Source organism: Salvelinus sp. IW2-2015, linkage group LG4q.2 (genome assembly GCF_002910315.2).
Source record: "Salvelinus sp. IW2-2015 linkage group LG4q.2, ASM291031v2, whole genome shotgun sequence".
NCBI lineage: Eukaryota > Metazoa > Chordata > Actinopteri > Salmoniformes > Salmonidae > Salvelinus > Salvelinus sp. IW2-2015.
The window spans coordinates 2,524,512-2,668,690 of NC_036843.1; the positions used below are offsets into that span (position 1 = coordinate 2,524,512).

The following is a 144,179-nucleotide window of genomic DNA, read 5'->3' on the forward strand; positions in this document are numbered from 1 at the left end:
ACTAAACTCCTGATAACTTGGGGCATGTWGGGGAGGGAGCCCATTCTGAAAGGTCCTCTGATAGCCTCAGGGAGCAAACAACAGTCTTGCCCTTTATTATTGCTCATGCAGTAAAAATTAATGACCCAGTGAATTTGCTTTGACATAAAAAGGCAACAAGCACTTATCAACTATCCCATACACAAATACATCCATACACCCAGGCATGCAAACACCACCCAGACTGACTGTATCCCCCTTTCCCTTTCCCAGTCTTCATAGCTGTGGAAACTTCCTCCTATCCTGATCACATGACAAAAGCCCRATTGTCCCTCCAAGGCTTGCATCTTACCTGTGTCAGAGGTAGATTCAACTCAAGGGCTTTCTCCTAAAATCCCCTCTCCTGGCTCTCTGTCTGTCTTTTATTTCCCACCGCTACTCTATTATATGTTGAATCCAGAAATGGGGTCCTCAACTACTTTCCRAGTCCTTCAGCCTCTCTTTCTCGCTTTCTTCCCTTAGTTCATTACGACCACATGTGCATGCTTTCTCGAAACTGAGGACTGTTGTTTGAGGTGACGTGGAGAGTTGGGTTTGGCCACTTTCACTCTAGTCACCATTACATGACCACTTCAATCCAGTGTGTTCCACTCTCTTTAACCCCGACCTCCCCTGCAACATCACCCACCMAAATCCTACCTGAAACCTGAGTGGAGGTGTGGGAAGTATAGGTTGGGGATTAAAAGCAAGTAAAAGGAAGAGAGAGAAAGGGAAGGGGAAAGGGGAGGAGAGGAAGAGTGGAGGGGGTTGGGAGGTATGCTATCAGAGTGGAAATAACATAGGCAGGTGGGGGGATATGGTCAGTCTGAAAGGTGAAGGACACTCTATGAACCCTCACCACTTAACCAGAACACCATGCAGGGTCCTTGAGCCAGGAATCAGCATTCCAGAAACTACCGGTCGAAACCGCCGACATGAAAAAATACTATAGTATATAWAAACTATTGTATTCGCTGTAGTGTTTTTGCGGACATTACTGTAGTATTCACTGTAGKATTTACTGTAGGATACTATAGTATACTGTACTGTTTACAGTTAATTATAGTATAAATACTGTAGTAAAAGAAAACTACTATATACTGTACTATAATAATTAATGAAGTGTTTTTGCGAATTGTACTATACTGTAGTATTTACTGTAGTGTTTTATGGCGAGAATGACTGTAGTATACTGTAGTATTTATTACTATAGTTTTGTTGTTTTATTATCTTTGGCATAGAAGTGGAGGGCTACCAGTTCAGACAACCTACTGGAGACAACCTACTGGCTTGGAAGTACCGTCCGGAACACATTGAGAAAAAAATTGACTAACACAACGTGGCAGCGCAGCAGACATTAAACAGCCAAGTAGCCTACTATCTATGGTAGTGAAACGGACAGCACTCTCCAAGGTGCTGATTAATTAAAAGCATTTTAGACGTCACTGCAGTATGTCCACACACTTGTGTATAGCTACGGGGCTTACACAAGTCCGAATTTCTTATAGCCTAATTTTCTATACATCAATGTACAGGAAAARGTTTTGACAACACTGCAGAACACCTMCCATATGCATATGCACACATGCTTAGCTGTGGGGCTTACAAGACCTGAATTCCATATAATTTTCTAGACATCAATGTAGCTGTAAAACAAATATCGGAACATAACTTCAAATAAAATAAATCAATGTTGGCTACAGCAGAACACAGTTATGAGAATATATAGYCTTCCTGCCTATGTGATAATATGAAGCACATATTAAGATTACCTTCACAGTACAGAACAAGTTTGTAAAGGAAATTCCTACTTTAGTTTTCAAAACCTCCTACAATGACTCTCCCCATGTCAAATCCATTTAACTCCTGAGAGTCAATTTCTTGCTCAAAGCCATGAGCGGGCCTGTGGCTGTGACTATTAGCGTCCTTCTAAGGTTGTTCTGAAGACTCTGGCTGTAGTGTCTATTTTTTCATTTTGAGTGTTAACTATAACCTGGGTGTCCGCTTTAGCTTTTTCTACAAGGCTTGCTGCCACCAAATGCACCTGTTGAAAAAGCTTTTTTCTTTTTACGTCTGAGACATAGAATGTCAACTTGCTGTAKATTCCACTCACTCTTTTGCTAGTTTAATCCCTCCAGTTGTTTCTAGACCCAAACTCCCTACCTTTTTGCATGTTGTACAGCCTAACTTTGAATTCTGCATGACAAGCCAGGGGTTATACTTTTGCTTGTTCTTGAACTGCAAATTGCACCTGTTCCAAGCACTTCGTTGGTGGATGCACTGCCTTCCTCCCRCCAGCTCCCCGTCTTCCTCTCCAGCTGAGTCTGACTCGCTAATAGGGCTGGTGGTGATGCTGAACTGGCAGGATTAATAGGATGGTAAGTTGGTGGTTGAATATATCCCTCTAGTGGTGTTGGGGCTGTGCTTTGGCAAAGTGGGTGGGGTTATATCSTGCCTGTTTGGCCCTGTCRGGGGGTATCATCGGATGGGGCCACAGTGTCTCCTGACACCTTCTGTCTCAGCCTCCAGTATTTATGCTGCAGTAGTTTATGTGTCGGGGGGCTAGGGTCAGTCTGTTATATCTGGAGTACTTCTCCTGTCTTATCCGGTGTCCTGTGTGAATTTAAGTATGCTCTCTCTAATTCTCTCTTTCTCTCTTTCTTTCTMTCTCTCTCTCGGAGGACCTGAGCTCTAGGACCATGCCTCAGGACTACCTGGCATGATGACTCCTTGCTGTCCCCAGTCCAACTGGCCGTGCTGCTGCTCCAGTTTCAACTGTTCTGCCTGCGGCTATGGAACCCTAACCTGTTCACCGGACGTGCTACCTGTCCCAGACCTGCTGTTTTCAACTCTCTAGAGACAGCAGGAGCGGTAGAGCTACTCTTAATGATCGGCTATGAAAAGCCAACTGACATTTACTCCTGAGGTGCTGACTTGTTGCACCCTCAACAACTACTGTGATTATTATTATTTGACCATGCTGGTCATTTATGAACATTTGAACATCTTGGCCATGTTCTGTTATAATCTCCACCTGGCACAGCCAGAAGAGGTCTGGCCACCCCTCATAGCCTGGTTCCTCTCTAGGTTTCTTCCTAGGTTTTGGCCTTTCTAGGGAGTTTTTCCTAGTCACCYTGCTTCTACACCTGCATTGCTTGCTGTTTGGGGTTTTAGGCTGGGTTTCTGTACAGCACTTTGAGATATCAGCAGATGTAAGAAGGGCTATATAAATAKATTTGATTTGATTTGATTAATAGCAGCGCTGCTAGCTAAGGCATCGCTATCAGGAACAGTTTGCCCCTAATTTCTCTCCTTTGGCACTAACAGTTCTCTGACTCATTCTGGGTTCGATTCACCATCTTTCTCTGGATTTTTGAACTTGAAAAATGTCTTCAAACTCGATTGCTTTTTCTTATCCATTTTTTATTTGACTTTCCCACGATTCAAATTGAGTAGCAAGACAACTAGCCTAGGCTACGTGACGTAAATACATAGGGAGCTCTTCACTGGCTGACCACCACTACCAAGACCTGTGTCAAGATCAGTTACTTACCCCACCGGCCCTCCTCATAACCTCTATGTACAAATACGATAGCAGTTCTGTATTCAGTGTGGCAGGATAGGATGATRACACAGAAGGATCACCACACTTTTACAMGATGGTCTTTCTGGGGYGCGGGAGAAATAACGAGGAGGCAACTTGATTTAATGCTGATCGCATTTATTAGAATGTCTACAGTGAGAACAGTGAAACAATTAATAAATCATGCCACGAGAAGTACCGGATCCGAGCAAATAGGTGCTGGAACAAACAAAGTCAAACCTGAGAGGTGCCGGATCCTATTCCAGCAGGATCAAATTAAGCACTGGGTTTGCCKAAGTTGAGGGAGAGGTTGTTGTCCTGGCACCACACTGCCAGGTCTCTTACKGCCTCCCTATAGGCTGTCTCATTATTGTTGGTGATCAGGCCCACCACTGTTGTGTTATCGGTAAACTCGATGATGGTGTTGGAGTCGTGTGCGGCCATGCAGTCATGGGTGAACAGGGAGTGCAGGAGGGGACTAAGCACGCACCACTGAGGMGCTCCCATGTTGAGGGTCAGTGTGGCGGATGTGTTGTTGCCTACCCTTACCACCTGGGGYCGGCCCATCAGGAAGTCCAGGATCCAGTTACAGAGGGAGGTGTTCAGACCCAGGGACRTTAGCTTAGTGATGAGCTTGGAGGGCACTATGGTGTTGAACAATGAGCTGTAGTCTATGAACAGCGTTCTCACGAAGGTGTTCCTTTTGTCCAGGTGGGAGATGGRAGTGTGGAGTGCAATAGAGATTACATCATKCGTGGATCTGTTTGGGCGGTATGCGTATTGGAGTGTGTCCAGGGTTTCTGGGATGATGGTGGTGATGTGAGCCATGACCAGCCTTTCAAAGCATTTCATGGCTACAGAATTGAGTGCTACGGGTTGGTAGTCATTTAGACAGGTTACCTTGGCTTTCTTGGGCACAGGAACTATGGTGGTCTGCTTGAAACATGTAGGTATTACAGACTGGGTCAGGGTGAGGTTGAAAATGTTAGTGAAGACACTTGCCAGCTGGTCAGCGCATGCTCTGAGTACGTGTCCTGGTAATCCATCTGGCCCTGTGGCCTTGRGAATGTTAACCTGTTTAAAGGTCTTACTCATATCGGCTACGGAGAGAGTGATCACACAGCCGTCCGCAATAGCTGGTGKTCTGATTCATGGTTCAGGGTTGCTTGCCTCGAAGCGAGCATAGAAGGCATTTAGCTTGACTGGTAGGCTCGCGTCACTGGGTAGCTCWCAGCTGAGTTTCCCTTTGTAACCCGTGATAGTTTGCAAGCCCTGCCACATCCGACTAGCGTCAGAGCTTGTGTAGTAGGATTTACTATAATATTCTACAACATTCTCTAGGAAGTACTACATGTAATTGAGGGATACTACAGTGTGTAGTATATTATTCRACAGTTTACTATATAATTCTATAGTAAGTACTGTAGTATTCTATAGTAAACTGTGGCAATTGTTCAGTTAGGCAACTCTACCAGCAGCAAACCATTCAGAAACACCTAATAATTTGGTCATCAAACATCTACAGCACGTGTTCGTCAAGCACATCAAGGTCATACACTGTGATGATTTTGTTATTGTTGCTATGATGCCACACATCACATACTGTATGCACAGTACCACTTCTTATGTTTCTGTTTACACCCAGATATTGTTGGTGGACAACATTTCAGGAACATTCCTAAAATGTTATCACAGCCTCGCCACAGTGAATCAACATTGTTCCTAATTTCACTGTATCYCTACTATGCTGCTTAGGACAATGGCATGGAGTTTGTCTTACATGAATTGGTTAAAGACTAGCATGGCTGGAAACAGATATCCTTATTCTCTCTCTGTGCTTTGCCAGCATGTTGCCTAGCACCCAGAGGTTGTGCCCTGGCCTCCACCAACAGGTGTGTGTTGTTTTGGTCAGAAGAAGTCGAGTTGAGACATAAAACGTGGATTGCTTCATACAGTACATTTAGTGGAAAAACAGTTTGCTTGCTTGGTGAGTCGTGAGTGACCCACCATAAAGTCCATAAAATTTCAAGGACCTTCCAGAAATATCTTACCGTATCTTTCGAAAAAGGATTACGCTGATGCTACAGTTTAATTACCTCTGGTTATGGACACTTTTGCCATCACTCTCCTGTTCCTTGGAGAGTGAACATCTGGCAATATCWACATTTTCAACCCCTTGATCAGTTCMCTCTCTGGAAGTAAAGAAAACAGCTTATTCTTTATTAATATGACAACAATAACTGAGATATGACCGTTCACTCTAAAGCAGCAGATGTCATTTTCAGTGATGCTTACCTGAAATGCCATCATCACACAGTCTGTCTTTGTAGGTGTCCGCTATGACTTCCCTTGTGTCGGAAAAAAAGTTGCTTTCAGAACAATTATTTTTGATTGAAAATAAAAATACGTTTTGCTCTCGACAAAAAGACACAAATGTACCTCCATAGCATATAACAATTTCCCTGTGAATAACCACACCTTCATACAAACGTGCTACTGTATGCAAGAATTCTTGACGCACAACCGAAGATGCTGCCATATCCTGCCAGCACGCCCACAAGAGAGCCACTCAGGCGCAGAATGATGATGCGTGGAAGAGGGAAAGGAATGAGATGGAACACAATTTGTTGCAAGTGGGAGGGGGCTAATAGCTGAACAATAGACTGTTCAGCGTTTACTAAAGAATAGTCTAATAGCTGAGCTAGGTGTGAAAAAAAAACTCCTTTCACAGACTAGATTTTCCCTAACGACCAAGGGTAGCTTGCTACTCAATGTAATAAAGTAGTGACTTTTCAAATAAGTTATACGTTATGTTGGCTGACAATTTGTTAGCTACGCTGTCCTTACGAACCACATAGCATATCATTAGCATATCATTACAGCAGTATGTACCACTATGTTAGCTAGCTACCTAACGTAATTAGTGTTATACATCAAACTTGCCAGTATATAACTATAGGTTATCTAACTACCCAACATTTATTGACTTGATTATTCCCGTCATTTTTAGCTTAGCTAAAAGGTATAGTCGTTGTGCTTCTCAATGGACATTTGGGTGCTTTCGTGAATTCGCTCTGGCTGTCTATAGGCTGGACAATATAGGCTGGACAATAGAACGAGTCAAAATTCACCAAGGTTTAAGAACGTTGACTAAACTGGAACACTAGCGCGAGCCCATAGCAAATGAATGGAATCGAACATTCGCAGAGCCTGTTTTGACTGGAGTGACGCTTAGAATTCCATTCGCCTAAATGGCACAAAAATGTATCCCTTTTTATTTTACCAGTACAATCTGTTTCTTCAGACGAAACTGGAAAAAAACGACTTGTGTAGAAAGTAAACATCCGCACCTCGATGGTGTCAACTGTGCTTATGTCTGCGTAATGAAAAAGTAGGAACAAATAAAAACTTCTGACTATTTCTGGTCTAGCGATCGATGACAAATGAGCTCACTGCCCAGCATACATAATTACAAAGAGGAGATTCTCCTGATTAAAATGTGCCCGATTTGAAAAGAAACAATACATACACAGTGAGGTAAAATAGACCATAGGAAAACATAGGAAAACAATGGGGGAGCTCAGCGCTCCAAGGGCAAAAAGTATTTGGGGCTAGCACTTGATGACAAAACGAGCTAGCTGCCCAGGCTTACATAATTAGAAAGAGGAGATTCTCGTGTTAAAATTGCGTCTGACTTGATTTTTTTTTTTTAAATATACACATTGCGAATATTTGCGAAATAGACAGACAACAGTGGGAGAACAAGTTATTATACACTGCCGATTTTGCAGTTTACTACTTACAAAGCATGTAGAGGTCTGTAATTTTTATCATAGGTACACTTCAACTGTGAGAACGAACTAAAACAAAAATCCAGAAAATCACATTGTTATGATTTTTAAGTAATTAATTTGCATTTTATTGCATACATAAGTATTAAACACCTACCAACCAGTAAGAATTCTTGGCTTCCACAGACCTGTTAGTTTTTCTTTAAGAAGCCCTCCTGTTTCCACTCATTACCTGTATTAACTGCACCTGTTTGAACTCGTTACCTGTATAAAAGACACATGTCCACACGCTCAAATCAAACAGACTCCAACCTCTCCACAATGCCAAGACCAGAGAGCTGTGTAAGGACATCAGGGATAAAAATGTAGACCTGCACAAGGCTGGATGGGCTACAGGACAATAGGCAAGCAGCTTTGTGAGAAGGCAACAACTGTTGGCGCAATTATTAGAAAATGGAAGAAGTTCAAGATGACGGTCAATCACCCTCGTCTGGGGCTCCATGCAAGATATCACCTCGTGGGCATCAATGATCATGAGGAAGGTGAGGATCAGCCCAGAACTACACGCGCAGGACCTGGTCAATGACCTGAAGAGAGCTGGGACCACAGTCTCAAGAAAACCATTAGTAACACACTACGCCGTCATGGATTAAAATCCTGCAGCGCACGCAAGGTCCCCCTGCTCAAGCCAGCGCATGTCCAGGCCCGTCTGAAGTTGCCAATACCATCGTATGATCCAGAGGAGGAATGGGAGGAAGGTCAATTGGTCTGATAGACAAAAATTAACTTTTTGGTCTAAACTCCACTCGCTGTGTTTGGAGGAAGAAGAAGGATGAGTACAACCCCAAGAACCCATCCCAAACGTGAAGCATGGAGGTGGAAACATCATTCTTTGGGCTGCTTTTCTGCAAAGGGGACAGGACGACTGCACCGTATTGAGGGGAGGATGGATGGGGCCATGTATCGCGAGATCTTGGCCAACAACCTCCTTCCCTCAGTAAGAGCATTGAAGATGGGTCGTGGCTGGGTCTTCCAGCATGACAACGACCCGAAACACACAGCCAGGGCAACTAAGGAGTGGCTCCGTAAGAAGCATCTCAGGTCCTGGAGTGGTCTAGCCAGTCTCCAGACCTGAATCCAATAGAAAATCTTTGGAGGGAGCTGAAATTCCGTATTGCCCAGCGACAGCCCCAAACCTGAAGGATCTGGAGAAGGTCTGTATGGAGGAGTGGGCCAAAATCCCTGCTGCAGTGTGTGCAAACCTGGTCAAAGAACTACAGGAAACGTATGATCTCTGTAATGCAACAAAGCTCTGTACCAAATATTAAGTTCTGCTTTTCTGATGTATCAAATACTTATGTCATGCAATAAAATGCAAAGGAATTACTTAAAAATCATACAATGTGATTTTCTGGATTTTTGTTTTAGATTCCGTCTCTCACAGTTGAAGTGTACCTATGATAAAAATTACAGACCTCTACATGCTTTGTAAGTAGGAAAACCTGCAAAATCGGCAGTGTATCAAATACTTGTTCTCCCCACTGTATGTTTCCTATATTTACCCCATAGGAAACAATGGGAAGACCGCAGAGTTCCAATATAATTTTTAGTTTGTTTACATTTTAACTATGTGGTCTCCCGGGTGGCGCAGTGGTCTCCCGGGTGGCGCAGTGGTCTAGGGCACTGCATCGCAGTGCTAGCTGCGCCACCAGAGTCTCTGGGTTCACGCCCAGGCTCTGTCGCAGCCGGCCGCAACCGGGAGGTCCGTGGGGCGACGCACAATTGGCATAGCGTCGTCCGGGTTAGGGAGGGTTTGGCCGGTAGGGATATCCTTGTCTCAGTATGTAAAATGTAATAAAATGTATGCACTCTACTGTAAGTCGCTCTGGATAAGAGCGTCTGCTAAATGACTAAAATGTAAATGTAAAAAAAATGTAAACTATAAAACAACGTGAGCAGGTCTCATTGCCAACAATAGCAAAGCAGGCATTGTGACATTGAACAATAAGCTGGGAATAGAAAGTTCGGAAAGCGAGTTGGTGCCACGGTGCTCAATAGAGCTAATAGGAGCTGGCAGGGTGAAAAATGCACTAAAATAAGGCCTGTTTTTTCGTGATTACTTCAAAACGATGGCAAGCAGCTGGGAAATATGGTCATATTATGAAACTGGGCTCCACGGCGGATGCAATGAACTAGTTTTTATCAGAAAAGAACGTTGTTAAAAATGTCATGTGTACAGCCTATCTACACGGATTTCAGAGCARTCTCGTCTGAGTGTAAGGAACGCAGAATAATTAATTTACGAGCGCTCACCCCCGTTGAATATGGCCGGTGTCAGTAAACGTCGGGGAAAAAAGCGTAATTAAATTGTTTCCAGCAGCACATTTACAGTCATTAACGCTCTGGTTAACACGAAAACTGCCTAACCAGCTCTGCTAGGGCGAGTAAAATGGTCAGAGTGGTCTCATTTGTGTCTGGAAGTAGCTAGCAAGCTAGCCAACATTAGCATAGGTGCTTGACTGCCGTTGTAAGGCCAGAATGCTCTAATCAACCCTGCTCCTCGGCCTGAACGTCCAGTGTGCGCTCCGAGAGCGAAACAGTCTGAATTTACAAACTGACAATTTGACAACGCTCTGAATTTATGAGCGTCACGTTGTAAAGCGCCATATTTTCTGTTCCATCCTAACAGATTTCTTTTCTCTGAATAGAAACACCATAAACACCATAATATTAATCAAATTAATTAAGCCAAATTTCTGAAAATCAAACCCATATACTATGTTATTACAAAAAAGGTTTTAAATTCTCTGGTAATGCCAGTACGGAATACTATCAAATGCTTCTCAAAAATGCCCTCTGGTGGTCAAACTAGCAATAATTTTCAGTAACAGAAACAATGGCTGAGAATTAAATGACGTGCCACAGAATGCTGCAGCATCACGGAAGGTATGACGCAACTTTTAAATGAGGAACCACTGTATGTCATTATCAGTGGCGACCCGTCATTCAGGTATATATCTGTTTTTGTTGTTGCCTGTTTTGCATGTTATTTTGGCATTAATATATACAAAAACTTGAATTAGTAAAGCCGCATACAAACATGATCTCTTTTTTTGCTTTCTTGAATAAAAATACAGGTGTTTCAGCCTAGCTCAGTGCTTTCTGTGGTGGAGGGTCAACCAGCAAAAAATACAGAGCGTAGAGGTTGATAACGTGACGTGCTACCTGGAACGTGCTACCTGTCCCAGACCTGCTGTTTTCAACTCTCTAGAGACAGCAGGAGCGGTAGAGATACTCTCAATGATTGGCTATGAAAAGCCAACTGACGTTTACTCCTGAGGTGCTGACTTGTTGCACCCTTGACAACTACTGTGATTATTATTGTTTGACCATGCTGGTCATTTAAGAACATTTGAACATCTTGGCCATGTTCTGTTATAATCTCCACCCGGCACAGCCAGAAGAGGTCTGGCCACCTCTCATAGCCTGGTTCCTCTCTAGGTTTCTTCCTAGATTTTGGCCTTTCTAGGGAGTTTTTCCTAGCCACCGTGCTTCTACACCTGCATTGCTTGCTGTTTGGGGTTTTAGGCTGGGTTTCTGTACAGCACTTTGATATATCAGCTGATGTAAGAAGGACTATATAAATAAATTCGATTTGATAATCTTTTCTAGTTGCGCCGTGATTGGCTCAGTGTTCTGTACATCACCGCAAAATCTACAGGGAGAGCTATAAAGTTCAAGCCCCCTTAGGTGCTGCCATAGAGTTACATTAGAAGTGCCCATCCAAGAAGGCTCAAGGTCATTGGCCACAGATAAAATTGTAAAATCATGTTATATCTACCATAGCTTTGATTGGACTGATCATGTCAACATCATACTTTCAAAGTCATCCTCATGAATCACATCGACAATCTGTCTCCTTTTCAATACTTGTCATYTGAAGAGAAATTATAGATAAATGTATCAGTATTCATTGGCAATTGGACATAAACATTACACAACAAGWTGGAAATCGCAAATTCAACAATGAGTGGTTTGGAAGGAATCAGTGGCTAACTGCAAGTGTTGCAAAGCAATCACTATTTTGCTTCCCCTGCTATTTAGTGGAGAGAGTGTGTGGTCCAAGTCTGGGTTTAAGCGTCTCTTTTCAAAGCTTAAAAGGATAAACATTCACACGCAACACCATGGGCCAGAAAGGTTGAATACATTGGCCATGCTGTCAATCCAGCATGACTTCTGCCACGTTCAAGACAACTGGGAACTCTGAAAAAATGAGTTTCGACTGGGAAAATACGTTTTGAACAGTCATCCAACTCGGAATTCCAAGTTGGGAACCCAAGCCTCTTTCTAGAGCTCCGACCTGAAGAACACTAATGTCAGGATTCAACCTTGTTTTTTTCCGAGTTCCCAGATGTCTTGAAAGAACCATAAATCCAGAGAATACCAGACTTTGATGACAATGTTTCATGGCAAAACCTGCCCACAAGAAGGACCGCCTCGCCACCTTCCTGTTCAAGTGAGCACAGCACGACTGGTGAGTCCAAAAATGTATTGTATGCTGCTGCATAAATTATGTAATATGCCAGGGAGACAGGTATACTGTAGCTAAGAAAGTAATACTCAGTGTATGTTGTGTAGTAAGCTGTTAGTAGCCCATGTGCCTCACCCTTAATAATTTGGTCCCTTTCACCCTCATAACTTAGCCTACTGTTCTGACTTGGTGGTGCACATGTAGCCTATAGCCTGTTTTAGAGAAAACCATTATCAAATATTGTAAGAGCTTTCATTGTCTGCTRATATGTCCCCTTTATTTATCCTACGGTTCTGACTTGGTGTACAGGGAGAATACTGTAAGAACGGCCCATGTTCAGAATTCTGGGAAACCCAGACGCGAGCTGCCCAGTGACGCGAGCCTACCAGATGAGCTAAATGCCTTTTATGCTCACTTCAAGTCAAGCAACACTGAAGCATGCATGAGAGCACCAGCTGTTCTGGATGACTGTGTGATAACACTCTCGGTAGCCGATGTGAACAAAACCTTTAAACAGGTCAACATTCACAAAGCCGCTGGACCAGACGGATTACCAGGACGTCTACTCAAAGCATGCGCGGACCAACTGTCAATTGTCTTCACTGACATTTTCAACCTCTCCCTGACCGAGTTGGGAATATCTACATGTTTCAAGCAGACCACCATAGTCCCTGTGCCCAAGGAAGCGAAGGTAACCTGCCTAAATGATTACCACCCCGTGGCACTCACGTTGGTAGCCAAGAAGTGCTTTGAAAGGCTGGTCATGGCTCACATCAACAGCATTCTCCGGACACCCTAGACCCACTTCAATTTGCACACCGCTCCAACAGATCCACAGATGACGCAATCTCAATCACACTCCACACTGCCCTTTCTCACCTGGACAAAAGGAATACCTATGTGAGAATGCTGTTCATTGACTACAGCTCAGCGTTCAACACCATAGTGCCTATGAAGCTCATCACTAAGCTAAGGACTCTGGGACTAAACACCTCCCTATGCTACTGGATCCTGGACTTCCTGACGGGCCGCCCCCAGATTGTAAGAGTAGGCAACAACACGTCTGCCACGCTGATCCTTAACACTGGAGCCCCTCAGTGGTGTGTATGTGTACTTAGTCCTCTCCTGTATTCCCTGTTCACCCACGACTGCATGGCCAAACTTCAAATCCAACACCATCATTAAGTTTGCAGACGACACAACAGTGGTATGCCTGATCACCAACAATGATGAAACGGCCTATAGGGAGGAGGTCAGAGATCTGGCATTGCGGTGCCAGGAACACAACCTCTCCCTCAATGTGAGCAAGACAGAGGAGCTGCTCGTGGACTACAAGAAAAGGAGGGRCGAACAAGCCCCCATTAACATCGACGGGGCTGTAGTGGTGCGGGTCGAGAGTTTCAAGTTCCTTGGTGTCCACATCACCAACGAAGTATCATGGTCCAAACATACCAAGACAGTTGTGAAGAGGGCACGACAAAACCRTTTCCCCCTCAGGAGACTGAAAAGATTTGGCATGGGTCCCCAGATCCTCAAAAGGTTCTACAGCTGCACCATTGAGAGCATCCTGACCGGTTGCATCACCGCCTGGTATGGCAACTGCTCGACATCTGACCGTAAGGCGCTACAGAGGGTAGCGCGAACGGCCCAGTACATCACTGGGGCCAAGCTGCCTGCCATCCAGGACCTATTTAATAGGCGGTGTCAGAGGAAAGCCCAGAAAATTGTCAGAGACTCCAGTCACCCAAGTTATAGATTGTTTTCTCTGCTACCGCACGGCAAGCGGTACCAGAGCGCCAAGTCTAGGACCAAAAGGCTCCTCAACAGCTTCTACCCCCAAGCCATTAGACTGCTGAACAATTCATCAAAATCGTCACCGGACAATTTACATTGATCCCCCTTGTACACTGCTGCAAATCGCTGTTTGTTTGTTACCACTGCATAGTCACTTTGCCCCCACTTACATGTACAGATTACCTCAACTATCCTGTACCCCTGCACACTGACTCGGTACAGGTGCCCCCTTTATATAGCCTCGTTATTGTTATTCTTATTGTGTTACTTTTTKTTATTACTTTTTATTTTAGCCTACTTGGTAAATATTTTCTTCTTGAACTGCACTGTTAGTTAAGGGCTTGTAGGTAAGCATTAGTCTACATTTGTTGTATTCGGCACATGTGGCAAATCAAGTTTGATTTGATTTGACTTGGTGGTGCACATGTAGTCTGTAGCCTGTTTTAGAGAAAACCATAATCGAATATTGTAAGAGCTTTCATTGTCTGCTTATATGCCCCCTTTATTTATCCCACGGTTCTGACTTGGTGTACAGGGAGAATACTGTAAGAACAACCCATGTTCTGAATTCTGTCGCTGTACATTTAAAAAGTGCTGAACAAATAGTTATATTGACAACGTCCGTCTTAGGTTGCTCATTAATGTCTTAATTGAAATTATGGATTGCCTCTTATCCGCTTGTCATCCCCTTATGCCATAGTTTGTACATCTCAATTGTCATTAGAAACCACATTTGTTTAAGCAAGTCAGCCATATCAGCTATGGTTTTTTTAAAGGCAGTAAATGAGGCATAATGCACTGTTTCGCTGCCAGGCAAGGTTCTGCTGATCGCAAGGTGTAGCAGTGATAAGGTGTTGGGACTACTGTTCGGACTCTGCTGTTGGGACAGCTTTATGTAGGCCCTAACAGTTTTGCATGCTTAAATCGCCGCTGGTCATTATTAAATCAGGCAAAAAGCCCTTTAGAGCTTTAAACATATACTTTAGGCACAACGTCAGTGTGTTGCTGTGCACAGAGACCGCTCAGAGCCAATATCAGCTGTTTTTCCCTTATGTTCTCCTGTTCTCATTCAATCCAGCTTCTACACGGACAGAGACGACATTGAGGAGAGTTTTTAACTGATTAATGAGTGTCTAGGCCAATAACATGAAGGCCAGTGACATACAATACCTGTCAAGCAAAAGGGAGAGGTAATTTGTTTCTCAAATGCACAGAGAATAGGGATGTGGATATTCCCTTTTTAATAATTAACATCTCATTGAATTTTACATGATAGAAAAACTAAACGATACACAGTAGGCATCTATTAGTCTGAATACAATCTGTGCCTTATCTTCTCCCAGTGTTCATTGTGTGTTTACTTATTAAACAGAGAGACAGCCGAAACTGAGATCAATCCTCCTAGAGACCACTTGTTGCTGGAGAGACAGGGATGGGGGAGGGACAGCAGAGGAGAAAGGGAGAGAGAGAGAGAGATCAGAGAGTTTGAGAGAGAGGTCGGAGGGGAGTATTCAAGGGGAACCCCAGAACAATAGATGGTTGTTATAGCAGAGCTGAAGTGGGCATTGACTAGAGTCAGCATACCTGAGCCACCTTGTTGATATACTGTACGTGGGACCATACAGTTGGCCTTCTCACAGTCCCTGGCTGAGAGAGAGGTATCTGGTTTCAAAGCCTGCTGAGAGCTCCTCATGGCAGCATCAGAGCAAAAGGAACAGGGACATTATTCAAAGAGTATCCAAAGGTGTACTTTGTCTTTGTTTTAAGCAGGTGTGGAATCCACATCAGTGGTGGATCAGGAATAGGAGAGCTTGGGTGCAGTCAAGTGATTTAGGGTGTATGCATAGATGTGTGCTTTATGAATGCCATCTGTTGTTGTGTGTATACTTTTCCTTTTATGATAGTGATTAGCAAGTTTATGATGTCTCTCTACTTTCGTTGATCTACTGCTTTCAGAATTGAACATAAGTATATTGGCATACAGTACATTGAGTTTGAATAACACATTGACATAAGGTATTTTTATGGTTTTAAAATAGCATGTTTGCATGCACAGGTTATGTAATTATGATGACATCTCTCCATGCATCACTGTGGAGAGATGATGCATGGAGAGATGTCAGCTGAGAACACATGGGGTTTGTCATGCATGACATAACAAAAGTGTCCATGTGAGATTTCCTATTCTTCTTCTTGAGTATGTTTCATATTATGTACTGTATGCACAGTACTCGTTCTTAACCCAGTGGTGGTTCTGCACCACTTTCTATTTAACACTCAGGATCCAAAGCGCGCAAGGGGTCAAATCAAGTCTTCCACTTTTGATTGGGTTCCCTGCTGGTAATGACAGGGAAATCATCCAATCGTCTGTACCTGAGCCTGTTTGTCATCGGCAACCTTCTATGAGTCACCATGGTGATCTAATAACGACAGACATACTAGCCCTTTCTGTAATCCATCTATCTGACACAGTGGGCCTACAGCATCTCACCCTGATACGGGAAGGCGATAGCCTCATAATAACCAYACTGATTACTGCTGCGCTATCACATGACATCCGTGCAGCGAACATTCATGTAAGCTCACGAGATCAGGTTGCTTGCGAGGCTAGGAAGGAGATAGGAGAATGTTATTGGATTATGATATGGAAATGTTACGTGTAGAATGACTATCAGGCACAGGTAAAGTTGTGTGTGTTCCAAATCTGTATTGAAAGAGGACAGCGCCTATAAACTAAGCTTCTCCCCACGTCGTGTGTACAATCTCAGACACATGCAATCAGAATCCATATCGAAATGGGAAACTGAACCAGCTCTTACCATGCGATAGCAAAGCAGATACACTGCCATCACAAAGTATTCTGTCACGTTGTTTGTTGATCATTGCTAGACAGCCATTTTCAAGTCTTGACATAGATTTTCAAGTCGATTTAAGTCAAAACTGTAACTAGGCCACTCATTCAACATTCAATGTTGTCTTGGTAAGCAACTCCAGTGTAGATTTGGCCTTGTGTTTTAGGTTATTGTCCTGCTGAAAGGTGAATTTGTCTCCCAGTGTCACGATCGTGTGGAGGAGAGACGGACCAAAACGCAGCATGTGGAAAATAAGCCATCTTCTTTTATTTTTTCTACYAAGATGAACATGAAACGAAACACTATTACAAACTATACAAAAACAACAAACGACCGTGAAGCTATAAACGTAGTGCGCACACACATGCTACAAACGTTCAACATAGACACAGACACAGGAGACAACCACCCACAAACAAACAGTGTGAAAACACCTACCTTAATATGACTCTCAATCAGAGGAAATGACAACCACCTGCCTCTAATTGAGAGCCATATCAGGTCACCCTTTAAACCAACATAGAAACCGAAAACATAGACTGCCCACCCAAACTCACGTCCTGACCAACTAACACATACAAAACTAACAGAAAACAGGTCAGGAACGTGACACCCAGTGTCTGTTGGAAAGCAGACTGAAGCAGGTTTTTCTCTAGGATTTTGCCTGTGCTTAGCTCTATTCCATTTATTTTTATCCCCAAAAACTCCCCAGTCCTTGCCGATGACTAGCATGACTAATGTACCCATCTACCAATAGGTGTCCTTCTTTGCGAGGCATTGGAAACCTCCCTGGTCTTTGTGCTTGAATATGTGTTTGAKATTCACTGCTTGACTGAGGAACCTTACAGATAATTGTATGTGTGGGGTACAGAGATGAGTTAATCATTCCAAAATCAAGTTAAACACTATTATTGCACAGTTACTCCATGCAACTTTTATGTGACTTATTATGTGAAACATTTTTACTCCTGAAGTTATTTAGGCTTGCCATAACAAATGGGTTGAATACTTATTGACACAAGACATTTCAGCTTTKATTTTTAATGAATGTGTAAAAAAATATTTTTAAATTCAGGCTGTAACACAACAAAATGTGGAAAAAGACAAGGCAGTGAATACTTTCTGAAGGCACTGTATACAGCAAATCCCTCAGGACAATGGAGAGATCAAATATCTGTCCAGCTATTGGCCAATTGCTGTAAGATAACCCAGCCTGCGCCCTTGCCATTTCTTGGCAAGGCTGTATTGCATCACCACCACTCTAATAACACACACTATGTTGGTGTTTGTTTGTTTGTTTGTATGTACAGTACCAGTCAAAAGTTTGGACACACCTACTCATTCAAGGGTTTTTCTYTATTTTTCCTATTTTCTACATTGTAGAATAATAGTGAAGACATCAAAACTATAAAATAACATATGGAATCATGTAGTAACCAAAAAAGTGTTAAACAAATCAAAATATATTTTATATTTGATATTCTTCAAAGTAGTCACCCATTGCCTTGATGACAGCTTTGCACACGCTTGGCATTCTCTCGACCAGCTTCACCTGGAATGCTTTTCCAACAGTCTTGAAGGAGTTCCCACATATATTGAGCTCCTGTTGGCTGCTTTTCCTTCACTCTGCGGTCCAATTCATCCCAAACCATCTCAATTGGGTTGAGGTCGGGTGATTGTGGAGGTCAGGTCATCTGATGCAGCACTCCATCACTCTCCTTGGTCAAATAGTAAAAATAAAGAAAAACCCTTGAATGAGGAGGTGTGTCCAAACTTTTGACTGGTACTGTATACTATGTTAACATGGTTAAAACTGCAACAACTACATTCATTTGCATTTGGGGAGCGTCAGATATTTTCCTTAGAGATAGGCCTAGCTGTTTATGCAACCCAAAGTTTATTTTTGTATTAAGAGTAGGACAACCACATTCAGCATCCCATCATGTGGACAGTGCCCCGCTGTGTCGCTAATCCCCAGTTTAAACAGGACACACATACACACACTTCCCTGTTCTGGTTATCATCCTCACCTGTTTTCCACTTGGATGAGCAGGAAGGAGACATCAAGTTCATCGGTTATTTTTGCAATGTAAAGTCCCCAATTTCACCATGCAGAGAGAAAGATTTGTTATATACATATGGGACTAAGTGGTCATTGTTTTTTGTCTCTCCATTCTCCTTGCAGTAAAAGTAGTCACCTCCCAGAACAGTCAAATGGCTATTTTCTAATTTTCCCATACAATCAGGAATGTAATACTGTCAATAATAATGTAGACTCGTTTATTGTGGTGTATGGTCAATGATTATAACATTAACAATCAAGTATCTTGCACGTGTGAGACTGAATGGGATTAGATTGTCCACGTGGGCTTTGAATCATGAGTGTGAGTGCTGTTAATCAAAAGACCACATCTGAGAATGAAGTATGCATGTCTGAGAATGAAGTATGCATGTCTGAGAATGAAGTATGCATGTCTGAGAATGAAGTATGCATGTCAGAGAATGAAGTATGCATGTCAGAGAATGAAGTATGCATGTCAGAGAATGAAGTATGCATGTCAGAGAATGAAGTATGCATGTCAGAGGGACCATTGTATGGTGACTGCGTACACGTAATTGGAATTCTGCGTTGAGCCAATGGTCACCCATTCTAATCTTTGGACAAGTGCAGTGGAGACTGCTCATTCGCAGCAGTTGTTGAGGGCCATTTGTTTGCTTGTCCCTCTCCCACCAGACCAGTAATGTCTGCCTTGCACACTTTTGCCTTATTGTATCAGCTTAATTTGAGTTACGTAAGTCCATTCTTCTCTTTCCCACAAAATTGTGCCATTTCCTCTCACCTTTTGGAAATMACTTTGTTCATCAATATCTAATTTGTGAGAATTCAAGACTTTCATTGCAGGATATAAAGTGAAAGCTGTTTTCCATCTATTCAAGTACATTGTGTCATAAACTCAGCAAAATAAGAAACGTCCTCTCACTGTCAACTGCATTTAACATGTGTAAACATTTGTATGAACATAACAAGATTCAACAACTGAGACATAAACTGAACAAGTTCCATAGACATGTGACTAACATAAATGGAATAATGTGTCCGTGAACAAAGGGGGGGGGGGTCAAAATCAAAAGTAACAGTCAGTATCTGGTGTGGCCACTAGCTGCATTAAGTACTGCTGTGCATTTCCTCCTCATGGACTGCACCAGATTTCCCAGTTCTTGTTGTAAGATGTTACCCCATTCTTCCACCAAGGCACCTGCAAGTTCCCAGATATTTCTGGGTGAATGGCCCTAGCCTTCACCTTCCGATCCAACAGGTCCCAGATGTGCTCAATGGGATTGAGATCCGGGCTCTTAGCTGGCCATGGCTGACCATCACRCCTGGTGAGACAAAACCGCGACTCGTCAGTGAAGAACACTTTTTGCCAGTCCTGTCTGGTTCAGCGACATTGCTGCCGGTTATGTCTGGTGATACCTGCCTTACAACAGGCCTACAYGCCCTCAGTCCAGCCTCTCTCAGACTATTGTGGACAGTCTGAGCACTGATGGAGGGATTGTGCGTTCCTGGTGTAACTTGGGCAGTTGTTGTTGCTATCCTGTACCTGTCCCGCAGGTGTGATGTTCGGATGTACCGATCCTGTGCAGGTGTTGTTACACGTAGTCAGCCACTGCGAGGACGATCAGCTGTCCGTCCTGTCTCCCTGTAGTGCTATCTTAGACATCTCACAGTACGGATATTGCAATTTATTGCCCTGGCCACATCTGCAGTCCTCATGCCTCCTTGCAGCATGCCAAAGGCACGTTCACGCAGATGAGCAGGGACCTTGGGCATCTCTCTTTTGGTGTTTTTCAGAGTCAGTAGAAAGGCCTCTTTAGTGTCCTACGTTTTCATAACTGTGACCTTTATTGCCTACTGTCATGACGTTGGCCTGTGGGTAAGGTTTATGACCCCCCCCATAAATACCTTTCTCCCTTCCCTCTCTCTCGGACTCTACTGAAGGACTTTTGAATAGCCTTTGTTAAACATAGAGAGTCTGGGAACATCAAACAAGTGGGGGGAAAGGAACCATATTTCGGTAATAGAACCAGTTGAAAATATGCGTTGGTACTTAATGAATATGATGTCCGTTCGGTTGTCATCTGAGACATTATGACTGATGATAGGACAACATAAACTGTATCTGGGAAAGTCTACACATTCTAGTTTTCAGATTCACATGGAATTGTTGTGCAATTTAAATGTTTAAATATGACACTATTTGTGAAAAGATTAAATGTAATTTTAGCTTCCAAATGAGAGATTTGGGTTTTCATAAAGTTAGAGCTCTGCTCAATCAGTGGCCCGCCCCTGTGAAGAGACATGGGTTATAAACTATGAAACACACCCTTCTCTCCCTCCACTATATAAGCCCTTGACGAAAATGTTACTATCTGTTCCGTGTACATTAGGGCGACGGTCCGATGTCAGAAGGATTCAGATAATAACTACAGAACGAAGCCAACCTCAGCGTGAGCTTAGGTTACGAATGGTATGAACTTCTAACTATTATTCACTACAGAAGTGATACCTCCTAGCCGTTGAGTTAGCAGCGGCCGCTGTAAACGTGGGCTAGGAAAGAACGGACAGAGTATCCCATCTACCATACAACGACAACACTACAACGTATCCCGTTCACCACCAGAGACACTCTTCAAAGGACTGTGTTGGGCAACACGGCCTTCCATCTACCACCAACCTATTGAAGCGCAGCTCAGAGTAAATATTTCTTGCATTTTTATTTTCCAAATGGGCGGTAATTTAGAATGCATAAGATTCTGTATTTACGATAAAGTAGCTGCCTACGGCCCGATAGAAACATAGCTTCTCCCTTTGTTCCTCAAGTCTTCCCGCTCTTTCACTCAAACCCAACCCCCGTTCTTTGTGTAACCAGCTGTCATATCTGTTCCGTCCGCTAGGGACGTTTTCCTTTATGACACAACTTGTAATCAATGTATGATTCATTCTGTGTATATGTAATTCTGTGTAATTAGTTAGGTATTTAGTAAATAAATAATTAAACCCAATTTTGAATTGCTGATTCACCTTGTTAGCCAGTGTTCGTGAAGATAACCAAGAATTTACAATTTTCAGATGAGACTGGAATAAGGTAACGATTAATATTGACTGCTATTGATGTAAAATATTACTAGGTCATTCAGAGTTTATTCTGAAGATAACTGCTCTATAAACACTCTTTCCTGGTGCCCCGACTTTCTAGTTAATTACATTTACATGATTAGCTCAATCAGGTAATATTAATTACAGAGAAAGAGTTTTATAGAATAGCATGTCATATCACTTAATCCGGCATAGCCAAAGACACGACACTACCATCTGTAAGCTGTTAGTGTCTTAACGACCGTTCCACAGGTGCATGTTCATTAATTGTTTATGGTTCATTGAACAAGCATATGAAACAGTGTTTATACCCGTTACAATGAAGATTTGTGAAGTTATTTGGATTTTTACGAATTATCTTTGAAAGACAGGGTCCTGAAAAAGGGAGGTTTCTTTTTTTGCTGAGTTTATATTGTCTGTCATAGCATGCAAATCACATGGACAGGAGTGTTGGCAGGTCATTTGCACATGTAAAGTACATGATATTGATCAATCACTGTGGAAACAAGCCATAACATTGTGTCTACTGTTATAGAATAAATTTACCAATACCCACAGCACTTGGATACAATTAAATGAAATGTCTTTGGGCTGTCCTGGAGTCCACTGATGAGGGGATGTGATGGGGAAGTAGGTGTAGGCCGTCATTGACAATAAGAATGTGTTCTTAACTGACTTGCCTAGTTAAATAAAGGTTAAATWAAWAAAAWAWATATATATATGTGGATGTGTGTGCCTGTCCTGAGGTTTTGTGTGTGTGTGAGAGTCCTAGCTCTGTTGAGATTTTGTCAGCCTGTCACTGCGGTAGAGTGCGAGTGACATTTGCGTAACGAGTAGTGTGGTCAGGATTAAATGGGGAGCGCTTTAAAGAGAACAGGGGTAAAAGAGAGCAGAGGGGATACAACACAAACCCACTTGAGAGAGAATGACTTAGGTAACAAGAGGAAAGGCAGGGCTCTGAGTTATCCTCCAGAGTGGCACAGCGGTCTAAGGCACTGCATCTCAGCTCTAGAGGCGTCACTACAGACCCTGGTTAGATTCCAGGCTGTATCACAACCGGCCGTGATTTGGAGTCCCGTAGCGGTGCACAATTGGCCCAGTGTCGTCCGGGTTAGGGTTTGGCCAGGGTAGGCCGTCATTGTATATAAGAATTTGTTCTTAACTGACTTGTCTAGTTAAATAAAGGTTAAATAAAAAATCCTCTGCGTGTGTTATTATGTGGATGTCGATTAAGGCAGCCCTCTGCACCTCTCTGATTCAGAGGGGTTGCGTTAAATGCTGAAGACACATTTCAGTTGAATGCATTCAGTTGTACAACTGACTAGGTATCCCCCTTTCCCTTTTCCTTATGTGTCAGTGTGTGTGTGGGTATCCTTCAGTGCAAAAACATCTACACAGTGAATTGAGACTCTGCATTCATGTCACTAGTGATTTGACACTACAGCTCTGTAACTTCGAAGAAATGGGGGGGAATTCCGACCTCAATTATACATGTGTAAATGGAACGTAATTCCCTTTTTATGCACTTTTCTCTTCATGCGTATTCTGACCTTGAATTTATGCATGAAAATAGCATGCTATTCACCCATTTTCTTTTGGTTTGGAGATCAAAGAAATTAAGGTGTGTGGTGGAGGTGTGTCTGCAGATACACCGTACTCTGACCTTGACTTAATTCCCTCATAATTTCACGACCTTTACGAGCAATGAAACAATGAATAAGGTCGAGCAAGCTGTGGAACAATATCTACTTTATTTTTTCCAATATAAATAAATAACACCATTCCTTTATTTTTTTTWAATTATTCTTTTTTAACCTCTTTTTCTCCCCAATTTTGTGGTATCCAATTGGTAGTTAGTCTTGTCCCATCGCTGCAACTCCCGTACGGACTCGGGAGAAGCGAAGCACTGTAATTTACAAATTGAGAAGAGCTATGTAAATGAGTAAGGAATTTGGATAAGGGGATTGTAAATATAAATGACAATTGTTTTAGATTTATTTTACCTTATGATTGCTGGGCACAAATGTGAAACCAGTCATATGGCAGCAAACTGAAGCATATCAACACTATATATACAAAAGTATGTGAACACCCCTTGGTAGTCCGATGGATTAATCTTGGTTTGGCGGATTCCAGGATAACGCTACCTGCCCCAATGCATAGTGCCAACTGTAAAGTTTGGTGAAGGAATAATGTTCTGGGGCTGGTTGTTATGGTTTGCACTGGGCCCCTTAGTTCCAGCGAAGGGAAATATTAACACTACAGCATACAATGACATTCTAGATGATTCTGTTCTTCCAACTTTTGGACAAAAGTTTGGGAAAGGCCCTTTCCTGTTTCAGCATGACAATGTCCCTGTATACAAAGTGAGGTCCATACAGAAATAGTTTGTTGAGATTGGCGTGGAAGAACTTGACTGGCCTGCACAGAATCCTGGCATTAAACCCCGTCAAACACCTTTGGGATGAATTGGAATGCCAAATGTGAGCCAGGCCTAACCGCCCTACATTAGTGCCCAACCTCACAAATGTTCTTGTGGCTGAATGGAAGCAAGTCCCGGCAGCAATGTTCCAACATCTAGTGGACAGCCTTCCCAGAATTGGGGAGCAAAGGGGCAAAGGAAAAAAAAGGGGGGGGACCAACTCCATATTAATGCCCATGATTTTGGAATGAGATGTTCAACGAGTATGTGTCCACATACTTTTGGTAATGTAGTGCATCCACAGTGAAGTTTATGAAATGCAGGCTTTAGAATTTGGGATGAAATTGAGGCCCAAGTTACAGTATAGGCTTCTCTAGCCATACGCAAATGGCAGTATAGCGCCAAACCTACCGAGTTAGGATTTATATGTTTTAATCATTTCCCAGGACTTTTCAGTATTTTTTTAACAATTTGTCTCGTGTTAAACATTAGCCACGTCAGTTAAACCCACATACATTTAGAACTGCCACTGACTTTGTTTCCTTATATTTTGCATCATTCCATTACGTCGTTCGTTTACCTTTCCTCTGTCACGTTCGTGTGGTTGTTCCTGAGGATCGCTAGCAATAGTGGATCATATTATGCTAACGTCTTACAAATTGTGCAACAATGGACCATTGTTGAGGAAAAGTCAATCCAAGGCTCAGGGAGAGCTCATTATCCAGTTAATAATAGTTTATTCAAGAATTGCAAGGGYGGTTACATTCAAGATGAATCTGAGAGCAAACAAAACATTTCAGAGTCACACACAGTCATTATAAGGAAGCAATTTTATATGAGAGAGAAGGGGTATTTGGCTCCACTTCCTTAAAGCATTGTACACCAGTCCTCACAGCCCACATGTCTAAGAGAGGGGAGTGGTGACTTCTTTAAAGCCTATGCAGCTGCAAGAAGATTTCAACCTTGAGCTAGGCCTCTGGTGCCCAGAGTGATAACGTGTTAGCAGCACACCACTCCTTTGTGCGCTATGAGAAGAGGAACACAAGACAGTAATGGACAATTACCGGTTTAATAGCACTATACAACTCAAGCATATTCATAGCATTTTAGACATTTTTTTGCACCCACACCATGCACAGCAGTTTAAACCTGTAGCCTGGCAAAAGTTTCACAATGACTGGACTGTTGTCATCACAGTTCCATGATTAGTGAGGATTATTAGGGTAGATTTATAGGACTATTGTTCAACCCCTATTGTACACTTTTCTCACCTTCCAATATTTCATGGATTGAAGAATGGAATATGGCAACTTTCAGGATGACTAAAACCAACCACTGTATTTTTTATTCACCAATATATTTTGTGCGTAAAGGATCTCCAAACCTGTTTTTTTATGATTCATAAATACTTTCCTAACCCTAAAATAATATACAAGATCAGAGTATTTTTAAATCTACCAATTGGTGCTGCAAAGGAGATGGCTATGCGTGTATTTAGACCTGTGTGGCTTTCTTTCGTTGATCCCATATATTCAGAACTGCTCCCCCCATATATTCAGAACTGCTCTTCCCATATATTCAGAACTGCTCTCCCCCATATATTCAGAACTGCCTCCCCATATATTCAGAACTGCTCTTCCCATATATTCAGAACTGCTCTCCCCATATATTCTGGACAAACTGCTCTCTCCATATATTCAGAACTGCTTCTCTCCCATATATTCAGAACTGCTTTCTCCATATATTCAGAACTGCTTTCTCCATATATTCAGAACTGCTCTCCCCATATATTCAGAACTGCTCCTCATCCATATATTCAGAACTGCTCTCCCCCATATTCAGAACTGCTCCCTCCATACATTCAGAACTGCTCTCTCCATACATTCAGAACTGCTTCCTTTCTCTCCTCTTCCTCCCCCTATATTCAGAACTGCTCTCTCCATATATTCAGCAGAACTGCTCTCTCCATATCAGAACTGCTCTCTCCATATATTCAGAACTGCTCTCTCCCATATATTCAGAACTGCTCTCCCCATATATTCAGAAAACTGCTCTCCCATATATTCAGAACTGCTCTCTCCATATATTCAGAACTGCTCTCTCCATATATTCAGAACTGCTCTCTCCATATATTCAGAACTGCTCTCTCCAAATAATCAGGACTGCTCTCTCCATATATTCTAGTGAGTCTGTCCAGAGAAAAAAAATACATAAAGGGATGGCTTTAGAGAAATCTTCTGAAAACYCTATTGAATGAAAACMCCAAGAAAATCTGTTGGCCAGCAAGTGGGAGGGTTTTCAGTGGTAGAATTACATTAATTCAGTGCGCAAGCGAGCCACGCCTGCAAAGCCCATTACGCACCTGCATAAGGTAAGTCTAAATACAACTACTGAGAAGTGTGTAGGAAGGGTGTGGGTAAGAAAGGGTACATTTCTTAAGTCTGATAGAGCCCGATTCAGACTTCGGAAATCTATTTCATTTTTGCAGGTTTTGATTTGAAGACTTCTTAATAGTTGGTATTCAGATTTACCGTATGCAGGTTCGTAACGGGATTTGCAGGTGTGGCTCGTTTACACACAACATATATAGGGGAATAAAAATCCACTGGTTTGAGTCATCCTGAAAGTTGTCATATTCAATTCTTCAATTCATGAAATATTGTAAGGTGAGAAAAGTGTACAATAGGGGTTGAATTATAGCCCTTCAAATCTACGCTAAATCTTCACTAATTACAGAACTTTGATGACAATGGTCCACTTGTCATGAACCATGCCCAGGCTCCAGGTGTAAACAACATATTGATTCAAATACGTCACATGTCCGAAATGATTGCATAACTTGTATGCTGTCAGCGCACACAGGTTTGTCAGTGCGCACATGTTTCCATAGGCTACAGCCTAGGCTTGGGTCTCCAAATTTCAGCCCTACAAATTATAAAGCCATAGGCCTACAATTACAATTCTGAATAAATACAGCTATTTGTACTCCACTGTGGAAAAGAGGCCAACATACCTGTCATGTTGTCATACTTTTCAGTTTGCTGAAATATGACTGGTTTCACATTTGTCTCCAGCAACCATGAGGTAAAATAGATCTAAAAGAATTGTCATTTATATTTACAATCCCTTATCCAAACGGATGACTCATTTACAGTTGAAGTCGGAAGTTTACATACACTTAGGTTGGAGTCATTAAAACTAGTTTTTCAACCACTCCACACATTTCTTGTTAACAAACTATAGTTTTGGCAAGTCGGTTAGGACATCGATTTTGTGCATGACACAAGTCATTTTTCCCAAAATAGTTTACAGACAGATTATTTCACTTATAATTCACTGTATRACAATTCCAGTGGGTCAGAAGTTTACATACATTAAGCCTTTAAACAGCTTGGAAAATTCCAGAAAATTATATCATGGCTTTAGAAGCTTTTGATAGGCTAATTGACATAATTTGAGTCAATTGGAGGTGTACCTGTGGATGTATTTCAAGGCCTACCTTCAAACTCAGTGCCTCTTTGCTTGACATCATGGGAAAATKAAAAAAAATCAGCCAAGACCTCAGAAAAAAAATTGGAGACCTCCACAAGTCTGGTTCATCCTTGGGAGCAATTTCCAAATGCCTGAAGGTACCACGTTCATCTGTACAAACAATAGTACGCAATTATAAACACCATGGGATCACGCAGCCGTCATACCACTCAGGAAGGAGACGCGTTCGGTCTCCTAGAGATGATCGTACTTTCGTGCGAAAAGTGCAAATCAATCCCAGAACAACAGCAAAGGACCTTTTGAAGAAGGTGTCTTTTAAACTTCCGACTTCAACTGTTCCTACTCATCAATTAGTAAATTACAGTGCATGGAGAATGTTGTTATTTCTATTGGATATTTTTTAAATGTTTTCCCACTAGAACGTAAAGGTGGTGGAATTATGAGGGAATTAAGTCAAGGTCAGAGTATCTGTAGACACGCCTCCACCAGACCTACATTTGATCTCCACTTCAAACACATACCTTGCTGGCACTGGCTTTTCCCCAAGAGTAAATTCAAGGCCAGAATACACTTAGAAAGAAAAGTGCATAAAAAGGGAATACAGTTCAGGTCTGAATTCCCCCCTAAAGATCTAATAGGCAAAACCAATCCTATATTATCACTCCTACACTGAGACTTTGTGAATACGGGCCTAGATTATACTACACCCAATCCTAAACGTAACCTTTAGGGGCCAAAATTAGCTATACCAGACTTTTTACTCTGTTTGTTGTGCCATGTGACTAACCGTGCCTCAGGGTATGGTAATCTAACCTAAGGCAAACTAGTCTCCTCACAACCCTCTCATGAGTATTGCTTGGAACTGCACAAATTAACAACCATTCTCAAAGTTATCAAAACATATTCTGATAAGGAAAACATTAGTATATAAGATTACAATTGCCTTGTAAAGTTGTACTATCTGCACTGTGTATGGAAAGTGGTGTGTTCTTTTGTTCCAAGTACAAATATTGATAAAAGCCTGAAAACTCTGCAGACACACAGCAGTTGCTTTTAAGTACACATTTCATAAGATAAAGTCTAATTTATAATGGCCATTATGATCAGACAGATGTGTAAACATGCTCCTAATGACACATGTGAAAGGGTTCTCTGTACAAATCAAATACTACTGAAACAGTTAGTTTATCTTCAAACACAAGGGAGCAACATTTCATGGTGTTCCTTTATTAACATTACAAATTGAACTGTACTGTATGTGAAGCAATGGATAGATTTTCCTTCAGGCCCGTGAGCACTTGTGAAAAACTACTGGSTGAAATTATACAAAAGTTCTGGAGCATCACTTTAAGTGGGTTTATTCGGTGGTAGTACCCTGGAAAAGTAACCAGAAAATACATTTTTCTGAGTATGTCGTTTCCTTGACCATCATCCATCTGAGTAGGTCTGTATCATTAGTTTAGTGTCCATGTTTCTCCTCATACAACGGAGGTCTGCTCTCTCTCATGGACCTCCTCACCCATCTCCCCTTCTCCGGCATCTCCAAGGTAACGGATGGGGGGAAAGCCCACCTTCTGCTCTATCCACTGGGCTACCGTCAGCAGCTTCCTGTCCTGGAGGGCGGGGCCTATCAGCTGCAGGCCAATGGGAAGGCCTCTGTTTGATAATGCTGTTGGCACGGAAACAGCAGGGAGCCCTGGGGCAGAAATAGAGAGTTGAAGGGGTAAATGTGAGAAGGGAGAAAGGTTGGGAGGGTAAGGTTGTCTGAAGATCAGTGGCTGCGGGGATAAAAGACGGGTGAAACTTTAACTGCCCTCAAAGTGATCGGTTTCCTTTTGGAGATTAACTGTTTGAGATAGACCTTATTCTGATTTCTAAATCAATGGGTTGACCGAACTATGAATTCCAACCCAATTCCTTTGAAAAGGGAGAGTTAAAAGATTAACATATTATTTCCCTTGAAGTGTCAGGGGAGTGTATGTTTCCTCAGTACCTGCCATGTTGACAGGCTGTGTAAAAATGTCCTCCTGGGCACTGCGTGTGCGGTTGTCTTCCTGCATGAAATCCGTGTAGCGCATGGCGTCACTCAGTGTGGTGGGCGTGAGCAGCACGTCAACACCAGAGCTGAACACTCGCTTGAAGTCCTCCGCTATTAGCCGACGCACCTGCTGGGCCTTCACAAAGTAGTGCTCGTAGTTCCTGAGGGAGGCAACCTGTGAGAGATCTTAATTTTTGTCCAAAAACTCTAATTTCTGCTTCCATCCCCAACATGATCACTGATCTTACAGTAGTAGAAATGTGAAGTCTTTTTTTTAAATATTAGCTATAAATAAGCTATTGAAATTAAAATGTTTTTTTTTTTACTGAAAATGTGTCTGATGTATCTTACTGTCTGAGCAGGAAGTAGTTCCCGGAGAGGATTCTTCCTCGTACAACATCATTGAATCCCTCATGGCGAGTGGTGCTGTACATGGCCTCTGTTGAACTGTCGATCCCACTACGGTGGCCTGTGGAGAACAATTCACAAATAATATCATATCAATCTTGCTTTACAATGATAAATCACTTGTAAATAAATATTATGTTTTATTGTCACATATGCCGGATAGGTGCAATGAAATGTGTTGTTTTACAGGGTCAGCCATAGTGGCATGTCCTTTCTCAGCAAATTAGGGTCAAGTGCCTTGCTAAAGGGCACCTCAACCGATGTTTCACCTTGTCGTCTCAGGTATTCGATCCAGCAAGCTATTGGTTACTGCCCAAACGCTGTAACCGCTAGGCTACCTGCCTCCCTACACACACATCAATAATGAAAATAAACAGAGGCGGCCATCATGGGCTTTGCTGGCTATAGGGCATTTACAATAAATGAAATGTTAAGGAAAACTTCACTTTGTTGGGCTTTCAAATCAAATTACCTTCGTCTTGCATTTACTGAGCTATATAAATTCACACCATAGATCATCAAACAATGAGCATCGCCAGACAGTCAGAGAGATCGAACCACTCAATTCAATACAACTTAATCCATAAGCGGCAATTAGAAAAGCATTTTCAGCGCAAGGCATTAAATATTGAAACCTGGTTTGTACCATATTCCAGCCCGTCAAAGCGTGCCATGTTGGATGCCACCTCGGTGTGGCATAGGACGTGGTAGCAGACGATGGAGTGCTGGGTGTGTGGAAGGGACACCTGCTCCACCTGTGCCCCCGCCCGCTCAAACATGTCCGCCACACGGCTCCACTGGGCCAGGGTTTCCTGGGACAGACCTGGGGCGTGGTACTCCTGACGATGAGGGAAAGGACACACAACACAACTAGAACAACAATCTCCACGTTAAACCACTGGAATGAGCAGAGAAGCCTGATCCTACTGGGAGAATAGGGAAAGCTCACCTTGGGAATGCCCACACAGATGTTCCTGACATCAAAGTCATCAAATAGGTGTGTCAGTGTGGAGGGGTTATGGGTTATGGTAGTAGAGTCTTTGACATCATGGCCTTGGAGAATATCCAGGACTGTAGCTGCGTCATGGACACTTCTGGTTATGATGCCTGGGACGTCCATGGAGTTGACCAGGGGGATGAGGCCATGCCTGGACACTAGGCCGTAGGTGGGCTTCAGGGCCACAACACCACACAATGCCCCTGGGTTACGGGTGGAGCCACCTGTATCCGACCCTAAAGAGCTGCAAGTGCCAGAACAAGGAAACAATAAATAATTTGTGTGTTTAAATTGTCATTTCAGTTTGGAACAGTCCAAAGCTCTTGAACGCAGCCCTGGGTCTGCAGACTCACAAGAAGCTGGTGAGAGAGGCCACGGCTGCAGCACTTCCTCCAGAGCTGCCTCCAGTGATGACCCAGTCAGAGTCCATTTCAGTCCCAGTCTGCTCTCTGTAAGGGGCGGCATAGCTCCAGGGGTTCCGGACAGGTCCAAAAGCACTGTCAGTACTGCCTGCACTGGAGAAGGATGGAGGGAGGGYTGTAAATGAAGGCCAGAAGATGATAATACTCTAGTAATTCTGCAAATAAATATAGTTCTTAGTGCATGTAGTTCTTGAAATGTGTTTAAGAGGCTTACCCCATTGCAAACTCATCCAGGTTAGTTTTCCCCATGAGAACAGCACCCTGATCAAGGAGCTTCTGAACCACTGTAGCACTGTATGGAGGAGTGTAGTCTACAAAACAGACAGCAGGGGATTAGGATTATCAATGTGCACAACTCAAATGAGGAGCAATGAATCCCTTTTTTAGATATTAGGGGGACATACCTTTCAGCATTTTGGAGGCACAAGTGGTCTTGATGTTCTCTGTGCAGAAGTTGTCCTTCACAGCAAAGGGGATCCCATCCAGTGGACCTTTAGGTGCACCTGTAGGAAAGAAAGATAATAAGGCAAGACCTGATCATAATCTGCACTGTACAAAACATGCACATACAGCACACAGAAACAAACAGATACAGACGGATAGGAAGCACACACCTTTGAGGAGCCTACTCTCAGCCTCCTGTGCCTGTTTCAATGCAAGCTCCTCTGTCACAGTGATGTAAGCATTGAGATAGTGAGTTTTCTTGATGCGGTTCAGGCATTTTCGACACAGTTCCGTGGGGGAGATCCTACCTTCCCGCAGAGCCAAGGACACCTGTCAAATAATGTGAAATGTGTATAATTCTATAATAATCACAATCATTTCCATTTTGTGAACATTATGGTTGCTGAATCAACATGACTATACAGTACAGTGCTGAAATGGTTGGAAATCTGTGCCATTCAACTTTAACCATGTCTCTGTGGGGATGTGGAATAATACATTGATGTTTTAGATGTGATACTGTAGCTAGCCAACTAACTCCCAGAGTTTAAGGCTTTGCATCAGTTGATATGTGTAGCTAGGTAGCTAACGTTAGCTAGCTACATTACATTGCAACTAGCAGACTAGTCMTTATTGCCAATAAAGTACGCCAAATACAAACTAGCTCATGTTACTGGCAACAAGTTGATTAAACGTACCTCTCTTATAGACAAGCTCAGCATACTTTCTATGTCATGGGCCAAAACAACCTGGAAAATCTACAGCAACCTTCAGCGACAGGAGGCTGCCATGTTTGTTTCGCTTCTGGAATCCCAACATCGTGCTTTGTGATTGGATGGGGGATGAGTAAACCGCATTACCATTGGTTGAGTAGAAGCTGTCAGACGCTGCCAGCAGTAGACGAGGAAGCYGTATTAAGTGCAGAGCTAAGTGAACACTCTCCTTCCAGACTGTAAAAACTATAGTATCTGCAACTTTTCCCATTGTATTGTCTAATGAATGGAAATATTAGATATCAGTCATTGAGCTAATTGTAGTCGCGTGCATGGCTTGATAAATAATGTGCAGAGTACACGATTGAAGAGAAAGTGCATTGACAATTGATATCTGGAGATAATCATGCTTCATTTGAGACAGTTGGCTTGCAGTTGGTGGTCGTGTCTCCTTCACAGTAGAGTACCATGTGTGAAAACATTGGTCCATGGAGATCAGAGGAGACTGTTCAACACCTCAAACAGCCGTATGACAATAATGCCTGCTTGGGTTATCGATAGATACGGCAGCAATGATGTCCTACGGTTCACTAAAAACGCCAGCTTCCCAATCATCAACTATCCGAATGAAGTCGTCGTTCAAGTTCATGCCGCAGGTCTAAACCCCATTGACGTCAGCATGAGAGGTTGGTGCCTGATAAAGATATGTGYTCTTCTAGCTCGTTTGATTCCCGTGATGTAACTTTTTTTATAGGCTACCTTTTCATTGTTCATGTCAGTGGTTTTCCTATAACCTTCAGTTCTTAGAGAACATAGACTATCAGATATTTTACATATAGCCTGTGCTTGACTTGGGCAGGAGCTCACCGGAGCTGAGTACCAGCACCTCAAATGTTCTACTGCTTYAGCTCCTGTTCCTCTTATAGAATATCAGCTCAACCGTATTGTGGAGCTCCTYTACCTATATGAAGACAGATGCAAGACATTTTCACATTTGTGCGCACACCACTAGTGAAAAGGAAATTCAACATCCCTCAGTCTAAACTGCTCTCATTCAGAGTTGACTGAGCATCTGTTTTTTTTGCCATTCAAATATGGTCTGTGTGAGTGAGAGCTATGTGGGCATAATGGATCACACCAGGTAACGAGTTAAGCTCTTCTGACGCAAAGGGAAAGTAGACTGACGCAACGGGTGGTTGAATTGTGAATCATCAAACTCCTTACCCGCTCCCACCACTCAGCGACTGGTAAACCACAGCTAGGCCTATATGTGCTCTTTGAGGAGGTAGGGTGCCTGGACTTCTTCATGGTTACCTCTCGGCATATTCAGTGATGATCTTGCCAGTTAATCTGTGTTCTCATCATTGTGGCCTCTGTTCGTAACTGAATCCACACGTCTCCACGTGGACTGTTTTTGTGGTTATTTCTAATTTGGTTAGGCCTAATTTCTGTGTTGTTTCTGCCTTCTCAGGCGGGTATGGGGCTGCCACTATGGCCATGAAGAGAGACCCCCTGAACATCAAGCAGTCGGGCAGTGAGTTCCCCCTCATTCTGGGKCGAGATATGTCCGGAGTCATCATGGAGTGTGGTCTGGATGTGACACCAGCCTACTTTAAAGAGGGGGATGAGGTAACACAAACACAGGCCCCAGGATGGAGTAGAATAGGGCGACACTTTCTGTCTGTCTGTGCGTGTGTGTGTGTGTGACTTATAGTATAAATACAATGTGGCTCCACAGTGCCTCTTCATAAAGTCATGTCATTGTAGCATGTTATGACAATGAGGGGCTGTCTGTTTTTTGGCTCTCTGTTAGTGGTTTGTTTACTTAATCCAAGTGCAGCTGAGATGTGGAGTACCTCATTGTATAATGTTACATTTAATTGCACCCCCTTGGGGCAGTAGCGTAGCCATTAATTGGTTGATGGGTGGGTCAAAAAATATACATCTAACTTCCTGCAATTCTACACATTTTGCCACGGGCAGAGAGAAACATGTGCAGTTTGATAGCTAATCTCATGCTATTCTACACATTTTGCTATGAGGCTGAGAGAAAATGTTACTGTTTTAAAGCTAATTTCCTTCAATTCTACAGATTTTGCCTTGGGGCAGAGAGGAACATGTGCAGTTTCATAGCTAATCTCATGCTATTCTACAAAGTTTTTCCATGAGGCTGAGTGAAAATGTTGCATATTTAAAGCTAATTAAAGCTAAAATATAGCTGTGTTGACTGATAGAAGCACTCGATTATGAGCTGTCTTGTTTGCTAAATTAATAAATGAAGTAGGCAGTGGCATGGTGCATATAGCCATAGAATCACAGTGACATATTGTATTTATCAATACAGTCATATTCGTGGCTTAATGGGGGTGTGACTTACAGTTAGTTATTTTCGGCCACCCATCCCAAGAGAGTGAATGTCATTCCAGTGCACTGCACTGCTTGCTATGAATTKTATCTGATGGTGTTTGCATGTTTAGGTAAAAAGACAAATAATGTCCTGTTTGGAACACTGGGCGMATTCGATTATGCTGAGTACCGGTCTATGGCCCGTGACGTGAACATGCAAAAGCCGTGACGGAGGAGAGCCCTTCTCAAATGGAACAGTAATCTGCGCCACTCGGTCATGTTGTCAACAAGGTAGCATGGTGCTTCGTTTCAAACTAGTTTTCATTGTTAAGGCAGATAAAGCGTTTTTATCCAAAGCAATCACTTTTGCATGTGAAAACACAGAATGCTACAGAATATTACTCCTCGTGCTTAATTACGTCACTTTMGTTTTGAGCCAACTTCGCCGTGGGCTTTGAACAGGGCACCTGGCTCGCGCCRGGGAGGCAGCCCGGTTTCAAAACGAATACAATCATCTTTCACCTGGTGTAAAACATACCTACCTGGGTGCCCGGGCCAGATTAATCTAATCCCCTCACTGACAAGTAGAGCATCATCTTTTAATTTTTTTATCTGATTGGGTGGGCCTGGTTCCCCAGTAGGTGGGCCTGTGGCTTGCAGTGAAACACTATCCCATCAAATGGATGTAAATATAACATACACTACATGACCAAGAGTATGTGGACACCTGCTCGTTGAACATCTCATTCCAAAATCATAGGCATTGATATGGAGTTGGTCCTCCCTTTGCTGCTATAACAGCCTCCACTCTTCTGGGAAGGCTGTCCACAAGATGTTGGAACATCGCTGCGGGGAGTTGCTTCCATTCAGCCGCAAGCTTTAGTGAGGTTGGGCGATTAGACCTGGCTCGCAGTCGGCGTTCCAATTAATCTCAAAGGTGTTCGATGGGGTTGAGGTTGGGGCTCTGCAGGCCAGTCTCTACAAACCATTTCTGTATGGACCTTGCTTTGTGCACGGGGGCATTGTCATGATGAAACAGGAAAGGGCCTTCCCCAAACTGTTGCCACAAAGTTGGAAGCACAGAATCGTCTACAATGTCATTGTATGCTGTAGCATTAATATTTCCCTTTACTGGAACTAAGGGGCCTAGCCCGAACCATGAAAAACAGCCCCAGACCAGTATTCCTCCACCAAACTTTACAGTTGGCACTATGCATTGGGGCAGGTAGCGTTCTCCTGGCATCCACCAAAACCAGATTAGTTTGTTGGACTGCCAGATGGTGAAGCGGGATTCAACACTCCAGAGAATGCTTTCCACTGCTTCAGAGTCCAATGGTGGCGAGCATTACACCACTCCAGCCGACGCTTGGCATTGCTTATGGTAATCCTAGGCTTGTGTGTGGCTGCTCGGCCATGGAAACCCATTTGATTAAGCTCCCAACGAACAGTTCTTGCGCTGACGTTGCTTCCAGAGGCAGTTTGGAAATCTGTAGTGTGTGTTGCAAACGAGGACAGATGATTTTTATGCGCTAAGCGCTTCAGCACTCGGTGGTCCCTTTCTGTGTGTCTTACCACTTCGTGGCTGAGCCGTTGTTGCTTCTAAATGTTTTGTTTCCAATTCACAATAACAGCACTTACAGTTGACCGGGGCAGCTCTCACAGGGCAGAAATTTGACGAACTGACATGTTGGAAAGGTGGCATCCTATGACGGTGCCATGTTGAAAGTCACTGAGCTCTTAAGTAAGGCCATTCTACTGACAATGTTTATCTATGGAGATTGCTTGGCTATGTGCTCGATTTTAAACACCTGTCAGCAATGGGTGTGGCTGAAATAGGAGAAACCACTKATTTGAAGGGGTGTCCACATACTTTTGTGTATATAGTGTATATCCAAACAGAGAATAAAAAATGTCACAATATTTGAATCTGTGCCAACCATGCAGGGTCATACTAGTGCATGGTTGGTTAAGCCATTGTTGTATTTTTTCTTCTCAGGTGTGGGCGGCCATTCCCCCATGGAAACAAGGCAGCCTGGCTGAGTTTGTGGTGTTGAGTGCAAATGAGGTACTGTTTTGTTTCTGACCTGTTTATGTTGTATTTATTTATTTATTACCAAAACCACTGTTTGCTTATTTCTACATTGTACATGCAAATATGTGTACGAGTAGTTAACATTTCAGTTGAACTACTATATATTTTTTAAATCTCACTTTCTTTACCACTACCAGGGATACTCTGCTTTCTCTTGCATGTTCAAGAGACAATGCACAGTAGTGTTTGGATACCTTGGTATAGGCAATACTAGGTATCTCTTGTGAGCTAAATTATGTTGCTAGGCTGGAATGGACTTTTGGGATAGACTACAATTGGTCTCAGATTTGAGAAGAAAAGCTGCAGGCTGCTGATCAGTGAGGCATGGTCATTAATGGCTTCAGTGTTTCCCCTTTGATAAGTGTGGGTGTGGCCAATAGAGTGGTTTTAGAGGTGCTKTTTACATTTCAAAATTGTAAAGCTAATTTCCTGCAATTCTACACATTTTTCCATGGGGCAGAGACAACATTTCACAGTTTCAAAGATAGTTTCCTGAAATTCTATGCATTTATTTATGGGGCTGAGAGAAAATGTGCAGTTTTAAAGCTAATTTCCTGCAGTTCAACACATTTTCCCATGGCTTATTCCGTGTTCTGTCAAACATGACATTTTTTAAATTTTATATTCTCCCCGATTTAGGTGATTGTTAGTTCTCAACTATTTAAAAAAAWAATAAAAAAAATAATGCTCCATTATCTTTTCTACATGCTTTGTATCTGGTTTTAGTCGTTCAAGTTTACACTGAAAACGTTTTACCATCCCCAAAATGATATACAGTACCAGTCAAAAGTTTGGACACACCTACTCAGGGTTTTTCTTTATTTTTACTGTGTTCTACATTTCTACATTGTAGAATAATAGTGAAGACATCAAAACTATGGAGTCATGTAGTAACCAAAAAAGTGTTAAACAAATCAAAATATATTTTATATTTGAGTTTCTTCAAAGTAGCCACCCTTTGCCTTGATGACAGCTTTGTAACTCTTGGCGTTCTCTCAACCAACTTAATGAGGTAGTCACCTGGAATGCATTTCAATTGCAAGGCATTTCAATTGCCTTGTTAAAAGTTAATTTGTGGAATTTCTTTCCTTCTTAATCTGTTTGAGCCAATCAGTTGTGTTGTGACAAGGTAGGGGTGGTATACAGAAGACAGCCCTATTTGGTAAAATACCAAGTCCATATTATGGCAAGAACAGCTCAAATAAGCAAAGAGAAATGGCAGTCCATCATTACTTTAAGACATGAAGGTCAGTCAATACGGAACATTTCAAGAACTTTGAAAGTTTCTTCAAGTGCAATCACAAAAACCATCAAGCATTATGATGAAACTGACCCTCATGAGGACCGCCACAGGAAAGGAAGACCCAGAGTTACCTCTGCCGCAGAGGATAAGTTCAGTAGACTTTCCAGCCTCAGAAATTGCAGCCCAAATAAATGCTTCACACATCTCAACATCAACTGTTCAGAGGAGAATGCATGAATCAGGCCTTCATGGTCAAATTGCTGCAAAGAAACCACTACTAAAGGACACCAATAATAAGAAGATACTTGCTTGGGCCAAGAAACACAAGCAATGGAAATCTGTCCTTTGGTCTGATGAGTCCAAATGTGTGATTTTTGGTTCCAACTGCCATGTCTTTGTGAGATGCAGAGTAGGTGAACGGATGARCTCCGCATGTGTGGTTCCCACCGTGAAGCACAGAGAAGGAGGTGTGGGGGTGCTTTGCTGGTGACACTGTCTGTGATTTATTTAGATTTCAAGGCACACTTAACCAGCATGGCTACAACAAGCCATTTGTTTTTCAATAATGACCCAACACACCTCCAGACTGTGTAAGGGCTATTTGACCAAGAAGGAGAGTGATGGAGTGCTGCTTCAGATGACCTGGCCTCTACAATCACCCAACCTCAACCCAATTGAATGAAAAGCAGCCAACAAGTGCTAAGCATATGTGGGAACTCCTTCAAGACTMTTGGAAAAGCATTCCAGGTGAAGTTGGTTGAGAGAATGCCAAGAGTGTGTAAAGCTTTCATCAAGCCAAAGGGTGGCTATTTGAAGAAACTCAAATATAAATATATTTTGATTTGTTTAACACTTTTGGTTACTTCATAATTCCAAATGTGTTATTTCATAGTTTTGATGTCTTCACTATTATTCTACAATGTAGAAAATAGTAAAAATAAAGAAAAACCCTTGAATGGTGTGTCCAAACTTTTGACTGGTACTGTATGTATAAATAATGTGGCGGTGCGCCCCTGCTAAATGCATTTAGGGGAAACGCTGCCCTTTCTATGTGAAGAGGAGGAGAAATTAGGACTGCAGACAGATTAGTCAGCTTTTACGTGGCATCATAATGCATCACTTTTAATGGGTGATTACTGAACCGTTTCAGATAGTGACAGGTTTGGTGGGAGGTTTGTCAGGCTCAAGGTGGAAGTTGATCTCGGATCAGATTTCTCTTCCCCCTAATCCTTACCTCAACCTTTTGACATATGGACAGATATTTGTAACCTACTTCTGAGTGTGCCATTTTGTGTCCGTGTCAGGTGTCCAAAAAGCCCAAATGTCTGAGTCACATAGAGGCGGCGGCTGTTCCTTACGTGGCTGCCACAGCCTGGTCTGCCCTAGTCAACACAGGAGGCCTCAACAAGGACAACTGTGCCAAGAAACGGCAAGTACACACATGCACACTCTCTCTCTCACACACACACACACACACACACACACACACACACACACACACACACACACACACACACACACACACACACACACACACACGTTTCCTGCCACTTTGAGTTAAAGTTGTCTCTTTCCCCTTCTAACCTATGCTGTTGTCCATATTCATCTAAAATACTTCTCGTGTCTTTGATCTAGTTCAGTATTCAACTTGGTTATTTCATAAAAATCCTGTCTCTATGAGGCCTGTGGGTAATGAGCATGTGGAGGGAATTGTACTGTGGGCGAGGTTGGTTCTTTGGAAACGGGCTTCATCAGTGGTTGGAATGGCACTGGACTCTGAAGCACCTGGTTCACATGCAACATATAGAACAATTGGACACATTTTTMTGTACAACTTTGATAAACACTGAGTGTACAAAACATTAGGAACACCTGCTCTTTCCATGACAGACTGGCCAGGTGAATCCAGGGGAAAGATATGATCCTTTATTGATTTCAGTTGTTAAATCGACTTTAATCTGTATAGATGAAGGGGAGGAGACAGGTTAAAGAATTATTTTTAAGCCTTGAGACATGGATTGTGTATGTGTGACATTCAGAGGGTGAATGGGCAAGACATAATATTTAATGCCTTTGAACAGGGTTTGGTAAGGGTGCCTGGTGCACTGGTTTGAGTGTGTCAAGAACTGCAAAGTTGCTATGTTTTTCACGTTTCCCGTGTGAATCAAAAATGGTCCACCACCCAAAGGACATCCAGTCAACTTGACGAAACTGTGGGAAGCATTGGAGTCAACATGGGCCAGCATCCCTGTGGAACGCTTTCGACACCTTGTAGAGTCCATGCCTCAACGAATTGAAGCTGTTCTGAGGGCGAAAGGGGATGCAACTCAATATTGGGCAGGTGTTCCTAATGTTTTGTACACTCAGTTAAATGTGTGTGTGTTTTGTACACARGTGAAATGTACATCAAAGTCAAACACAAAAACCTGGATTAGTGAAGGACATACTTTTGTCTCCATTATGATTCTGTGTTTACTTCTGTGTTTTAATCCTGTGTTTTTCGTCCTCATACAGCATTCTGATCCTGGGAGGTTCAGGAGGAGTCGGAACATTTTCCATACAGGTGATTATGCGGCTGATGATAACCATGATGCTCTCATTCTGTAGATTCATGACTTCATCTTCAATGTGACTCTGTTTTACTTTCAATCTTAGGTATTCAAACCACATCGCAGTGACGATAGCTGCATGGTCATAATACAAAACAATGGTGGAAAAGAAAGATCCTTGATAATAAACAAACAATTATATTATCTAAGTTCTGTTCCATGGACAGCTGTTTATAATTATGTCAGTGATGTTATACACTCGTCTTGGATCGGGTGTGCTAGTGTGCCACTTCAGCCTTTTGCTGTGACCTCAATCTGCACATGTATCTTACATGAGGGATTCAGTGCTGGTTCATCTGATCTCTCCTGTTATAAGAGATGATATGTGTACCGGCTGCACCCTCGCTCACTTCTATTACACAAGTCTTACTGATATTATCAACATCATTCCAGGTACCCGCAAAGAGTGTGATGATGATGTAGATCCCGTTTTCTCGTCTCAGATGCTCAAGGCCTGGGGAGCCCATGTGACAGTAACCTGCTCCCAGAATGCCGAGCGGCTGGTGAGGGGTCTAGGGGCGGATCACGTGGTGGACTACACAGCTGGGCCTGTTGAGGTGCCCCTGAGGGTGCTGGAAAAGTGAGCCCGCCCACGAACACACTCACCTTTTCCCTTGTCACACAGAAGCACATGCAGACACACAGAAGCACATGCAGACACACTTTAAAACCTCCATGGTGGCATTTATCTGAATAGGATGAGGAGTGTTCCCCATTGGTCAGTTTGCTGTAATCAAGGCTTGGGCACATCTCTCTCATAGCCACAGTCAACTCTCATTGGTGTGTGGGAAAATGACTCTCCATATAACGAAATGAACTCTCTCTCCATCTCTCTCTACCTCTCCCCCCTGTCCTAGGTTTGATCTGGTTCTGGATAATGTGGGCGGGGACACAGAGAGCTGGGCGCTGGGCCTGCTGAAGCCGTGGTGCGGCGCCAAGTATGTAACACTGGTAACGCCCTTCCTCTGTAACACTGACCGGCTAGGTATCGCTGATGGAATGCTCCAGACCGGGGTCACCGTGGCATCCAAGGCCCTCAAGGTAACTGTGGCAGCATTTCTGTATTTAATTTTCTGTGTCCTTTATTTATACAGGTGATCACAGAACCATCAAACCTGTCAAAAGTTTGGACACACCTACTCATTTAAAGGATTTTATAAATTTTTACTATTTTATACATTGTAGTATAATATTGAATACATCAACACTATGAAATAACACATATGGAATCATGTAGTAACCAAAAAAGTKAAAACAAATCAAAATATWTMTTTTTATTATAYATGCTTCAAGGTAGCCACTCTTTGCACTGATGACAGCTTTGCACACTCTTAGCATTCTCTCAACCAGCTTCACCTGGAATGCTTTTCCAACAGTCTTGAAGGAGTTCCCACATATGCTGAGCACTTTTTGGCTGCTTTTCCTTCACMRTGCAGTCCAARTCATCCCAAACCATCTCAATTGGGTTGAGGTRGGGTGATTGTGGAGGCCAGATCATCTGATGCAGCACTCCATCACTCTCCATCTTGGTCAAATAMTCCTTACACAGCCTGGAGGTGTGTTTTGGGTCATTGTCCTTTTGAAAAACAAATGATAGTCCCACTAAGCYCAAGCAGATGGGATGGCATATCGCTGCAGAATGTTATGGTAGCCATGCTGGTTAAGTGTGCCTTGTCTGATAAATAAATCACTGACAGTGTCATCAGCAAAGGACCATCACACCTCCTCCTCCGTGCTTCACGGTGGGAACCACACATGCGGAGATCATCCGTTCACCTACTCTGCATCTCACAAAGACATGGCAGTTGGAACCAAAAATCACACATTTCGACTCATCGGACCAAAGGACAGATTTCCATTGCTTGTGTTTCTTGGCCCAAGCAAGTCTCTTCTTATTATTGGTGTCCTTTAATAGTGGTTTCTTTGCAGCAATTTGACCACGAAGGCCTGATTCATGCATTCTCATCTGAACAGTTGATGTTGAGATGTGTGACGCATTTATTTTGGGCTACAGTTTCTGAGGCTGGTAACTCTACTGAACTTGTCCTCTGCAGCAGAGGTAACTCTGGGTTTTCCTTTCCTGTGGTGGTCCTCATGAGGGCCAGTTTCATGATAGTGCTTGATGGTTTTTGCGACTGCACTTGAAGAAACTTTCAAAGGTCTTGAAATGTTCCGTATTGACTGACCTTCATGTCATAAAGTAATGATGGACTGTCATTTGTCTTTGCTTATTTGAGCTGTTCTTGCTATAATATGGACTTGGTATTTTACCAAACAGGGCTATCTTCTCTATACCACCATTACCTTGTCACAACACAACTGATTAGCTCAAAAACATTAAGAAGGAAAGAAATTCCACAAATTAACTTTTAACAAGGCACACCTGTTAATTGAAATGCATTCCAGGTGACTACCTCATGAAGCTGGTTGAGAGAATGCCAAGAGTGTGCAAAGCTGTCATCAAGGCAAAGGGTGGCTACTTTGATGAATCTCAAATATAAAATATATTTTGATTAGTTTGTTATCACTTTTTTGGTTACTACATGATTCCATATGTGTTATTTCATAGTTGTGATGTCTTCACTGTTATTCTACAATGTAGAAAATAGTACAAATTCAGAAAAACCCTTGAATGAGTGTGTCCAAACTTTTGACTGGTACTGTATAAGACCTCTGCCTTGAACATGTGCGGTAAAGCACTTACAAGACATCTGCAGTGTCCCCTTATAAAGCAAAAACCCATCTCACTCCCCTTGCTTGTCATCTCACCCCGACAGAGTGACACTGGCATCCTGTTGGCATTTTGTGGTGTACAGACCGCAATATGTGCAATGCATTTTAGGCTTTGTGCGTGCCAAGTGTCTTCTTCTTACTCCCACTCACCACACAATACCCATAGAACTACAGATAACTCTATGTTTAAGTGAGTCTTATCAGGGAGAACCAGAACTGTGATGTGCGGATTGKATTCATTGAATACAGCACTGCTGGAATACTGTAGAACTTCTAGGCTGAAGTAGGACTTGGAACACATTGTACTCCAGTGCCATAAGGTTCTCACTTTATCAGTACTGTAATAGTATCTAGTAACATAAATGGAAAAACATTGACTCTGGGGAAATAGAAACTGAAGACAAGGTGGGTGTGTGAAGACATGGTTTGGGGGAACCCCATGGAAACATGCACCGTTATTCTCCCCCACTATAGGTAGAGTGGCACGGTGGATTTGTACCATGGGGTTTGTCCCGGGACAGTGTTGACAGTAGAACGTGTCAGACCTTGGCTAGAATATAGAAGATATGGGGGAAGTTAAATCAACACACTTTATCAACACCCCATACTGTCTATCACTTTTTGAACACCCACTGGTCTCCCCCTCTTTCTCCCCTCTATCCCTTAATGTCTCTCTCCGCTCTCTAAAACGTATGATCTCTCATTTCCAAGACATAGATTTGGTTCATGTTTAAATGTTTAAATGTTTACCGTTTGGTGGTTAGATACTTTGGAGGCGTATTTTGTTTGACTATTACTAACACAGACAGTGTATGTTCACCTGGTTTGTTAGGTGTCAAAATGAGTTCCAAAGGAACCGAGGTTATCTTATTCACACACACACACWCACACAGTGGCTCTCCTAAACATCTCTTTCTCCATCCAACCATTGCAACTCTGTTAACTGTGGTTTGTATGTGGCAATGGAGCAGAAGATTGGTCACCGGTAYAATAAAGCACTGAATGCAATAACTCAAAAGTGGAAAGTAATGAATGACGGATGTAGTCTGTGGGTTAAGACAGGAAATAACCCAACCTCTCAGTTCCAACATTTCTTTCTCCGCAAACTCTTAGTGCTCATAGTGCACGCACAGTGTAATCAGAACTAAAGTGCAGACAACCGGTTTGCCAGTCGAAGTTGTCCTCATTTAAAAATCCTATAATCTCCCTAGATGCTTTATGTTGAGGAACCTTCTCCTGGACCACGCCCCCCTTGAGACACCACCCACAAACCKTAGCACTCAGCCATCTCCTTTTTCCATTTGGAATGTGGCCGGGAATCCCATCTCGATGCTGGGAAAAATAATGGATAGGGAATGCCTTCATGAAAGAGGGGCGCTCCACGCCCTGTCACCTGACAAACTTTGACAATTAGACAGTCCTCTTTGGGTTAAAATGTCACCTCATTAAAAAAAAGGTGGTGTCTGGGATAGAAGGCAGTTGATACAGCCAGGGATGTCGTTGTCTGTGTGGGTTGGTGTCTTGCCTTTTGTGTGCCAACACTGCCTCACAATGGTATAGTGAGTGATCGACAGCAGAATAATAAAACCAATGCATTTGTAATGAAGAGCATTATAAACCACGGATATACCACATGCAACGAAGGCAAATGTAACCAGAGATTCAGACAAAGGTGCTCATCTGCATATGCATGTTTCTATTTTACAGGCCACTAGTTAGGAGTGATTTATAAACTGGTAATAATCTCAACCTAATTATGGACTGATAAATTTGTATGTGAAGTTTGTAGTTTGTTTAAGTTTATATATAGTACATCTGAGACATATATCTTTACTTAAGAATCTGCATTTAAGTCTGTATGGGTGGACAACAACACCAACAGTCTGTGTATGGGTGGACAACACCAACATCAATGTCTTATTTGAGTGTACAAAACCTTGTTCATCTCCCTTTTTATCCTTTGTCGCTCCTAGCATTTATCCAAGGGAGTGCACTATCGCTGGGGGATGTTTGCACCCAACGGACTTGCCCTGGATGACATCAGCGAGATGGTGGATGCAGGAAAGGTACTGTTCAGTCTTGGCGTTTACTTTCTCAGTTGAGCCACCAGCTGTTTACCCTTTTATAAGAGTAATCAAGCTGAATAACAGGTGCTGAAAGCYTCCTGACTGAATGGTTATTGGTATAATAATAAACTATGCAACCATCCAAGAAATGTTGAATACTRACAAAGACTAACAGAGAATGTGACGGTTCATGGTCTTTGGATTTGATGAAAACCTCTGTTCCACTTGACTTGTAACCTGACTTTTGTAATCTGAATCAAACTAAGAGAAATTTAAATGTTGAAGCAATTAACAGAATTGAACCACGTTCTTTATATGGCAGTTTTGGCCTTGGCAAAACACTTACTGCCAAATACGATCTCTCACAACAACAAGGAAGGTGATTTGTAAGAATGCTAATGAAAAAACACAATTTGAAGTCAAATMATACAATTTCACTGTAGAATGTACATTATGTACATTATTTATAGTCCATGAAATCAAAGTCCAGTAGGCTGACTTAGCTGCCAGAAACATATAGTTTGATGACGACGCCCTTCTGTGGCTGAAGCCTCTGTGTTTCCAGGGAGTTGGGGCCCAGGCAGTCCAAACTCGAGCTGGTCACAAACCAGGAAGTGAACACAGCCCCAGGAGTGTAGGAAGGCCAGGATGGGGGTGATGGCAGGGCTTGGTAAAAGGTGGAGGAGGAGAAGGGGATGGAGGAAGTGTTGGAAGTTGAAGCTGCCAAAAAGGAGGGTTTCCTCTCTAGACCGGGAGTGACTGAGGGAGCGGAAGAGATCCAAGCTGGAGCTTTTGAGTTTCCCCTTTTTCCCCCTGTGGATCCCCCTGTCCATTTGGTCTGGTCTGATAATGTGCCCTGCCCTCTACAGACATGCTCTGTTAAGGGCTGAGTTCTTTGCTGTATTTGACAACAGGTGTTCCAGGTAGTGTCATCACCAGAAACATGAGTAGCCTCTGCAGCCCCTGTGATGCTTCACCACTGCCCACAATCAGACTCTGCAAAATGTCTCCCTGGAGTGTTTGCATGTGTCTCCATGGCAAGGGCCACTTCCTGTCTGGACAGGAAGTGATTTGTGTGTGGCTGCAGTGACCTCACATCTAAATCCACCAATGAGATGTTGGGAGCCCATCAGGGCAGGTAGAGACTCCTGTCTTTCTCATCATCACTTTCCTGTCATCGTCCTCTGAACTGAACTTCRAGAACACAACTCTCCAGAATCTGACCCCCCTACCCCAAGGGACTTCAGGTAGYGCATACTGATTTTTAAAACARTTATTTAACCTTTGTTTAGCTAGTCAGTGAAGAACAAATTCTTATTTACAATGACMGCCTACCCGGGCCAAACCTGGACGACGCTGGGCCAATTGTGCGCCACCCTATGGGACTCCCAATCACGGCCGGATGTGATGCAGCCTGGATTCGAKCCAGGGACTGCAGTGATGCCTCTTGCACTGAGATGCAGTGCCTTAGACCACTGCGCCACTCGGGAGCCCKCTGGTCTGGCYATCTCTATGTCCATGAAGGAGGCTGGCTGCAGGGCGGAAGAACAGTGTCCTCTGCCACCAAAGAAGATGTGGCGGAACTGGCCGAGGGCAACGTAGCCAGAAGAGCAGCAACAGGCTGGAATGCACCTTCCTCCACCCTGGTCCCCCAGTCACAAGCCTTAGTCCCTCCTTGGACATGGGCTGCTATTTGGATTCTTCTGGTTTGGGCTTCAGCATCAACAGTGGGTCTCAGAACCACCGAGACTGATTAAGAGCCTGGGGCCTGCGCTGGCCGCCATGCTGCTGTAACCGGGATCGCTATTCCCATACGAAGGCATTCTGAATGACGGATAGGTGAAGGCTGTTGACTTGGTGAGGAGTGCAGCTATGTGCAACTCCGAATGTAGCAGTTTTCTCTCAAAGAGGGAAGGAAATTCACCTGTAAAACTTGCCCCGCTTCAGAACACTTATTTGTGTTATCGCACAGTGCCATATCATAGCCTGGCTCTATACTATTGTATTTAAAACATTTTCTTTTAATTTAAATTGACCCTATATTTAACTAGGCAAGTCTGTTAAGAACAAATTCTTATTTACAACGACGGCCTACACCGGCCAAACCCAGATGACGCTGGGCCAATTGTGCGCCTCCCTATGGGACTCCCAATCATGGCCAGTTGTGATACAGCCCGGGATCGATCCAGGGATCGAGCCAGGGTCTGTAGTGACGACTCTAGCACTGAGATGCAGTGCCTTAAACTGCTGCGCTATTCAGGAGCCCTCGTAGCATCAGTTTTACTGCACTTTTAGGCTTTAAAGTATATCAGCTATACAATGAAAGTGGGACCAGTACTCCAGGTCAAGGCATAGCATCATATTGTAGGTCTATTTCATGTGCCGCAAGAAAGCATGTGTGAATACCTTTCAAAGGTTGTTGTGATATAGTGTTGTGTAATTGAAAATGGAACAAATAGTGTTTTCTCATTGCAATTTTATTCRGCAAAAGGGAAGTACAAATCATGACAAAAGGGTCAAACAGGAATKAATTCAGTAGGAGTTGCCAGTTGGGCATCTGGGCAAGACACAGGGGTTAACACCCCCTAGTCCCTACTCTTGGTGAATGTTCCATGGGATCCTCAGTGGCCATTGTCAAGARTCTGGCCGGTATCATTTACAGCATCTGAAAGGGAAAGCATCCAATAGATTTGGTTTGGAAAAATACGCAACACCAACATTTATAGCTGTATATAAAACATTGAATATTACCAACCTGGCCTCTGGAAATTCTAGAGATTTGGTACATACATCTGTTCCCCTCTATTTAGTATGATACATTACTTTACGACCAACTCAGTGGCCTTGTGGTTAGTGTCCGCCCTGAGATTGGAAGGTTGGGAGTTCGATGCCCGGCCGAGTCATACCAAAGACAGTAAAAATGTGAACCAATCCGTCTTTGCTTGGCACTCAGCGTTAAGGATATAGATTGGGGGAAAGGCCCTATGATAGACTAGCGTCCTGTGGGGGCTGTACTTGTACTTCAAGCTGCCTCACGCTACAGAATTAGAAGATGGGCTTCTCCTACGCTGCTGCTAAATMGATMATTGATTAGATTTATTACTACCACTATGCTGCTGTTCATTGATTATTGATTGCCATTAACATTAGTATCTATCGACACTGAACAAAAATATAAACGCAACATGTAAAGTGTTGGTCCCATGTTTCATGAGCTGAAATAAAAGATCCAAGAAATGCTTTCAAATTGTGTTCACAAATTTGTTTAAATCCCTGTTWGTGAGCATTTCTCCTTTGCCAAGATAATCCATCCACCTGACAGGTGTGGCAAATCAAGAAGCTGATTAAACGGCATGATCATTACACAGGTGCAGCTTGTGCTGGGGGCAATAAAAGGCTACTCTAAAATGTGCATTTTTGTCACACAACACAATGCCACAGATGTCTAATGTTTTGAGGGAGCGTGCAATTGGCATGCTGACTGCAGGAATGTCCACCAGAGCTGTTGCCAGAGAATTTCATGTTCATTTCTCTACCATAAGCCGCCTCCAATGTTGTTTTTAGAGGATTTGGCAGTATGTCCAACCGGCCTCACAAGACCACGTGTATGGCGTTGTGTGGGCGAGCGGTTTGCTGATGTCAACGTTGTGAACAGAGTGCCCCATGGTGGTGTTGGGGTTATGGTATGGGCAGGCATAAGCTACGGACAACCAACACAATTGCAWTTTTATCGATAGAAATTTGAATGCACAGAAATACCATAACGAGATCCTCAGGCCCATTTTTTTTCAAGGTATCTTTGACCAACCGATGCATATCTGTATTCCCAGTCATTTGAAATCCATAGATTAGGGCCAAGCAAATGTATTTTAATTGACTGATTTCCTCATTTGAACTGTAACTCAGTAAAATCTTTGAAATTGTTGCATGTTTCATTTATATTTTTGTTCATTATATTCACTATTACTCCTGTTTATATTACTGTTTACTCAGTATATTACTGTTTACTCAGTTTACAAAAGTATGTGAAACCTTTGGAATTACCTGGATTTCTGCATAAATTGGTCATAAAATCTCATTTGATCTTCATATAAGTCACAACAATAGACAAACACAGTGTGCTTAAACTAACACTCAAACGATTATACGTTTTCATGTCTTTATTGAACACATTGTGTAAACATTCACAGTGCAGGCTGTAAAAAGTATGTGAACCCTTGGATTTAATAACTGGTTGGACCTCCTTTGGCAGCAATAACCTCAACCAAACGTTTTCTGTAGTTGCGGATCAGACCTGCACAACGGTCAGGGGGAATTTTGGACTGTTCTTCTTTACAAAATTGTTTCAGCTCAGCAATATTCTTGGGATGTCTGGTGTGAACCGCTCTCGATGTCATGCCACAGCATCTCGATCGGGTTGAGGTCAGGACTCCAGAAGGCGTATTTTCTTCTGTTGAAGTCATTCTGTTATTGATTTACTTCTGTGTTTTGGGTCGTTGTCCTGTTGAGCTTCAACTGGTGGACAGATAGGGAAAGGGGGATACCTAGTCAGTTGTACKACTGAATGCATTCAACTGAAATGTGTCTTCCGCATTTAACCCAACCTCTCTGAGTCAGAGAGGTGCGGAGGGCTGCCTTAATCGAAATCCACGTCTTCGGCYCCCGGGGAACAGTGGGTTAAATGCCTTGATCAGGGGCAGAACGACCATTTTTTRTTTTWCCTTGCCAGCTTGGGGATTCGATCCAGCAACCTTTCGGTTACTGGCCCAATGCTCCTACCCGCCAGACTATCTGCCGCCCCAGATAGCCTTACATTCTCCTGCAAAATGTCTTGATAAACTTGGGAAATAATTTTTCCGTCGATGATAGCAAGCTGTCCAGGCCCTGAGGCAGCAAAGCAGCCCCAAACCATGATGCTCCCTCCACCATACTATACAGTTGGGATGAGGTTTTGATGTTGGTGTGCTGTGCCTTTTTTTCTCCACACAACTCAAATGTAGTTATCTGTCCACATAATATTTTGCCAGTAGCCCTGTGGAACATCCAGGTGCTTTTCTATGAACTTCAGACGTGCAGCAATYTTTTTTTTTGGACAGCAGTGGCTTCTTCCGTGGTGTCCTCCCATTTACACCATTCTTGTTTAGTGTTTACGTATCATAGACTCGTCAACAGAGATGTTAGCATGTTCCAGAGATTTCTGTAAGTCTTTGGCTGACACTCTAGGATTCTTCTTAACCTCATTMWGCATTCTGCGTTGTGCWCTTGCAATCATRTTTGCAGGATGGCCACTCCTAGGGAGAGTAGCAACAGTGCTGAACCTACTCGATTTATAGACAATTTGTCTTACCGTAGACTGATGAACATCAAGGCTTTTAGAGATACTTTTCTAACCCTTTCCAGCTTTATGCAAGTCAACAATTCTTAATCTTAGGTCTTCTGAGATCTGTTTTGTTCGAGGCATGGTTCACATCAGGCAATGCTTCTTATGAATAGCAAACTCAAATTTTGTGATTTTTTTTTTTATAGGGCAAGGCAGCTCTAGCCAACATCTCCAATCTCGTCTCATTGATTGGACTCCAGGTTAGCTGACTCCTGACTCCAAGTCCTTAGCCTAGGGGTCACATACTTTTTCCAACCTACACTGTGAATGTTTAAATGATGTATTCAATATAGACAAGAAAAATACAATAATCTGTGTGTTATTAGTTTAAGTGTTTGTCTATTTTATGACCAATTTATGCAGAAATCCAGGTCATTCCAAAGGGTTCACATACTGTTTATTGCCAATGTATATATTACCATTAGTATATTACCTTAAGTATTTATGTATTCCTGCTACCAGTCACTTTTCATCCATGTTTACATGTAAKTCCGCCTATCACGCCTACACTGCCACTCTTGCACAATACACACACCCACCACCTATGCTGCTGCCATACAGTTTACTCTTATTATTATGATTTCTCCTGCCAGTTACTTTCTCCTAATCCCTGCCTACATGTACATATCTACACTATATACAAAAGTATGTGGACACCCCTTCAAATGAGTGGATTTGACTATTTCAGCCACACCCGTTGCTGACAGGTGTATAGAATCGAGCACACAGTCATGCAATCTCCATAGACAAACATTGACAGTAGAATGGCRGTACTGAAGAGCTCAGTGACTTTCAACGTGGCACTGTCATAGGATGCCACCTTTCCAACAAGTGAGTTTGTCAAATGTCTGCCCTGCTAGAGCTGCCCCGGTCAACTGTAAGTGCTGTTATTGTGAAGTGGAAATGTCTAGGAGCAACAACGGCTCCGCCGCGAATCGGTAGGCCACACAAGCTCAAAGAATGGCACCGCCGAGTGCTGAAGTGCGTATCATGTAAAAATCGTCCAAGGTGCCCCTGGAAGCAACTAGAACTGTTTGTCGGGAGCTTCATGAAATGGGTCTCCATGGRCGAGCAGCCGCACACAAGCCTAAGATCACCATGCTCAATGCCAAGTGTCGGCTGGAGTGGTGTAAAGCTCGCCGTCGTTAGACTCTGAAGCAGTGGAAACGCATTCTCTGGAGTGATGAATCACGCTTCACCATCTGGCAGTCCGACGGACGAATCTGGGTTTGGCGGATGCCAGGAGAACGCTACCAGCCCAACTGCATAGTGCCAACTGTAAAGTTTGGTGGAGGAGGAATAATGGTCTCGGGCTGTTTTTCATGGTTTGGACTAGGCCCCTTAGTTCCAGTGAAGGGAAATCTTAACTCCACAACAATGACTTTACTTGCTCATCGCGCTCTAGCGTCTCCTTGTGACGGGTCTGGCACCTGTAGGCTGACCTTGGTCGTCAGGTGAGCGGTGTTTCCTCCGACCCATTGGTGCCGCTGGCTTCCGGGTTAAGCAGGCGGGTGTTAAGAKGCGCGGTTTGGCGTGTCATGTTTTGGAGGACGCCTGACTCGACCTTTGCCTCCCGAGCCCGTTGGGGTTTGCAACGATGAGACAAGATCGAAATTGGGGATAAAATACAACAAAAAATAAATGGTTTGTCGAGATCGGTGTGGAAGAACTTGACTGGCCTCAACAGATCCCTGACCTCAACTCCATCTGACACCTTTGGAATGAATAGGAACGCCGACTACTAGGCGGACCTAAAACTCAACATCAGTGACCGAACTCACCAATGTTCTTGTGGCTGAATGGAAGCAAGTCCCTGTTCCAACATCTAGTGGAAAGCCTTCCCAGAAGAGTAGAGGCTGTTACAGCAGCAAAGGGGGGACAAACTCCATATTAATGCCCTTATTTTGGAATGAGATGTTCAATGAGCAGGTCTCCACATACTTTTGGTCATGTACTGTACCTCAAATACACCAATCCCTTTTTATTTAACCTTTATTTAACTAGGAAAGTCAATTAAGAACACATTCTTATTTACAATGACGGCCTACTGGGGAACAGTGGGTTAACTGCCTTGTTCAGGGGCAGAACAACAGATTTTTACCTTGTCAGCTCGGGGAATCAATCCAGCAACCTTTCGGTAACTGGCCCAACGCTCTAACCACCTGCCGTGCCAAWTTTACCCTGCATATAGCTTCCTCTCTTATTTCTTGTGTATTTGTCAGTGGATGAAAAAGTACCCAATTGTCATACTTGAGTAAAAGTATAGATACCTTTTTAATGAAAATTACTCAAGTAATAGTGAAAGTCAGCCAGTAAAATACTACTTGAGTAACAGTCTAAAAGTATTTGGTTTTAAGTATACTTAAGTATCAAAAGTACAGGTATAAATCATTTAAAATTCCTTATATTAGCAGACAACACCGTTTTCTTGTTTTTAGCCAGGGTCACACTCCAACTCAGACATTATTTACAAAAGATTCATTTGTGTTTTGTGAGTCTGCCAGGCCAGAGGCAATAGGCATGACCACGTGTTCTCTTGATAATTGCTTGAATTTGACAATTTTCCTGTCCTGCTAAGCATTCAAAATGTAACGAGTACTTTTGGTTGTCAGGGAAATGTATGGAGTAAAAAGTTTTAAAAATCTAGGAATGTAGTAAAGTATAAATAGTAAAGTACAGATACCCCAAAAAACGACATAAGTAGTACTTTAAAGTWTTTTTACTTAAGTACTTTACACCACTGGTATTTTTCTTATCTTTTCCTCATTAGTTATACTTTTTTATATATTAAATACTGCACTGTTGGGTACTGCTTGCAAGTTAAGCATTTCACTGTACTTGAGCATGTGACAAATAAACGTGCCCCTGTGAGATGTTCCGGCTTGCACGAGCCTTGCTATTTACGTTACGTTACATTACGTTATGAATGGAATAGTGGTCAATGCAATATACTATATCATACGAATTAGAGGAGGTATAGTATCATAGGTCGTACCCGTCCGTACAATAGCATACGAATTGGATGGTGTATCTTATCATTTGTCTTGGGAGGACTTATAGTAATAGAGATCTTTCTCGGAGACCAAATTGCTGGTTGCGTCTAACAACAAAGAATAATTACAGTGAGAATTTACGTTGGTGGTTAGGAGAAAATGTACGTAGAACGAAAACAACAGAAGGTTAGAAGAATTTAATAAAAGGTGAATTGGGTCAAGGTTAGGGGAAGGTTAATGCTACACTTGTCGCGGACGCATATCGAACACGCAACCTTTGGGTTGCTACTCGGTCGCAGTATACGCCACCCACCCCCACCCGTCACCCCCTCCCACCCCCACCAGTCACCCCCTCCACCCTCCACTAAGTAATCTTCTGTTTTTAGTAACGATACAAAACGTTCCATATAGTTATTTGAGGAGCAAAGATTTACGTAAAATAGCAAACGTGAGTCCAGTCTGATATTACTGCTATGCATACAGTAATTGGAATGTATTTGAAATTCATAATGGGACGCTACATTTCTGATTTATCAAGTCATTGATAAACTTACACATTCGGCCATGTACATCCCATTTTTCCAATGTTAGTACCACCAGAAGCAAGGCACAAACGAAGGTTTCTGCACCCACCCCCACTAATGAAACATAAGTGTAGAGATGCAGATGCCTCTTGTATTCCACCTGGAATTACCAGAAAAATGTCAATCTCATTATTTCCTACCATTATAGCACATTTATCAAGTTTTTAAAATAGTTTTTACAGTTTATAGTTTTTACATTTTACAAAAACAGTAAAAAAAAAAAAAATCTGTTCAACTGTATAATCGAAGCTGAGTTAGAGGAGCTGTTGCACATATACTGCCTTTTTAAGAATGAATTTGATTTGACTTACAAGCAATGACTAAAAGAGCCACTAGCATGAAGATCATCAGGCAGTTCATGGTCTGAATATGACTCTCCGTTTAGAAGAATGCAACGAAGCTGAATTGCAAATGTATTTTCCAATCTCTGTGTTGTTCTTTTATGACCTGATTTTAGTGCCATCCCTATTTAGGGGTGGAGATGATTGTGGTCCAATTGAATGAAAGAGTCTTATCTGATCAGTCAATAAACAGTAGTACTAATTATTAACATTTCTTTCATGTTAAATATTAGCCACTGTCAGTATCGACCGTAAGTAGGCCTAATAACCACATATTCAACTCTCAATTTACTGTTTGTTTCCTTCAGTTGGTATAGCCTACATTATAATTCCATTTATTTCCATTGTTTAATTTACTTTCATTTGCTTCCTCTGTTAACACGTCACTGCTGTGTGGTTGTAGCTGAGGATCATTAGTAACAGTTTAAAATATAAAAATAATCAAATACATGTAGGCTAATTGAAATCTTTATGGAGCGGAGCCCAGACCAAGTCATAACAGTTTGAACCCCATGGTTAGTGCAGGCAATAGACAAGGTCATTCTACACTATTCTGCCTATTATAATTCTATGCTCACTAACCTTCCAACATTACCATGGGTTGAAGAACTGAATGTGGACATTTTCAGGGTGACAAATATGCATATTTAGATGGCTTTCTTTTATTCCCTAATATTCTGAACCGTACATGTAGCTGCGGGAAGTAGGGGTGCCCTAAAAAAAATCAGAATTACAACCACAGAGAATTAGACACAGGTGAACGCTCACTCACTCTCTCAGCAGAGACAGACAGTAGGTAACTAAGCCATAGTCTTATCTAGGACCTATAGTGGAGCAGATGGTTGTGACTCATCTCTGCCTGTGTTGACATAAAAGGGTGAGTGAGATGTACAAAAGACCTGGATGTGTCTTTGCCAAAAGGGGGAATGTGACACACTTCACTGTGAGTGTATGTGTGCCTCCCAGCAGGTCAGTGGGCACCCACTTCATTACTCTATACAGAGTTTTTGTAAAGCTGAAGAGAGCCATGAAARTATTTCTAGCATGTTAGCAGATACCCATAGACTTTGTCTTTGCGCAATTGCTAGTTAGCGTTGGCTCACGAAATACCTCTGCCTTCCTTAATACTTTACACAGAGACATGAAAATGGTTTCCACGATTTCAGCTGACTCTGGGGAAGTAGATAATCCTGAAATATCCCTTTGATATGGTTAGGTAATATCATATTGCGCCTATTGATTCAAGGGTGAAAATATATTGGTCAATAGTGGCACCATTACATCCGAGTGCCACATTATATTTGTCAATAGATGGGGTTTTATGACCCCCTTGGCCAAGTGGAGGAACTAATCGGTACGCTTCAGCCATCAATTGGCTGAAGCCACACAAACACACGTACACTACACACACCTCCCGTTTTCCTTTGTCAGACAGACAGTGAGGCAGGCTGGGTTTGGTATGGTCAGACCAGATAATCACCTGCTATGTCGGGGCTGTCCTGACCGGCCAAGATGGAATGCCAGTGTAATCTTGGTGCTAGGCCCTTAATCCGGGCCCTTTGTCAGCCCCCGGGTCCACTCCCCAGCCTGGAAGCGGGACAGATTCCTGTCTCTTGATGGCCTGCCTGGGTTTTATGGAAGCGTTCCACAATGACATCATGGTTCCATTCTGTTCTGATAAAACGGTGATGGCTAGCTTCAGCCTGGCCTGGTCACCAGATCCTCTACAGTTGGTTGTCATGACAGCAAACACAACAGGATGCAAAGGTGTGTGTTGACTCATTACAATGTTAGGTTAGCAACAGACTATGCGATATACTGTGTCAATGATGTCATTTTTTCATGTTTAAAGTAAAACTCATTTTCAAATATACAATACACCTACATGATGAGAGCATCTTAGGCTGAACAGGGTGCTGTTGTGTACAGTGTTGGTGTACGTCGTAGTTTTGTGAAACATGTCAGTACATCCTCACCACTTCAGTTATAGGTTATCTTCAATCCACACAGAGGTAAGGATCAGGTCATTCTGTGTAGAAGAGGAACCGGTGGCCTAATCATCATCACAGCCATCCTCTCTATTTTTCAATGTAGGCTACTGTGCCGACAGATGCACCATATCTGACTCAACTTTTTCTGTTATTCATTTTCTTTTTTGGAAGATCAATTTGGCCGGGATTCATTCAAAGGCCCGTTGCAGAACTGTGCACTGCACTACCAATAATGCGCCTTTTAAAGGCAATTTCTCAGATGTTTGTGGAGATCAATTCATGCTAAYTGCTGCAGAGATTTTGGCTAAAGTATACATTTTATTTTGAAGGTAAGTGCAATGCACTTGTCGACAACAAGCCTTTGAGTGAATCCCGACCTTTTCCCCTTCACACATGTCTAAAGTCAGGTTTGTTTTTGATTTTTTTTAAACTTCCTGTGACCGCACTTCCTGTTCCTGCAGATCCGTGCGGTGGTGGAGGAGGAGTTTACCTTCTCCCAGGTGCCCCAGGCCATGCTGAAGGTAGAGAAGGGACACGCTCGGGGGAAGACTGTGGTCAAGATCAGCAGCGGAGAGGACTCATCCGAGTAACCAGCGAAATCCTTAGGCATCCATTATGAGAAATTATCCTTTATGATCGTCTGTGCTAAGGCTATGACTGTGTGTCTGTCTGAGAAGAGGCTGCCTGTTGTAGCTATGTGATAAGTAAAACGTATTCAAGTCCTTGACCTTGTGATCTTCATTGAAAGTGTAATTGAGATTCTTCGCCATAGTAACACCAATCAAGGAAACCATTTTTTTTGTAGATGTAACAGCATTTTGATGACATATTTACAAGACCGTGGTTAGCATGATACTGTAGCACAGTATTGAAATTGATATTTAGTCATTCAACAAAATCTATACACCTGCAGAAGCTAATGTACTGTGCAGTGATGTCTGTAGAAAAATATTAAGTTGACTTCAAAAGACATGAAAAAACATTATTTGGAGAATGTAAGGAGTGTTCATCTATGACATGAAGAATCTGTGACCATAGAACAATAAGTGTGCTGAAAAGGATATACATTTGCAACATTGTTGTAAGAAAACAGATCTCAGTAATTGACTGGTAAAGTACCATAGAAAAGAGATTTGTGGATAAAATCAGCATCAACACAGGGCTTAAGTCATTGTAAATGATATGAATACAGGAGAGACACTAGCACATTCCCAAACAGTTATTATTTGAGCATACCAATGAGAGGTAAGTGAACAAATGAATTGTGGTATTTGTACAGCATCAATCAAGTCCTCAAAGTAAAATGCTGTGCTCCTTGCTCGATAGATTGTTCTATAGCCGTGTGTAGTTTTGTCTTCAGAGAGTAGATCACTGGTTTATGGTTGTATTTCACAAAGACAGTTTGGAATTTCTGCTCTCAAGCTCAACAAATGTTGCAGAATGTTTTGGAGGCCCACTGCAGACCAGCATCAAAGAGCACTAAGGCCCATGGAGAAACTTCATCAAGAAGCAAGAGTATGGGCCCCATGGTGGAGCTGCATCACAGAGCTGAGCTGCTGTGGAAGGGCAAGGGCCAGATGGACATTCCATTACAGGATCTCCAAAGACCATCTTTGGGTGTGTTTTCTCTCATCAAATGTATTGAGAATCACTTGAGTTTTGTCATAACTTTGTCCACCTGTGAAAAGAAGACAATGCAGTTAAAGGTGCACTCCAGGATCTTAAGCACAACAAATGTGTAACATACTATATGAATTGCAAAAAAAAAAGTGGTCAGGACGTAAAATATCATATGAAATGGATGACGTAGTACACAAAACGGGAACCACGTTTGTCTCGTGAGCACCGCTTTCAAAACTACTGGCTGAAATGATACAAAAGTTTGAGACTGTATCTTTAGGTTTGGTGCAGGCTACCTATTCAATAGCTTGAGGACGTGGCAACATATGGATAATACAAAGAACTACACTTCCTAAACCTACCACCAGAAGGAGCCAGACTATAACTATGGGGACTGAGCTGAACGCCAGAGCTCCTATCTTTGTAGCTCTTAGCTAATGATAGTAGGGCTAGCTGAGAGAGAGCAGAAGAACTGATCTGACCTTTAATCTCCAGCACCAGGTCAGGTTTGAGGTGGCATCGGACCAGGCCGTCTGGGGTAATGCTCCACAGCTGGTTGTCTATCTCTGGCTCCGGAGGAGACACACTCAGCCTGCTGCCCGCCATGATAATGCTCCCTGATGTCTGCAGGCAACAGTCCTCCACCAGCTATAGAGACAGAGAATATGGGTTCAGATGTGGGTGGATTCTGTATGAATACAAACTGACAAGCATGGTACAGATAAAGTTTCATTTGATTTTAAATGAGAGATAATTGACAATTGCACTGGGATATGCTCAACACGTGATATGAAACTATGTTGAAAGAACGAGGAAGCCAGTTCTGCAACACTTGAAGTTGGTGGCGATGGAATGAGTGGAAATGATGATTCAGTGCAAAGGCTTGAGCCCATGAAGTACCTTGCAGCGTAGGACTCCGTCACGGTAGATCCAGATCTGGTCCACTCCCCCTGTCTCCTCCAGGGCCTGCACACGCAAAAGCTTGATTTCATCCAGAGGCCCTGACAGGGTCATCACATAGCCCGTCTCCCTGCTCCGCAAACGGAAGTACACCTGCTTCTGTAGAGGGCAATAGGCAAACAACACACTTAACATTAGCTTGACTAGGCTAGATTAGAGATCTTCTCACCCGACAGTGGTCATTATCCAAATCCTAACTTGAGGTGGCTGCATATTATTTGCATTATGGGGTAATTCATGCAGTGATGGCAAAATGAGATTAGTGCAAAAGTTGAGTTGCGTACACAGATCTCATGTTAGGATGCAATCCATTGACTGTTGTTTAGTTATAGGGAAAACTGTATTGGATAGACAGCAATATGTGAATCTAAAATGGAACCATGCCCCGCTTTCATACCTGCAATAGTGGTCGCAGGGATCCGATTCGCGGCCAGCTGCTGAACTTACACCAATCATCCAGTTGGCTTGGCAGTAGCAGGATCTGACGGCCCCGGTGGTTACTACCCTCATACAACACCCAACTGTAGGACAGGAGAAATCAATCCAACACAGTCAGTTGGTCTTCTTATACAAAATCTCTGACACACCTCAAATGTAAACAATCAACCTTCCTACACCGTTTCAGTTTACAATAGCCCAGCAAAACTATGTGCTCTATTCAATCCGTATCGAGGAAGTTCAGCTTTACTGTGCGATTGAAATTTAAAGGCAATGTTCCCGCGTTAGCGGAGACTGCATTCACTGTAAACGCTGCACATGTCGGCTCAAACGGAAATGACCTTTACATTTATATTGCGCAGTCTGCATCAATCTGTATCAGGGATACAGATTAAATAGAGGCCTGGTTGATGGTTTATTAGGTGCTTAGACAGTGCTTCAACCAACCAAGATGAATTGTAAATGAAACTCTCTCTTTAAAATGTTAATGTTTGTTTTTAATCGTCTAATAAAAACGGTCAAATCTCTCCAGGTATGACTTACATTCCTCCGTGGATCACCAGGGAGCGTATGCGTCTGTCCACCCCAGCCAGCTGCAGGTTCACCGTCTCTCCCGTCAGCACCACCCTACGGCCTCTACAGCCAACCTTACTGAACAGCGTTATGGACGGGAGGGAGAACTCCTGGAGAGACAAGGGGGAAGGGGAGGGTGGGTAAAAACGTGAGCTTATACATCATTGTGGTATTGTAGGTACAGGACATCTCTAAGATATGCAGTCACTTTACACAGACATGACTTAGGTTTACAAATACTGTACACGTGTAACCCATGCCAACGCTCATAACCCACTCTACTCACATGGCTGATGGTCTGTATGGAGCGGATGGTAGAGTCAGGACCCAGACAGCCCATTGACTCAGTGTTGGGGTAATCTCCCTCCTCCAGGACAAACATGTGCTCTGTGAACTGGGATCCCTCATATGCCACCCAGCTGGAACATAACATAGAGGCACACAGTCAACATAGCTCTCTCCAGTACTAAGTCCTCTTTGAGTGTTCAGAGGGCATTTGGACAACTTCGTCAACAGAAAAGGAAAGCCTACACTTTCAGTATTTTTTTCCTATCAAAAGGCACAGTAAAAGGTACAGTATTGATGTTTACATGCTGCATTTAAAGCAGATTTTTTTGCTCACCTCCCAGCCAGTACTCTACAGGAGCCAGGGGAGAAGTCTTCCTCCAGGGATACCACACTGTCCTCCAGTACCACCACTCTGCCCTGGAACCCAGGCTCTGAGAACAGCTGGACCTACAGTACATACACCGGAGACTGACATGAGACAGGGCCGCCATAATGTACAGTCGATTACAGGTAGGTAGTGGTGGCTGGAGAAGTGGGTATACTCTAATTTTGCCAAAAATTTCCTCAGCGGCCCTAAGCAAAGGTGCCCTGTGTGAAGAATTCTATGAGAAACAGTGACATACAGTCTGAATGACCTAAAATTAGAAATCCATATTGGTCTTTCACAGTTAGGCCAACCCAAGCTGTACTGTGCAGTAGTCTAATAGTAGGCCTACTATTGAAACAGATAAATGATGCTGTCAACCAAGTCTGAAATTCACAGGTTTAATAGTAAAACTACAAAATTGGATGTTCTAAGACCACAACAATGCTTAAACCACATCAGCACACCATTTTTGAGGTCTGGGGAAAATATAATCGTTTAAAAAAATATATATATATATTGTGTAGTTACCCTTTAATTCAAATGCTCGGGCACCTAGCACTGTTGTTTGGTTAGTAGTGTTTTTTTGTAGCACATGAGATGGAGTTTGCAAAACAAATGTCCACAGGATTGACGCGAATAATATAATTCTGCCAGGTAAGCATAGGCTACTTTGTAGCTAGTTAACATTTGATTGAGAAGATTTTTGGGAAAGACTTTCCCATCTACCACAGGGGTGTCAAACTCATTCCATGGAAGGCCGAGTGTCTGTGTTTTTTTTCTTCTTCTTTCAATTAAGACCTAGACAACCAGGTTAGGGAAGTTCCTTACTAATTAGTGACCTTAATTCATCAATCAAGTACAAGGGTGGAGCAAAAACCCACAGACACTCGGCCGCTGTGGAATGAGTTTGACACCTGATCTACCAGAAGACGGCTAGGCCTATCATTAGCATCGCTATATTTTTCCATGTTCCTTAATTGTTTAAAACCTGGACGTTTTACTTCATATGAGGCATGCTTCAAAGTAGCCTGTAGCTAAAATCCCACCATAGAAACTTCGAGCCAATTATTTTATAAAGACGRCCTCATATGCTTTCTCCTGTTCTATTGGTTCTCTTTTAACTTTCTTTCATTGTTTAGCAGCTAAAGGCATTATCCTAGTCATTTTAGTAACCCATGATCGTTGTTGCATCTTTAGATCTCCCCTCTCTACATTTCTAACAGATATTTCCAACTCGGTCCATGAAACCGCTCACACGTGTGGTATGGATTTTAGAACAGTGTTTTCCCGCAAATTGCATTCTGGAACATTTGCACCGTTCTAGGTCTACCGCCGTGTGCACATTGCTGTGCTGAAAATGTGACGAAATATTCGTTCAGCAACATTTTACGCTAAACATTCTGATCTGGTCCACCAGCCTTGTAATTGATTCGGTGTATATCTCCACTCCACTACTTTCATACGCATCATGGGGATTAAGAAGTGAGTACACGCAATGCCCACTGAAAAAGAAGTGGGTATACGGCGTAAACCTGCTTATACCCTCCACTACACCACTGCACGTAGGCTACTCTTCATGCAAACTGATGGTATAATCACTCCCATACACTAATTGACTATGTTAAGATAGTTAATACTATTTGTTTATCACTATCTGACTTTACCTTGAACTTGCTTGATCCACCCAGGTTATCCTGAAAGTAATAAAGAAAATGATGGATTACATTCTTTATCGTCACTGGATAAACAATTTCAAAGTATCCTCACCAACCTCATAACTTATCACTGTCATGCAAGTAAAAACTTAGTATGATAAAGTATGATACTATAAAGGGGTTACTACTGTGATTATTACTTTACAACGGCTTTCCCTAGTCCACCCATTAAAAGTTATTGGACATGTTTACCTGGAAAACTGGCTGCAGTGAGGAGATCTTGAGGTTCTGTCCTCCCCAGTCCTCTGGGCTTCCGTAGAGGCCTTTCTCTAGAACGTAGAGCTCTCCGGAGAACATTGGGTTCTCAAAGGCAACCCACCTGTTTAGAGCACACAACAAATTGGAACTGGTAAATTAACACTTACAGTAGGACACCCCATAATACGGTAAAATGTTACAATATAAACATGTTGTAAATAGCATCATTTCCTCCCGTATTACATAAACTTTAAACAGGTAGTCTGAATATGATCATTATAGGCCTTATCATTTGACTGTAGTCTCTAGTCCTCTAACTTCACTGACATTTTCAACCTCTCCCTGACCGAGTCTGTAATACCTACATGTTTCAAGCAGACCACCATAGTCCCTGTGCCCAAGTAACCTGCCTAAATGATTACCGCCCTGTAGCTGATGGTGGACTACAGGAAAGGGCGGGTCGAACAAGCTCCCAATAACATTGACCGTGATAGTTCACCAAAGAACTATCATGGTCCAAACACACCAAGACAGTTGTGAAGAGGGCACGACAAAACCTTTTCCCCCTCAGGAGACTGAAAAGATTTGGCATGGGTCCCCAGATCGTCAAAAAGTTATACAGCTGCACCATCAAGAGCATCCTGACCGGTTGCATCTCCGCCTGGCATGGCAACTGCTCGGCATCTGACCGTAAGGCGCTACAGAGGGTAGTGCGTACGGCCCAGTACATCACTGGGGCCAAGCTTCCTGCCATCCAGGACCTATATAATAGGCGGTGTCAGAGGAAAGCCCAGAAAATTGTCAGAGACTCCAGTCACCCAAGTCATAGACTGTTTTCTCTGCTACCGCACGGCAAGCGGTACCGGAGCGCCAAGTCTAGGACCAAAAGGCTCCTTAACAGCTTCTAACCCCAAGCCATAAGAGTGCTGAACAATTAATCAAATGGCCACCGGACTATTTACATTGACATTCCCCCCCCCCATTTGTTTTGTACACTGCTGCTACTCGCTGTTTATTATCTGTGCATAATCACTTCACCCCTACCTACATGTACAAATTACCTCGACTAACCTGTACCCCTACACACTGACATGGTACCGGTACCCCCTGTATATAGCCTCGTTATTGTACTGTGTTACTTTTTATTATTTTTTACTTTAGTTTATTTAGTAAATATTTTCTTAACTCTTCTTGAACTGCACTGTTGGTTAAGGGCTTGTAAGTAAGTGTTTTCGGCGCATGTGACAAATAAAGTTTGATTTTATTTATAACTTAAATCACTAGCTGTAACTCCATTATATTACTACCAAACCACCAGCCCTGGCATTAGATGTTTATATCACTAGCTGTAGCTCCATACTAACCAAACAAACCGCCCTGGCATTTTGAAAGGCTATAAAACAATTAGTGAGTAAACAGTAGAAGGGTATGAAGAGATTATGTAAGGGTTATCCTCATTCAGTTGTTCATTCTGAACTACATAAGATGTAGGATTATGCTCTACGAGGCCGATTCCGATTTAAGAATGTACGCCTTTCCTACGCACTCCTCAGCATTTGGTATTCAGACTTAGCTTATTCAGTCGGGTAATGCGCTCTGCAGGTGTGGCTACCTTGCAAGCTCTGAATACATCCCTCCCACTTGCCAACAGTTTTTCTCTGGGAGTTTTCAGTACATGTATCTTAAGCCATCCTTTTAAATACGGTGTACCTTATAGTAGGAATTTTGGCAACAGACTCGAGAGAACAGGTTCAGAATAGTAGGGATCAATTAATGAAAGACATTTAAATATTTGCATACTCAACTCCGTTTCAGCAGGAATTGGTAGATTTATAAATACTCTGATCTTGTAGGTTATTTAGGTTTAGGAAAGTATTTATGAATCCTAGAAACTGGTTTGGGGAGCCTTTATACACGAAATAAAGAAAACAGTGGTTTGATTCATTCTGAAAATTGCCACATTCAGTTCTTTAACCCATGGTAATGTTGGAAGGTTAGTGAACATATAATTATAATAGGGAGAATAGTGTACAATAGTACTATAGACTTATGTTTTGCCTGCACTAACCATGGAACAGTGTGATGACACGGCCAAGTATTGTGATATGTGTCGGGTTCAAACGGTTACGGCTTGGTCTGCGCTCCGCTCAATAACGTTTTAATTAGCCTACATATCTTTTTTTATTATCAACTGTTACTAATGATCCTCCGCAACAACCACACAACCGTAATGGCGTTTACAGAGGAAGCAAACTAAGGTAAACAAAACAATGTAATTGAATGGAATGATAATGTAGGCTACACCAACTGAAGGGAACTAACAGTAAATTGGCAGTTAAATATGTGTGGTTATTAGGCCTACTGACGGTTGATAATGAAAGTGGCTAATATTTAACATGATAGAAATAGGAGACAGAGAAAATCGAGGTAACCTATAAATAAGACATTCGAGAGTGCCCATCCCTGCATGTTAAAAGGCTGTACACAAAAAATTCTGCATAATGGCACAGCATTTCATAAACTTTACTGTGGGATATGCTTGATATACTTCAGTTTGCTGCCATACGACTGGTTTCACATTAGTCTCCAGCGATTATAAGGTCAAATAGATGCAAAACAAGTGTTATTTAGGCCTATATTTACAATTCCCCTATCCAAACGGATTACTCATTTACCTGGCCCTTATCAATAACTCTTATGAAGTTGCAAATTACAGTGCATGGAGAATGGTGGTGTAAATGTGGTAGAATTATTAGAGAATTAAGTAAAGTTCAGAATACACCTCTGCCACACCTTGATTTCTTAGATCTAACTATGTGAGAATAGCATGGTCAGAGTACGCATAGAAAGAAAAGTGCATAAAAAGGGAATTTTGTTCCATTTACACGCACTTAACTCGGGTCAAAATCTGGCCCTACATAACTAAATAGTTTGGGAAGATACATTAAAATGGAAGTGAAAGTTCTAATTTCATTCTAACACAGAGATTTTTGTGATAGCTTATGAACCACTGAGACAACTGAATATACCATATACAAAAAAGCACCGGCATCCATCCTGCTAATAGCCAACGAAGCTGAAGGTGATTCAATTCATGTCTGGAACATGGCCACTCCCTTTCGAAAAACATACAAAGCTCATAGAGTTTTAATATTGACTCCAGTACTGTGCCTTTACACCCTAATCTCATCTTTTAGAATATAAAGCCCTAGAGAGCGCTCTCATTCCTCCACCCATTGTCTAACCTTCAGTATTACTTTACTAAGCGTGACATTCACACACCTCTTTCATGTTTGTGCCCTCCAGTGCTGTATGTGAGTGTGTGTTCATTAAAAGCTTGCAATAAGAAGAAAGAGGATAGGAGAGACACACCTATATATCTCTAGCACAGCAAGCCCAAGCCTTGGTGCAGTTGTGACACCGCGTTTCAGTAGATGCAAGGCCTGCTACATAGGACTGTCAGAGAATTTGACTTACACTCCACCCTGGACATTGATGGACTGCATCTTGGGGCCACAGCAGGTGTCCTCCATGTTAGTGACAGGCCCCAGCAGGTCCATGTGAACCCCTCTCTCCCCAAAGTCCCTCTCACTGAACAGCTTCACATGGGGAGACAGGAAGTCCTACAACACAGGGAATGTACACACAAACACCATTCAAATGGCCCCTCTGGATTAACAAGATCAAAGTAGACCCATCTTTTCAACTTCCTGACCATTCATACTTTGAATCATCAAAACCAATCAAAGACAGGTCGGAAATAGATGAAACAGATTTAAACCATGGTCATGTTCACATAGCTCTGAATAGAGTTGCAATACTTACAGTGCATACAGGGCGTAGTGACAGGAGCTGATCTCCGTAGCCTCCCCACTCCCTCCAGTCAGGGTACTCCCCCTCCTCCAGGAGATACTGGTGACCCTCAAAGTCAAGCTCATCATAGCCCACCCAGCTACAGGGACAATCAGGAGGGTGATGTTCGTGTACATACAACTCAATACAGTACAGAATTAATATCCTGTTAATCTGTGTTATGATAGGTTAATATGGGCAGAAGGGGGTCATTACATAGTTAGATAAGATACACAATTCTACAATACTATCCCTTACTGTACAGTATCTCAGCTGAGATCAACCACAAGTACGTACAGTCCTCTGAGGATCTTGAGGGATCCCACAGAACACAATGTCTTCCTTTTGACTGGATTCCCTTCTTCCTCCTCCTCCCCCCCATCTTCCTCATCTCCTCCCTCTCTGAAGTCGTACACATCATCGTCAATCTCCACACACTTGCCCTCGAAGCACGGCCTCTCGAACACCAGAGCCTGAGGGGGAGAGAAGGGGTTCAAGTTTAGGCTGATGTGCTGAGGTGGGCAGTGTTCTCCATGCCGTCCCCATCCCCATGCCAGGGCTGCATGCTCCTCATACCACAGATTCCAGCTCCCTAGGCCCTGTGCCATCTGGCCAAAACATACTGTATTTCACCACTGCCTGTCTGTCAGTGTAATTTAAGCCCAGATGGCTACGTGGTACTTTTTCCTTACCTATAAATCAATCATATGCTTGAATGGATACACAAATGTTCAGCACATACTGGGCCAGACAACTACATTATCAGCCTCTTGAAATGCATAAACTGTGCTTGCATATTTCTACATTTTAGATTGACTATTGAACTTGACCTAAACAAACAGCTCTACTGGTAACCACAGGCCTGTCTTCTGGGTTAGACAGAGTGAGAGCATGCAGAGACAGCACACTGGTGCCATGTGTCCATAGAGCTGCCAGTGCACACATAGTTCTCTCACTAGTCACTGGCCAATTCACCTGCAACAACAGGCCTGTCTGTCTGATTCACAACGGACAGATTTGATAAGGCAGAGGATTTAGGATGGCAGCGGTGCTATAATAATATGCCATGTCATCATATCATAGCTTGTCTTCAGCCATGTCACAAGAATAACATTTTACAAGCCTTTGGTTATTATGAGTTTTGTGATAAGAGGCTCTTGCAGTTGTTGAAACTTCCCACTGTCATTCACTGACTGTATGTTTATTTTTTTCATCCTTAAACATTGATGTAAATATGAATGGCCATGGAAATAGCTATAAAACAGAAGAATTCACAGAGGGGAAACGTACCTTTACTTCATTAGAATGCTCCACCTTTATCCCACCCTGTAAGACACGGAAAACCACACAGTAGGCTTTTAACATCATAAAGATAAAACAGTAGAAGCTATATGGGAGAAAGTGATTTTCAGAAAATAAGTAAGAATGCCATAATGATACCATTTTGAGGGGTTTCAGAGATCCGATGAAGGGCTGAGGGAATCCCCAGGCCTCTGGACAGGGATACTCTCCCACCTCCAACACCGCTAGCAGACCCCCAAACTCTGGGTCACCATACACCAGCCAGCTACAGGACGGGGAAAAGGCCCACACACACACACACGCACCGCATACAAAGATTAGACACTAAGTGATGTACATCACACCTTTGTTTTTCAGCTCCCATGTAAATATTAATAAAAATAAAAAATCCCAATACAAGTTCAGGGTGTTAGCCCCGTGATTCTCCTTCACACCTGAGAAGACAGACATGAGTAGATATCCTAAACTATATCTAAAATGACGATATATATGACTCGTTTCACGTCACTACTTCACAGGAGAGCCATTTGAACGCAAACTTTTTTTTATTTTGATCAAAATGCGTTTTTTTGGCAGAAATGCCTTCTGGAAAATGTGAACTTCATGTGTCTTAATAACAAACATGTATGTCATCTGTAAATAGGAAAACAAATTGTTAAATTACGAGCCTAGTTGGTTTAGCCACAGAAAAAGTTAGTAACCTTTCCGCTAGTCATGATTTGCTGAGATAATGACTGGGCTGGACAAGAGATGAATTCTGATTGGTCTGCCATGTAGCTCACTTCTGTCTATTTGAGCTCGTCAGTAACATTATGTGTAGGTAATCCTGTCTAATGCGGCTTTAAAAAAATATATATATATATATTGCATAGTAGAAATGCATAAGTGTTGCTCTCCACTTTCTGGAAGACCGAATTTTTAAATCAGTGGAATTAGAGTATGATAGCCAAGGAGATGGAGAAAACACCTGTCTCCAGATTACATCTTCAAACTAAGGGCAACCATGGCATCTGTGAGAGAGGGAGAAGCGTCCATCCATACGGGTGATTATTCGTATCTCAGAGCCATTTGCTTTGCTAGTTATAGCCTAATGTTAGCAAGCTAACATTGAACCTGGTTGGTTAGCTACCTGCAGAATCATGCAGGGTAGTAACGTTCATGAGTTGGGATTATGGTTCATTGTTTAGCTAGCTATCTAGCTACATGTCTTAACAAAAGACTCCACTATGCAAGTAACAATTTCAATAGAATGGTAAGGATGTCATTACAACAACTGTTGATAGGTGTAGCTGGTAAATTTGTTCTGGCTATCTACTCCGATTTCAGAGCACTCTCATCTGAGTGTGCCAGAGCGCAGAATAACTGACAAATTTACAAACGCTCAACACTATGCTCTGGATAACATAAAAACAGCCTAACCAGCTCTACTAGGGCGAGTAAAATGGTCAGAGTAAGCTGTTCTCGCATTTGTGTCTGGTAGTAGCTAGCAAGCTAACCAACGTTAGCCAGCTAGCTCGGGTGCTTGACTGCTGTAGTTAAGACAGAACGCTTGGATCAACCCTTAAAGAGATGGGTTGTGCTAAAGCTTAAAAGGGTGTGAACGATGCTGAATGGGTGTAGACAAAGAGGTCTCCAGTAAGTGTACCAAAACATTCAAAGGCCATTTTCTCAAAAGTGAGGTTACAAGTTTATCAACTTTCAAAGCAGAATGACTTTCCCATTGTTCCTCAACTGTAGTGTATGAAATACAATTTTCTAGCTCTGAGTCTCTACTTTTATCCAATGTAAAAAGCACCCGTTCAAATTTTGCTACATTAGACCGAATCGAGCCGGTCGGTCACATACTGTATATAAAATCACCAAGGTAACTACTGTATATAGAAAACAACAATAGTTTGTGTGACTGAGTGAAAACATCTAACTGCAGGTTTAAGTCACTCCGACAAACAAACAGGCCAGCCTGCATTCCACTGAGGAAAGAGAAGATGCCAGACCAATACACTCTCAGGCCTTATTGTGTATTTCATATGACACGGTATATCTAAAGTGACGTAAGCTCCGTCTATGAGAAGAGTTGCCAACAATAACGCATACACAAAATAGTGAGTGAACATGCAAAATGATAGTTTGCAAACTGTTTCATCCATTTCAACACGCTTTTGAGCAATAGCAAGCCTGCTGGGGCGATGTAGTACAGTATACTGGATTCAATTTAATATTAAAGCAATATCTGGACTATGATTTGAACCTTCAACCTTGTTGGTATGAGGGTAGAACTTACACTCCAGAGTGGACCTTGATGGAGCCGGTGTTCTGTATGTTCCCATAGGAACAGATCTCGATGGTGTCGTCACAGAATGATGACATCCTCCCCAGACCATTCACCTCAGTGTACAGGTCAATCTGAGGTAAACTGTAGTCCCTCACTGCCAGGCGGATGGATCCGATGATCATGGGTGAAGTTGGGACAGGCTGATCCATCTGGTCCAGTGCCCCTGATGTCACCTCCTCTGCCCACACGTTGACCAGCTCCATGGGGCCCTCCTCCAAGGCGATGGTCCGCCCCTGGAACCCTGGCTTCTCATATAGCAGCCAGCTACACAGACAGGAAGTGATGACACACAGAGATGTTCATAACAGTGACAATATGTTTAGAGTTGCTGTCATGCTTCGTTAATATGAGACATTCATCAATTCATAAAGGATTGTGTCAAGTTAATAAGATTTTTATGTGTGTGAGATTTTTATTAATCTAAGCATTTATTGATGGAATAAAGAGTAAGGGAACGAGGGAAGAATGTTGTCCCCCACAAACAGTCTTACCATCCCCTGATGACCCTGACTGAGATGATAGGAGACAGCTTCATCATGGAGGCATCCTCCACGTCACCAAACACCTCGTAGGCCTCTCCTTCAAACTGAGCCTGCTCATGGAGCACTATCTACAACAGGAAGTAGAGATTGACACTAAGTATATCTCATGGTCATTACATGTGACACTTGGTGGTTGTATCATGGCCACTTGTAACTTCTTAAACACACTAAGAAAAGAGGGTTCCTCAAGGGTTCTTTGAGAAGGGTGATTGTTCTATGTGGAACCATAATGACTCAAAGAACCCTTTGAGCCCTTCAATGGTTTTTTGCAGTTCAGAAAAGGGTTATTTCCTGTTTTAGTGATAATTAAAGTGTAGGGGCGGTGGCTCATTAGAATATTTTGGGGTGTGGTTTGCACCCATATCTTTTTGCGCAACCGTGAGTGTCATTCCAGTTGATCTAATCTGTTACATATTAAATATGACTATGGCCAGTGATGGTGCCTTGTGAAAAACTCACGTATGGCCTTGCGTCAATTGAGAACTGTTGTCTAAATGAGTGGTTCTGAATTCTCTCCTCAGGGACACCCAGCCGTTCCAGAGCTAGCACACCTGATTCAACTTGTCATTAACACAATAAGGACACCTATGTTTTTTTACAATATATTATGGCTAACCAGAATAAAAAATCCTGATGGTTCTTCAAAGGTTTTGTAGATTGAGAATGGTTTTATAAAGAAACATTCTCCATAAAGGTTCTGTAAAGAACCATTCAAAACGGTTTTATATAGCACCAAAAAGGGTTATAACGATAGCGGAACCCTTTTTGGTGCTATATAGAACCTTTATTTATTGGTTCTTTATAGAACCTTAGGAAATGGTTCTTTAAATCACCATAAAGGTTCCATTTAGAACATTATGAGCATGGTTACTTATAGAACCTTTAAAAAACGGTTCTATGTAACACCAAAATGGGATCCACTATCGTTACGAGCCAAATAGCCCTTATTTGGCACTATATAGAACCATTTGTTTTTAGTGTGTAAAATAGAATTGAATACTGCAGATGTTGTTTTATTAAATATCTTTCCAGATTATCAGCATACAATAAGAAAAAGTATATGAGAGTAAATCATTTAGAACTCTCCAAAACACCACGAGGTGTATACCTTGCATCATATTATAACATCAGTGTGTTACTGTAAAACACTGGATATTGGATAGCTAGTTTAATGTAAAGTCAACTGTACCTTCCCAGGCCGTTTATGAAACCCTCTCGCTTCTGGAATCTGCAAAGGGAAAGAGAGCATGCTGTCTTTCATTTTCTTCTGAGGGACTGGGGGGTGGAAAAGCAGAAGTATCCTGTGTATTTCCTGTACTCCCGACAAAACTATGGACCGCCTCCAGATAAAAATAACTCAAAAGACTAGCAGTTAAATATTTGCCAGCTTAAAAACATCAATAGTTAGTCATCTACACGGTATTTGGTGTGTAAGAAAAAAACATTGTTGGTCTACACCCACTGCTTGCTGGGAAAGAAGTAAGATGGCAATCATGGCATCTGGCTCATATAAACAGAACAGCATGAGAGAAGTAGGGCTATTCGCATGTTGATAAAAAACTGGTGCACAAAATGAGGTCGTTCTGGACGTATATGAAACATTTATTGTGAAGAATGCCTTTTCTTCTAGTCTTTCCTTGTAAACAATGTATGGCTTGTTTCTAAGAGACATAACTTGTAAAGATCTAAAACTTGTGAATGGATTTCAACATTCCAAAAGAAAAAGATAGACCTGAGGTGATTTAGTGATGTGTTGCCCTGGGGATAGATAATACTGTCACTGCCAGGACTTTGTACAAGGTGAACCGTTTCTGAAGGACCTGCCCAGCCCATAAAATAATGCCTTGCAGGTCAAAACGCATTCAGTTGTTAAAGTGAATTATCAGATTGAAGCAGTAAAGCAGTGATGGTACTGAGCGAATATAATAGAAGCAGGTAGAGACAACCATAGCTATACTAAACGGTCAAAAGTTTTAGAACACCTACTAATTTTTCTTTATTTTTACTATTTTCTACATTGTAAAATAATAGTGAAGACATCACAACTATGAAATAACACATATGGAATCATGTAGTAACCAAAAAAAGTTTTAAACAAATCAAAATATATTTTATATTTGAGATTCTTCAAATAGCCACCCCTTGCCTTGATGACAGCTTTGCACACTCTTGGCATTCTCTCAACAAGCTTCATGAGGTAGTCACCTGGAATGCATTTCAATTAACAGGTGTGCCTTCTTAAAAGTTAATTTGTGGAAATTCTTCCCTTCTTAATCATTTGAGCCAATCAGTTGTGTTGTGACAAGGTAGGGGTGGCATACAGAAGACAGCCCTAATTGGTAAAAGACCAAGTCCATATCATGGTAAGAACAGCTCTAATAAGCAAAGAGAAAGACGGTTAGTCATTTCGGAAAATTTCAATAACTTTGAAAGTTTCTTCAAGTGCAGTTGCAAAAACCATTAAGCGCTATGATGAAAATGGCTCTCATGAGGACCACCACAGGAATGGAAGACCCAGAGTTACCTCTGCTGCAGAGGACAAGTTCATTAGAGTTACCAGCCTTTTTGGTTCCAACCACCATGTCTTTGTGAGACAGGGTGTGGGTGAACGGATGATCTCCGCATGTGTATTTCCCACCGTAAAGCATGGAGAAGGAAGTGTTATGGTGTGGGGGTGCTTTGCTGGTGACACGGTCAGTGATTTATTTAGAATTCAAGGCACACTTAACCAGCATGGCTACTACAGACTTCTGCAGTGATACGCCATTGCATCTGGTTTGGGCTTAGTGGGACTATCATTTGTTTTTCAATAGGACAATGACCCAACACACCTCCAGGCTGTGTAAGGGCTATTTTACCAAGAAGGAGAGTGATGGAGTGCTGCATCAGATGATCTGGCCTCCACAATGCCCTGACCTCAACCCAATTGAGATGGTTTGGGATGAGTCGGACCGCAGAGTGAAGGAAAAGCAGCCAACAAGTGCTTAGCATATGTGGGAATTCCTTCAAGACTGTTGGAAAAGCATTCCAGGTGAAGCTGGTTGAGAGAATGCCAAGAGTGTGCAAAGCTGTCATCAAGGCAAAGGGTGGCTATTTGAAGAAACTCAAATATAAATATATTTTGATTTGTTTAACACTTTTTTGGTTACTAAATGATCCCATGTGCTATTTTATAGTTTTGATGTCTTCACTATTATTCTACAATGTAGAAAATAGTAAAAATAAAGAAAAACCCTTGAATGAGTAGGTGTTCTAAATCTTTTGACCGGTAGTGTGTGTCTTAATCATTCACTTCTGTATTGTCTCTATGTAAAATAACTTCTAAATCTAGTCAAAGTAGGGGAGACCCTGGTTGGTGTCACACTTTTTACTCTTGTGCGTATTTCTCAGCACCAGTGTATCATACAATACTATTTTCAATATTCGGAGAAAGACCAAGGTCTTGGGTTAAAATGGGATCCATTTCTATCCTAATATCTTACCCCAACATAAGCCATCAAATAGTCTGACTACTTGTGACAACCAGACCCATCACAGGGTTAGATGTCACACAGTATGCTGGTGGTTGTTTGCTAGTAGCATCTTCCTTTTGTAACAGCAAATGAAGCAATATAGCATAAATAGTCTTAGAAATAGCCGAGCCTTTCTTTGATCGAACAATATTCCTAACAAAATTCAACATTTTATGCCGTGAGAATTTCATGTGACATTTTGAGTACATTTGTGACTGAAAAAATGTGTGTGAGAGAGAGGCAACGAAGGGAACTTTTTATATCACAAGCACAAAAGAGCTTGGGATTTGTTATAACGGAGTTGATAGTGACAACCAACCCCACATTCCATGTGACAACCATCCTCAACCACCGGCTAATTAAGACGCTAGTTACCACATGGCCTAGGAACTCCGAAATAAGAACTTTTCAACAAACATAACTGTTGGATACAGGATACAAGCATCTTTTTCTAATATTTTTTTTTACCTATGAAGAAGAACACAAATTCCCGTCACTTCAATGTTTTGTCATCCTGACATAAATTGACCAACCTGTGAGAAAACCAACCCCGGTCTGCCCTACCTGGCTAAAGAGATTTTAGACAGATAAATAAAATAAGGTAGACACAGCAACAATGCAAAAACCCAAACTGTCAGTTGGTTTCATGCAGTCATCTGAGACTCTTACCTTTGTGTTGGCTGTAAGACCATTCAGAGGGGCCTGTGGGAGGTGGTTATCGGCTGAAAGATGTCCCAACGTAAGTCCATTTACGCCCACATTTAGAGGAGGAAGTCCAGCACCCTGACCTAGGTCCATTACAGTACTAACCAAAGCACTCTGTGTAACATTACTCTGTGAAGCTCCTTTGTCTTTTTTGAGATATTTCTCCAGGTGATCTGGTAGCTTTAGCTCAGTGAATGAGGGCAAAGAAGGAGATGAAGAGGGACTGATTATTGACTCACAAGCTGCACCCACACCCACAAGCAGGCCTGGATCCATACCGCTCCCGCCCGCCCTTCCTGGCACTGTGCCCTGGGTTGTAAGAGAAGGAGGAGCACCATTAGAGACTGAGGAGGAAGGATCCCCGTTGCCCTTTCCGGAAGTCTTGGGGGAACTCAACAATTTGGACAGTATGGACATCCTTCCAAGCCGCGACGAGAGCTGCCCGGTTTCTTCTCCTTTCCCTTGCTCCTCTTCCTTCTCTACCTCCCTCTTCACTTCTACCTTCACTTCCACCTCTCCATCCTTACTGTCAGTTTGATACTCTGGTTTTCTCAGGGCTCTAGATGGAGACTGGAGAGCTTTGTAGAGAAGGCTACCCTCTGCTCTATTCTGTCTTGTCTGTGTCTTCTCCTCCCTGTGAGGTTGTTTCTTTATCAACATGGCCGGGGTTACTTTATCCTTCGTCCTCTTCTTCAGGCCAAACTGAAAGCCCTCAGCATCAAAGGGGTTCTCGAAGCGGTCCTCCTTGATGGCGGGCAGAGCAAAGGGGGGTGAGGGGGTCTTGGGATGACTGTGGTGCCTCTTGGAGGGCAGGGAAAAGGGGGTGCCCAGTTCCTTTATGCTTCTGATGAAGTCCTCCACATCGTCAGACTCAGCCAGACTCTCATCCTCGCTGGCTGAACAGTCCAGCCTCCTCTTGGTCTCCCTCTTCTGCTCCCGCTTGGATCTGTGCTCCACATCTAACCAGCTGGAGGGAGAGGCCTGTTTCAAAGGGAGAGGTTTAAGGGGAGAGGGGTGCTTCAGAGAAGTTGGCGGCTGAAGAGGCAGTTCAGTATTGGGGGTTGCTTTTCTAGTTTTAGGGGTTTCTTTGAGGACCAATACCTTCTCATCCTGAGATTTTGTGCTTATGGTTTTTGATTCCTGTTTTGTGTTTAATATCTTAAAGACTGTGTTTTTAGTCACTCCTTCACTTGGTCTATCTTCTTGTTTTGTCACCTTCTCCTTCTTTTCCTTAGCCTTTGTGGTTATGGACTTTGATTCCTGTTTTGCGTCCATCTTAGTTATGGTACTCTTATTGGCTGCCTCATGGGGTTTGTCCTCTTGTTTCTTTCCTTTGTGTGGCTGCCTATGTGCATTTGCCAAATTATGTGTCAGTGAAGGAACCTCTTTGTTCAGTTGGGCCTCTCCATTTTCAACTGTTTTCTGAACAATCCCACCCTTTGTTAGAATATCTGAGACCTTCACTGGCTCTCCCTCCTTCTGTACTTCACTCTCTTTCCTAGAAACTATGGATATATCAGAAACTATGGCATTACCAATAGGTACTATATCTGGGGTTTGAACATTAGCTAGTGCCTGTGATCTTTCCTCCAAGCCAATCAGATTTGGCTGTGTTGCCATATTGTGACTATCTCCACTTTCAACCACAGTGGAGGCATTTTTGGGTGAGCTTTCCTTAGCTTCATCCAGGCCATTTGCCACAGGCTGATTCGTACTACCTATTTCCTCTCCAGCACCCGATATGAGCTTCTCTGATGCTGTAGAGGTATTGTCCTTGCTCTCATTACTCTTCTGATTGGTTCGGGTGTCAGTGTCAGTATGAATGCGGTCAGTAACTGCAGGCTTGGTAGATGTATCTATTACTTCCCCATGGGTAGGTGTGCCTGAGGCAGACACAATGGGGCTTGGTTCAGATGGGCGTTTCTCCACAACGACACCTGGCTCTACATTACCTGTCAGCAGCTGTGGTGTATCTGTTAAGGCTTCCACATAGTCACTGTCAATCTCTGATGAGAGATCTAAGGGTGGTTTGGTTTGATGTTTCTGTGTAGTAGAGATAGTTCTGACTGACAGGGATTTTTCTTGTGCAATTTCCGATTTTGCATCCAGTTTTGTTTCAGGTGTACTACTACTGCTGCCCTTCAGTGATTCCGTCGTTCCAGTGATTGCTGGTTTATCTGTTTGATATTTTACAAGCTCAGTGCTACAGTCTGCTACTAGTGAGGAGCCTGTTACTGGTTTGGTTTGTTGATCTTCTATCGGAGAGTTATCTGTGATCAGCGACACATGATCTTGTACAGATGTAGATTGTGTTTCAGATAGTGTTTCAGAGTTCACAGTTTGCTCAAATTTCTTAAGGGGTTTGCGGCGTTTTCCTTCAGGGGGGGTTTTCTGACGCAACATCGGAAGCTTGCTAGCCACAGTTACAGAATCACTTGGATCTTTCACTGGACTTTTCAAACTCCCAGCATCCTCAGCAGTCTTGTTCATGGTGGGAGATGTGATGTTACTCTGCTTCTTCAGTCTAAGGAAGGCAGGTTTCTCTGACTTGGTTGGTACCAGTGCGGGAGAGGTGGGTGTGTCACCATCGTCGTGTGGAGTGCTCTTATTAGAGGGCTGTTGGGACAAGTTTGTTGGCAAAGGGCAAGGCAGCTTGCTTCCTGTTGGTGATACATTAGTTAGTCAGACAATTCGTATAACGGTGTGTTGGTTCGTTTTTAATCATACGATGCAAAATGAGAGCTATCCCTCTATAAAATATGTGAAATGTACAATACCTCAAGTCCATCAAAGCAATTAAACAATTCTGAAACATTACCACTACTAAACACACAGCTAAAGTGTGTTAGCTAGACAGATGCCATAAGCAAGCAGAGAATCTTATCAATACCGCATGTTTAAAATTCATGACACATTTGTCTTACCCTTCTCAGGTTCAGGGATCAGGGTCTCATCTGTGGGCCTTTCCTCTGGGCTGGGAAGCTCCTGCTGCTTTGGACTGGTTGGTGTGGAAGGCCTACTATTGACACCTGATGCTCTCTCAATGGTTTTGGTCTTTTTACTGCCTGTGTCGATGGTTTGGGGTTTGCCATTTTTCGCCTTTCTGACCGAAGAGTTGTCAGGGGCTTTGGGTAACCGACTCTTTGGTATCATGCTGCTGTTGTTGCTGTCTGGGTGTGTGGGAGTCTGTTTTTTCACATCTTTGGGTTCCCTTGTTTTGGCAGTGGTAGTGTTGTCCTCCGGGTCATTCTCCAGTCCATTGACCAGGTTAACCTTATCTGAACTCTCTTTGCTCTTGTCTTTGCTGAACTTCACAGGTGACATGAGTGGTATTTTAGTAGGTGAGACCTCTTCTGACTTAACAGGCACAGAAGTTTGTTTTTCTCCTGAACCCACTCCATTCACRTCCTCAACAATAGGCTTTGTGCCTGTTTTCATCATTAAATGTTTAGGRTCAGGAGTTTTCTGTTGTTTGGAAKCAGCCACAGGCACAACCTCTGAAACATCAACCACTGAGGTTGTGTCTGGTGATACTGGGGGTTTCGATGCAGATTCTGATAATGACTTTTTGGGGATTCTCGACTTGGGGCTGTCGGTGACCTCTGTTTTTCCTGCAGTGAGTTGACCCTTTGATGTAGACGGCATAACCTCTGTTTTCTCGCCGCCATCTTTAGTTGTCCTTTGCGATGGAGCCTCACTAGAACCCCCCGACTTTCCACCATCTGTGAGACCCTTTCCCTTAGCCATGCCCAGGCCAGCTTTGGACTTGGGTCCAACAGAAGGAGATGGGCTCTTTAACCGACTGGCAACATGTCCTACTTTATCCCCTGATTTAGACGGGGTGACCTGGGGCATCCCCTGACCTCTAACCCCTGAACCCCCAGTGTTAGGCTGTGTTTTGCGTCCTGGCATGGTTGTGGTTGGAGAGGCCTCATCCAGATCTGGGGTTGGGGAACTGTCTACAGCTTTGYGCTCATGGTGGCTTAGGTCAAAGTCTGTACCCTCAGTTATCTCTCCCACAGAGATGATACAGTCATTGTTTGGTTCCTTGAGATTTACATTCACCTTTTTGAGGCTTGGCAGCCTGGAGAGAAAAGATAGAAAAATAGTGAGTAGCCCTTTCCTGCAGTCAGTGACCAAAAGCTCCCTCTTTTGCCTCATGGGTAGAATGTTATTTATATTTTATTAATAAAGATTATAAAAATGTATAAAATATTTCTATGTCAAACAGTTTGGTTATATTTCAGTCTTCTGTGATGTATATGAAGTGTAATATTGGCATGCAAACTCAAAATGGAACACATTTCACCTCTATATCTGACARGGTACAGGTGTCTTCTTTTTTTAAGCCCATAACCATGTGTGTGAGGTGTACACTTTTGTTTTAAAGTAGATTTGTTTAAGACTACCAAGAATCACTCTGCGTGATCCTGATTTAGCCCACTGCAGTAAAAGGTTAACTTTGAGGGGAGGAGGGGAAAACTATTTAGTGTGCAGAATAAACTTGTCACCACAAACAGGTGTGCTTGTTAAACTCAGGTAACATGACATTGATGCTACCTGATTTATACATTCAACTTTAAAATATATAAACACATTCTTCAGATTAAAAAAAACAGCCTTTAGCAACASCCATAAGTGCAAATTGAAACTGAAATAAATCTTTCTGCTCTGTGTAACTTGACAAAACAGATTTTTCTAAACTGCTCTTAATTAAAACGTCCAGCAARGCAGAACATCCCCTCGGGTATCAGTAGAACAGTAGAAATTTGATTCCATTGAGGTACAGTATAACAATAGTTTTAATCTAAAAACAGGCTATTCCACCTGAATAGGATACAACTAAATACATATTCCTTGTGACAATACTACATCTGAAAGATGGATATCAGAATGGCATGTCTTACTTTTATCAGCATTGTATTGTTTCTATTCAGTAACCCTTTTAGTCAAACAAAGTGAGTGACTTGTGGTCACCTTCAGAGTGAGTAACTTTTGTCATGAGTCATCTTTCAGGATGGAAATAACGCCTGAAGTAAACCCAGCCCAGTGGTCACAGATGTGTATTCCACATTGGTTTAAAGTAATTTCATTGAAATGACGTGGAAGCAATGTTGAATGAACCAATGAGTGCCCAGTTTGAGATGCCCTCCATTTTGATTGAAATATAACAACAACTCATATGAACAAACTATTTTTTTCTTTTCTTTCAGTGATTTTAATTAGCAGGTTACATCTCATGCAATATATATTATATTTATCTTTATCTACGATGAATGTTCTGTTCACAAACTTCTGCTTACTCCAGTAAAGTGGCCTCCAAAATAACTAGTGTGAAATGTTACAGTAAAATTACAGTTGTTTTAAGACAATCTTGGTTGGGCTGAACATTTATGATATTTTCCTGTGCCAGAGGACACAGTTAACAATCTTAACCATATTGTTAAGATAATAGGCTTTGCATCAGTGGTACAAATGTAGGATCTTAATTTGATCACTCTTTTGTTGCTGAGAATGTTCCTGCACAGCAGCAAATGCAAACCTGTAGTGTATTTGAGGTATYAAAAGGCTTCTAAAGTTTGGAATTTCCACTTWAAAATGTCAGACTTGATTTGCCCTACCAAAAATGTAAATTCATTATAATCCACATAATAATTKATATTTCCTGTTGCTGCAGGATTATTTTCCTGCTGTAGCAAACTGGCTCAAATWAAGATCCTACATCTGAAGCTGTCATGGTCGTTGCTAGCATAATTTAACAAAATTCTTATTAGCTTGGTAAAAGGAACAGTTGCTCATGAGTTTACTTGTTGCATTATTCAAATAACTGCTGCATCATGATTTATAGTATACTACAATATTGAAATGGTTCCCCTGATTTTTTTTTCTTGCTCAACAGCAGACTCTTAACAATTTAGGGTAGCCTATTGACTCGGATGTAAAGACTGACTGACTGTGCACAGTATATTGTGACGAATACATAAGATATTGTTGTACTGTATAGTCAATGGCCTACCGTACATACAGTAGTCTTGTCAGTATCATTCAGTCAAAGTAAAGTATTAGTACTGTAGGTGAACATTTTAATGACGCAGGAGTTTTTCAGCTGTGTAACCAACTGTTCTTATTGTTCTCCTTTGGCACAAAAAGACATGGGAATACACAGGTTAGGTTGCACACCTCTCTCTCTCTGTCTCCATCTCAAGGATCAAAGTGCTCATTAAAAAGACTCCCAAAAAAGTGAAATAAAGACACTTACAGTTTCACCTCAGACTTCTGAGGAATCTTTGAAGCCAAGTCTACGATGTCATTCTTTTCCAGCTCTCTCTCTGTCTGCTCATCCCCATCAAAACTGGGCTCAGGGCTCACATACACCTTCTTAGTGAAAAGCTTCTCACTGTGGGACAGTTTCACACTCCTGCGCTTTTCCTCTTTGCTCAGGGTAGTCTGATACTCTAGAGGGGGGCTGCACTCGGAGTCTGTGGCTGGACTGGTCGCCTCTGGCCGGGCTGTGTTTGTTTCGGAGTCCTTGGAGACCGGTGCTGTGGATACAGRCAGCTCTGGCTCTCTGCCACCGGATACCGCTGAAAGGGTTACAGTGGCCAGGACACTGGCAGTATCAGTGTACTCCACAGGGGCCACAGTCACAGGTATGGGCTCTTCTCCCAGGTGTMTTTCCACCCACACAGGTTTGTGTAGCTTCGCAGGTGAGTCCCGCCTCGTCCCCTCTCCCCCAGGTAACGTCATCTGGCTGGGGGGAGCTGTTTCAGCCAAGCTGATGCTGGTGGGTTTCAGAGCCCTTCTCCTGTTCTTCTTCCCCATGGCTGGGCTGTTCTCTCCCTCCTCACCCTCTGGCTGTGGGTCTGAGGAGGACGGGGTGTGAGACTGAGAGCCTAGAGTCACTCCCAGCAGGTAACTCCCCTTCCCTCCAACAGATGTTTTCAGAGAGGTCTTTTTAGACTCGATGCCGAGAGAGATGACGTCAGTCTTAAGGTGAGATTGAGAGAGCTCAAACGACCTGAGGGTGTTTTGGATCACTGGGCCGCCCCACTCCAACCCCTCTCCGTCTTTCACAGTGGTTTGTTCCTTCAGATATACCTGCAGCCTCCTGCTCACCTCCTCCACCACGTCCTTAGTGAGGCCGAGCTCTGGGGCTTGCTCTGCTCCGGAGGGGGACAAGTTCGTGGGAGTCAGATTCCCAGAATTCCTGTCTGCCTCTCCGTCTGACTCTGCTTCCGCCCGGCTGATCCTGCACACCTGCACCTCCCTCACGCTGCCCCGGCCGCTGCTGTCACTGTCTGCAAACGGCAGGTCCTCTGTGTCCGCCACCACCAGAGAGGCTTGGAAGGATGTACTAGGGCTYGAGCTGCTACTGAACACTGACCCCTTCGCTTGGAGTTCCGACAGACTCTCCAGCACTGGCCCAGCTCCCGCTTCCACTACCTCCCCCTCTTTCTGGGTAGTGGTGGTCCTCGGCCCGTCCTTCTGGTGGGGGGAGAGAGGAGAACCAGGGGACGAGGGAGAGATGGGAGAGCCAGGACCCAGCCAGGATCCATCCTCTGAGCCTACTGAGAGTGAACCACTCCGGCTCTTCTTCTTCTTGGTGGAAAATAAACTGCTGATGCGGTTAAACATTCCCTCCGAGCTCTGGGAGGAGACAGAGAGACAAAAAAATGAAAAATAAATACCCAGATGGAGAACAGACACACCTGTTGTTTTTGGCACAGCTATACAAATAGCCAGAGGTTGGGTCTCATCTCACTTCTTTCAGTCCTTGATATAATTTAGTACATTTACCCTAATATCCTTAACTATAACCTCGAAGATTAGGTAAATATTCTTGTCAAAATCAAACACCAGCCAAGCTGAATAGTGAAGATGTCTTTCTACTAACAGCCAGGTTGAACATGATCAGGTTGCTACAGCACCTGGGTAATGACAACATTGGAAGGATAGAACATTACAGGAACATTTCTGCGATGCCCACAAGTCAGTAACCACAGGTATTAAAACCCACTGCGGGATAGGTGGAATGAGAACCAACGAGGCAAACTAGGAATGGGAGGGTCATCAAATAATACTAGTTTGTAATAAGATCTATACAGTATCATTGGATTAAATATCATATCTAAAAGCAAATACAATATATTTCTGTCTTATTCAAACTATACTTAGCCAGGTAAGTCAATAACGACATGGTCTGCTTGTTTCATTTAGCCAGGATAGTCCATTCAGTAACACTTGCCACTGTTTTCCAGGGAGACCTGGGTTCCATCGAATCAATAAAACATAAGCAGCACATAAAAGTTGACTAGATAAAAACACAGGTGACACAGTAGCATACATAGAAAAGCACAGCACACTCTGTCTGTTTCCTAGTACAGGCTGGAACAGGATACAGATCATAACAAAAGATAATACACACTAACACAAAAAAAGGAGATCGCTGCATACCATTTTAGTGACACTTGCTGGGATTTAACCGGTAGATTTCCTTTCTTTAGAATCCCAACATACTGACCATATACTGCACCACTCCAGCCCAGTTGACTACTCGCATATCAGCTGCAAAAAGTTKATGTTTATCAGCTTTCTACTTCCTGCTAAGCTGGGATAAGAGCCATAACGCCGCCAAATCCAACGATGTGGGGGAAAAAATGACCTTCACAGAGAGACCGACAGTCTGTGTGTGATGTATGTGTGTATCTGTATATGTCTAGCCTTGAGTAGACTATCAAACAAACTACAGTACATCGCTTCAGGGCATAAATCAATTTGTACTGCCAAGTACAGTGCAGCATATAGGCTATTGTGAAAGAGCTTTCACAGAGCAAACAACTCACAGGAATGAATGATCCAATGAGAATATATGGACACGGATGTCTGCCTAACAACCCCACCCTTCCTTCCTCAATCAAACTAAGCAAGTAAGTAGTCTGGAAACCTCTTTATCAATATAATAATACCATAGACATGAGAGCTATGGTATTATTACTTTCAGTTGGACTGAGACAAGGAAATAATACATCTCCTGTGGTTGTACGTAACACAGTATGGACATTTGCATACTTGCAAATCGCAGCATGTTTCAGTTGTGTACAGTATAAATGTTTTGACCAACACTGACACATGCAAGGACACACATTTTGACCCTTTCCCTCTAAATTGACACAAGTTGAATGATTTGCTGGTATTGTTTCATATGGACCTGTGCACATCCTTCATTCAGTAGTCAAAATGGTTTAACAGAGAAGAGTCTGGATCTCAACAGGACTTTTACCTAATACAAAATCCTGTTGAAACAGAGCTCATTGTTCCTTTGTTTCCAAATGGCCTCAGACAGGTCAGGAAACACATGAAAGGAGAAACCACAGACTTTGTGGTTACAGTACTGTACTCCAGTTTATGTTCCAAATTGTATGCCTGGCATAGAAATAAAAGTCTACCCCAGTAACCAGGTTTCCAGGAAAAACCTAATTCTTCTTGAATGGCTGAACGTGCTCAATTATGTACTTGTAAAAGTTGGATGAATATTAATAGAACACAGAGTGAATCCTACCCCATGAATTACTCCAGGTTGGAGAACAGGTTMGACAAGTCTGTGACAATGGAGAATAACACAGTAAGAAATTCAATCCGAAAGAATCATTTCTAGCATGCCATTTCACCTAGGATATGTATGACATCTTTGAATTTTACCCTTCGCCCCTTAATGATTTGTATGCAATTTGACAGGATGCTGAAAAAGAGCAATCAGTCTTACATTCATCTCAATACCTCCAGGCATTGAAGAAAATGCTCATATAGATTGTTATTCCAAACCCAAATATTGCGTAATGCAAAGCTTTAGTATAAACGGAGTCATAAACTTATATTGAGGGGTCTGTCTGAAGAATTTCAGTTGCTGCATAAAATGTTTACGGGCAGTTAAAATCCAATTACACTACAGGTGTAAATGACACAATCTGTGCAAATGTGCAAATGACACAATCAATATGAATTTCCTTGGACATTGTAAAGACATTCTGCGGAGGATTTGTGTGTCTGGAATGCGTCCTATAACCACACTACCTCTCCTGCAGCTGATGCCCTGCAAAGTGAGTCAATACTGCCCTCCTACGCAKCCTTTTTATATGACTTATCAGCCAGGCTCAGTGCAAGCAGTAACAATCAGTAGTATGGGGTAAATGTCTCTAAGCTAGGAGACAGATTCTGTCACTCTCAAAWGATTTTTTATCAAGTGTTATCAAGTGGGTTGGATATTAATCTAACCTCTCTGAAAGTCCTCTATGTTTGACACGTACTTTGGACAATTGTAGAACTATGGTAAACATGTATGGTACAGTATGATTAGCCACTATGTATACTATAGTCACATTTCATCATTCATCTCAACATCACTCTTAGATGAGTCTGTCCTAAGGCTAGCTGGCGCCATTGGCGTCGGCTAAAGGGGATCCTAATAAATTAAATWAAAAAATCCTAAAGGAGTCCAGATTGTCCTCACAGAAGGTAAAGAGGGGGTGGTTTGAAAGTACAATAATTCAGATACAGTATATAATGGATATTTCCTGATTAGTTCTCCACAACACAAAAGAGTACTCCTATTGTACTCTACTATATTGTGACCTATTGTACCTTATTTCTGGACTTGGTGGGGCTGAGGCTGTTGAAGGCTGACATGTCGAAGCTGAACATAGAGGTAGCGTCCCTGTCTCTCTCCGTCCTGGTGCTGTTGACGCTGTACTCTGTCGACACACTCAGTTGATCAAAACTCCTGTCACAGAGAGAGAAAGATAGGTACTGTTAGGCTTAGAGCAGGCAGATCTTCTCACCCATTACCACTGATAACATGTAACTTTGTTCCTATCATCCTACTCGCTCAGCCTCTCTTTCTTTTCTTTCATATCCTTATCCTTTGACCCACAATCTGTCACACACATTCACAGACCCATGGCATGGCTGATTGTCCCACCCACCCATATGTTGTTGTTATCACATTAATGTTATATGACCTTGTCAAAATGAAAGGTACAAAAGTCCTGTCACCTCCCATGACTGCTTGACCCTCTGAAAATAACATCACCTGTAAAACAGAAAAGTATGGTTTTCTTAAACATCAACTTATCCAAGAACAAAACGACAACCCTTGTGTTTACTGTTTCAACTATGGCATCTGTTGTTCTCTTCACACACTGTGTACATACATGTACTGCAGTGCAGGAACAAACACAACCAAAAACATTTCCTGCCTCCAAATGAGGTGAGTCCATTAGAGCATTAATTGTAAGTGTTGACACCTTCATCATGCTCGGCAGACGACAACAACAACAATTATAGCAGAGAGAAATGGGACACTGGTCAGACGACATTCACTCCACACGGCTTAGTCACACCAATGTGTGTGTGCAGCAGTTAGAATAGACAGCGTGGATTCTGGGACATGCGTGTGAAGAGGCACTGGTCTGCTTTCAGGAGGTTTTGCCTGTCATCACTATACCCAAAGGCTTTTAAGTAGACTCTGTGTTGTCAACAGAAGCAGTTAGGCTAGCTCACCCACTGTGGCGTCCCATAATAGTGAGCTATGGTCATCACTCCCCGAATGCAGAATGGTCAACAGCATTCCTCTGTAGATACTGTAGATACGTGTGCAACACCAGGGGATGTTTTAAGAGGGGTGAAATGTTCCGAAATAATTAGGCTAGCTCACCCACTGTGGCGTCCCATAATAGTGAGCTATGGTAATCACTCCCCGAATGCAGAATGGTCAACCGCATTCCATTGTAGATACGTGTGCAACATCAGGGGTGTTTTAAGAGGAGTGAAATGTTCAGAAATAATTCAGCAATGTTGAAGATTAATCCAGTACCTAGAGAAACACTTTTCACATCAATCAATACGATAATGGTCTACACTATTCACTTACATTTTTATCTTCTACGTTCGGGAAGTTTCAGCCACCTAAACCCTTGCCAAGTGAAAATGGCTGGTCATGTGATTTTTTCACCACAAGAGGGCGCTATGTTTGTTCCAAGATAGCTGGTATCACTGACCAGCATCTTCTGGCTTTATTATACCATCTATACCATCAGATTACATTTTCCTGACTTCAAAGTTGACTGATGAGTAATACAGAATAATAATAAAACATCATACTGCCATTCTACAGAATCTAATGTTTCCCCATGACATATGTTTAGTTACCCTGGTCACGCCAACTTTGCCAACACTTTGAAGCCAGTCTCTTTTGTTAATGATTTACTGGTACAGTGACGTTGGGTAAACTGTGCAGAAAGGTGTGCTACAACATTCAGTCTATGAGCCATGAATTGGGAATGAACCAGGGATGTTTTTAATTCATGAGACATCATGCATGAATGGTGTTGATTATTAATTTGTTTTCTGCAAAATTATGCTGAGTTTGCAAGACTTCCACGGAGGAAGCATCCAGCGCAGATGCATTCTCTTCGCGTCTACGTGAAGACGTCTGGCAGAGCATGATATCTCACATACACGGCTTGATATGAAAAGATCTGAAAGGATGACAATACATATGAATGCTAATTGCTTTCATTAGTTAAATAATGCATATTCACTATTCATTACATAGGCCTATCCAATGCAACAATGATGCACTCTAAGTTAATTTAAAGACCACAGAAACCATTAATAATTTTGCAGTTTGCAGACTCTTGACACAAAGCCAAGGCCCAAACCAACCAGCTCCAACCTGCATGGAGTCTTTCTCTGTTACATTTACATTTTAGTCATTTAGCAGACGCTCTTATCCAGAGCAACTTACAGTTAGCGCATTATTCTTAAGATAGCTAGGAGGGACAACCACATATCACAAGCATAGAAAGTACATTCTTCCTCAATAATGTAGCTGTCAGTAGAATCAGAGATAGAAGGGGGAGAGGGGTGTCAAGTGCAAGTGCTGGTTAAGTGTTCATTTCTAATTAATTTGATTTAAAAAATGCGGGGGGGGGGGGGGGGTCAGTGAGGAATAAGGTTTAAGATACTGCTTGAGGAGTATTTTTTCAGATGTTTTCGGGAGATGGGCAGGGACTCTGCTGTCCTAGCTTCAGGGGGAAGCTGATTCCACCATTGGTGTGCCAGGACAGAGAAGAGCTTGGACTGGGCTGAGCGGGAGCAGACCTTCTGTAGGGGTGGGAGGGCCAAGAGACCTGAGGTGGCAGAACGGAGTGCTCGGTTTGGAGTGTAGGGTTTGAGCATAGCCTGAAGGTAGGGAGGGGCAGTTCCTCTTGTAACGCCATGCCAACTGATGTCACCCACACAGTACAGAGCTGTGGAGATAGCGCGTCTTCAGATCAGGCACAATTTTGCATAACAAGAGGAACCGGGTAGACTCGTAGGAAAAAAATGTGCTTTCTAAAACCGGATGTCCCATAGGAGAACCCTTTGAAAAACCCTTGTTGGTTCAAGGTAGAACCCTTTTGGCTTCCATGTAGAACCCTTTCCACAGAGGGTCCTACATGGAACCCAAAATGGTTCTACCTGGAACCAAAAAGGGTTATCCTATGGGGACAGCAGAAGAAGCTATTTGGAACATAGTTTTCTAAGAGTGTAACATTAACAGTTTGAATAAGCTTTCCTGTAACACTAGCATTAATGTAACTGTTGTACAATGTTTTAGACATAATGGAAGTTCAATGAACTGTTGTGCAATACCTTTGGTCACTCCCACTAGTTTTCTGGGCATGTTCACACGATACACTTACAATGGCAACACAGCACAGCTGTTTTGTCAAAAAGGCAGTGTATCACGCATGCACACACACACACACTGGACAGCTTGGCACAGCTTGCAGCTTGGCACAGTGCGATGCCATGACAATGCCAACTTGCCTAGGTTTTCAAAACAGTCACATGAATCGCATCACTCATCACACAGAAACAAACACACAAACATGTTTTAATAAACATACGTATGTAAAAAACAACTGGACCCTGTGGGACTTCATAAAGTCAAACAAGGGATGGAGGGAAGTCAAGGCCTCAAACACTATTCTACAAGTTATGAGTGGGGCTGGCTGGGTGACTCACCAGTGGCTATTGGTGAAAGATACGTTTGTTTTTGCCAGGCCCAATCTAATGCAAACTCCAAAACACTCTTAAACGCCTCTGGTTTGGACAGCAGCTTACAATGGTAGCTGAATGATGCATGTGTTTACGTTTAATAGACAGAGAATATGAACATTAAACATTATATAGCACTCTGTGCTAGCATACTGTACATTACGCAACTATGTATAGTTTAGCAGAAAGCTGAAAGACAGAGCTTTGGTCCAGAATAGCAATGTACTATATGAGTTTCAGGGCTCCAGACTAACTTTTTCAGTTGGTTGCACCAGCCCATGATTTGATGACACCAATTATTTTTTGCTATGCTTTATTAAGAGGTTTAATAGACTTCTGAAGTGGCATTCAATGTCATGATTCAAGATATTTTGAGGTGCAACCTAAAATCCAGGGAATTTTCCTGGGAGGTTTTAATAACGTTCTGAGAATGGAAATTACAGGTTATTTGAAGGTAATTAAATAATGTTCTGAGAACATGTTTCAATAAGACTTTTAACAAAGCACAGGCTCTGTCGCAGCCGGCCGCAACCGGGAGATCCGTGGGGCGACGCACAATTGGCATAGCGTCGTCCGGGTTAGGGAGGGTTTGGCCGGTAGGGAGGGTTTGGCCGGTAGGGATATCCTTGTCTCAGTATGTAAAAAATGTAATAAAATGTATGCACTCTACTGTAAGTCGCTCTGGATAAGAGCGTCTGCTCTTGGCCGGTAGGGATATCCTTGTCTCAGTATGTAAAAAATGTAATAAAAATGTATGCACTCTACTGTAAGTCGCTCTGGATAAGAGCGTCTGCTAAATGACTAAAATGTAAATGTAAACAACACTGCTAGCTTAGTTTGGGTTAACTGTTTTGAACTCAAAGCACAGATAGGACACATAGAAATGTATTTGCTTGGGCATTAATCATGCAAACACATTTATTTTTTATTGTGGCATGTGAGATTCAAACCTATGATCTTCTTCTGTTCTCTATCCATGGAATAAGTCCACTGCTCCACCAGGATGGGGCTACCATGCCATGTTTTTATAACTCATACAAAGCTGTTTATTTCAGTCTATTCAAACAGACCCTATTTCAAAGGAAACAAGCGCTCATTAAGACCAGGTGTGGCCAATGTGTGGGCGCGGCAAACACAGCTGAACACACTTAACAACATAGAGGATAGAGAGAGTTTTGTTGATGCTGAGAACAGTGTACAGTATATGTTTTTAAATTAAAAAAATTTAACCCCGAACATTACGGAAGTTTTCTTGTTTTTTTTTAATGGAAAGTTTTCTTAATGTTCTCAGAACAATTTGAGAACATTACTCTAAATAGAACCATGAAGAAACCTGTAGTAAACGTACCCACAGAAGAACGTTGTTTCTTAACTTTCTTAGAACAATTTGAGAACATGACTTTAGATAGAACCATGAGGAAACCTGTAGGAAACGTTGTACTGAAATATTGAAATTCTCACAGAAGAACATTGTTTCTTTACGTTCTCTGAAATATTTGAGAATATTCCCAATGTCAAAGAAGTTGGAGAACGTTCTTAGAACATTACCAAAATTGTATAAAATGTAACCATGTTTGAACGTTTAGGAAACGTTCTGTTAAAGTAATGAAATAACAAGAAAATGCCATTATTTTCTCAAGTTCCTTCAATGTGCTGAGAATGTTCCAAAGCCAAGCAACTATCCTGCAAAATAACTGTAGGACAACCACACTCTCACCAAGCTATAAGAAACATATGTTTCTCAGAACATTATGTGCTAGCTGGGTAGCTAGATAATTAACTCTAAACATAATACCCACTGCTGGTCGCCATGTAATAATTTAACAGTAAATGTAATGTCCTACAAATACTTCTCAAAGCCATATCAAATATCTTAGTTGTAAAATAATTGCTATAGAGCTCAATATTAAATTATACCTACAGAAAGCTGAGAATATTCTCTCTTCAACAGTGACAACATAAGTTGCCTCCAAAGCTATGTTTTCCCCGCAGTTGGATTTTGAAATGTTATAGCCTACAATCAGATTATTTATTTTTTTTATCCTAGAGCGAGTGGGGAGAGGGAGTGTGGTTTGATCATCACAGAAGTAAACTCCAGTGAAACAGGTACAGGGGCAGCGGAGCAACTTTCATTACAGTAAAGAATGAGGATAATGCACAGTACTGTTTGACCAAATCCTAGCCAAATCCTAGCCTAAAATACAGGACGTTTAGAGTGAGGTGAGCATGTAGAATGTGCAGCTCAGTCCGATGCGACTAATAAAAAATGTTACTCGCACAGTTAGGACTTAATTGTCACAGTCACAGTTGAGTGATTTCTGACAGAATTGAAGCAATACAACAGTTCTTGGGATAACTGTTGGCGGCAGAGAAATTAGACTGGTTCTTAGTAAAACCAAGGGGGAAGGGCTAGGAAACACATCTCGTTCAAACAGGCAGGTCTGTATGTTGCAATAAGTCCTGTATTCACTGCAGCACAACAAAGATAGCTTTATTTCCCCAGAAGATGACTGGTGTCAGCGTGATCCCTAGGTCTTTATTGAATACCACTCTGTGTGTCTGTGTGTATACAGTACGTACGGTATGTGATTTTGTCTTTGTATATACAGTGCGTGTGTTCAGGGGGGGTGAGGTTCAAAGCAGGGTTATGTTTGCATTATTGTCCTCTAGAAAGACTGTGTTTGCCCAAAAGAAGCTAGAATACTTATTGACTTCTAACCAGTCCCCTCAAACAACAGAAACACTCCCTCACTCCACACACGCCATCACACATTACATGAATATCCTGCTACTGTGCATGGTTTGCAGAATGATAGGAACTGTATTGACAGGGTCAATAGTCTTTCGAAAGTCATGCGCACACACACACACAGACACACACACACACATGCACAAATAACAGGATGTGCAGCACACGCACACACACCTATAATACGCTGGCCCAGATCGCATTGCATTGGCTTTGGATGTAAAAATAACAAGAGCTACACCTTTTATGTTAAGTGCTATATTCCAAAGTCAGATCATTGTCACATGCCACCAGCTAATCTGGCATTTTAACTAGCTAAAGCTGAATCTGGGTCAGTTGTAACATTTTGTATGTCTAGTCTCAGACAGTACCAGCCACATTCCATTGACTGGACTGAAAACAGACCAATAGACCAACAGGTTATCTAAACTTCAACTTTGCAGGTGACAGTCACTTATTCTCGTCTAGTTGAACCTGGAGCACCAAATTGCTGCATACATACTGTAGAGACAGACTGCATTCACACCCCCTCGCCTTGTTTATAACAGGCACAAACATGCGTCCTCTGTCTTGTGCTGATTGTGCCCACGTTTTCAGAAAAGCGTCTACACATGGTATTAAGATGTGTCTCTTATCTGTCCACTGTATCCGCGTTGTGAGCAGATTTCGTAGTCTCCCCAAATGCAAAATATTTGACGGATATTTTTTCTAAATTATATTTCTTTATTTTAAGACTTGATGTCATAAGTCAGTAGTGCGCCACCACCTGTCAAGGATTTTAGATGGGATAATGATAAATGGTTAAATGGTTTCACTGCCCAAATCTGTCTACACCTGCAAAATATCCAGACACAATGTGTGCTCGACTACTTCCTGGGGAGGCCAGGAAGATCTGATCACAATCAGATCACAATGCATCTTTTAAACGTCTACAGCTGTCTAAAAATGTGGGGACAATCAGAATGTGGACAAGACCAGGGCAAAGGATACATGTTAGATTCAGGTATAAACGGGGCTCCTGATGTTACTCTAGAATGGAAACAATGAAGCCAGGTGTGATGGAGGATCTTCAGCCTCAGAAGGCCTTCTTTAATTATCATATCAATCAAAGACAGAAAGGCCTGTCTCAAAGTGGAGAAAACACTCCCTGTCAATAACACCCAGTCAAGGATTCACATAAGCCCACGCACACACGAGAGTCACCTGAGTCACAGCAAAGCTGGATACTTTCCATGTTTTACAGTCCCTTATCTAGGCATCAGGAGCAGCAACACTTTTGAGGGCTGGGCTGGGGAAATGTAACCACTCTGAAATGTAACCACTCTGAATGAACACACACACACACATTTGTTTTACTATCCTTGTGGGGACCATCCTATTTTCCCTAACCCCTAAACCTTAACCCTAACTCCTTACCCTAACCCTAATTCTAACCCTAAACCTAAAATAGTATTTTGCGAAATGTCCCCACTTCTCAGACTTGTCCATGTTTTACTATCCTTGTAAAGGACTTCTGGTCACCACAAGGATAGTAAAACCAAAATCACACACACAATTTGCTACGATGTTCCCAATCCCCTGCGTATGCCAACACCTTGCATAGTATTGTAGAGAGTGACAGCTAGGTCAGCTGCCTATGTGTCAAAACAAAAGTTTAACTTACAAATGTGTGTGTAATGGCATGGTGTTGTACACATCCACTGAAGTAGTCTCATAGGCCTATGCTTATTATCTTGTGAATATAAGTCACGGATTGCACTGAGAAGGATTGCGCGTCCCTGTCTTGCTCAAGGGCTGCACCCAAACCCCTGTCATGGAACTTGCATAGCCACGGTGCAGGGAGGCAGGTTAAATCCCCATCTAAGAAAGCAATTTTACAGACCATTATTATAACCTAACAGGACTAGCCACTAGTTTGTATGAGGTGAACAAGTGGTAGCCTAAGTTAGTGGTATAGCTGAGCCTAATGCATAGCCTACAGCATAACGGACACTATGCCCCTGTTTTGGGATAACATCCTTGAACATCCTTGAAAACATCCTTGAAAACATCACCGATAGATGGATACGTGTAAGGAGATTTTACGCTAGGCTACCAACCAAGTCATGTCAGATAAGTGATTATTTCTTTATTGATCATTGATCTAATAGATCAATATTTAGATCAATGATTATTTCAAGAAAAGGAGAATCCATCCAGTCTGAAGTTGCCAGGGGGAAACTTGGTGTGTGTGTGTGTGTGTGTATGAGTGCGTGTGTGTGCAGCGACGCCTGTTTAAACAAGTGTATTAGATCATTAGATTGATGACCATTTGTCTGTTTTGCCCCTATGTTTTACCCCCCCATACACACACAGATGCATACACACACAACCCACCCATCTCTACCTATATAACTACACATACTCAAAATACCTCATCCAAGTCCATGTGGTTCCTCCTTCTGAAAAGACCAGGGTTGGGGAGTATTGGATTACAAAAAAACGGTAACTGTAATCCGTTATGTTACCAGCAAAAATATGGTAATCAGATTACAAATACTTTTGAAAAACTAGATGATTACTTTGAGGATTACTTTAAAATTCAGAAAGGATGTTTGCAAAACAAAATCTTTGACACTTAAGTTTGTGACACCTGAGCGAGTCTGACCACAAGTCAGAGACCACTATGATGACACACCAGATGTGTTTGATGGATAGCGGGAAAAGAGCAGGAATAGGCTTTTGTAGGCTACAGTCCAAGCTATGTCTTCCAATGGTGCGACTGCTGTCAGCATCCAAAGATTATCCAACTTGAATTAACGCTTGGAGGTAAGGATGACAGCAGTGGTGTGGTCTARGGCGATACGGATAACACTTATTATTTATATCATAGCGCATTGATGTGAATCACACTGCTGATCTCTCATTTAGCTATTTGAGCTTTACGGATTGTGGTTGTTGTGGATGGCTGTTCACAAATCTGAATGTGTATCTGAACCCAACAATGGTTGAATTCAAGAAGTTTAAGATGCCTATCAATCACTGCTTTTGAAACTAGTAGACAGCCAGTGAGTGAAAAATGTGCTTGTGTAACAGCTGCATGGTGCGGATCCAAGCCTATGGAATAAAAGTTGGGCTTTAATTGCTCAATCTAATTCATGCTGATACAAGAAAAAAATCCATAGGCGTAACGGACACATGCTCAAACTTGCACACTTTTGATAGACTTAATTAAAGGGGCAATCAGTAGCTGCCACATCCATTTTTGGATTTATAAATGATATAATGTCTATGCATTGATTCTTGAAGAAGAAAACGTATAAATGCCTCATGAGTTGAGTTCAACTGTCGCACTTCATGAGAACCTAAAATATAGGCTTGTTTTAATCCAATGTTTGCAAACATTGTAAATGTAACAAACACTGTATAGCCTCATAACATGGTTAAAACAATCGTTGTTATATCATGGATGGTCAGTCCTTGCATCCATAGCTCTGTCTATTAATCTGAGAATGGTTATATTTTTACAGGCCCATTCRTCAGCTTTTTACCAAAACAGAGGCGGGGCGACCGTTTTTTTTATTGTTTTACCTGTGGATTTGCCCTTTWAAACAGCTGCATATTATCAAGATATCAAAGTGTCACCAACAAAAAGGTAAACAACAGGCCTATAGCAAATGCAGCATATGGCATTCATTTTGTAAATAGCACTTTTCAGTAGTGCTCAAAGCATGCCATTCCATGAGCGCAGCATTTATTTTTCAACTCGAATCAGTCCTCCATGACAACAAAATCATAAACAACAGAGCAGGGCTGGCTAATAAGGCCTTAGTTTTGGGGTCATGCTCAGGTAAAACAATTTGGCTAATCTATACTTCCATATTTCTAAGTCCTTTTCTTGAAGATCAAGGGGTATAACATTTATTGGAATGACTGGAATTCTGACAGACTTTGGTTTCTAATGTAAAGATATAATTTAATCTTATTATTATATGTAGTAAAAAGCGATGTGTTAGAAAATGCCTATATAACCAACCCATAACGGAAAATGTAACATCCATACATGGCTAGCTATGTAAACTTTAACATTGAATTATCCTGCAATAGATGTCATTCAATTGGTAACATACATTTTTGTCTTCTTCTAATGCCYCTTAAGGGGAAAGTAATCTAAAAGTAACAGAATGTAATCAGATTACATTACTGAGTTCTGGTAATCCAAAATTACGCTACTGATTACATAAATCAAATGTCTCTTCACTTGGCCCTAATACGCTTCCGTACATGAAACATATAAAGTAATACAACCTTTTACTTTGGATGACGATTGGTAGGGTAAAACAGGTGTACTAAGTTGAATTGAATTGACCATTGAAAAGCAAAGCCTTGATTCATTGTCTCAAAATCAAGAATTGGCCTTGACGAGATACAACAACACAACCTACAAAATACCCATCAGTGTCAGTAAAAAAACTGTAGGCTACATCCGGCCTTGTCGGCACTGTGATTGTGTCAGTGATTATGTGTTGGGGATGGAGTGATGKCTAAAGCATCCATTTTACCTGGAGGTGTAGAAAGACATCTGTCAACATAGAGAAGTGTAGGGAGAGGAAACAATGAAGACCAATAGAACAGGGACCAACATACTGTCACTCAGAGGGATAGTTGTGATATGGTAACTGTGACCTTGCTCAGTCATTGGGTTTAAATGGTTGTTAACCTTTTCTTTTCTGTATGTATTTTTAAATAAAGCATAAAGGAACTAGGCAAACAACACATTTAACCACACCCGGCCAAACAACAAAGAAATACAAAACATAGAATGCAAAACATAGAATGCCCACCCCAACTCACACCCTGACCAAACCAAAATAGAGACATAAAAAAGGAACTAAGGTCAGGGCGTGACAACTGCAGACTAGTTTTTAAGGTTTCTAGTTCTCTAGACTCCAGAACCAGTCAGCCATGACAGTTAAAGTCCAAACACATCTCCCAACCCTTTGAAAAGCACTGGGCGATATGCTTTACACATCTTGAGCTCATGGAGACTGTCCCAATGTCCACTGTCCCACTTCCTCATTCCCACTCCTCGCAACTCCTCCCTCTCACTCACTCACTCCTCCCACCCATCCCTCACTCCAACCTCACCCCATCCCCTTCCTCATTCTATCCCTCTTTTTGCTCCCTCTCTCCGACCTCACCCTCTACTCTGTCTCTACCTGCAGGGCTGTCTGTTACTCTCTCTTAATCCACTCAAACTCACACAAGCGCTCAATATGATAATGCTCAATACCTAGGACAGGACAGATAAGACTCCCCTCAACATTTGCCATGACCGATTGTGCTTTTTTATGCTTTTGACAACAGTCCTTCAATCTCTCCACTGACAGGCTTTGTGCCATATGTAAGAGTTTTACTGTTTAGGAATCCAGACTGCAATACTGTCTGTCAGTTGGGGATGATGTCAAAAGGGCTGATATGGACAGAATGGTGAATCAATGTCTTATCTAATGGTCCAAAAGTAGGAAACTATTTGTCAAAGCTTTGCTTGCTAAGTGCATTCCACTGGAGTGACTCTGATGATCTAGAGAACACGGAACAAACAGGTAGTGAAATAAATTATGTCACATCGGAGAAGATTTATACAGATTTATCTGGTAAAGAAAAGTCATATGAATCATCGAGCAAGGAATGTTTATATAAGAGAAAAATGGATTGGACCTAGAGCAATCGAGTATGTCTATACAGAGAGGGTGATAATGGTTCATCTACATATTCTATTTCTATGATTGAAACGTGTCAGCTGATGAGCTTCGTGACTGTGTCTGCGTGGTGCGTCTCACCACAATATTATCAGTCAAACAGTATGGCATCTTTCTTTTCGCTTTACAAGAAGTTTCATACAAGCACTCTCTCCGGGCGAGCTGGGATCAAAGGGAAAGCAGGGAGCCGGTTACAGACAACTAATAGACTGACTCTGCTCTGATCTGCAGCATTTGGCAGTAAGGCTACATCTGTTTATTGTTCTGAGTTCCCATGGCAAACTCCATCAACAGAAATGCAAATAACRCTTTACTACAGATACTGTATGTGTCCGCTTCAACAGGAGACAACTGATTTCATACAATCTGTCCCTGAAKTGCCACATTCCCACAAAACCAATAAACAATAACATCAAAACATCCAAACTCACAATTCATTCATATATGAATCACATGATCACAGTCTTAACCATGGAAATCTCCTACAGGTAGAATAACACATAACATTAACTTCAGGGAACTAAACTGGAATGTATCTCCTAGGAAATCTTCAGCAAATAAGCAAAAGAAAGGTAGTTGAAACCTTGGTAAACATAAACAGGTAGGTCAATTGTACTTTGGCCAATGGCCATGTATAGCTAGTTGTCCAGGGGCACAGCCTACTCTTTGCTTAAAACAACTATCCTTTCAGTTGTAGATAATGAAGACACCAGACAAAGACGACCGGTATACACACACCCATAGAAGATCATTTGGGGATTTGAGAGCAGACTACTTTAACCATCAGTAGGAAACAACGATATTAGTGTCACAAAGAGGACCATCCTTCCAGTTGTTACTATACAAACCCATTGTAAATGGGTCATAACCATACCATAACCTTGCGTGTGTTAATCAGGAGCACAGGTAGACCTATAAGCTACAGCGTAGGAGTGTAGGAGCAAATCCTACAGTGTGAAGGGAAACCACAGGTGTTGTGTTAGAATCCACTTCTCATTTATCATACAACCTGCTTGGCCCTGTCTACACCCTCCCCCAGGCACTCACCATAACCTGGCTGTTACACATCATATTGGAGGTCCTGTCAGTACAGAGCCTACTAGGAATATAGAGCAGTAGCACGCTCAACGATACTGATAGAGACTTGTCTGTAAGGCCCACAGCCAATGTTCCCTCTAAGCTCAGCAGATGCGTAGGAGAGCAGCGCCCCAGGGACTGCTGTGCAGAAGAAATATCAACCTCTGCAGATAAGCACGAGATTGAACTTTCTAGAGTTTTCCCTCTTAGCTAACACTATCAACATGTCCCTTTACTGTGGAAATTGTGATCGAATCAACGCAATATTAGCCACTTTCAACGCAACATACCGAAACAAAACTAACGCTGCAAGAGATGTGGTTGCAGGCAGAACACATCGGAGTAGGATTCTATCGCATTGACAGGCAGGACTCAGTCCTGTTCTCTACACAGACCGTTGCGCCATAACAGCAGTAGGCCTATGCAAATAGACCATTGCCATAATGCATCTGTGCCATTCACTTTGAAATGGGCTGTGTTTACAGCATGAGCCGTCGTGAGTAGATTGTTTTGAGACCAAAGCGAGGGCTGCATGTAGCCACGTGTGCACATTTGTTCATATCCTTTGCTAGTTAGAGAGTTTTTAGCCCAGTTATATATCAGTTGTTGTCAGCAATGGGGGAGGGATTGCTTCCAACAAGAGCACAAAACATGTGCATTTCTAGACCTCTGAAAAACAAGTCAGGTAAAGTGCATTTTTTTTGTTTTAAAGGGGCAGTGTTGTATTTTGAGACAGGCTAAAATAAGCTAAGTAGCCAATAGCCAGAGGGTAGCATAATTTGTCTGATTCTCTGTCATAATGGTATGGGAATAATAATCCGTTCTATTTTGTAAAGTGGTTTCTTGCATCAAACACAACAACATGTTCAGTCACCTCCTTSTCTGAAGGACAAGTGGATAAACAGGTTAATGTCAAGCCCTGCATGTTTTTTCAAAAGTCTCATGGAATGTAGACCTATGTTGAACACCAAACATTGGCTGCTACTGTAGGCTGAATGATAGAATGGCTATTTCCATGTTATGGGATGCATTTTCTCCATTGTTTTTGATGGAACTGTAGGCCACTCTGGTAGGCCTACATTATAATCATCCATAATCATCCATAGTAGTCTACTTGACCACTGTCTGAAACTGTAACTGTGGGTACAAAAAAGTGTTCACAGTAAACGCAAGCTGGAAGTTGCACAGKATTTTCACAACGTTCAAGTTTGTGCTCAGTGCCAAAAAACTTGAGGGAACATTGATCATAACCAGAAGTTTTGATACAATGTCATTGTGTCAGTGAAGCAAGCATGCTGGGGGAGAAGGCCTACATAAAATAAATGAAACTAAATTACTTTAATTCATGGTCTGCTATTATGTTACGTCTGTCCAAAACTTCAACTGGATACACAGTGCAGTACTGGTCCAATTCCAATTAGCCGCAGGCTTGGAAATATAAAAGACAGGAACATAAACAAGATGCCGTAACTCAAAACTCACAAAGCACAGAACGAGAGCAACTGCACCACAATCAGAGTGTCCCCTTTCTGTCACAAAACACCATTTACAGTACATTACTGAAAGCAATCCATCYGTTCGATAGTATGATAAGCAGATAATTTATCCAAGCTGTAAGGCTGTGAATGTTTGGTCAAACTGTGCAAACTGACTATATGGGTCATATCTAAAACAGATACATCCCTTCCCACTATTCAACATTATGAGTGTGTGGCACTCTGTTTTGGATTGGTGTTCGGTCTTATAATTCCAGTATGAGGGGCAGAAAAATGAAAGGGTGCTTGTTTTGTTGAAGAAATGATAGTGGAACCACTGAAGGACATGGATTATCAAGTTAATGATGCTAACATTTGGATGGATGTATGAGGGCCTGTGGCACAGTGCACTGGTATAGTATGTGACATGTCTTTGGTAATCCAAAACCATACATTCAAGCATGCTGGAGCCACGAGCTACACCTTTCTGGCTTTCGGTCTGGCAACTGTGCTACAATCCAAAATCATTACATATCCCGTTCCTTTAACTGCTATGTATAGAATTTCAGCTGAGGACCATTTGAAACCTTGTATTGACAACTATTTTGAGCCTAAAGCCTTGCAATTCATAGTGGAGAAAAACGAGTGTGACACTTATACCTGATGATTGAGAATACAGAACAGTACTAGGGTGCTATTAAATAGGTTTGTTTGTAMAAGGGTGTTGTTGACAGAGTACGGTAGAAGGTTTAGGAATTTAAAACATATCTCTGAAAACATATCTGAACAGAGATATGTTACTGTACGTAAACTGAATGGTCTGTGTTTCTTTGACCGACGATGAACAAACAAACACAGAACAGAAGGTAAGTCTACCTGACAATCTGTGATGACAGTCACAAACTGGTGGTCACTGCAATAAAAAATTACAGCAGCTCTCCTCTAACCTCAAGAACAGATAGGATCTGTTAGCGTACATTTACAGGGACTCTGAAAACGTCTTCCGTCTCAAATTTAATTTGCTGAACGAGTGTGTGCATGCGTGCGTTTGTGCGTGTGAGTCATATTCCTCCCCGTCTGGCCTGCAGGGATCYCACATCACTGAGCTCAGGTTGATATGATTGCACTGCATGGGCCTACGGGTGCAACAGGTTTCTGATCCACTATTCAAATATGATGTAAGGCTGGCCAGGCCACCTCCTCAGCCAGGTATATGATCCACACTACATCATCATCATCACACCGGATTAGTCAGTAGTCAAAGTTCAATGCTAAAACATAACATGTGTAGAAGGACACAACACTTTCTTTGAATTAACGCATGCGTACTTGCCAGGCCAATTACACTGGATAGCACCATATTCGTGAGAGTCCCACCATAAGGATTTATAATGTATCTGTCTGACAGTGGAACCCAGTTAGGTTATGGTTGACTGTCATCATCTAGTAGGGAGAGTTGTTGGGGTGTGTTATGGAATTTGGTTTATAATGGAAAACATGTGGAGTACACTTGAATATAGCCATGAGGAGAGTCTATAGCTCTTTGAAAGTAATAGTATTTACACCACATAGTAACACAGACATCCAGGTTGCATAGATGCAAGTGTGACAGTGACTATCTGCTGTTAGTGTTCAATGGTCATTTCAATGATATACGGTACCCATTGATTTTTGAATATTATAAACTGGGTGGTTCGAGCCCTGAATGCTGATTCCATGAAAGCTGTGGTATATCAGACTGTATACCACAGGTATGACAAAACCTTTATTTTTACTGCTCTAATTAGGTTGGTAACCAGTTAATAATAGCAATAAGGCTCCTCTGGGGTTTGTGATATATGGCCGATATACCACGGCTAAAGGCTGTGTCCAGGCACTCCACGTTGTGTCGGCAACACTTTACCTGAAAACATTACCGCCGCCATAAGGATGACATAATCATCAAATAACCGTCATGAACAATTAGCAGATGTCATGGCTGTTTATGTCATGTGATAAACCATGTATAGCTTCAAAATACGTTGAGACACATTTCCTCAACCCCATCCAGGCTGTTAAAATGACAGACTGGACACTTAAATCCACTCAAACCATTTAAGAGCAAACAAACAATAAAACACAGTTTAACACAGGGCTATCCAACCCTGTTCCTTGGGAGCTACTGTCTTCTAGGTTTTTCACTCCAACCCTAATCTAGCAGGATGGAGCGAATCTAACTGATTCTAATTAGCTGGAGGATAAACTGAATCAGGATAACTACAACCAGGGTTGGAGCAAAAACCTACAGGAGGGTAGCTCTCCAGGAAGATGGTTGGATAACCCTGGATTAACATAAGCTTCCCATTTAAATGTTCACCTAATTTACCCCGTTACCCTTCTCACACCTTGTTATTGTCTTTCCCGTCGTTATACTGCTGCTGCTTGCTGTTATATTCCCCATTATGTCTCACAGACGGAAGGATGTCGGTCACGACCCAAACTTCAGATCAAACTTGTCTCCCTTCAACAGTGACCAAAACCTGAGCAAGACCAGACTAGACGAGCAGGAACTCGACACCTCACTGGTTTACCTATGCAAACTGCCACAAGGGAAAAGATACACTCTGCTCTGCGTTTAGAACGACATGAATACATCAAAACGCATTCAGTCGACAAACACCTCCAGTGCAGTAACACACGTGGGACCATAATTGGAGGAATGAGTTTAACTTGAGAAACATATGCCTGGTCTAGTGGTGGTTTGTTACAGTATTAGCTATAGTGTTACCTGGAATACCATAGAGTTGTTATGTATTGTAGGTCCGACTGAAATACAGGATTAACTGGGACTGTAATCTATTATACTATAATATGTACATACAGTAAGTATTTGAGGAGCTCACTTTATCTCTATGAGAGTACAAATGGGAGCGTGCAGGTGGAGAATTACACCCTAACTGCATATTACCTGGCCTGATCACAGATATGCTTGTGCTATCTTGCCAACTCCTTATGACTCATTGTTTTGCGTGAAAATTAAGCAGTTGGCAAGAATTCACGCTTTATCCAGCCCATCATATCGGATAGGCCCATTTCTGTTGAAATCCAGTAGCCAATCCCAACAACATTGCTAACACACACACACACACACACACACACACACACACACACACACACACACACACACACACACACACACACACACACACACACACACACACACACACACACACACACACACACACACACACACACACACACACACACACACACACACACACACACACACACGCACACTAGCTGTTGTAACACTGCAGATTATGATGCATTTATACATTAAAGTAGCCAGCTCTTATAATAATTGCTCCCCATACAAGACAGTCAGTCAATAGAAGATCTGTGACAACTATACAGGGATTTAAAACATATTATAAACTGGGTGGTTCAAGACCGTATACCAAAGGTATGACAAAACATTTATTTTTAATTACGTTGTTAACCAGTTTATAATAGCAATACGGCACCTCAGGGGTTTGTGGAATATGGCCATTATACCACGGCTATGGGCTGTATCCAGGCACTCTACGTTGCGTCGTGCTRAAGAACAGCCCTTAGCCTTGGTATATTGGCCATATACTACACCATCTCAGGCCTTATTGATTAAATATATTCTTAATCACATCTCTTATTGCAAATAGCCTGTTTTTCAATAAAATCCCCTATTATTGAATATGGAGGTGAGCTTTAAGGCAAATAATCATWCTGTTAAAATCAGTCAATTTGATTTGTTGTCAGAAGTATAACTCTGCCTGAGGTAGGCCTACCTGTATCATAGCCTAAATTGTGGCCTACATTTGAGCACCAAGCTGGCACTGACAGGTATCAATGCAGATAACACTACAGGGTAAGATATGCCATCCATTCTGTCATAATGGCATGAAACACTGGGGCAAATTAGGATAGGTAGGCCTATCTAGTTTATGTCTTACCTTTAAGTGCAAGAGCTAGGCTACCTACATAAATAGTGTAGCCTGTTCAACTAATCAAGGTGATAATAGGCCTACCCCAGTCCCCACAATTTTTCACAAAGATTATAATTTACATGTTACTGCTGAAGCTGTCGAGCTCGTCGGCACCGGTACAGAACAATGGGTCGTCGATGCTCCCCGAGTCCTTGGAGCGTTTCTTCTTGAGCTTAATGGACAGGAACCGTTTCTTCTTCTTTTTCTCCTCGTTCGGTGGGATTGTAGGTAGAATATCACCGGGAAACGTCCCATCTTTTGGGCTGACAAGTCCGCGACTCGACGGTAAAGGGCTTGCAGGCTCTCCATCTACATATGAAGTTGCATCTTTAAATGTATTATTTCCACCGTCCTTGTTTACTTTATCAAGTGACTTTGTTTTATGAAACAAATTCTTTATTTTAAATGTTCCAGATTTACTCATGGTTGCCCGAAATTATGCTTTTCAATGAAGTCGATAATACATTGAATTGAAAATATTATACAGAAATCGAAATAAGAAACACAAAAAGTTGATTGAACCGATCCACGCAGACTATTTGCAAGCTATAGCAAGATAAAAAAAAAACGCATGCCAAGTGACCAAGAGCGCATTTGCAAATGCGCAGGGAGCGCAGGTGATAAAAGTCTGTCTCAGTGGAACTCCTAAATCTCTTAACTCCTTTACTGCGGAGTGTCGTCTTCCGGTTTCTAAAAGGGTTCCAGCACACAGGTATCCTTTCTTTTGTTCACTTTCAGAGCCATCCGCAGCTACAGGTAAAGGGTGCTCATATTTGTCACAGTGACAACCAATGATGTWTATATACGTCATTGTATACAAAACCAAAACTAATTATGATGATTCATTTTCATACATGAATCACACATTGCTCAAGCAGAGCTGTATCCACATATCTGGCTGACGCTGGCACTCAATACTGCAAATAGTAGGCAAACTTTTTTTTGTCCTTTACTTGTAGGCCTATGCCAATACAATATCAAAATATTTCAGTTATAAAGGGTGTTTTATTTGGACAAGAAGAAAATTGTATACTTTGTGTCTCACATAAAAATGTAGGCTATGCTATATCCATCATAACTGTGTCAAGTGGGCATTTTGTGGCATAAAAGGCAAATCACTGGGCAAAACCTGTCTCAATAGTTGCATTTTATGCATGTTGGCCCTCCCTGCTGGCCATATTTGGGATGTTCAAGATCAAATTGACATTTATTCACATGGCAGAATACAATTGAGATCTGGAAGAACCAGAGGACCAATTTCTCATCCACACGAACTACAATGGCATGAAACAATCCAAATCGACCTCTAGCCCCCAACCCTATTCACTTTAGGGGATGATTTAAAATGCCATCTCCCTGTCTCGGCTCTGTCGCTCAGAGGCGGAGGAAATCAATTATTTGTCTGGATAGGCCAGAAAATGTGACACGTCCAGTGGCGATTTTAGCATGTAAATCCTTGTGGGGCAAAGTCCCCACATTTATGCATGCCAGAAAAGACACTACACAACACAACACAACACTAAATAATACATTAATTGCACTATAACGGCGACAAGCGGTGCCCACAAACTGTTAGGGCCTACATAAAACTGTCCCCAACAGCAGAGCTTTRCTTCCAGCACCATGGAGTGAATCCTTACCACTGCTACACCTGGCTATCAGCAGAGCCTTGTCTGGCAGCAAAACAATTAATTCAGCCTCATTTACTGCCTTTTTTTAAAACAAAGCTGACATGGCTGACTTGCATAAACAAATGTGGTTTCTACTGACAATTGAGATGTACAAACTATGGCATAAGGGAACGATGAGCGGATAAGAGGCATTCCGTAATTTAGATTAAGACATTAATGAGCGATCTACAGTAAGACGGACGTAGTCAATATAACTATGTATTCAGCACTTTTGAATTGTACAGCGACAGATTGCAGAACATGGGCTGCTCTAACAGTTTTTTCCCTGTACACCAAGTCAGAACCGTAGGATAAATAAAGGGGGCATATAAGCACGCAATAAAACCTCTTACAATATTAGATGATGACATTTCTCAAAAACAGGTTATAGACTACAGTACATGTGCAGCACCACCGAGTCAGAACAGTAACGTTAGGTGAAATTAGGAGGTGAAAATAGACCAAATTATTAGGGTGAGGCACATGTGCTACAAACAGCTTACTACACAGCATACACTTAGTATTACTTTCTTAGCTACAGTATACATATCTCCCTTGCATATTACATAATTTATGCAGCAGCATACAAGACATTTTTGGACTCACCTTGGCTTGTGATGTGCTCACTTAAACATGAAGGTGGCGCGGCAGTCCTTTGTGGGCAAATTTTGTCATCAAACTTTATCATCAAAGTCTGGCATTCCCTGGATTTATGGTGGGAACTCCGAAGAAAAAAACACACAGCCACTCCATTGAATAACAGGCTACGGGTTGCTTTGCAATGCTTGCAGTTCGCCACTGATTCCTTCCAAATGACTCATTGTTGAATTTGCAATTTCCAACTTGTTGTGTAATCTTTATGTCCAAAGGCCGATGAGCACCGATACGTTTTATCTATAATCCCTCTTCATTATTTCTCTTCATATGACAAGGATTAAAAATGATTTGGCAGGAGATTGTCGACTTGATTCATGATAATGACTGCTAGCTAAGACTTTGAAAGTAAGATGTTGACATGATCAGTCCAATCAAAGCTACTGTACATATAATGTGGTTTTATGTAATTTTATCTGTGGTCAATGACCTTGAGCCTTCTTGGAAGGGCACTTGTAATATTACTCTATGGCAGGACCCAAAGGGCGGAAATTTTGGATGTCTACCTTTACTGAGGATGTAAACTTGGTGACGACGTAGTGTTCCCATGAGTGACAGAACATTGAGCCAATCACGGCGCAATGCTCCTATTTTTTGCTGGCTCGCCCCACCACCACAGAAAGCACTGAGCTAGGCTGAAACACCTGCATTTTGGAGCTGCCTTACTCAAGAAAACAAAAAAGAGACCATGTTTGTATGCGGCTTTATTAACTCAATGATATATATATATTTTTTACATTGTTTGCAAACTGATATGTGACACGTATTAATGCCAAAATAACATGCAAAACAGCGAAGCCCCCCCCCCCAAAAAAATATATTTATTCCTAAAAATGTGGGGCTCAAAACAAGTGGGGCTCTGCCCCACCTGCCCTGAAATACGGGTCGCCACTGGACACATCACTCCCTATGGCTGTGAAACCTGACACTTCAAGTCTGCTCTGCAGACAGACTGGTAGCGGAGTGCAGACAGATGAGTCCTTCTGGCACTATAAGGCGGTGGTTCTCAAACCTTTCCTCAACGACCCCCAGATGTTTCATGTATTTGATTTATTCCACAGATAGCACACAATTCAATTTGTCAAGCCCTTGACTATGTGAATCAGGTGAGCTACTTCAGGGCTACAACACAATTGTGAAACATCTAGGGGTTCCCTGAGAAGAGGTTTGAGAACCACTGCTATAAGGCACTGGACCCTGTGAAGTTCACCGAGTGCATTGTACACCGAAATATACGTCTGAACCGGTCCAGAACCACRCAAAGTCTCCCAAATAGACAACTTAACATCTAAGAGGTTAATACTATAAGTACAAGCAATGTGGTAAAAACTCTATTGAGCCTGTCAGAGGGCAAGGTGGAGCTATTGTCATAGTGCCTATTCCCATCATATCCTTTCAGACCTTATGCCTAGAATGTTGGGCCTAAGGGTTCATGTATGTCAATTCAAAAGTCGATTCATTTTCATGTGGAACTGAAAATGCTCGAACTACCAATTGAACGTTTGATTTGAATATGAAGATGTCAGTGGGTGTGTGTAGGCATTACATAAAAGCCTATGTATCTTTGAACACAGGTGGGACGTAGATGTGCAGGAGAGGAGATCAAAAAAGAGAGATCAGATAAACAGAGATAAGATAATCTGTGCAGAAGCTAGTAGCTGTGACACTGTGAGGTTTCCACCTCCCAGGAGAAAAAACAACCAACCACACTGAACCTCTCTATCCTGAKCGCCACACACAGTAACTTCTGTCTGCAGAGATCGTAAGGTAGCCAAACTAGTCTCTGTAGACAGACCGTTGCATCAGGCAATATACCAATGCTAGCTTACATTGCTCRAATGTCTGGGATATCTGAGACTATAGCCTAACAAGAGTACTCTCAAATCAAGTTAATATATCTGGGCATCCTAGCTTACAAGATTGATCAGGCTTTGCCTGATTTGATTTAGAAGGCTTTATTTTGGGCTTAACCTGACCAGAACATTTTTCATCAACAAGGGCTTGTCTACAGGTATGTACTGATAACTTATGAAGTGTATTTGATATAAACTGGTTCTTAGTTACATCTGAAATAATGTCTAGTAATGAATGAGGCTTGTAAAACCTTTGACGAACCAAAATATTGTTATTTCTCACACACACATGCACAACACCTGCTCGCTCACTCATACACTGACACACCACAGGCTTTCCCTTCCTTGAGCCTGCAACCTGGTTTCAGAGCATTTCATATTATTCTGTACCTAAATCCGGGACACACCATTTAGCATTATATGTTGCGTTTTGTATGGTATGTATTAATTTGTGGACTTACATTACCCATTTTGTATGATATGTTACAAATTACGATTCGTATCATATGTTCGCAAATTTGCAAAACGTATGTTATGAATTCTAGCTTGGTGGCTAACGTTAGCTGACTTTCCATTACATAGGCTGACCAGGGGAATCCAGGTGAAAGCTACTGTATGATCCCCTTCAGTCTGTGTAGATCAAGGGGAGGAGACAGGTTAAAGAAGGATTTTTAAGCTTTGGGGCAGACAATTGAGACATGGATTGTGTATGTGTGCCAGAGGGTGGTGAACCATCAAGACAAAAGATTTACATACATATCCCAGAAYAAAGAAATGATCTCACTCCAATACATTTGAATAGAAAGTTAGCAAAAATAGATAAGATCTTGCTACCATGGAAAGGAAAATACCTGTCTGTGGAAAAATCACCCTGATTAACTTTTTAGTCATATCACAGTTTACCTATTTGCTTATGATTTTGCCCACACCTAGTGACCTGCTTTTTAAATTATATGAACKAAAAATATTCCATTTTATTTGGAATGGCAAGCCAGACAAAATGAATAGGGCCTATTTATATAACGAATATGAATTCAGATGGCAGAAAATATTAAATATTAAAGCATTAGACCTCTCAGTAAAGGCATCAGTCATACAAAAGTTATACTTGTATCCGGAATGGTTCTKTAGTAAATTAGTAAGAATGTCTCAACCCATGTTCAAGAAGGGCCTTTTTCCCTTTATTCAGYTTACAACTGCTCACTTTCCATTATTTGAAAACGAAATCATCTCCAAAATATRGTTARTTTTTAAACAAGCCTTAGAAAGATGGTTGCAATTTCAGTTTAATACACCTGAAAAGACATAACAAATGAAACAACAAATATTSTGGTTAAACTGAAATATACTCATTGATAAAACATTTTTTTTGTTAAAATATTTTTAAAAATTATAATTTCTGTAAATGATATCATAAATAGGACTGGTGGAGTTATGTTACACACGCAACTAACACAGACATGTCGAAATGTCAAAATTGCAACCAACTAATTGCAGCATTACCAAGTGAAAGGGGGAAAAAGTAAGGAACTTGTATGTCGGCCCTGCATTAAAGACCAAAAATTCTTAAAGAAATTTGTGATAAATAAAAATATATACCAATTTCATTTAAAGGACCAAAAYATTAACAGCTGTGCCATATAAATTGCTAAATAGTTGGGAAAAGATTTTCGATGTACCGATTCCATGGCACATGGTTTATGAATTGACACGCAAAACGATGKCGGATTCAAAATGTTTTAATTAAAATTATTATACAAAATTCTTGCAACCAATAGAATGTTATATATATGGGGGATACAATCTTCCCAGCTCTGCAGATTCTGCTGTGAGGAGGTACAGTCATTAGATCATTTATTTTGGTACTGTCCATATGTAGCTCGTTTTTTGGTCACAGGTCCAGGAATGCCTGAAGAGTTGCAACATTTYCCTAGAACTAACGCTGCAGATACCAATACTGGGTGATTTGAAAAGTCATAGTCAATCGATCAATAATATAATAATTACTTTAGCAAAAAAAATTWTCTTTAATTTACAATCTGTAGAAGCTATGAGAATAGAAAGGTTCAGTACTTTTGTGAAGCATCACGGCACAGTTGAGAAATATATGGCAAATAGAAATCCAAAATAGATGGTGTTGAGAGAGAGATGGGAGGGGTTGAATGGAGCTGAAGGGTGGGACTAATATCAAGGTAACCAATGTAAAACATACGGGGTCTGTAAAATGTATATAGGTTCAGAAATGTTGTGAAATAACACAGTTACAAATAGACATCAAACTGGATGGACATCAGAAAGAGAGGAAGGACTAAAAACAAACAAAATATAACTATTGTAACATAGATTGTGTCTGTAAAATGTGTAAAGTATGTATGAACTGAAGGTAGAATGTTTACTAGTTTACTCCAATTGGGGGAGGGGTGGTAGGGTTTGGGGAATAATAAAGGTGTATTCTAAAAGAAGTCTGTATGTGTGTGTGTATGTATGTATATACATATATGACACAGAGGTTATTTATTTTGGGCTATTGCCCGTGTATATCCGTGAATATTTGGTAAATCTACTTGTATATTTTGGATAAATGACACTTTCACCATTGGATCACCAAGACCTGGAAATAAATCTACACTCAGCACTTCAACCTGCCCTGCCTTCTGCTGATTACAGGCCCTTACCACAGCTACAAGGTCTATATTTTACAATTACATAATCCAAAGGTGTTGAGGACAAAATAATGAAAAGGGCTGTCTGGTAGCCTCAATAAATAGACAAAGATTTGTAGTTGAACAAARAATTGCACAAATATGTATTTTTTAAATTGAGACTGGACTTGAAAAAACTTGCACGACTTGGACTTGACCTGTTCTACTTCGGACTTGGACCTTGTGACTTGCTTGTGACTCGAATAATAGTGACTTGGTCCCACCTCTCGTTTAGAGCTCAGATTATTGTTTTGTTTCTATGGTTGTAAAGCAATTTTGGGTCCTTGAAAAGCTCTATACTGTATAAGTCCCATGTATTATTTGTATTATTTGAAGAGGATCTGCAATTAATCACATTACATTCCAAGGCACGAGCAGATCCTTGAGCACTATGAGCACATTCATTCGTAACCGATCTTAGATGYTTGAGAGATGAATGTCTTCACACTGTGGACCAGCACTATTGTGACACTGAGCACAGAGAATATTGCAATTCATTTCATTTAAATGGCTGTCAGTGAGATTTAGAGTGTGGTTGGGAAGCTAAGTATGAAACAGGAACATGTATTGAGTGAAAGACAGGGTAGTGTCTTTTAACATAGCACGTGTGTAACATATGAGTGGTAGCATGACAATATCACACAGCAGTCAGATTGTTCCTCATACAGTATGTCACTGTACATCTCTACAGATATTTGACTATTATCCCTTATAAATAGCTACAGTACGTGCGTAATATAGTGTAGTTTACAATGCTTTACACAATTTGTCTTTTCGGTCATGTTTATCATTCTTATCAAACAAAAGTCATGACAGTCATGATAATACCCTGTGGGAGCTGATTCTCAATGTGCTTGTCTCATCTGTATGCAACAAGCAGGCTTCACTGGCATCATGTTGACCTGTTTTAGTCACATCGGTGTTGATGTGGGTACACATCTGAGATACTGTGTACAATGTGTCTCAGTTTCTCTAGCCTTGGGTCTGATAAGGATCTGATCAGTGCTTTAGATAAGACAAATACAGTTGTTAAACACCTACACGTNTGTACAATGTGTCTCAGTTTCTCTAGCCTTGGGTCTGATAAGGATCTGATCAGTGCTTTAGATAAGACAAATACAGTTGTTAAACACCTACACGTGCCTTGATGTACTCTCGGTCACAACAGAAAATGAGGTCATTCACAACCAACGGATGTTCTCAAGCTCTCAGACATGTTGYTTTCTCAGTAAATAGGGTTTGCGCTACGCAGTTGAACACTTTCACTGCTGTATGTGTAAAATAGGACATGTCACATTGAAGCTACAGACAATAGTTCACAGTRACTGTGATGTTTATATCTTCTCTTTTTTGTCATGGACTTGATTGTACATCATGACATTCAATAACTAAATCATGATAGAAGGCCTACTATMTTCTGCAAAAATATATTTTTTCTCCACAGGTGATAAARATGGAGGTGCATAATGAGACGCAAACAGATGAATATGATTATTATTACACAAAAGACTACACTGAKGGTTATCCTGATGAAAGCGAAATAGAATATATCTGTAACCTGAATATCAACCGTGATATGGAGATAGTCATACAGACCTACGTCCATTCCTTCATCTGTGCATTCGGTCTCTGTGGCAATGCGTTGGTGATTGTCACATATGCCTTCTACAAGAAAGCCAAGACCATGACGGATGTGTACCTTCTGAACGTGGCTGTAGCAGATCTGCTGTTCATCGTGACCCTGCCACTCATCATCTACAATGAGCAGCATGACTGGAGCATGGGCTCAGTGGTCTGCAAGGTACAGGCTTGGTGCAGTTCCTGATGCAGTTCCTAATTATAGCTCCTGAAGTTTCAATGTCGTTCATGTTACAGTGAAGTCAGAGGCAGATGTCCACATTGCATGGAATTATAAGAATATGTTCTTCATTCTCTAAGGCCCTACGAGGAGCCTACAGCATCAACCTGTACAGTGGCATGCTCCTGCTGGCCTGCATCAGTGGAGACCGATACATCTCCATCGTCCAGGCCAGGCGCTCCTTCGGCCTCCGCTCCCGGACCCTGATCTACAGCCGCCTCATCTGCACAGCCATCTGGGCTCTGGCCATAGCCCTGTCTATCCCCACAGTCATCTACAACAAGCGGGTTGAGGAGACCAACAGGTTGGGAGAGACTATAGCCGTGTGCCAGGTGCAGTTTGAAAGTAACAAGACCGCCCGGCTGATAAAGGTGCTGGTACCCAGTCTGCAGATGACCATGGGGTTCTTCCTGCCCATCCTGGTCATGGTCCTCTGTTATGCCAGCATCATCTGGACCCTCCTGAGGGCCCACAGCACCCAGAGGCACAAGGTTCCAGTATCCACCAAAGTTCCAGTCATAGAATTAGAATGTTTCATTATAAGAATACAGTCAATGTTTCTTATAGGGTCAATTAAGTTGATCTTGTTGTTTCTTCTCTCACTTAAGGCAGTGCGTGTGATCCTAGCTGTGGTCGTGGTCTTCATCGTGTGCCACTTGCCCTACAACATGGCCCTGCTCTACCACACAGTGGCTCTGTTCCACGAGAGGGGGTGTGAGGGGGAGAAAGTCATCCTCACCACCCTCACCACCACCAGGAGCGTGGCCTACCTCCACTGCTGCCTCAACCCCATCCTGTACGCCTTCATCGGGGTCAAGTTCAGGAACCACTTCAGGAAGATCCTGGCGGATCTGTGGTGCCTGGGCAGGAAGTACATCTACCCCTCGGGTCGCTCCTCACGCATGACCTCTGACCTCTATATCCCAGCTCGCAAGTCCACTGACGGATCCAACAACGAGAATGGCTCCTCGTTCACCATGTGAAGATGGGAGTAGGTTGAGATTGCCTCCAACTACAGGAAGTCCAGTAGTGACTGTTATATTCAATATGAGCATTTGTTTGATGCTGTAGCTACAGTACATGGTATTTGTAATTTGGATGCTGATCATTATGTATTGAAATTGCTCTAATGTCCAATATTTCTCTTTGCTTATGTTGGGGATGAATCAGAATTAGTTGGGTAACATAGATAAATAAGATGTTTTATATACATAATATGCTTATGTGAGATACTTGTCATTAGAATGTCTCCCTTTGGACTATACTGTTGACAGTTGCACTTTTCCCTTCTCAGCTAGGGCTCAGTCACTTGGGGCCCAGAGAGGGGGGAGGTCAGGCTTGTCTTTTACATGTCTGGTAATATGCAGAATATCAGAAAGGAAGAGGTCAGAATGGAACATTGTCTTCATATGTGAATGTATCTGTTAAACCATGTGAAAGGATGATTAAGGGGGAACCAATTATCCCTTGGCTCCACAATGTCTGTACTCCAGTCACTCCCTCATTTTCCCATTGGGGGGAGGAGTATGGCAGTGTCTGGAACCATTGTATTACCCCTCTGATGTTGCACTTATCTTTCATAGTATATGACCTAGAGGCTCACTCCCCTCAGTGAGCTTGTCCAGGAGTGGGGTGTAATTTGAGATGGGAGTATCTAAAGTTGACAATTGATATATGCCATTGGATGAGGTAATGTTTTCGTACTATGAAGTACCAAGAACGAGATTAGAACCTCGTCTTAGAGACCAAACTGAACGATAATTTATAGCTAATGCTATCTGGCTATGGGATACTCCTCTTTCAAGTAAAAGGCCCTTTGTGAAGTTCCTGAGATCTGTGGTTCGTCATGTGAGTTGAGAGGGGTGTATCTTGGCTATAAAAGATACTAGTATTCTTTTGTAAGGACTCTCAGAATTAATTTATAGACACTGAATTGATCTGAGAGTCAAAGAGCTATGGTGAAGCTCATATAATTAAAGATGAAGTTTAATTTTGAAAATATGCTTTACAGCGAAAGAAATCCAAGCTTTTGTGAGTGTATCAATCAATGCTAGAACAGCTAGCCCCAAATTAGCATGGTCACGAAAGTCAGAAAAGCAATAAAATMAATCGCTTAGTATAACTCTGACTGGTGTGTAGTTTGTAAACTCTCCTCATTTAGTAATACAGGAAATTACCACGACACTTATCAATGCCAATTTGTTTCACAGCATGATACTGCTTTTTGTCAAAATATAGCCAAGAATTACTAAAACATAAAAACAATAGAATAAAACTTAACTGGATGCAATCTAATAGAATACAATGACGCTCTGTGTCTTTAAAGTAAATGTATTTGTCTAGAACAGATCTCATCTCTCTTAAAAATAACTCTAAAATACAAATAAGAATTCACTAGTTCCATGGGATGTTTTGCATAAACCAGTCTTTCAGTAAAAGTAATTTGGTGGCAAAGGGGAGCTTTCCAAATGAAAGTGTGTGGGCTACGGAGAGATACAAAATGGTGCAGTTTGAGGCAATATGGTGGAGAGTGATGCAGGAGCTGGAGATGGCGGTGTGAGCATGTGGGTCTGAGCAGGTGTGATGTAGTTGATGCTTGTCTGATGTTGTCGTTTGTATGTGTAATTTGTATTGTTAAAAAATATATATACAGTACCAGTCAAAAGTTTGGACACATCTACTCATGTCGTGGTAATTTCCTGTATTACTCAATGATGAGAGAGCCAACCACACACAAGTCAGAGTTATATAATAAAGTCCATCTTTAATTATATATGAGCTTCACCATAGCCCTTTTTGACTCTCAGATCAATTCAGTGTCTATAAATGAATTCTCTGAGAGTGCTTACAAAACAGTTCTTAGTATCATTTATAGCCAAGACACACCCATCTCAACTCACATGACGAAACACAGATCTCAGGAACAGTTCACAAAGAACCTTTTACTTGCAAGAGGAGTATCCCATAATTTATAGCATTAGCTATAAATTATRGTTCAGTTTGGTCTCCTTAACCGAGGTTCTAATCTCGTGCTCGGTACCACTTAGGACCAAAACATTACCTCATCCAATGGCATATATCAATTGTCAATTCTAGATACTCCCATCTCAAAAACACCCCCTCCTGGACAAGATCAGAAAAGACAGTGAGCCTCTTAGGTCACATACTAGGTCAAGATAAGGGCAACCTCAGAGGGGACATACAATAGTTACAGACACATTCCCATAAGAAGACAAGCCTCCATTCTGTCCTCCTCCCCTTCTGATATTCTTCATAGCATCACATSGTTTAACAGAAACATTGACATATGAAGACAAGCCTGACCTCTCCCCTCTCTGGGCCCCAAGTGACTAAGCCCTAGCTGAGAAGGGATAACTGCAACTGCCAACAGTATAGTCCAAAAGAAGACATTCTAATGACAAGAATAAAATAAAACATCTTATTTATCTATGTTACCTAACTAATTCTGATTCAGCCACGACACTCATTCAAGGGTTTTTCTTTATTTGTACTATTTTCTACATTGTATTATAAAAGTGAAGACATCADAATTATGAAATAGCACATATGGAATCATGTAGTAACCAAAAAAGTGTTAAACCAACATATATTTTATATTTGAGAATCTTCAAAGCTTTGCACACTCTGTCCCGCGGCTCAATTTACTCTATAAGTTGTATCAAGAGAACACTTTTTTTGGGATAAGCTATGTTTTCATAACTGTAATGGTTACATGAATTCAGGTTATTTCCAGGGATACACAACATCCTGAAATATATGTAGATATCTTTGGTAGAAATAATACTATATTTCCCTTGACGGAGTGATGCTGAATTTAAAAAATGCTTCAACTTACCCCACTCTCCCCTGAAGCCTTGGAATACAGTATACTGTATTTGAGTTGAGTTGAATTTATTTTATTTTTACAGGGACAGTGCACTTTAATCAACGTTTCAGTAAAAGTGCCGGTTTTAGCCAGCCGGCTAATTTTCAACCGCAGTCCCTGGGCAGGTTATTAAAAACAATTACAATATAAACAACCATTGAGCAGTGAGCACACGCAGAGCAACATAGGACAAGCAAGACATAGCATACAGACAGAGCAACATAGGACAAGCACGACGTAGCATACAGACAGAGCAACATAGAACAAAATGCAGTAAGACAAAATTCATAAAAGCAACAAAGTGTTTCCACACCTCACAAGCTACAGACAACAGACAACATGGAAAGCAGCAATACACAGCTAAGGATTATGTTCACAAATCTGATGGAACTTTAGCCATGTCTTCAAGCATTTTGTGAAAGTGTGATATGTGGTGCAGTTATGTGTGTCTGATGGCAGTGTATTCCAGACATGGGAAGCTCTCACAGAGAAAGCGGATTTACTAAAGGTGCTATACAGTCACCTCTCATGGCAGACCTTGTGGATCTGCTGCCATATATTTGGGTTTTCTGTTTAACAAAAATACTGAGTGGAGGGGGAGCCAGGCCATTTAGGATCTTGAATACAAGACATGCGTCGGTGTATTGCACAAGATTTTCCCAACTCAGGAGCTCATGCTTTCTGAGGATGTAACAGTGATGATGGCTATTGGGCTTCCTATCAAGCACTTTGAGAGCCTGTTTGTAGACAGACTGAATAGGTTTTAATGTTCTACAGCAAGTTTGGGCCCAACTAGTCAAGCAGTATGTTAAGTGGGGGAGTATCATAGATTTGAAGTACAGTTTTGCTACCTCTGTAGTCAAACAATTTGGTATAAATCGGAAATTAGCTAGGTTGAATTTGGTTATCTGAATTACCTTTTTCACATGCTTTTTAAAAGAGAGGTTGGAACCAAGTATGATGCCAAGGTACTTAAAATCAGATACCACCTGGAGCTTCTCCTCTGACACATAGACATCTGGCTCACTAGCATCTGTTGCCCTCTTTGTGAAGAACATGCAAACAGTTTTTTTCACATTGAGATGCAAACACGAGTCACTGAGCCACTTTGTAACCTGGACCATTACAGCAGTGAGTTCTTGTGCAGCTTGTTGTTTGCTCTTTGCATGCACATACTGTATATCACTCTATCATCTGCATACATTTGAACTTCAGACCCGGTACAGACAGAAGGCAGATCATTAATGTACAGGCTGAACAGGAGGGGCCCCAGTATTGACCCTTGGGGCACGCCCACATCATAGCTAAGAGTGGGCGACAGCTCKTTGRTCACTCTGACACACTGAGTTCTGCCTTCAAGGTATTATTTTATCCATCTCAAGGCATCGGGGGAAAAGTTGAACTTGGACAATTTTGAAATGAGAATCTCATGGTTAACAGTATCAAAAGCTTTCCTTAGGTCCAGAAACACAGCCCCAACAACGCCCCTTTTGTCCATCTTGGACTTCACATTTTCCAGAAGAAAGCAGTTGGCCGTTTCTGTGGAGTGTTTCGCTCTGAAGCCAAACTGCATGGAGTGTAATGTGAAGGGGCTGTTGTTGAGGTGGGCAATCAGTTGTTCTGCTACACACTTTTCAACAACCTTTGACACCAAAGGTAGTATACTAATGGGCCTGTAGTTACTCACGTCAGCAGGGTCGCCCGATTTAAAGATGGCCGTTATTATGGCCGGCTTCCATACCCTTGGAAACACCCCGAGACCAATAGATGTGTTGGTGACCTTAGTAATGGGGCCAATGAGTGACTCTTTGTAGTTTTAAGAAAGGTAGAGTCCAGCCCAAACGCAATATTTGGCTTTAGAGTTCTTTAGTGAGCTAATCACCTTGTTCACCTTTGACTCAGAAACCTCCCTTATGATGAAGACAGGTTGAGTGTCATACACTGGCACTGAGCCCAAGAAACCAGTGGAGGGGTTTCGTGTCAGTACCCTGACAGAGTCAATAAAGTAGGAATTGAAGGCTATTGCTATTTCGACTGCATCCTGTGTTAGATTGTTATTCACCATGATTTTTGCAGTGTTACTATGGTCTTTCCCTGTTAACTTTTTTAGATTCTTTTTTAGATTCTCCCAGATCAATTTAGAATTTCCCTTTGCTTCACCAATTATGTTAATAAAAAAGTTTGCCTTGGCCTGTCTGATTTCTTTCATCACCTTATTTCTCAACATGGTAAACCTACGTCTGTCATGCTCTAAATTGGATRTTAGGGCTATTTTTAGYGCATAATCTRGTTCTTTCATCAATTTKCAGATTTCTCCATTTAGCCAAGGAAGAGTGCTCTTTTGGCCAGGTTTGGATTTGAATTTCTTTAGGAAACCATTTATTGTAGTCTGGATTGTGGATAGAAAACCCTGACTATCAGCTTCCACGTCTGTATCGGACAAGAGATCATTCCAGTTAATTCCTTTAATTTCGTATTCTTAGTTGATCCGGCTTTCTAACAGTAGAGAGGTTAAACCTGCTCTTAGACAGCTTTCTGGCTATAAGTGTCAGATTATGATCAGATAGCCCAGTAACCATATTGAATGATTTAGTCACTCTCTCTGGTTTATTACTGAACACCAAATCAATCTGTGTTTTAGAGCAACAAGTCACCCTGGTTGGCCCTTTAACTAGCTGTGTAAGGTCYAAGGTATTAGTGATCCGTTTGAGGGTTTTCCTACTAGACTTGTCTTCATAATTAATATTAAAATCTCCCATTAAGATGACCTCTTTCCCAAAATCACATTCCCTAAGCATGTTATTAAACTGATCAAAAAACACACTTTTGGTGGAAGGTGGCCTATACATTCCAATAAGGGTAAAAGACATTTGGGGAGACAGTGTAAAGTTCGGCCAATACATTGTAGTACATTATCACATGACCACTCAATTTGTTTACATCGGATATGTTCTTTGATGTAAATCATCACACCCCCTCCTCTTCCTTCAATCCTGTCTCTCCTGAAAACATTGTAGCTAGGCACAATCAAAGCAGCATATGGAAAGTTTTTATGGAGCCATGTCTCTGAGAGGCAGAGCAAGTCAAGGTTGGAGTCTGAGTAGATGTTGAATTTGATCACTTTTTGGAATGACTCTACGAATGTTCAAGTGCCCCCCTAGTAGTCCCTTGGGCTCAGTTCGTGGGTCCCAGATGACTCGAGAGTGATTGACACATTGAAAAAAGTTTAATTTTCTGTGTTTTCTGACGGCTGGGTTTAGGCCGTTTTGTTTCGTTTTGATTAGGGGCAGTTCGGTAGCGCAATTAACAATCCCTCCCACCTGCACTGGATGCGGGGAACTAATTAAAACAGCTTGCGTACCAGAAGCTGAGTCAGGGATCGCATATAGCGACTTGGGTATGTTTGAAGAGTCAAAATCTATCCTGGAGCCGGGTGAGTCGAGAGAAACCATTGGACCATAGCACTCACCCACTTCCACAGCTGCAACGATCAGTGGACGAGGCCATCCACTGCTTTCCACTCTGGTGAGTATCGCTGGCTCGGTGATGTTAGGCCCAGGATTGAGTTGCACATCCCCGGAGAGTAGTGAACAGGTAGTTTAAAAGTTTCCGATAAATGTTGGACTTGTGTTTGTTACGCCTAAGCGGTTCAGTGGAATAGGGAGCGAGGTAGACTTGGCCATTATTCAGAACATTATGGTGTGCTGTGTGCTGTCCGCTCCCGTGGAACGGTGAACCAATGTGTTTAGTGTTGGTATTCTCCGGTAGTAGACTGATTGTGTCATCCCAGCAAGGACGCACTGAGATTATCAGTAGAGCAGCTACATAACTGACAATCATGGCAAAGTACTGGAGATAAAACACATAGTTGCGCTTTAACTCTTTGCATGATTTACTTAGCGGCGGTCGGGGTACACCTGATGTTTTAGATAAAATAACAGCATTCGTATGAGAAGCGGCACCTGCCGCACCACCCTGTTTTCCATCCGCCATGAATAATGTAAGTACACAACGTGAAGCAAATGCAATGCTAACAGGTACTACACAAAAACAAGATCCCATTTACAAATGCAAGCATAGTACTCTCCCTTCTCTGTGCCCATAATCCCTACAAGACACATTAAGACCTTCCACTTTATTTTCTTAACATCCTGTTTTTTTATTATATTTATAAGCTTTTCAGGTAAGACACTTTTCAACGACAAATTGAGTTTTCGTTTGAGCAAAATTAGAGTAGGGTAAGAGAAAATCAAACAACTTCAGACTAAGTTTCCACATGAAAGCGTTCGAGGATGAGCAGAGTCAATAGGCATAGATAGAGTGGAGGAAGGGAAGCTAAAAGTGGAGACGACAACACAGCTGTACAACTGCGGGATATAATTGGAATGAATTCGTAATAGGAGAAGGTCTACAGTATTTGTGTCACAGACGCCACCTGTAATGCTCTTAAACATCTAATCAACCCTAATGATGACACACTTCAACCAAATCTAATCATATAGACAGTCACAGCATCCGTAGGCTGCTTGAGATACGCACTCATTGTGAATGGGGTATTTTTGACTGATTTCAGGTTCTCATGACAATCAGTGATATCATATGGTGTATTATATGAGGTATAAATTCCATCACAGTGTATTATATGCACTATAAACTATAAATATAAATATGGCAGAAGAATCGAAAATGTGCTATATAGCAGTACAACAGACTCCAAGAGGATAGAAAATGCTTTGAGCTTTTCAGTCACACAGTTCACCTCTTATCTTCCTAAGAGAACAATATCTGTAGACATGAAACTGTCTTCGAGCTGAGCTGTGAGCAGCATTGTTTAGGTGGCTATGTAGCTGTTGGTTAATTACTACAGTAGGCTAAATCAGGGTCACACAGAGTGATTCTTGGTAGTCTTAAACAAATCTACTTTGAAACAAACTTATACACCTCACACACATGGTTATGGGCTTAAAAAAAGAAGACACCTGTACCATGTCAGATATTGTCACGGATCCCTCCGGGAACTTTCATTACGCACACCTGTCCCCTATTCCCACTGATTAGTACTTGTATAAGTGTGCCCTTTGGTTCCATTGGGCTGTAGATTATTGTTACAATGTCCCTTGGTGCGTGTGAGTACCTGTGGAGTGTTGTTTTGGCTTTTGTGCCACTTGTATTGTGCAGATGATTACGGTTTTCGTCCCCTGTGATAATCATTGTGCGATTGTGTATTTATTTGAGGTATTCCTCGCTCTTTTGTTTGGGTTTCAACCCTGTGTTTTGTATAGTGTTTGTTTGGTCTTCGTCCCCGTGCCTTTACACGGCACACCGTAATTTGGGTGAAATAAAAAATCCTATTACGCATTCCTGCGCCTGTCTCCCAAATCATTCATACTGACGTGATAGAATAATCAACCAATAAGGGAGACAGCGGGAATGGCCCATCCGACGCCACTGCTACTGGTCCATCTGACGCCGCCGCAACTTCGGCAGCGGCAACTGGCCCGTCCAATGACGACGCATCTTCGGCAGCTGCATCAGGTCCTGATCGACCCGCACTGCGTTCCTGTGATCGTCCTCGAGGCCGGTGTCGTTGCGCTGCAAAGGCGGGGGTACTGTCACGGATCCCTGGTCTTCGTCCCCGTGCCTTTACATGGCACGCTGTAATTTGGGGTAATAAAAACCCCTATTATACATTCCTGTGCCTGTCTCCCGACTCTTCATACCAARGTGACAGATATAGAGTTGAAATGTATTCAATTTTGAGTTTGCATCCCAATATTACACGTTATATACAGTACATCACAGAAGACTGAAACACCAGATTTCCATGGGTTATTTTTTTATTTGATTCATTATGAAAATTATTAATAATCCCCCTTTGGGGCCAAAAAGGGCGGTTTTGGTCAGTGACTGCAGGAAAGGGACACTGTTACAGTTGGTCCCCTTTTCTGACCTACATAAGACTGGATTTGAGTTCACAAAGATCAAAATCACAAAAAATCAAGAATCTTGATCGAGTGTAAAAGACACTGCTGAAACCATTGTATGCAACATGTGTTGTTAGGGCCCCCTTGAACACAAAGGTACATTTTTCACATAACTCCCTATGATGATTTACAAGAATTAGAGGGTCTTCACACTAACTAGACTTTTCGCAAAAATAACCTTGACTACACATTTTACTGCAATGTAAACTTGCGAACTTGTCACAACTCAACCGCTACATCCGGAGGAAGCACAGGAGAATAACCTGACAGTTGCCCCCTAAGCAGGGCAATGAAAACAGTTGTCTCGATGAGCCAGCAGTGAAAAATCAAATCAAATCAAATCAAATCAAATTTTATTAGTCACATACACATGGTTAGCAGATGTTAATGCGAGTGTAGCGAAATGCTTGTGCTTCGTGCAGTAATAACCAACAGTAATCTAACCTAACAATTCCACAACTACTACCTTATACACACACACAAGTGTAAAGGGATAAAGAATATGTACATAAAGATATATGAATGAGTGTGGTACAGAACGGCATGGCAAGATGCAGTAGGTGGATTAGAGTACGGTATATACATATGAGATGAGTACTGTAGGGTATGTAAACATAAAGTGGCATAGTTTAAAGTGGCTAGTGGTACATGTATTACATAAGATGGCAAGATGCAGTAGATGATATAGAGTACAGTATATACATATGAGATGGGTAATGTAGGGATGTAAACATTATATTAAGTGGCATTGTTTAAAGTGGCTAGTGGTACTTTTTACATAATTTCCATCAATTCCCATTTTTAAAGTGGCTGGAGTTGAGTCAGTATGTTGGCAGCGGCCGCTAAATGTTAGTGGTGGCTGTTTAACAGTCTGTGGCCTTGAGAAGAAGCTGTTTTTCAGTCTCTCGGTCCCTGCTTTGATGCACCTGTACTCTCGCCTTCTGGATGATAGCGGGGTGAACAGGCAGTGGCTTGGTGGTTGTTGTCCTTGATGATCTTTATGGCCTTCCTGTGACATCGGGTGTGGTAGGTGTCCTGGAGGGCAGGTAGTTTGCCCCGGTGGTGCGTTCTGCAGACCTCACTACCCTCTGGGAAGCCTTACGGTTGTGGGCGGAGCAGTTGCCGTACCAGGCGGTGATACAGCCCGACAGGATGCTCTCGATTGTGCATCTGTAGAAGTTTGTGAGTGCTTTTGGTGACAAGCCGAATTCTTCAGCCTCCTGAGGTTGAAGAGGCGCTGCTGCGCCTTCACAACGCTGTCTGTGTGGTGGACCAATTCAATTTGTCCGTGATGTGTACACGAGGAACTTAAAATTTCCACCTTCTCCACTACGACCCGTCGATGTGGATGGGGTGCTCCCTCTGCTGTTTCCTGAAGTCCACAATCATCTCCTTTGTTTTGTTGACGTTGAGGTTATTTCCTGACACCACACTCCGAGGGCCCTCACCTCCTCCCTGTAGGCCGTCTCGTCGTTGTTGGTAATCAGCCTACCACTGTAGTGTCATCCGCAAACTTGATGATTGAGTTGGAGGCGTGCATGGCCACGCAGTCGTGGGTGAACAGGGAGTACAGGAGAGGGCTCAGAACGCACCCTTGTGGGGCCCAGTGTTGAGATCAGCGGGGTGGAGATGTTGTTACCTACCCTCACCACCTGGGGGCGGCCCGTCAGGAAGTCCAGGACCCAGTTGCACAGGGCGGGTCGAGACCCAGGGTCTCGAGCTTGATGACGAGTTTGGAGGGTACTATGGTGTTAAATGCTGAGCTGTAATCGAGAACAGCATTCTCACATGGGTATTCCTCTTGTCCAGATGGGTTAGGGCAGTGTGCAGTGTGTTGCGATCGTCGTCGTCTGTGGACCTATTGGGTCGGTAAGCAAATTGGAGTGGGTCTAGGGTGTCCGGTAGGGTGAGGTGATATGGTCCTTGACTAGTCTCTCAAAGCACTTCATGATGACGGAAGGAGTGCTACGGGGCGGTAGTCGTTTAGCTCAGTTACCTTAGCTTTCTTGGGAACAGGAACAATGGTGGCCCTCTTGAAGCATGGAACAGCAGACTGGGATAAGGATTGATTGAATATGTCCGTAAACACACCAGCCAGCTGGTCTGCGCATGCTCTGAGGACGCGGCTGGGAATGCCGTCTGGGCCTGCAGCCTTGCGAGGGTTAACACGTTTAAATGTTTTACTCACCTCGGCTGCAGTGAAGGAGAGCCCGCAGGTTTTGGTAGGGCCGTGTCAGTGGCACTGTATTGTCCTCAAAGCGGGCAAAAAAGTTGTTTAGCCTGTCTGGGAGCAAGACATCCTGGTCCGCGACGGGGCTGGTTTTCTTTTTGTAATCCGTGATTGACTGTAGACCCTGCCACATACCCTTGTGTCTGAGCTGTTGAATTGCGACTCGATTTGTCTCTGTACGGGACTTAGCCTGTTTGATTGCCTTGCGGAGAGAATAGCTACACTGTTTGTATTCGGTCATGCTTCCGGTCACCTTGCCCTGGTTAAAAGCAGTGGTTCGTGCTTTCAGTTTCACGCGAATTGCTGCCGTCAATCCACGGTTTCTGGTTTGGGAATGTTTTAATCGTTGCTGTGGGTACGACATCGTCAATGCACTTCCTAATGAACTCGCTCACCGAATCAGCATATTCGTCAATATTGTTGTTTGACGCAATGCGGAACATAATTCCAATCCGCGTGATCGAAGCAGTCTTGAAGCGTGGATTCAGATTGTCGGACCAGCGTTTAACAGACCTGAGCGCGGGAGCTTGTTGTTTTAGTTTCTGTTTGTAGGCTGGAATCAACAAAATGGAGTCGTGGTCAGCTTTTCCGAAAGGGGGGCGGGGGCCTTATATGCGTCGCGGAAATTAGTTAACAATGATCTAGGGTTTTCCCAGCCCTGGTAGCACAATCGATATGCTGATAGAATTTAGGGAGTTTTTTTTAGATTAGCCTTGTTAAAATCCCCAGCTACGATGAATGCAGCCTCAGGGTGTGTGTTTCCAGTTTACAAGAGTCAGATAAAGTTCGTTCAGGGCCATCGATGTGTCTGCTTGGGGGGAATATATACGGCTGTGATTATGATTGAAGAGAATTCCCTTGGTAGATAATGCGGTCGACTTTGATTGTGAGGAGTTCTAGATCAGGTGAACAGAATGACTTGTAGTTCCTGTGTGTTGTTATGTTGATCACACCACGTCTCGTTAATCATAAGGCATACCCCCCCGCCCTCTTCTTACCAGAAAGATGTTTGTTTCTGTCGGCGCGATGCATGAAGAAACCAGCTGGCTGCACCGACTCCGTTAGCGTCTCTTGAGTTAGCCATGTTTCCGTGAAGCAGAGCACGTTGCAATCCCTGATGTCCTCTGGAATGCTACCCGTGCTCGGATTCATCAAACTTATTGTCAAGAGACTGGACATTGGCGAGTAGATGCTAGGGAGTGGAGCGCGATGTGCCCGTCTCCGAAGCCTGACCACGAGACCGCCTCGTTTGCCCCTTTTACGGGTCGCACAGGGTCGCCGGCTGGGATCAGATCCATTGTATTGGGTGGAAGGCAAAACACTGGATCCGTTTCGGGGAAAGTCATATTCCTGAGTCATATTCCTGGTAGGAACGATGATGAGTTGACGTTAATCGTATATTCAGTAGTTCCTCCCGACTGTATGTAATGAAACCTAAGATTACCTGGGGTACCGATGTAAGAAATAACACATAAAAAAGCAAAATACTGCATATTTTCCAAGGAACGCGAAGCGAGGCGGCCATCTCTTTCCGGCGCCGGATGTGTAATAGTGTAATAGTTGGGCAATGTTTTTGAAACAGCTGTATGTACAGACATTTTTCTTCTTTTTGAGACTTGCTTTATTGAGTTTTAACCTGATGAAATTGAAGTAAAAGCCTGTTACATTCTGAAATTGTCACCATATCTTTAAACCTCAACGGTGTAGTTTTTGCTTGACTGCACTGAGCTACCGATGTCCAGGAAAGAAGCAACTCACATGCTTAGTAAATAACAGGTGTAGACTAACAGTGAAATGATTACTTATGCAGAGAGACATTTTTTTAAATAATAGAAAAACAATAACACAAGGAATAAATACACAATGAGTAACGATAGCCTGACTATATACATGAGGTACTAGTGCCAATTCTATGTGCAGGGGTACAATGTAATTGAGGTATGTACAGTTGAAGTCGGAAGTTTACATACACTTAGTCATTAAAACTTGTTTTTCAACCACTCCACAAAATTCTTGATGACAAACTATAGTTGTCACGCGGGACTAGGTGGGTGCAGGAATCAGGCGCAGCACACATAAAATATAAGCCCAACAAATACAGGGCGCGGACATATAACYTGACAACCCAAAAACCACAGGGTGTCAAGCGAAAGAAAGAAAATACACCTCAGCCTACAATGCACACACGTAACAAAATAAAGACAATCCCGCACAAAACAAGGGCGGGTCTACCTACTAAATATAGGGGAGCTCATTAACCGAAAACAACAGAAACACAGGTGGAACTAATAAGACAAAACAAACAGACAAACGAAAAAGGGATCGGTGGCGCCGAGCACCGCCCGAACAGGCAGGGGAGCCAACTTCGGCGGAAGTCGTGACAATAGTTTTGGCAAGTTGGTTAGGACATCTACTTTGTGCATGACACAAGTAATTAGGGAAAATCTAAAGAAATCAGCCAAGACCTCAGAAAAAAAATTGTAGACCTCCACAAATCTGGTTCATCCTTGTGAACAATTTCCAAACACCTGAAGGTACCATGTTCATCTGTACAAACAATAGTACGCACGTATAAACGCCATGGGACCGAGCAGCCGTCATACTGCTCAGGAAGGAGACGCGTTCTGTCTCCTGGAGATGAATGTACTTTAGTGCGAAAAGTGGAAATCATTCCCAGAACAACAGCAAAGGACCATTGTGAAGATGCTGGAGGAAACAGGTACAAAAGTATCTATATCCACAGTAAAACGACTCCTAAATTGACATAAACTGAAAGACCGCTCAGCAAAAAAGAAGCCACTGCTCCAAAACTGCCATAAAAAGCCAGACTACGGTTTGCAACTGCACAGGGGGACAAATATCGTACTTTTTGGAGAAATGTCCTCTGGTCTGATGAAACAAAAATAGAACTGTTTGGCCATCTTTATGTTTGGAGGAAAAAGGGGGATGCTTGCAAGCCGAAGAACACTATCCCAACTGTGAAGCACGGGGGTGGCAGCATCATGTTGTGGGGTGCTTTGCTGCAGGAGGGACTGGTGCACTTCACAAAATAGATGGACAATGACCCCAAGCATACTTCCAAAGTTGTTGCAAAATGGCAAGGTATTGGAGTGGCCATCACAAAGCCCTGACCTCAAACTCATAGAAAATTTGTGGGCAGAACTGAAAAAGCGTGTGCGAGCAAGGAAGCCTACAAACCTGACTTAGTTACACCAGCTCTGTCAGGAGGAATGGGCCAAAATTCACCCAACTTATTGTGGGAAGCTTGTGGAAGGCTACCCAAAATGTTTGACCCAAGTTAAACCATTTAAAGGCAATGCTACCAAAGACTAATTGAGTGTATGTAAACTTCTGACCCACTGGGAATGTGCTGAAATAAATAATTCTCTCTACTATTATTCTGACATTTCACATTCTTAAAATAAAGTGGTGATCCTAAACTAAACTACAGACAGGGAATTTTACTTGGATTAAATGTAAGGAATTGTGAAAAACTGAGCTTAAATGTATTTGGCTAAGGTGTATGTAACTTCCGACTTCAACTGCAGGTTGGATAAACAGTAGCAGCAGCGAGTCAAAATAGTTAGTGCTAAAAGGGTCAATGCAGATAGTTAAATTCTTAATAGCTACCCAGACTAACTATTTAAAAGGCGGATGTAAAGGTAATGGCGGACCACACTGGTCCCGTGTGGCTCAGTTGGTAGAGCATGGCGCTTGCAACCCAGGGTTGTGGGTTCATTCCCCACGGGGGGACCAGGATGAATATGTATAACTTTCCAATGTGTAAGTCGCTCTGGATAAGAGCGTCTGCTAAATGACTTAAATGTAAATGTAAATGAACAAAGTTATGTAGAGCACCTCAAGATAAAACGTAATATCAATATCGGCAAGTTAGCCTAAAATTTTTAGCACTAGATAATCTGGTGGGTGATAACCTTCAATCTGGATAATAACACAAAACAAATCTTAAGACTAGAGACATTTATTGACAAATATTACAAAAACAAGCAACACCCAAACATGACGGAGAGTAAGACAGGGGAACCGATTTCAAAACGAAAACGTGACTCTTCTACAGACACAGACGATTTAATATTTTCACCACCAGGAATGTTAAAGGTCGAAACCGATCTGTTAAAATCAATAAATGACAAATTGGGTATACTTGAATTAATTAGTAAGGATATAAAAGAGTTGAAGGCAAGCCTCGAGATGAGTGATGAAAAAGCTGCGACATTGGAGAAGGAAACACACAAGCTAAAAGGGACTGAAACCGAAATGAATGAAATTAAAAAGGAGAACACCGTTCTGAGGGAAGCCTTACTGGACATACAAACTAGATCCATGAGAGAGAATCTGGTACTTACAGGTATCCAGGAGAAAGAAGGGGACGTTCCTGAATCTGTAGTTAGAGAGTTCCTCCTTACAGCGCTTCAGATCCCACGCAAAGCTATCGACAAAATCCAACTTGAACGTGTACACCACTTCGGACAGAGAGGCCAAAGGTATGAACGCCCAATCGTTACCAAATTTGCTTCATTTAAAGATAAAATAATGGTTAAAAGCCTGGGTAAAAGACTTGCTGGGACCAAAATTGGCATGAATGATCAGTTTCTGAAGGAAATTGCAGAACGGCGTAAAGTTCTATCCAATTTTCAAAGAAAATAGATTAAAAGCGAAACGAGTACCTCTCGTTGTTGATAAACTATATATTGATAACCAGTTGTTCAGAGACACAAAGACTAATCCATGGTTATTAAAAAAATTACAAAGTTCTCATAGATGAGGAAAATAAACAGAATTCTAGCCCGGTTATGGATTGTAACAATACAATAACAAATATATATTTTCTATATATCTTCACATTTAACTAACTGAACACACAAGCACTAATTCAACATAGTGAAGATAACAACTAAGTAAACGGAAGGCACAGTATGTGTGGATGGTGTGGTGTGTGTTTATTTTTGATTTTATTTGTTATGTTTGGAAAGTTGAGTGAGTGAGTAATGAAATGTTTGTATATCCCAGAGCCAATGTATTGCTGTGAGCCGGGGTATGAGAGGGCTTTCAATGTTGTTCAGATGATGGATATACTTTTATAATGAATTATACGTCTTATTTATTGTCCTATCATGGTGGAACAGTTTTAAAATAAATTATACATTTGATGTATTATTGTCCTATCATGGGGAACAACATTTTTTAAATATATTATATCTAATTATTTATTTATGATCCTATTTTAATGGTACGGTCCATGACCCTATACCCTAGACACCCACCTGAATGACCCAGATACTAAGGAGAAGTCCCTAACTGTTTTATGTGCCTGCTGTAAGCGGTCTGTATGCAGCCAAAATGAGGTCAGAGACCAAGAGCAGCACTGCCCCCTCAAGATTCTGAGCCTGCTTGGCAGGGTTGGTCCTGCAAAGCCAAAGCCCCCTAAAGGGAGAGCATACTACACAAGTAAATTCTCAAAGTTGCTAACGAGAACCTTGATGACCTTGTACCTAGCCGGTGGGGATTCCGGTGGGGTGCCCCCACCCAGGCAGTGGCAGTGCTGGCAACACTAGCTGCAGTAACCCATGGGGAGGGGGTCACACTCAGACATTCAGAGAGGGGGTATATTATTGTGACCCTAGTGGGTCAAAATCAAAGTTGGACTGCATGGAGATGCTTGGGAATATGGTCAATGCGGGTGACTGTATTGTGGGTATTTCGGGTAAAAGGTGTACATTTGACCTCCATCATCTAGGATGTGACAATGGCTAATAAAATCMCTAAATTTCTGCCCATTTTTTTGTACGCGGCCTTGCAGGCCTTCTCATGCAGCTGCAACTGTAAATGCATTTGTAAATCAAGACCTATCTTGAGTTGGGATCTAGGATGGTGCAATTGTTGAGAAAGAGAGCTTATGGTTGTGTGGGGGGTAAGGGTTGAGTGTGTGTGTGGGTGTATGTGTGTATCCCACAACTGTTGCGAAGGAGTAAAAATGTTAGGGACAATAGAGGATGATCCACAGCTATATATAATACAAATCGAGGTGAGGGCGCTGGAAATGCATTTGGCAGTTGATCTACTTCAATTCGGTAAATGACACTGTGTGCTCTTTTCAAAGGATGGATCCCAGTCGGTTCAGGGCTATGGGATACAGGGGGTCGAGGGTGGTCTGCCGGGCATTGGGATGACAACCCAACTCGGGATGAGGAGGGCTTTTAGCGGGTGGAATAGTAGGGACCAATTGGAGGTTTACTTAGTAGCAATGCAAATATCATGGTACAGCTATATAGACACTCAATCATCATGTTACTTTTTTATGGTACGTTTACAAACATATATTTTGATAAAAATCATTGAAAGGTGTGTCTCATTATGGTAAGTGGTGAAATAAGTATAGCCAGTTACAATTGTAATGGCTTAGCAGATAATAAGAAAAGACGATCAGTATTTACCTGGCTAAAAGAGAAGGAATATAATATCTATTGTTTACAGGAACCCATTCAACAATTTTTAGATGAGTTTTGTGGAAAAAGAACTGGGATTGTATTTTAGATGATGTATTTCTCCCATGGGCAAAGAAATTCAAAAGGAGTGATGGTTTTAATTAACAATATTTTTGATCTGTCAGGTTTTGGCCAGGACTGTTCAGTTTTGGTCACTAGATGTCCCCATTGCACCTTTTTTGTACCTTTTGTTTTTTCCTTGCTCTAATTATTGTTTGCACCTGTGTGTCGTTCCCGTGTTAGTATTTAACACCCTGTGTGTTCCTCAGTTCTTGCTCAGTGTTTGTATGTTAGCACCCAGCCCCAGCCTTGTTGTGAACAATATATTCTCTTATTGGATTTTCCAGAGGGTGTCTCTGGTTTAGTGCCTGGGTGTATATGTTTTGATGTACTTTGGTGAGGTTTGTTTTCCCTGCTGTTTTTTACCACTTTGGTGGAGTTTCCTTTGTATTGTTGGAGGGATATCCATTTTGTGCCTCTTGGCATTATATTGTTTGAGTTTGGACGTGGTGGATTTAGTATTCTTTGCCTGCAGAGATCTTGTTCCTTTTATTAAACCCACCATTCTCTTGGTACTCTGTCGCCTTCAATCTTCTAGGGTGTCCTGCCGACCTATTAGTGACGTTTCTCGTCACCGGGTCCTGACATGATCCAAATGTGCAAATTGTCCAAACAGATCCTCAAGGTAGATGGATTATTTTAAATATGTTATTGGACAATAAACAGATATGGCTTATTAACCTATACGGTCCGAATAATGATGACCAAGCTTCTTTGAAAATATATATAAGAATTGATCAACTCTACAAGCAACATTAGGACTCTATTTATGGTGGGAAGATTTTAATACGGTCTTAAATACCTCTATGGACCGGAAGGAAATCACACTACAAACTATCACCTCAGGCACTTAAGGAAATCATGAATGTCATGGATATATTGAATTAGTGGATATATGGACACTTAAATACCCTGACCTAGTGAGATATACATGGCGGAGGCTTAATCAAGCTAGTCGTCTTGACTACTTTCTTATGCCATTCTCTCTGGCACCAAAAGTTTAAAAAGTGTTGATAGGGACAGCATGCGGTCGGATCATCCACATAATTGGCATATATATTACTCTTACAGAATTTCCACGTGGCGAGGATATTGGAAATTTAATCTACTAGATGAGTCTACTAGATGATACATTGTTTAGAACTAGGACAGAAGAATTTATAACTGACTTTTTCAGACATAACATAGTACAGCAGATCCCCGTATTGTATGGGACACTTTTAAGTGTGCCTTTAGAGGCCATGCAATTCAGTACTCATCTATAAAACAAAAGCAATTTAGATCAAGAGTCCATATTAACAAATTAAATTGAAGGACTAACAGTACAGTTAGATAGCAATAAAAACGGTACCATAGAGGCACAGAATAAGTTAGAGGAAAAACCAAAAGAAATGGAGGAACTTCTTCAAGAAAGATCCAGTGTAATATATTCAAATAAGGCGAACTGGATGGAATATGGGGAAAAATGCACCAATTCTTTTTCAATCTTCAATATAGAAATGCTACCAAAAAAATGTATTAAAACTTGTTACAAATGATGAAGTCACGCATGATTCACCAAATTATATTTTGAAAAGAGGAAGTAAAGTACTTTAAGAATATGTTTTTGTTTCAGGCTCCTCCATCTCCACTAACTGAAACTAATTGTATGGATTTTTTCCCTAATAATAATGTAAAATAAACATCTGTACAGAAACTCATGTGAAGGCCAAATAACAGAGGAGGAACTGCTTGATGCAATTGGGGCCATTAAGGATGGGAAAACTCCAGGCTGGATGGCATACCAGTGTAAGTATACAAAACTTTTTTTTGTATACTCAAAGGACCATTATTGCATGTTTTAAACACTCCTATATAAATGGTAGATTATCAGACATGCAACAAGAAGGTCTGATATCATTATTACTGAAACAGGACCCAAGTGGTATATGTAAAGATCCAGTCCATTAAAAAAATTGGAGATCTCTTACACTTCCAGTGTTGTGATGGCAAAAATCCTAGCAAAATGCTTGGCGCATAGAGTTAAAAAAGTATTGTCAGATATGATTCATCATCTAATAGACAGGTTTTTACATGGATGGTACATTGGAGTAATATAAGATAAGTACTGGAAACAATAGAATACTATGAAATATCGGGGACACCAGGTCTGGTTTTCATAGCTGATTTTGAAAAGGCTTTTGATAAAGTACGACTGGAGTTCATGTAATGCCTAGAATATTTCAATTTTGGGGAATCTCTTATAAAATGGGTTAAGTTATGTATAGTAACTAGGTGTAAAATAGTAAATAATGGCTACATCTCAGAAAGTCTTAAACTATCTAGAGGAGTAAAACAAGGTTGTCCACTATCGGCATATCTATTTATTATTGCCATCGAATGTTAGCTGTTAAGATTAGATACACAATAATATTAAGGGATTAGAAATCTGTGGCTTAAAAACTAAGGTGTCATTGTACGCTGATGATTCATGTTTTCTTTTAAACCACAATTAGAGTCTCTCCACGGCCTTCACAGAGGATCTAAATACTTTTGCTATCCTCTCTGGATTAAAACCAAATTATGATAAATGTACATATTACGTATTGGATCACTAAAAAATGCAAATTTTACATTACCATGTAGTTTACCAATTAAATGGTCGGACGGAGTGTGGACATACTCGGTATACAAATCCCAAAAGAAAGAAATGATCTCAATCCAATAAATCTTTATAGAAAGTTAGCAAAAATAAGATAGATCTTGCTACCATGGAAAGGAAAATACCTGTCTATTTGTGGAAAATCACCCTGATTAACTCTTTAGTCATATCACAGTTTACCTATTTGCTTATGGTTTTGCCTACACCTAGTGACTGCTTTTTAAATTATATGAACAAAAATATTCAATTTATTTTGGAACGGCAAGCCAGATAAAATTAAAAGGGCCTATTATAATAACGATATGAATTCGGAGGGCAGAAATGATTAAATATTAAAGCATTAGACCTCTCACTAAAGGCATCAGTCATACAAAAGTTATACTTTAATCCAAACTGGTTCTCTAGTAAATTGGTAAATGTCTCATCCTATGTTCAAGAAGGGCCTTTTTCCCTTTATTCAGATTACACCTGCTCACTTTCGTTGTTTGAAAAGGAAATAATCTCCAAAATATCTTTATTTTTTAAACAAGCCTTAGAAAGTTGGTTGCAATTTCAGTTTAATCCACCTGAAAAGACAGAACAAATAATACAACAAATATTGTGGTTAAATTCAAATATACTAATTGATTAAAAAAACTGTATTTTTCAAAGAATTTGTAAAAAAAMGTATAATTTTAGTGAATGATATCATAAATAGGACTGGTGGAGTTATGTCACGCATGCAGCTAACACAGACATATGGAAATGTCTGCTCTACCCAAAATTACAACCAATTAATTGCAGCATTACCACAAAAATGGAAGAGGCAAGTAGAAGGGGAAAAAACTAAGGAACTTGTAAGTCGGCCCTGTATTAAAGAACATAAATGGTTAAAGAAAAGTGTGATAAATAAAAACATATACCAATTTCATATAAGGACCAAAAAACTGACATCTGTGCCATATAAATTGCTAAATAGTTGGGAAGAGATTTTCGATGTACCCATTCCATGGCACATGGTTTATGAATTGATACGCAAAACAACGCCGGATTCAAAACTTCGAATTTTTCAATTTAAATTACTATACAAAATTCTTGCAACCAATAGAATGTTATATATATGGGGGAAACAATCTTCCCAGATCTGCAGATTCTGCTGTGAGGAGGCAGAGTCATTAGATCATTTATTTTGTTATTGTCCGCATGTAGCTCGTTTTTGGTCACAGGTCCAGGAATGGCTGAAGAATTGCAACATTTGCCTAGAACTAACGCTACAGATAGCAATACTGGGTGATTTGAAAAGCCATAGTCAATCAATCAATAATATAAAAAATATTTTAGCAAAAATGTTATTTTTAATTTACAATCTGTAGAATCTATGAGAATAGGAAGGTTCAATTATTTAGTGAAGCATAACAGCACAGTTGAAAAATATATGGCAAATAGAAATCCGAAATGGATGATGTTGAGAGATAGATGAGAGGTGTTGAATGGAGCTGAAGGGTGGGACTAATAACAAGATAAACAGTGTAAAACATACGGGATCTGTAAAATGTATATAGGTTCGGAACTTTTGTGAAATAGCATAGTTACAAATAGAAATCAAACTGGATGGACATCAGAAATAGAGGAAGGACTAAGAACAAACAAGAGAGAACTATTGTACTACTGTGTCTGTAAAATGTGTATAAGATGTATAAATTCAAGGTAAAAGCCGAAGTGTTTATTAGTTTACTCCAATTGGGGGATTGGTGGTAGGGTTTGCGCGGAATAATAATAAAGGTATATTCTTTTTWAAAGTATTTATGTCTATATAGGTATGTGTATGTATTGTGGCAACGAAGGGGGTCGAGTGATAAATGGACCTGGACCTACCGAGAACCCGATTTGTGTACCGAACCCTGCTATCCTTGACCTTGCCTGTGGCCTGGGTGGACCAGGACGGAGAAACAAACACACAGGTACTATCCTGTTCGAAAGAACTCTCACTCTGGGGTGATTTTGGTGACAGTTTCCCACTTAATTTGTGACAAACGCTCCTAACCTTGAAGAGGTTTGCCACACGTGGTGGAGAATGAGGGCACATGGACTAACCATACCGCTGGTTAAGTATTAAAAAAAAATTCAGTTAGCATTCCAAAGGGGAGTCAGGTTAGAATTATTTTGTGGCTTTGTTTGGTTAGGACAGTTTCTCAGGAAAATGAGTATGGAGGGAGCCATACAGGCCCTGTTACAAGCGGCGGCCGCCCAACAAGAGGCAACTAGAGCTCACCAAATAGCTCATCAGGATGCAATGAGAATGTATCAGGACATGTTACAGGTCCAGCACCGCACCAGCAAGAGAGAAACACCCGGGAGTTAAAAGCATGGAGAGAGAGAGAAACACTAATGATCACGTACCCCACACACACTCAGGAGACAGCCGAAGTAAATATTTCACCTACTCTGTCCCCAGCACAAGTACAGGAAGTAAAGACCCTGATCCAGAAAAACAGAGATGTGTCGGGTACCCGAGGCTCGACAGGCCGCAATTAGAGTAGAGACAGAGAAAATGTTGACAGCTGCAGTGATCGAAGAGTCACATAGTGAGTGGTCTAGCCCAATTGTGATGGTCTCCAAGCCCGATGGGTCTTTGCGGTTCTGTAATGACTTTCGGAAGGTAAATTAAATCTCCAGGTTTGATGCCTACCCCATACCCCGAGTAGACGAACTACTGGAGAAAATTGGTAAAGCTCGGTACATTATGACCCTGGACCTGACCAAAGGGTACTGGCAAATTCCTCTGACCCCCAGGGCCAAAGAAAAGACAGCCTTTGCAACCCCTGACGGTTTGTTTCAATACACCGTCATGCCATTCGGCTTACACGGGGCCCCAGCCACCTTTCAACGGCTAATGGACAAGGTCCTAAAACAATACCAAGCATACGCCGCAGCTTATTTAGATGACGTGGGGATCTACAGCCCAGATTGGAACCATCCCACTTACCCCGGGTACAGGCAGTGTTAGACGCCCTTAGAAAGGCAGGGCTCAAGGCGAATCCTGCCAAGTGTTACGTGAGGTTAGAGGAAACAGAGTATCTGGGATACACCGTGGGAAGAGGGTTAATCAAACCCCAACGTAAGAAGGTGGAGGCAATTAGAGAATAGCCGAAATCAGTAAATAAGAAGCAGGTTCGAGCCTTCTTAGGGCTGACCGGTTACTACCGGAAGTTCATCCCAAGTTATGCCACAGTGGCCGCACCACTCACCGTCATGACTAGAGCCAGAGGGCCAAACATGGTCAATTGGGATGAAAGGGCCACCAAAGCATTTATGACATTACAGGAGGCTCTCTGCTGTAATCCAGTGCTTCTGGTACCAGACTTTGAGAGAGAGTTCGTGGTTCAGACGAATGCCTCAGAGGTCGGCTTGGGAGCAGTGTTATCCCAAGAGGTAGAAGGGGTGGAACACCCCATCCTGTTTTTAAGCAGGAAGCTGGAACCACGGGAAACTAACTACTCAGTCGTTGAGAAAGAGGCGATGGCAGTAAAGTGGGCTCTAGAAAGTCTGAAATACTACCTGCTGGGGCGCCACTTCACCCTCATTAGTGACCATGCCCCACTCACCTGGATGCATAGGGCTAAAGAGAAGAACGCTCGGGTGATGCGGTGGTTCTTGAGTCTCCAACCAACTCACTTTGACTTGAAACACAGAGCAGGGAAGGAAATGGGAAATGTGGATGGGTTATCCCGCATGCGCYCATATTTTGCTGCGGTAGCCCGACCTAGGGGGTCGGATCCAGAGGGGGAGATGTGTGGCAACGAAGGGGGTCGAGTGATAGATGGCAGATATGTGAGAGCAAAACTAATAAACGGGCTCTGTCCGATCACTAAAATGGCCACCCCGATCAGAACTACAGATCACAAAATGGCCGACTGCCAAAACTACAATTCCCAGAAGCAAGGGGAACCCTCAGAAGGTGGAGCCGACCCACAGATAAAGGGTCAAGACAAACCAGGAAGAGAGAGAGAGAGGGTGGAAGGATCTATGAACCATAGAGAAAGAGACAATATATATTGGCTGGATTTACCGTGTATGAGCTGGACTGTTTTGGACTTACCTTGAGGTTTGCCACAGTATATATGTGTATATGTATGCATGCGTGTATGGATATATTTACCAAAAAAATATGGGGGATTGGAAATTATGCAGACAATTACATTGATGGAAGCAACATTCTTTCCGCAATATTAAGCTGATCCACACCTTAAAACAATAAATAAAAAAAATAAAAAATAAACTATTTAGCAGTCTTTGTCAATGTTTTATATGCAGTTGGGTAAACCGTTGACATTATGTTTTGCATGTTTATCCATTTAATGTTTCAGAATAAGTTATCCTGAGTACTGATTATAGTAGAAGCTGTTCAAGGTCCTGTTGATCCAGACTTGGTGCAACGGTACCACTTGCTGTGCTGTAGCAGAGAGAAAAGTCTATTGTAGATGCCAGTCTACAATAGTCAGAATGTTTATTTACGAGAGCTCTGCCCATCCTTACATGTACATTGGTTTATATACCTCTCATTTCATCATAAATGTCCCTCCTCCTCTCAGAGACAATGACAATATAGTTCACAAGTCTTCTCCTACTCATACATTGCCTGCCATCTGTTATATAATCTACTACAAGCCCAATGTTTCTCCCCTCCCTGGGTGGGGACAGAATGTCCTGTAAGGAACACAGTAGTACAGCTTATCTGTCGATATCTCCTCTTATCATTTGTTTCACACTTGCACCCTGCTTACATACTAAAAAGGAACAAAAAGTCCTTGTTCTAATTCTGACTAAAACTACAAACATCAGATTATAGATGTATGATTCTAATACATTTCATACAATTATATGGTTTCAGGGTGGAATATTTTTAGTCATTACCATGAAGCATATAATTCCCTCATCAATCCACCCTTAATGACTAAATAATACACACTGATACATCAAACGCCATATGGAATCATAAATGTTATACAGGAATAAACAAAACCAATACATGTATTTACATCAGATACTCATCAACTGCTCCAGGCCTATATCCAATTATAACTCTTCTTGTCAGGATTTTCGCTATAATCTTCATAAAAAAAACAGTCTAAACATCAAAACAAGAAGGAACCTAAACATAAAAAAAAATGGTCCCATCTAACATAGGCTCCTCGTAAGTGAAGTCTATCAATGTAAACTCTATTAAACTCTATGTAAACTCAAAAGATCCTGACGGAACACTCCTCCTTTCTCTTCTACCTGGCCCTAGGTCTTTGTGTTTGATAAGGGTGAAGGGCATGCCTAACTGCACTAGTGCACAAATACCGGTCCAATTTGTTGGCAGGTTAGGCCACAGTTTCATACCTCCACACAACCACCAGACATCCGCTCTAGGCCTTTTTATCTTACTAAAGTCCTCGGAACTCAAAAACCCAGTCAGGTCCCTCATTGTCTTGTCGGTTGTAACATTCTCTGTCCTATTGCATGTTCTTACTTCCCCTACGTCCCATCTGTGTGTGACGTATCGAGCCATACAATAATAATGTCCTCCTGTAACTGTGAAAGGGGAAGTCTGGATGTAATGGGCACATGGGGATACAGATAATGCAGATCAATGCAACTGTCATTGTCCGGCTTCCCTGCCCTCATGAACAGCTTTACCATACAGGCCATTTCCCTGGGTGCATCAATACCATCACATGGAAAGGGAATGGTTGTCAACTGAGGTTTTGTTGTGGCGCAGGCATAACATTTTTATTTCGCTACTGATCTGGCTGTATACTAAATCCATTCTAATCATAGGTTAGAATCCCCATAACCAGTTTACACSTCAATCACTTCCTTAAGATCTTTCGTCTGAACTATCCGCACCGGTCCTTGGCTCTGGACGACTCCACGGTCAGTAGCTGTTTCGTCAGGGGCTCTGCTTGTATTCTGTCTGGCTGTAGAACTATCACCGGCCCTAACCTCTTCTACCCGGAATGGTACTATAGTATCAACTGAAACCTGATCAAATCCAACATACCATAACCCAAGATCCTCTTCCTTTACGTTTTTAATGGTAATTCGTACCTTTAAAGCAATTTTTCTCTCGTTCCGGATTACAGTCCAAAACCCTCACCTTCACTATAATCCACCTTCTTCCATCTCGGATGGGTCATGGTTTATTAGGACGATGGCTCCCACAATAAGACAGCTCAGACCAATCAGCACTCCTGTAAGGCCCCACCCTTTCCCGGAGAACATATGCCAGCCCACACTTTCACTTCTATGAATGCACACAGGGAGGATAGGGCGGGGTCAGGGAATCTCCGTTAGAGAGGTAAGCCCCGAACCCTGTTGGTATTCGGTTCTTCTCCTAACTCTGATTGTTCGACAGTGTCAGTGTGTCTTACCCTCTTGCAATGTGTGATATGAGCCCCGGTAGCTCTTTAAGCTATTCTCACCGCGAAGGCTGTCACCAGGAGTACTTGGTATGGCCCCTCCCAACGGGGATGCTTCCCATCTATTCTCCTCAAGGACTGGATTGAGTGAATCACCTTCTCCTGTAATTCACCTGTAGAGCATAAAGTAATTCAATACAAGACAGAAATAAAATGTAGAGCTACAACTTTCGCACGCAAGAACTAATCAAGGACACTGACYCAATTTGATAAATCTCGCTCATTTTTCAYAATAAAAGCTTGAAACTATGTCTGTCTAAAGACTGTTCACAACCTGTGGAAGCCATTGGAAAAGGAATCTGTTTGATATCCCTTTCAATGGAGGATAGGCAGGCAATGGAACAGGGATTTTTCAAAATAAGAGGCACTTCCGGTTTGGATTTCCTTAGGTTTTCGCCTGCAAAATCAGGTCTGTTATACTCATGTCAGGTTTTGGCCAGGACTATTCAGGTTTTGGTCACTAGATGCCCCCATTGCGCCTTTTTGAACCTTTTGTTTTTCCCTTGTTCTGCCGACTATTAGTGACTGTTTCTCACACCGGGTCCTGACAGAAACACAGAGCCATTAACCATTTTTCTTACTTCCCCTACGTCCCATCTGTGTGTGACGTATCGAGCCATACAATAATAATGTCCTCCTGTAACTGTGAAAGGGGAAGTCTGGATGTAATGGGCACATGGGGATACAGATAATGCAGATCAATGCAACTTTCATTGTCCGGCTTCCCTGCCCTCATGAACAGCTTTACCATACAGGCCATTTCCCTGGGTGCATCAATACCATCACATGGAAAGGGAATGGTTGTCAACTGAGGTTTTGTTGTGGCGCAGGCATAACATTTTTATTTCGCTACTGATCTGGCTGTATACTAAATCCATTCTAATCATAGGTTAGAATCCCCATAACCAGTTTACACTCAATCACTTCCTTAAGATCTTTCGTCTGAACTATCCGCACCGGTCCTTGGCTCTGGACGACTCCACGGTCAGTAGCTGTTTCGTCAGGGGCTCTGCTTGTATTCTGTCTGGCTGTAGAACTATCACCGGCCCTAACCTCTTCTACCCGGAATGGTACATATAGTATCAACTGAAACCTGATCAAATCCAACATACCATAACCCAAGATCCTCTTCCTTTACGTTTTTAATGGTAATTCGTACCTTTAAAGCAATTTTTCTCTCGTTCCGGATTACAGTCCAAAACCCTCACTTCACTATAATCCACCTTCTTCCATCTCGGATGGGTCATGGTTTATTAGGACGATGGCTCCCACAATAAGACAGCTCAGACCAATCAGCACTCCTGTAAGCCCCACCTTTCCCGGAGAACATATGCCAGCCCACACTTTCACTTCTATGAATGCACACAGGGAGGATAGGGCGGGGTCAGGGAATCTCCGTTAGAGAGGTAAGCCCCGAACCCTGTTGGTATTCGTTCTTCTCCTAACTCTGATTGTTCGACAGTCAGTGTGTGTCTTACCCTCTTGCAATGTGTGATATGAGCCCCGGTAGCTCTTTAAGCTATTCTCACCGCGAAGGCTGTCACCAGGAGTACTTGGTATGGCCCTCCCAACGGGGATGCTTCCATCTATTCTCCTCAAGGACTGGATTGAGTGAATCACCTTCTCCTGTAATTCACCTGTAGAGCATAAAGTAATTCAATACAAGACAGAAATAAAATGTAGAGCTACAACTTTCGCACGCAAGAACTAATCAAGGACACTGACGCAATTTGATAAATCTCGCTCATTTTTCAAAATAAAAGCTTGAAACTATGTCTGTCTAAAGACTGTTCACAACCTGTGGAAGCCATTGGAAAAGGAATCTGTTTGATATCCCTTTCAATGGAGGATAGGCAGGCAATGGAACAGGGATTTTTCAAAATAAGAGGCACTTCCGGTTTGGATTTCCTTAGGTTTTCGCCTGCAAAATCAGGTCTGTTATACTCATGTCAGGTTTTGGCCAGGACTATTCAGGTTTGGTCACTAGATGCCCCCATTGCGCCTTTTTGAACCTTTTGTTTTTCCCTTGTTCTGCCGACTATTAGTGACTGTTCTCACACCGGTCCTGACAGAAACACAGAGCCATTAAAATGAACCAGAGGCAGCCAGTACCCAGGATTTTCTTCCCATGCTGTCCCACCACGAGGGGACTGTCCAACGCCACGAAGCTGCTCTGGTTCAGCAAGAGGCCTTAATGGCTAGACATTCTCAACTTCTGTCGAAGATGCTGACTTCCATAAAGCAGATTTCTGATCAACTTTCCCCGGCAACCGCTTCTGCCCCAGTACATCAGATTCAAGTGCCCGTGGCAGTTAACCCCCTGGCTGAACCTCGTCTGCCGCCTCCCCAACGGTTCTCAGGTGATCCGAGTGTTTGTAAGGGGTTTTTCACCCAATGTTCTCTCTCCTTCGAGCTGCAACCCTCGTCGTTTCCCACCGACCGGTCCAAGATAGCATATATCATCACCCTGCTGTCGGAAAAAGCCCTAGCCTGGGCTACTGCTGTGTGGGGTGCCCAAAGTCCCTGCTGTGCCAGCTACTCTACCTTTGCTGAAGAATTCAAGCGAGTGTTTCAAGGTCCTACCAGCGGCCCTGACTCAGCCAAACAGCTCCTGACTCTCCGCCAAGGTCGGCGCAGCGTGACGGACTATGCCATCCAGTTCCGCAGGTGGCAGCAGCGAGTGGCTGGAACGACGAGCGCTCACAGTGTGCTTTTTGAAGGGTCTTTCCGACACCATCCAAGATGAACTGGCCACTCGGAACCTCCGGACAACCTCGAGTCCCTGATCAAGTTGGCTCGCGCATAGACCAGCGTCTGAGAGAGAGAGAGCTCAACCGTAGACCTCTCAACCTAGCTCCTATCGGTCCCAGCTCCGAGTCTCCACCTTTATCCTCGCTGGCTCCACCGGAACCCATGCAGGTTGGACGCATCTTCCAGGCTGAGAGAGACCGCCGGATGAGGGAGCGATGCTGTCTATATTGCGGCAAACCGGGCCATTTCCACTCCACGTGTCCCGGCTCCAGGGAAACGCACTGTCCGTGCAGGCCTGGGAGGACTGTAACGGGAAACATAACCTCCTCCCATCCATCCAGCTCCCGCCTGCT

General features: G+C 42.2%; 4 protein-coding genes and 1 pseudogene across 5 annotated transcripts; 2 read left to right on the top strand and 3 right to left on the bottom strand.

Moving 5' to 3' along the window:
• Positions 1-28,825: 28,825 nt before the first annotated feature.
• Positions 28,826-32,761, bottom strand: qrsl1 (glutaminyl-tRNA amidotransferase subunit QRSL1). The gene is made up of 10 exons (XM_023986371.2): positions 32,649-32,761; positions 32,121-32,280; positions 31,911-32,009; positions 31,721-31,817; positions 31,438-31,599; positions 31,037-31,328; positions 30,734-30,926; positions 30,031-30,148; positions 29,635-29,840; positions 28,826-29,337 (listed from the first exon to the last, which is right to left on the bottom strand). The coding sequence occupies exons 1-10, from the start codon at positions 32,670-32,672 to the stop codon at positions 29,120-29,122; spliced, it is 1,569 nt and encodes a 522-aa protein (XP_023842139.1). The 5' UTR covers positions 32,673-32,761; the 3' UTR covers positions 28,826-29,119.
• Positions 32,762-32,837: 76 nt separating this feature from the next.
• rtn4ip1 (reticulon 4 interacting protein 1) lies at positions 32,838-57,768 on the top strand. Its single transcript, XM_023986373.2, has 9 exons — positions 32,838-33,349; positions 34,135-34,292; positions 37,006-37,074; positions 39,649-39,773; positions 40,859-40,907; positions 41,397-41,533; positions 41,811-41,994; positions 45,660-45,752; positions 57,503-57,768. Exons 1-9 carry the CDS (start codon positions 33,070-33,072, stop codon positions 57,629-57,631), a joined length of 1,224 nt encoding a protein of 407 aa, XP_023842141.1. The 5' UTR covers positions 32,838-33,069; the 3' UTR covers positions 57,632-57,768.
• On the bottom strand, positions 46,252-48,384 carry LOC139027694 (uncharacterized; annotated as a pseudogene).
• Positions 56,867-105,244, bottom strand: crybg1a (crystallin beta-gamma domain containing 1a). 2 transcript variants are annotated; one of them, XM_023986369.2, is made up of 22 exons: positions 104,669-105,244; positions 86,084-86,222; positions 81,705-83,092; positions 78,370-79,529; positions 75,410-78,105; positions 72,418-72,456; positions 71,178-71,296; positions 70,636-70,950; positions 68,493-68,619; positions 68,343-68,378; positions 67,350-67,525; positions 67,026-67,152; positions 66,678-66,823; positions 63,195-63,321; positions 62,952-62,981; positions 61,255-61,367; positions 60,919-61,051; positions 60,603-60,742; positions 60,019-60,142; positions 59,562-59,720; positions 59,144-59,309; positions 56,867-58,719 (listed from the first exon to the last, which is right to left on the bottom strand). In XM_023986369.2, exons 1-22 carry the CDS (start codon positions 105,010-105,012, stop codon positions 58,631-58,633), a joined length of 7,893 nt encoding a protein of 2,630 aa, XP_023842137.1. In that variant the 5' UTR covers positions 105,013-105,244; the 3' UTR covers positions 56,867-58,630. The 2 variants fall into 2 exon arrangements, with proteins under 2 accessions (XP_023842137.1, XP_023842138.1); XM_023986370.2 differs by lacking the exons at positions 86,084-86,222; positions 104,669-105,244 and adding an exon at positions 83,900-84,106.
• A 7,367-nt stretch (positions 105,245-112,611) lies between these two features.
• LOC111963013 (C-C chemokine receptor type 6-like) lies at positions 112,612-117,791 on the top strand. The gene is made up of 3 exons (XM_023986236.2): positions 112,612-113,268; positions 113,406-113,816; positions 113,934-117,791. The coding sequence occupies exons 1-3, from the start codon at positions 112,921-112,923 to the stop codon at positions 114,306-114,308; spliced, it is 1,134 nt and encodes a 377-aa protein (XP_023842004.1). The 5' UTR covers positions 112,612-112,920; the 3' UTR covers positions 114,309-117,791.
• The last annotated feature ends 26,388 nt before the right edge of the window (positions 117,792-144,179 follow it).

What these genes read in the sequence shown, in the direction of transcription:
- qrsl1 (XM_023986371.2), bottom strand. Translation starts at nt 32,672, where the DNA reads ATGCTGAGCTTGTCTATAAGAGAG. An exon ending in TGAGCTTGTCTATAAGAGAG is followed by an intron (nt 32,281 to 32,648) that starts GTACGTTTAATC and finishes ATTATTTGACAG; the next exon opens with GTGTCCTTGGCTCTGCGGGA. An exon ending in GCCTCTCTCACCAGCTTCTT is followed by an intron (nt 31,329 to 31,437) that starts GTGAGTCTGCAG and finishes TGGCACTTGCAG; the next exon opens with CTCTTTAGGGTCGGATACAG.